The sequence below is a fragment of the Gymnoscopelus microlampas genome (genome assembly GCF_963454915.1).
Source record: "Gymnoscopelus microlampas genome assembly, chromosome: 1".
Classification (NCBI taxonomy): Eukaryota; Metazoa; Chordata; class Actinopteri; order Myctophiformes; family Myctophidae; genus Gymnoscopelus; species Gymnoscopelus microlampas.
Genome location: NC_139962.1, coordinates 60,923,474 through 61,067,652, shown reverse-complemented (window position 1 = coordinate 61,067,652; position 144,179 = coordinate 60,923,474). Strand labels below are relative to the sequence as shown.

The 144,179-nt window shown below is 42.8% G+C and overlaps 4 protein-coding genes across 4 annotated transcripts in view; 1 reads left to right on the top strand and 3 right to left on the bottom strand.

Annotated features, from left to right (window-relative positions):
• Nucleotides 1-31,635: 31,635 nt before the first annotated feature.
• On the bottom strand, nucleotides 31,636-82,014 carry LOC311044899 (uncharacterized protein; the record flags this gene model as incomplete). The annotated part of the gene is made up of 5 exons (XM_084056709.1): nucleotides 31,636-33,372; nucleotides 34,200-34,427; nucleotides 39,835-39,978; nucleotides 46,682-46,810; nucleotides 81,741-82,014. The coding sequence occupies 5 exons, from the start codon at nucleotides 82,012-82,014 to the stop codon at nucleotides 31,865-31,867; spliced, it is 2,283 nt and encodes a 760-aa protein (XP_083912835.1). The 3' UTR covers nucleotides 31,636-31,864.
• A 2,951-nt stretch (nucleotides 82,015-84,965) lies between these two features.
• On the top strand, nucleotides 84,966-88,920 carry LOC311044399 (uncharacterized protein; the record flags this gene model as incomplete). The annotated part of the gene is made up of 5 exons (XM_084055946.1): nucleotides 84,966-84,976; nucleotides 85,921-86,049; nucleotides 86,526-86,608; nucleotides 88,554-88,751; nucleotides 88,897-88,920. The coding sequence occupies exons 2-5, from the start codon at nucleotides 85,980-85,982 to the stop codon at nucleotides 88,918-88,920; spliced, it is 375 nt and encodes a 124-aa protein (XP_083912072.1). The 5' UTR covers nucleotides 84,966-84,976; nucleotides 85,921-85,979.
• An 8,876-nt stretch (nucleotides 88,921-97,796) lies between these two features.
• On the bottom strand, nucleotides 97,797-98,326 carry LOC311046218 (small ribosomal subunit protein bS16m-like; the record flags this gene model as incomplete). Its single annotated transcript, XM_084058411.1, has 2 exons — nucleotides 97,797-97,964; nucleotides 98,123-98,326. Coding segments are annotated over 2 exons (315 nt in total), but the record flags the coding sequence as incomplete, so codon positions are not given.
• A 42,526-nt stretch (nucleotides 98,327-140,852) lies between these two features.
• LOC311044392 (octanoyl-[acyl-carrier-protein]:protein N-octanoyltransferase LIPT2, mitochondrial-like) overlaps nucleotides 140,853-144,179 on the bottom strand; it is a gene marked incomplete at its 3' end in the record, with an annotated part of 5,734 nt that continues 2,407 nt past the window's right edge. Inside the window, exon 2 of the mRNA XM_084055930.1 lies at nucleotides 140,853-140,965. Within this exon, the coding sequence (XP_083912056.1) occupies nucleotides 140,853-140,965 (113 nt within the window). The remainder of the gene's footprint in view (nucleotides 140,966-144,179) is intronic.

The window sequence follows — 144,179 nt, the reverse complement described above, 5'->3', positions numbered from 1 at the left end:
GTTGTCACAGATAGCTGGGGATAGGATATTGGTTTTACACAGCAGATGAATAGGGATTCTAGCAGTGGTGTGAAGTAATTACTCAAGTACTGCAAGTACAATTTTAAGGTTTCAGATTCAGATTCAGATTCCTTTATTAGCCATTGTGTAATACACATAGGAATTTGTTTTGGCAATTACATTGTTGTGTTTTTTCTTTTTTCACATATAACATAAAAATACCAACAAACACAAAACAACACCGTGCAAGAAAATAGATAAATATAAAGTGCCATAGTGGTCAGTAGTGCAATGTCATTGCCAGTGTCAAGTTTCAGTGACCCTTGGGGGCGGGGGAGGAGGGAAGCCAGACTCATTGAGCAGCCTGGCAGCTGAGGGAAAGAAGCTGAGTCTGTGGCGTGCTGTGGTGGCCTTCAGCAGCCGCATCCTTCTCCCAGAGGGGAGCAGGGTGAGGAGGCCGTGGCCAGGGTGGGAGGGGTCAGCCATGATCTTTCTTGCCCTCCTCAGCGCCCTGGAGTCGTGTAGGGACTTGAGGGAGGGCAGGGGACGGCCGATCACCCTCTCTGCGGAACGAATCACCCGCTGCAGCTTGACGAGATCTTTTGCAGCTGCAGCGGGGAACCAGGTGATGATAGAGTGGGTGAGGATGGACTCAATGATGGCCGTATAAAAACGGGTCATCATAGCCCTTGACAGTCTGTACTTCCTCAGCTGCCGGAGGAAGAACAGTCTCTGCTGTGCCTTTTTCAGTTGGGCCATGATGTTCAGTTCCCACTTCAGATCCTGGGAGATGGTAATGCCCAGGAACTTAAAGGACTCCACAGAGTTCACCAGGGTGCCTCCCAGCATGATGGGAGGGGGAGGGGCTGCGTTCCTCCGGAAATCCACCACCATCTCCACTGTCTTTTGGGCATTTAGCTCCAGATTGTTACTGCTGCACCACCTACGCAGCCGCTCGATCTCCCTCCTGTAGGCCGACTCGGCCTCCTTGGAGATCAGGCCCACCAAGGTGGTGTCATCGGCAAACTTGAGGAGCTTGACCGACGGGTGGAGGGAAACACAGCTGTTGGTGTACAGGGAGAATAGTAGTGGTGACAGGACACAGCCCTGCGGGGAACCGGTGCTGGTGGACCTGGAGCTGGAAATGCTCTTTCCCAGCTTCACACGCTGAGAACTGTTGGTTAGAAAATCCGTGATCCACCTGCAGGTGGAGGCAGGCACTTGCAGCAGGGACAGCTGGTGCTCCAGGATAGATGGTAGGATGGTGTTGAAGGCTGAACTGAAATCTACAAACAGGATCCTGGCATAGTTGCCGGCAGTGTCCAGATGGTGTAGGGCGTAGTGCAGAGCCATGTTCACGGCGTCCTCCGTGGATCGATTTGCTCTGTACGCGAACTGCAACGGGTCCAGCACAGGATCGGTGATGCGCTTCAGATGAGCCAGGACAAGGCGCTCCAGTACCTTCATGACCACAGAGGTCAGGGCGACGGGTCTGTAGTCATTTAGGCCTGTGACCTTGGCCTTCTTGGGGACGAGGATGATGGTTGAGGCCTTGAAGCATGCTGGGACATGACACAGCTCCAGTGAGGCGTTGAAGATGTTGGTGAACACCGGGGCGAGCTGGTCAGCGCAGTGCTTCAGGACGGAGGGGGAGACAAAATCCGGGCCGGGCGCCTCCCGGGGGTTCTGGCTCCCGAACAGCAGTTTCACCTCTCTCTCCGTGACAGAGAGAGGGGGTGGGGGGGGGAGAGGAGGGGGGCCCACTAGGGTACGGGGGTAGTGGTTGTGGCTGGGGGGGTGGAGGGAGAGGGCGGGAGGGAACCTCTCTCTCAAATCTGCAGTAGAACTCATTGAGCTCGTTCGCCAGGGGGAGGTTGTCGGACGCTTGTGGCGACTTTGGTTTGTAGTTAGTGATGGTCTTGAGGCCTTTCCAGACCGAGGAGGAGTTCCCCTCAGAGAGCTGTTGCTGCAGCTTCTCTGAAAAGCGATGTTTCGCCTCCCTCACTGCTTTGGCAAACCCGTACTTTGCTTGCCTGAACAAAGCCACGTCACCGCTACGCCTGGCCACCTCCTTCTCTGACCTCAGCCTCCTGAGATGGGCTGAAAACCAGGGCTTGTCGTTGTTGTAGATCTTCCTGGAGCGGAGAGGAACGCACACTTCCTCACCGAGGCTGATGAATGATGTCACAGTGTCAGTGTATTCATCCAGACTGTTTCCAGCCTCAGGCCCCGCCCACTCAACAAGGTCCTGGTCACAGCCCGCATTCTCCAACCAGGCACAGAGTCTCTCCTCTGCCTCACTGGACCACACTCTGAAACTCCGCACTACAGGTTTTGATATTTTTAATCTCTGCCTGTAGCGAGGGATCAGATGGATGAGATGGTGATCTCCTTTGCCCAGCGCAGCCCGGGGGACAGAATGGTATGCCTGTCGAATAGTGCAATAGCAGTGATCAAGAGTGTTCATTTCCCTAGTAGCGCATGTGATTTGCTGTCTGTATTTGGGGAGAGCCCGGCTAAGATGAGCCTGGTTAAAGTCCCCAAGCACCACAGCCAAACTGTCCGGGTATTTGCGCTCCACCCCTGACAGCTGTTCTGTCAGTGTGTCTACTGCTGTGGTGACGTCAGCATCTGGTGGAATGTAAACACACACGAGGATGAAGGCATTAAACTCACGGGGGGAATAGAATGGGCGACAGAGTATGAAGAGAGTCTCAATGTCAATAGAACAGTATTGATGCAACACTGTCACGTCGGAACACCAGCGATTGTTCACAAAGAACATTAATCCACCTCCACGCGACTTCCCTACCGCCTCGAAGTCTCTGTCGGCACGAAAGGCGGAGAAGCCCTCTAGCTGTACAGCCCCGTCTGGGACTGTCGGCTTCAGATGTGTCTCCACAAACGCGAAAACAGCCGTGGATTGGAAGTCATTGTCCTTCGAAACTAGCAGCTTGAGTTCATCCATTTTATTTGGTAGAGAATTCACGTTGCCAAGGAATATACCTGGTGTGTGTAGTGGTGTAGTGGTGGACGCGATCCTCTCCACCGTAGGCGAACCAAACAACCTCCTCTCTTCCCCCGTTGTCTTCTGGTCCAACGCACAGCAGCGGTAAAGAACGCTGTCCCCCTCACCAGAATATCCAATATATCCGTGGAACGGGTGAGTAATGTTGGTAAAATGTCCGGTGGGGTAGAAGACCCAATGTGCAGCAACTCTTCTTTAGTGTAAGAGGGTTCACAGGACACGTAAACAAAACTTAACAGACAGAACACAACACACGTCGTTGCCATAGCAGCCCTGGGCGGCGCCACCTTGGTTGCCAGCTCAGGCAACCAAGCTCAGTAAAGCACTGACACTAAGGTATTTGTACTTTACTGGAGTACTTCCAATTTACAGTACTTTTACTTCTACTCCTCTACATCTCAGACAAATATACTTTTACTTCACTACAATTAATTTGAAAACTTTATCTACAAGTAGTTACTTTGTAGATTGTACAAAACATACATTACCCACTTCAGCCCTATATACATTTTGGCCATTTGAAAATGGCCGATCTACAAGTTCACATGTGACCTTGTAGATCTGCTATTTTCAAAATATTTTTTATACATTTATATTTATACATTTGAAAACTTGTGAAATGGGACATTCTGACATAATGAGTACTTTCTACTTTGGGTACTTTAAGTACATTTCGATGCCAATACTTTTTGTACTTTTACTCAAGTACATTTTGAATGCCGGACTTTCACTTTTAACATAGTATTTATACATTTTAGTATTGATACTTTTACTTAAGTAAAACATGTGAGTACCTTTTCCACCACTGGATTGTTGCTAACTGTTCTAGAAATGCAACCCTCCCATATTGCCCTGGCACCAAAATATATTATTATTAAGCTAAGTAATGTTACTAACCATTTAACCACGTTATGAACTTCATCGACAGCTAAACCGACAAGGCATCTCCGAAACATCGGGGTTTGCAGAACGTTCCTCCACTTGTTGGACGAGGTAACCGCCTTCCATTTCGACATCTCGCCACTCCGACTAGTGGCTTCCGCGTGCGGTTAGGGTTATGGTTAGGGTTAGGTATAGGGTTCGTTAACGTCGGAAAGGCGACATGTCGGAACGGCGACATGTAACCGTTGGACGACACAATGTCTCTGGAGCTCCGAACGGTGAAGTCACTCATGGCAATCTGCCTACGGGGTCGTCTGTCTCCGGGGTTTGGCCAGCATATGCAGCCTTAACACCGCAAGCATTAAGAAATGCCACCTGCTACTCCATGACAGACACAAGAGGACAAACCACTAACACCATAGCATGGTCGTCTTGCCACCTAGTCGGGTGCTGCCTCGCCAGCAGACGACACAGTGTTGGCCATGCCTGGTAGATGAGACTTTTACCGTAACCTGTAGGGAGAACATCTCAATTGTTTGCTAAATTGAATAAACATAGGCGCTGAAGGTCCTTGAGGTTATTAACACTGTGGATTAGACAAAATTCAGAGAGCGTTGACTCGAAAAGAGCTTTTGAAATCTCCATTGCTGCTAATGAACTAGCCATCTTCAACACTTGTTGTTTTGATTCCAGTTAGACTCCTTTGCGCCACTGCACAATGCTAAAATGTAAGTGGGTAGGGGAGGGGCATTCGCTTTCCCCTTAATCATCAGAGGAACTTCCAAGTCCCAGACTTTATGCCGGAAACATTTGTAAATTGTGGGAGGCAACAGTCTGGTAACGCCAGACTATTTGTTCAGTAACAGGGGTCTCCCTGTCTCTCCAGCTCTTTAGAAAACAGGAAATGCATTTTAAGGTCAGGATAACAATTTATTCAATCAGGAGAGATAACCCATACAGGATACATCATGATACTCATGAAATTGGAAGTGATGAGCAGAGAAATTTGAAACTTGAACACAGAAATGGGTACTCTGTCCTGATTTGAGAAAATTGGATTTGACAACCTACCTGACATTTTATTTTATGTCTTATACATGTTTTGATCGACATTATGACTTACTCTTCCCAGGTTGACATGACTGGTCCTTATCTGGCACCAGAGGCTGCAGTAAGTCAAGGGATGCTACAGCTGAAATAATGAAGGAAATTGCACTTTTGTTACATATGTGACAATGGTGAAATGAGGGGTTCTTAAAAACTTTTGTAATTGTTTTATTGGTGCCAAATGTATATTTATTTTCCTCATTTAACCCCACCATCTTATCATTTTTGTGTCATTATATTTGCACTGTATTATTTTACAATTGTTTTCCCCCGGTTCACTCATTGAGAGACATTCAGTGGCCGAGCGGCAGTCACGCGGTCACGCCCAAGGCCACGGTCATGGCCAATGTCCCGAGACAGTACGTCACCACGGGCGAATGACAGGAGAGCGAGGTGTGGTTTTCCAAGTACAAAAGAGGAGGCGGGACAGTTGAATGGGAGAAGCAGAGCCCCAGAGTGACAGAGAGTCAGAAGGGAGAAGGACAGCAGCAGGGGAGGTTGTGTGCAGAGACACGGAGGAGAACGAATGAGAACGTGAGTGTAGTCACACCAGCCACCTGAGAGTTGGAAGCCGAGGTGTGCCAACCAGAGAGAGACAAAGAGGAAAAGCGATCGAACCGAAGGGGAGGAAGAGAGCGAGACCAGAATCCAACCAGATGACCACACAGAGCGAGACCGGACCATAAAAAGAGCACTGAGACAGAGAGTGGCGATAACGCACACGCAACCGACTCAGCGCCAGGTGTAAAAGCCTGGCCTGTTCGTAAGTACCGATCCATTGCAACGTTCATCCTTGTAAAACCACCGATTGAGACAGCGCATGTACTTTACCAAATGCACAGTGAACTGGTCCTAGTTTCTATCAATTGCAGACGGAGAGAAGAAGAAAAGAAGACAAAGACGACTGGCCTAAAGCCCTCTTCCCTTACCCCCATATATGGACATGCAGTGTTTCCCCTGAACCAAAACCGTGTTGAGTATCCAAAGCACTTTATTGGCACCGCACTTTACTTATGAAGTATTTGTTGCACAGAATCCCTGCTAAAGAGAACCCCTGTTGACCCAGCCTGCGTATTTGCACAACTTTATCATTTATTTTATAGTTGTTGTGTAAATTATTGCTTTGTGTGTTTTAGCTAGGTTTTATTAGTATAGTGTTTATTTTGATTGTTTTAAGGCGCAGATGCCAATGTATTAGGGACCCAATAAATGTTACTTACCTTTTTTTTGATACACTGAATCCGTGTCCAGTTTCTTATGGGATTTTCCGAAAAGTGTTGTGTTCTCAAAACCAAAAGTATTGAAACTTACCAGTTAACTCGAACCTGTGAAAGCCTGAAAAAGAAGTTAAAGTGTATTCAAAGGGGACTTTCCTCTATAACAAAAGTGGCGTAGTCGACAAACGAACAAATTCAGATTGGACTCACAATAATTACGCACCCAGCACTTTATTGTGCATTGATATTTTATTGTTGGGAGTTTGATTCGAATTATTTATTAAAAGAGAAGTGTGCAATAGCGCAAGCTAATTGCAAGTTAAATGTGATACAATTTCGGCCCTGTTCACACATACAGTAATTTCCATTAACAAAAATAAAAATAAACCTGTAGCATTTTAGCTTGGTCTGTATGCAAATCTTAAAATTCACTTAACATTACACATTTCCCCCCAAATAATCCTAACCTCATCCCTGAAGCTACAAAGGGCAGATGGAACATAAGGCACCCTTACATCCTGTTGCCAGTTTCAGCAGCTCCATTTTCATGTCTGCTGCGTCGGGCAGGAAGTGGGAGGAGAAGCAACAAAACACCTTTAACACTGCAGCCTGGTGTTTGCACAGTGCCCCTGTCTGCCCCACTGGACAGGTGCAAAGCTCCAACTCCATGTCTACTGCATAGATCTCCCCTGAAGTGGAACTCCAGACCTCATACCTTTGCTCTCCAATCTATATACAGTATATTAAAAAACAGGATATGTAAAAGCCAACAGTTATGACAAATGTCGGATGACTTAATGTTACTCTCCTGCGGAAGGAACCGGGACTTTTGGACAGCATCCCACCGCCCAAGAGCAACATTTGTCAAGCGGGCATTATAGTATACGAATATTATAGTAATACGTCAAATTTGGACATCAGCAGATCGAAAAGCTGCGGGAGATTAAACGTCATTGTGCGCTGGAGGATCTTGTCCTTCAATACTCTAATTGCCCAATGTATTTACACCCCTGTCTGTTACAAGTTTGAGCGTCACAACTCTGTACAGTACACCGTACTAACCTCACAACAACACTAGGGCTTGTTGATAGTGCCGCTCCACCACTGCCATTCCATCGGCATACAGTACATGCTTTACAACAGTGAAGACAGCCTGCCTATCTTTCAAGTCTATGCCATGCTCCTTGCACCATAGCCACCTCCACACAGCTTGGAGCAGATGAAACGAGCAAAGCTGAATCGTTGCATCTGGAACGCATGGTGCAGTGCTCCTCTCTCTGCCCTGCTGTTGTCTGTGAGGAAAACACTGGGGCCTTTCTGTCCTCTTCCATTAAAATACTTTTCTTGAAGCAACTCCTTCAGCAGTTGTAGACCCTCAAATATGGTTGCCTCACCTTCACTTTGGGTGAGGACAACTCCTAGTGACCGACCACCTGCACAGCTGTATGTAAGGAGAAGGAATACCCTGCAGTGCTCACGGTCCATATTGCCTCAAGAGTCCATGAAACAAAGTTCACCACTGTGCTTGGTTTGATGGACACGCTTCGGTACAGATGGCAACGAGGGGGGCGCCTGTAGAGGATGTCTTCAACTTGACACAGGTCTTTAAACTTTAGGTTGCACTCCTCAACTTGTCTGTCCAAAGCTGCTAGCATCTGTGGCCCTGACCTCACACCATACTCCTCCTTAAATATCTTGTGGTGGAGGCTGTACAAAATAGCACTTATAAGAATGTGCTTCATTGAGGATTGAACATCATTTTCATTTTTAAATCTATACTGTACACACCTGTAGCAGTATTTAAGGTCTGGGCAGATGGCTCGGTCAGCAGAAGCATATACAAAGTCCTCACCATACTCTGCATCTAGGTCATGTGAGTCCTTACTCCTGAGACCAACAGCACAAAAAAATGTTAGCCTTACATTTGTGGACGTTTCATTCCAATGATAACACTTACTTTGAATGAACGGTGTCACTTTACCCTCTCCTCCAAGGGCTCGCTTCAGGTTCATGGTCATTGATAGCTGGACAGCAGGTGTTTTTGTGGTCCTTTTGATTCCTGATGTGTTTGGCCTGTCTGGTCTCCCTTGCACATTGTGCTGACATTTGTACAGCATCTGAAAATGCGTAAGTGCAGCTTACTTAATCTAAATCAGTTGTTATGTTACATGCTTTTATTTTCCATGTTTTAGCACCTTCTACAGGCTGACAAGGGAATATCACCTTATTTGATTATTGGAGGTCATCATGACCTCAGGTCCTTTGTTCAGTAGTCCTCTAATCAAGTGTGCATCTACTACACCTTGTGGTAGTAATCAAGGGGCATTAGCCACACCCTTAGACCTAACAGACTGAGAACTGCATTCAGACCTCAAGGAAGCTTTGTTTGTGAGTAACCTTAGATTGTTAGTTCTTTGTGTTTGTTAAAAGTTATTCTTCTAAAAAAGGGACTTTTCATGCGATATTATTTCATGTTACATTTGCTAGATTAAAAACATTTGTAGTAAATTCATGATGATTACAATAGTCCCAGAGAAGCTCATTCGGGCCTTGTATCTTGCATTTGATGTAATAATTCATTGTAATATTTGTCAGTTGAAATATGACGTGGTCATTTTCTGTATTTACAGTTTCACACTCCAGAATCTTTAATAAACGGACGTGACATTTCACGTTCAAACTAAGAGGAAGAGTGTTTGTGCTGTCTGGCAATGTGCACACATACACGTGCCCAGGTTCCAGAACAGTGAAAAAACAACATCTCAGCGAGGTCTCCACAGCAGTCATCCTCGTGATCAAGAGAAATACTCTTCATAACCTTTCCAGCTCAACCCAAGCTACAAGATGGACGCTACTCCACACACAGAGGAACAGCAGACAGCTCCTGGAGCAAACGAGACTCTTGTTACAAGGTCAGCAACCAGCATCTCAAGCTCAGGCTCGAGCAAAATATCTTCTGCCACCGTGGCAGCAGTTAAAGCACGGGCTAAAGTGTTGGCCGCACGTGCCCGCACAGTTTATGTTGAGCAAGCAAACAAACTGTTATTAGAAAAAGCTCAGATAGATGCTGATCTTGCTTTGCTGAACCTAAACGAAGACATTGCAGCAGCAGAAGCAGAGGCTGAAGCTCTTGAGGAAATGGAGAGAGGCTCCAGGAGTTCCAGGGGCTCCAGAGCATCAGGCATCGCTTCTCTTCCATCCCAATCTGCACAACAAAGAACCAGTGAGTACGTTGAATGTCATTCTAAAGCATCCAGTGTGCATAACGAACTCACTGAACATAAAGTATTTTCAGAGGTGCATCTTCAGCCTCAGCAACACGGCTCTGCTGTAGTCAACAACGCCCCTCAGCAACACGGCTCTGCTGTAGTCAACAACGCCCCTCAGCAACACGGCCCTACTGTGTTCAGCAGCGCCCCTCAGCAACATGGCTCTGCTGTGTTCAGCAGCGCCTCTCAGCAACACGGCTCCGCTGTGTTCAGCAGCACCCCTCAGCAACACGGCTCCGCTGTGTTCAGCAACGCCCTTCAGCAACACGGCTCTGCTGTGTTCAGCAGCGCCCCTCAGCAATACGGCTCTGCTGTGTGTTCAATGCTGCCCCTCAGCAGCGCAATCTTGTGTTGAACAGTGCCACTGCAGACTTTGCCAATAGTCACTTCAACAGCACTCAACCACAAATCTCACCCAGCCAGCAAGAGAAACCACTCTACTCCGCTCACAACCAACAAACTACTCATACTCACTCTGGCGACCATACAGGGTTTGGTGATATCGCTAAATTCCTCGCTCGACGAGAATTACTGAGCTCCAGTCTTACCAAGTTTGACGACCATCCTGAAGGCTTCGGGGCGTGGAAGTCAAGTTTCCTGAACTCCATTCAAGGAGCAGGACTTACCTGCAGCGAAGAGCTCGATCTGCTAACTAAGTGGTTAGGCCCACAGTCATCAGCACACGTCAAGAGGATTCGAGCTGTCCACGTCAACGACCCGGCTCTAGGCCTGAGAAACGCTTGGTCTCGTCTTCAGGTCAGGAGTGTTACGGGTCACCAGAGATGGTCGAGAAGGCTTTCTTAGACAGAGTGGAGAGTTTTCCAAGGATCACTAATAAGGATCCCCAGAAGCTTCGAGAGCTTGGTGATCTGTTACAGGAGATCGCATCAGCAGGGCATGAGGGCAATCTACCAGGGCTGACTTACCTGGACACCGCTAAAGGCTTGAATCCCATTGTGGGGAAGTTGCCATTCAACCTCCAGGAAAATGGATCTCGAAAGGGAGTGATTACAAGCTACGCTACCATGCACAGTTTCCACCTTTCACCTACTTTGCCGACTTCGTTTCTAGAGAGGCCTACATCCGCAATGACCCAAGTTTCACTCTCTTCTCTTCGGATGCTACATCAGTGAAGCCAGACAATGCAGTGAGGCAGATGAGTAACTCCAGAAACGCAGTCACCTCACTCAAGACAGAGGTCTCTTCTTCGTCTGAATCCGACACTACAGAGACTCCCAGGGCTAAATTGGATGTCAATAAGCAATGTCCGATCCATAAAAGGCCTCACCCCCTTAAATATTGTAGAGGGTTCAGATCCAAGGCCATCGAAGAACGCAAGGCCTTTCTCAAAGAAGCTGGCATATGCTTTAGATGTTGCTCTACAAGCAAGTATGTCGCCAAAGATTGTAACATTGCTGTTCAATGTAAAGAGTGCAGCAGTGACAAGCATGTAACAGCTCTCCACCCTGGACCAGCTCCATGGTATAGCCAAACCTCTGAGTCAGAGGATGGCGGGGAGGAGAAGGGTGAGCCATCTCCTACTGTTAACTCCAAGTGTACGGAAGTCTGTGGAGAAAACAACAGCCCACGCTCCTGCTCTAAAATATGCCTCATTACAGTGCATCCCAATGGACAACCAGAAAGGTCAGTAAGACTCTATGCTATTCTCGACGACCAGAGCAACCGGTCTCTCGCCAGATCGGAGTTCTTTGACCTCTTTGGTCTCAAGGGCAACGATGCTCTCTACACGCTCCGGACGTGTGCCGGTATCACTGAGATGTCTGGAAGGAGAGCCACAGGCTTCATCGCGCAACCCTTTGATGGAAGTCTCAGCGTCAATCTCCCAACTCTCATAGAGTGCAACTACATCCCTGAAGACAGGACAGAGATTCCTACTGCGAATATAGCGAAGCATCACACTCATCTCCAGTCCATTGCGAAGCGCATTCCTCCACTCGATCCAGAGGCTCAGATCCTACTCCTGCTTGGACGTGACGTCCTACAGGTCCACAAGGTGAGAGACCAACGCAACGGACCTAATCACACGCCATATGCCCAGCGCTTGGATCTTGGCTGGGTCATCGTCGGTGAAACCTGTCTAGGCGCAGCTCACAAACCCAAAGATGAGAGTGTGTTCCGCACTCACATTCCTGAGAACGGGCGTCACTCTTGCTTCACGCCCTGCACAAACCATCTCACTGAGAAAGAGAACCTCACTGTGAGCAGTCAAAGGTCTCGCAGTACAGCTTGCTCATGTTCCGCCCCATCACTGAGATTGTGATGCTCATGTCACCTTAAGGTTACATAGACTGTGCATGTGATTTTTGTCTTTAATAGTGGTATTGCATACAATCCCAGGCAGGGAGTGTTATGTTACATGCTTTTATTTTCCATGTTTTAGCACCTTCTACAGGCTGACAAGGGAATATCACCTTATTTGATTATTGGAGGTCATCATGACCTCAGGTCCTTTGTTCAGTAGTCCTCTAATCAAGTGTGCATCTACTACACCTTGTGGTAGTAATCAAGGGGCATTAGCCACACCCTTAGACCTAACAGACTGAGAACTGCATTCAGACCTCAAGGAAGCTTTGTTTGTGAGTAACCTTAGATTGTTAGTTCTTTGTGTTTGTTAAAAGTTATTCTTCTAAAAAAGGGACTTTTCATGCGATATTATTTCATGTTACATTTGCTAGATTAAAAACATTTGTAGTAAATTCATGATGATTACAATAGTCCCAGAGAAGCTCATTCGGGCCTTGTATCTTGCATTTGATGTAATAATTCATTGTAATATTTGTCAGTTGAAATATGACGTGGTCATTTTCTGTATTTACAGTTTCACACTCCAGAATCTTTAATAAACGGACGTGACATTTCACGTTCAAACTAAGAGGAAGAGTGTTTGTGCTGTCTGGCAATGTGCACACATACACGTGCCCAGGTTCCAGAACATCAGTGTTTCTCAAACCTTTTGGGCTCAGGTCACCCCTGTAAATAACTTTTATATTTGACATTTAACCACGTGAACCCCAGCATCCCTATTGTGGGGGGAACATTTGTCAAACAAAATAGCTGATCTACAAACTCACGACACGTGAGCTTGTAGATCGGCTATTTTTGGCGAAGGGATTTGGTATAAGTATAGAGGGTCGAAGCGGTTAAACTAATATAAATTGATATTGGTGAATTTCTAATATTATCAAAGTATTCCGTGGCACCCCTGGTCAGTGTTGTGCCTGAACGCGTTCAATGAACGATCGTTCATGAACTCGTTCGTATTTTGGGCGAACGTGAACTGAACGTACTGTATATCCGCTAGATGAACGTTATCGTGAACGCGTTCATTCTGGCGTTTGTGAACGGCGTTCTCTCTTCGTTAAAACTTCGTTCAAGAGTGTCCCAAATTTCCATGGTTACATTTGTTTGTCATGTTGTATTTCATCCTATTCTGTGTTTCCGAGGCGTCTTGAACGCACCATCAGCCAAAAAAACAGAAAAGCAAGGCGGTGTCAAACATTCCTCTCTCTGCCCAGCGCGGAGTCCGAGTGAAGTGTCATTGCAACGACAGCCAGTGAGCAGCACAGACAGTTAAGGCCACTCGGCCAGGGCGAAGAGCTGACACTTTATCCACTCTGCGAAGCTCATATCCCGGCCACAAGCATTTGGAAGTTGACTTGTGTCTCTTCCAAAGTATCGGTGTTGTTTCCTTGGCTTCACTGCCGACAAAATTAACTTGAAGCTGGGCTGAATTAATAAGTAAACACCGCGGAACGGCGAAATGAGTTTGGGATGTCACAACAACATGCCCGGACCGTGGCTGATGCGTCGTGGCACCGTAGCCTACAGCCGACTTTAGGACGGTAGCCCCGGCCCCCGAACCTCTTAATGAACGTCATATTGTAGTCTGGACGTCCGACCCGACTTTATTTTGGCATTAAAAGTGGACTTCTGCACCTGGCTTTTGATGTTAACAGTGTCATACACTCACTTTGACAAGTCCCCAGCCCCCCCCGCCAAGATGAATGAAAAATTAAAACACCATTACATTATTATGCATTACATTAGTATTAACCACATGAACCCCAGATGGGGGGAACATAAGCCAAAAATAGCCGATCTACAAGCTCACAACGTGTTGCAGCGCGACGCGTTGTGAGCTTGTAGATCTGCTATTTTTGGCAGAGAGAAAAAAAGCGTCCAAGAAAAGTAGGCCTCCCACCAAGATGAATGAAAATCTTTAGAAAATAGCAGATCTACAAGCTCACTGTGTCGCACCGTGACCTGTTGTGAGCATAGAGGTATAGGTTGTGAGCTTGTAGATCGGCTATTTTCCAATAGCCAAAACTTAAATAGGGCTGAAGTGATTCATGTATTTGCAAAATATACATAGTAACTAGTAACTTAAGTTTTCAAATAATTAAAAATAAGTACAATATTTGCCTCTGAGATGTAGAGTAGAAGTAAGTAAGTACTGCTAATACTCTAGTAAAGTAAAAGTACCTCAAAATTGTACTTAAGTACAGTACTTGAATAAATGTACTTAGTTACTTTACACCACTGAAATAATAAATATAGGGTGCTTTGTGTATGTACACCAGAGAGGATATAATGTATAAATAAATAAAATAAATAACATTGGTTTTATAATGTATTGGATAAATAATAAAAGTATAGTAATAATAATAAATAATAGATTTGGATGCATCCTGCTCCATATACAATACAATGCACTGCTTTTCAGTTAATCATTCAAGTTTGAGCCAATAAAAATATGCGATTAATATGCGATTAATCGCGCGATTAACTACACAAATCATGCGATTAATCGCGATTAAAAATTTTAATCGCCTGACAGCACTAATATATATTGAAAAAAAAGAACGAAAAAGAACTGAACTAGTTCATTTTTTGAACCATGAACTTTAGTTCAAAATTTTGAATTATGAACTGAACTTTGAACTAGTTCATTTTAAAATTTGTGAACTGAACTTTGAACTAGTTCATATTTTAAGTGAACTTTCCCAACACTGCCCCTGGTCTTGCGTCACGGCACCGTAGGATGCCACAGCACCCACTTTGCGAAACCCTGATCTAAATTTTTAACCTTCCCATATATTTTTATAATCTGGTTTATATTAAGGATGTAAGACCAAATCATGGAATTATTTTGTAGCATAATGCAATGCACAATAAGTTAAAATAGGCATAAAGGGTGATTTATCTGCAAAGCTGTAATGATTAATTACCTTAAGATTTGGCTTGAATAAAATTAAATTCTAAAATGAATCCACTTTGCTTTTATGTCTCCTTGAGCAGGGACATGTGTATAAATGCCTTGGTCCTTATAGTCTATAACTGAACATGTATGGTGACTTCCAGAATATTTAGCCTTAGACATGACAGTAGATAAAACTGATAAAACTTACAAACTGCTAATAGTATTCACTCAATCAAAGTAGCGAGTCCAGCGAGCGGAAAACAGCAATGGCGGACATTGTCAACAAAGAAATTCCAGGGGAGAATATGCACATTTGGAACTGGGGTGGGGGAGTAGGTAACGCATATGACGTCACGGACGAGAGCAGATCGATTGGCCCGTTGTGAGTAGGCCTGCCACAATAATTACCAGTGTTGGGAAAGTTCACTTAAAATATGAACTAGTTCAAAGTTCAGTTCACAACTTTTAAAATGAACTAGTTCAAAGTTCAGTTCATAATTCAAAATTTTGAACTAAAGTTCATGGTTCAAAAAATGAACTAGTTCAGTTCTTTTTCGTTCTTTTTTTTCAATATATATTAGTGCTGTCAGGCGATTAAAATTTTTAATCGCGATTAATCGCATGATTTGTGTAGTTAATCGCGTGATTAATCGCATATTAATCACATATTTTTTATTGGCTCAAACTTGAATGATGAACTGAAAAGCAGTGCATTGTATTGTATATAGAGCAGGATGCATCCAATATATTATTTATTATTATTACTATACTTTTATTATTTATCCAATACATTATAAAACCAATGTTATTTATTTAATTTTATATCCTCTCTGGTGTACATACACAAAGCACCCTATATTTATTATTTCCAGTGGTGTAAAGTAACTAAGCACACTTATTCAAGTACTGTACTTAAGTACAATTTTGAGGTACTTTTACTTTACTAGAGTATTAGCAGTTTTCAGTACTTACTTACTTCTACTCTACATCTCAGAGGCAAATATTGTACTTATTTTTAATTATTTGAAAACTTGAGTTACTACTTTGTAGATTTTACAAATACATGAATCACTTCAGCCCTATTTAAGTTTTGGCTATTGGAAAATAGCCGATCTACAAGATCACAACAGGTCACGGTGCAACACAGTGAGCTTGTAGATCTGCTATTTTCTAAAGATTTTCATTCATCTTGGGGGGGGGGCTGGGGGCTTGTCAAAGTGAGTGTATGACACTGTTAACATCAACAGCCAGGTGCAGAAGTCCACTTTTAATGCCAAAATATCGGGTCGGACGTCCAGACTACAATACGTTCATTCAGAGGTTCGGGGGCCGGGGCTACCGTCCTAAAGTCGGCTGTAGGCTACGGTGCTATACGACGCATCAGCCACGGACATGTTGTTGTGACATCCCCAACTCATTTCGCCGTTCCGCGGTGTTTACTTATTAATTCAGCCGAGCTTCAAGTTAATTTTGTCGGCAGTGAAGCCAAGGAAACAACACCGATACTTTGGAAGAGACACAAGTCAACTTCCAAATGCTTGTGGCCGGGAAATGAGCTTCGCAGAGCGGATAAAGTGTCAGCTCTTCGCCCTGGCCGAGTGGCCGTAACTGTCTGTGCTGCTCACTAGCTGTCGCTGCAATGAGACTGTTCACTCGGACTTCGCGCTGAGCACATGAATGTGAGACACCGCCTTGCTTTTCTCTTTTTTTGGCTGATGGTGCGTTCAAGACGCCTCGGAAACACAGAATAGGATGAAATACAACATGACAAACCGATGTAACCATGGAAATTTGGGACACTCTTGAACGAAGTTAAACTGTGAGAGAACGCTGTTCACAAACGCCAGAATGAACGCGTTCACGATAACGTTCATCTAGCGGATATACAGTACGTTCAGTTCACGTTCGCCCAAAATATGAACGAGTTCATGAACGATCGTTCATTGAACGCGTTCAGGCACAACACTGATAATTACATAATCGTCTAATCGCAATTATTCACAGTTATTTGAAATAATCGTCATAATCGTTTCCATGTTGAAAAATTATCACATTTTTTTTTTTTGCAGAAACAGCAGATCTACAAGCTTACAATGTGTCACTTTGCGTTTTAAACTTGTAGATCAGCTATTTCTTTTTTTTTTCATGTGAAAAATTATTAAATATGTCAATAATTTCTTTGTACTGTATGTTTCAGTTATTTGTTATATCTGCCCTGTGAAATGTTTGATTATGACGCCTAAAAGGCTTCATAATGTTCCAATGTTCAATGCCAAACACACAATTCAATTGTTAATCGCAACTATACGAGTGACAATTAATCTTCAACTTACATTTGTAATCGTGACACCCCTAATTTACATAAAACCCAAGATATGCGGTGAAAGCCTGAGTGCTCAAATGTGCTATTTTTTGGGATAGAAGAGAGGTAGGGGAGACCAAAAGCACAAAAAAATAGAAAAAGTGCTTCTCGGAGCACAAGTCTCCGCCAGGTCAGGTAGGTTATTATGGCCTCCTGGTGGCGCTATAATAGGCCAATGTGAAAAGGGTGCCATTTCTTCGGCAATCGGACACTGCATTCATGATTTGAGGCATTTTGTTAAAACAAAATTGGTTTGCTAAATTAGACCTGCTGGTGGCGCTATAACAGGCCAATGTGAAAAGGTTGCCATTTCTTCCTCGGCCTAGTGGGAATGTGCGTGCCAAATTTCACGGAAATCGCACACTGCGTTCATGATTTGAGGAATTTTGTTGAAATAGGACCTATCCTGCTAACTTTGGAAGCCAATGTTAGCCAAATAGGATGGAATAGGAAATGTCGGACAGATCCATCTTGATCATATGACGATGGAGATACTGTGGACCGATTTGTGTGATTTTTGGACAGAATCTGAAGGAGTAAGAGCAAAAAATGAGTTTTACAAAAGTCAGCCTCCTGGTGGCACTCTAGATAGATCTTTATTGTCATTGTACAGGTACAACGGAATTAAAAGTGCCAACCAATTAGTGCATCAATCACTCAATATAAAACATCAATCTATAATAAACACATAGCTAAAACACGCATCAACATACAGTACTTCTTGCATTTCACAGACCCCTATTGCACTTAATATGTCATCCCAGCTGTTGTTGCACAACCCGCATTGCACATAACTTAAAAACAAACAGCATAAGAAACATGAATAGCAGCAGCCTATCATTTCATAGCAGCATTGAGTGCGACTACCGCTGTGGGGTAGAAACTATTGCAGAATCTACTGGTCCCTGACATAATTGATCTGTACCTTCTGCCTGACGGCATCAGATGGAACAAGGAATGTCCGGGGTGAGAATCGTCCTTTAGAATGTTCTGTGTTTTTTTGGAAGAGCGGGATCTGTGTAGGTGTTCGAGTGAGGGCAGAGGGCAGCCAATGATCTTTTGTGCTGTGTTAATGACCCTCTGGAGCTTTTTCCTCTGATCTGCCGTGCAGCTGTTGTACCACACGTATATGCAGTATGTTAGAATGCTCTCCACGGAGCAACGATAGAAGGACACCAGCAGTCTCTGTGTGATGTTGTTACCCCTGAGTACCCTCAGGAAGTACAGTCTCTGCTGGGCCTTTTTCAGCAGCTCAGAGGTGTTCACAGTCCAGGTCAAGCCCTCCTCCATGTGGACTCCCAGGAAGCGAAAGGAGGCCACCCTCTCCACACAGTCCCCATTGATGATCAGTGGTAGAATGTCCGATTTATTTATCCTGTAATCGATGACCATTTCCTGGGTCTTAGCTGTGTTTAGGAGCAGGTTGTTTTCTCTGCACCACTCAGACAGCTGCCCCACTTCATCCCTGTAGGCAGACTCATTCCCTTTGGAGATGAGCCCTACTACTGTGGTGTCATCCGCAAACTTCACCATGGTGTTGCTGCGGTGGGCGGGGGTGCAGTTGTGTGTGTAGAGGGTGTAAAGCAGCGGGCTCAGTACACAGCCCTGTGGGGAGCCAGTACTGAGGCTGAGGGAGGTGGACGTGTGACGGCCCACTCTCACCCTCTGGCTGCGGTCGGACAAAAAAACTCTTAATCCACATGCAGGTGTTATGTGGAAATCCCAGGTCCCGCAGTATGTCCACCAGTCTGTGGGGAAGGATGGTGTTGAATGCAGAGCTAAAATCCACAAAGAGCATCCTCACATAGCTCCCCCTCTGCTCCAGGTGGGACAGTGCAGCATGGAGGGCTGTGGCTACAGCGTCCTCTGTGGATCTGTTGGCCCTGTACGCAAACTGGTGGGGGTCAAAGCCTCGGGGCAGGAGTGATGTGATGTGACCCCGGACCAGCTTTTCAAAACACTTGTGAGTGCGACTGGCCGGTAGTCATTTAAACTGGAGATATGGCGTTTCTTGGGCAGGGGGACTATAATGGAGGATTTTAGACAGGGTGGGACAGTGGACTGGGCGAGGGACTGGTTGTAGATCCTGGTGAAGACCCCAGCCAGCTGGTCTGCGCAGTCCTTCAGCACACGTGCTGTGACGCCGTCGGGACCCGCAGCCTTCCTCGGGTTGATGGCCCTCAGCGTGCGCCTCACTTCATGCTCCTCGACAGTGAAGGTGAAGCTGCTGTGGATCGTGGGGTGTGACGTGGTGGCTGTCTCAGGTGGCTCTGCCTCGAAACGGGCAAAGAAGGTGTTCAGCTCCTCTGCCAACGGGGCGTCACCTTCAACAGCTCCGAGCGTGGTCCTGTAGTTGGTGAGATGCTGGACTCCCTGCCACACCTGCCTGCTGTTGTTGCTGTCCAGATGGTCCTCTATCTTCCTCCTGTAGTCCGACTTGGCCTCTCTGATGCCTCTTCTCTGGGTTGGTTCTGGCTGTGTTGTAGATAGGGATGGAGCTCGAAAACCGGGTCCATTATATACCCGGGCATGAATTTATCGAGACCCGGTTTTCGATAAGCTTTAGCCTTGTCGAGCCTGTTATCGAGTGTAGCGGCCCATGACGTCATGTCTAAACTATCAAAACAAGAGGCGATCAAGAAATAAATCTAATCACCCACGCTGGCACAAACATGTTGGTCTAAAAGTGTATTGATAGCTGCAAGTTGTGCCAAACAGCGCTGTCCGTCCCTCAGTCTATCGTTGCCGAAAATGGCAGATCTACAAGCTCACAACGTGGTGCGAACAGACGCAGTGTGAGCTTGGAGATCGGCCATGTTTGGTGCGTGACACCATCGTACGATGAAGTATACATTGCGCTTTTAAAGTGACAGTACACACATTAACCGTTTCTTCAATATTATTTTCCAAAAGTAAAAAGGTCACTTGCCTTCTGTCTGTTAGAAAAGTACTGTATTTGAAGGCCCTAGCAAAATGTAGTGCAAGTGATATATTTTGGTTAAAACAAAGAAAAAAGAATAGAAAAAATAACTATGCATTTTTTGTTTATAAAAAGTTGAAGAGACATGGAGATTTTATAGTAATTATTACAGTACTATTCATAATATAAAGCCATTTAACACTTATTGCACATTATATGAATGGTTGTTTTAATGATAGGCAAAAATATTTTTTACTTTTGTCATCTTCATTTAATTTTAGATGGGGCGGCCATAGCTGAGTGGTTAGTGAGCCCGCCTAGGGAGCCAGAGGCCCTGGTTGCCCAGGTTCGATTCCAGGCCACGCCAGCATATGTGTCGATGAAATGAAATTTGTCCCTGAGCAAGACTCTTAACCCCTAATTGCTCACAGGTTCTCATTGGAAACAAGACCGCAAGGACTTTCATGAACGACCTGTTAAAAGGAATTAGATAGTGGTCAGCCACAAACTCACTGTCACAACTGGCCAATAAAAAAAGATACCGGTTCTGTTCAGAATTTTTCGCCTCACGTATTTTTTCTTAATAATAGAAAAAGATCGATAGTGGGCTCGATAAAAGCTAGGCTCGATAAGGTGCTCATTATCAATAAAAATTAACGAGCTCCATCCCTAGTTGTAGTGGGCCCTGTCCTCAGACCTGAAGGCGATGTCCCTCTCTTTCAGTAGCCGCTTGACCTCCCGAGTCATCCAGGGCTTCTGGTTGGGGTAGACCCGGATGCGTTTGTCCACTGTGACAGTGTCTGTGCAGTGATTGATATAACACAGAACACTGTCTGTGAACACATTCAGGTCCTGATGTTCAAAAACGTCCCAGTTGGTACTGTCGAAGCAGTCCTGCAGCTGCTGAGAGGCATCATCAGGCCAGGTTTTAACAGTTTTTATGATGGTAGGTGCAGTTTTCCTGAGAGGGGCATATGCAGGAATTAAAAGCAGGGACATATGGTCAGACTTGCCCAGGTGCGGGAGTTGTTTTGCCCTGTAGCCAAGCTTGATGTTAGTGTAGACCTTGTCCAGAGTGTTAGCTCCTCTAGTAGCACATTTTACATGCTGATGGAATTTAGGGAGCGCTGCTTTCAAGTCTGCATGATTAAAATCCCCTGCTACGATGTATACAGCGTCAGGATGCTTGCTCATTTGGCTGCTAATGCTGCCATGTAACTGTCCAATAGCCGAGTTAGCATTAGCTTCCGGTGGAATGTAAACAACAGTCGTCATGACAACAGTAAACTCTTGGGGGAGATAAAACGGCCTGCATTTAACAGTCATATACTCCAGGTTTGGTCAGCAGTGACTATGTACAATCACTGTATTTGTACACCAGTTGTTGTTGACGTACATACAGAGCCCCCCTCCTGTTTTCTTACCGGCGTTCTCTGTCCTGTCATGACGCAGTGAGGTGTAGCCTTCTAGCTCGATAGCATCTATCTAAAAAGCATATGTGATCTAAAAAGCATATGTGAAAAATGCAGGGCAAAGGTTTTTCCTTGGCTACTAGGCAGAGATGGGAAAAGTACTGACATTCTGTACTCGAGTAGAAGTACAATTACTTGTGTAAAAAACTACTTTGGTAAAAGTAGAAGTACTCATTCAAATAATTACTCGAGTAAAAGTAAAAAAGTACAGGCTCTGAAATGTAGTAGTAAAAGTAAAAGTAAAAGTATTTTTACCGGATATTTCTGTGCAAAGCCAAATGTACCCCAAGGCTATTAAAATTAAAAGATCCCCACCAAACACACGTCTTAAAACTGACCCAGGATTGGTTTCCAAACTGTGATGTGACGAATCATACAAGTAGTCGACCCAACTCTTGAAATCAATAAGTGGTTCTCAACCTTTTTACACTGAGTACCACCTGAGAAAATATTTGCTTCTCCAAGTAGGCTACCACCATTATGACTGATGTTAAAATACAGTAGCGTAGTCCTACCCCATCCTATTCAGCTAAATTGTCGAATGTTTATGCATGTTCTAATCATATAGACTTTACTTTAGACCAGGGGTCTTCAACAGGGGGTCCGGTCCGGGACCCCTAGGGTCTAGGGTCTACAAGCTCACAACGCCTCGCGCTGCAAGGCGTAGTGAGCTTATAGATCGGCTATTTTCGGCAAAGAGGTTTGGTGTAGGGGGGAAAAGGAGCAAATCAAGTACTAATAAGTAGACTATTGAAGGTTTTAAGTGGTTAGATGTCTGAAATTAATAAAAAACATTAATTTACACAACACTGATGACAGCCTAAGCAATCTATGACATCTATGAAAATTTAATCTGGAACACAATTTTACACAATATGTAGTGGGGGTCCCTGCTTCATCTCTCTCAGCTAAGGGGTGTCGGGTCCCTGCTTCATCTCTCTCTCTCAGCTAGGGGGGTCCCTGCTTCATCTCTTTCTCAGCTAAGGGGTCCCTGCTTCATCTCTCTCAGCTAAGGGGTCCCTGCTTCATCTCTTTCTCAGCTAGGAGGTCCCTGCTTCATCTCTCTCTCTCAGCTAGGGGGCTCTGCTTCATCTCTTTCTCAGCTAAGGGGTCCCTGCTTCATCTCTCTCAGCTAAGGGGTCCCTGCTTCATCTCTCTCAGCTAAGGGGTCCCTGCTTCATCTCTCTCAGCTAAGGGGTCCCTGCTTCATCTCTCTCTCTCAGCTAGGGGGGTCCCTGCTTCATCTCTCTCTCTCAGCTATAGGGGGGTCCCTGCTTCAGCTCTTTCTCAGCTAAGGGGTCCCTGCTTAATCTCTCTCAGCTAAGGGGTCCCTGCTTCATCTCTCTCAGCTAAGGGGTCCCTGCTTCATCTCTCTCTCAGCTAGGGGGGTCCTGCTTCATCTCTTTCTCAGCTAAGGGGTCCCTGCTTTATCTCTCTCTCTCAGCTAGGGGGGTCCTCACTCCCTCCTTCATTTCTCTCTCAGCTAAGGGGTCCTTGGCCTGAAAAACGTTGAAGACCCCTGCTTTAGACCATTTCCCCCCCATCTTTTTTTTTTTTTTTTTTACAGTTTGAACAAAATAGCTAATACAATAATGGCACCTACCATCATAAAAACTGTTAAAACCTGGCCTGATAAACGTACGCGCACACGCACGCACGCAGGCATGCACACACACACACACACACACACACACACACACACACACACACACACACACACACACACACACACACACACACACACACACACACACAGCTAACAAGCTATGGCTTTTGCCAGAAATTACCGAAAAATTGTGCACCTGAAGACCATGTAGACTTTTTTTTTTAGACCAAAGCTACAGTTGTGCGGACTTTTGTCTTTGCACACACAGAGTAGAACTACTTTTAATAGCTAGCATCATGATATAATTAATAACCACTCACCTAATGCTTCGGGAGGTTAAAAAAGAACGCACTTCCAACGTGTTTAAGTCACAGGAGCATGGTTTCATATTGTAATATTGTTGTATATTCAACGGAGTTTTATTAGCATGTAGCGTCATACAGCATGTATCAACAACGTAACAACGTAATACCGGAAGTGGTGAACCGGAAGTACTGCTGTTCACAGGTCAGTGGTAGTATAGACTCAGGTAGCATAGAGCAACAGCACCATCCATTGGTAACATTAAAGTATTACAACACTCCCACTTAATCTTACAATGGGATTAAAACCCTTTAAATAATATTACAGAGCCGTGCTCTCTTTCACAAAAAATGTCAAGAAATCTCAATATGACAACAATACAAGACTTTTCACTTTTTCTTTTTTCAAAAAAACGTGTTTTTACATGGCTTTTACTGGAACACTTTTACTGGAACTCTTTTACATATAATGTTTTCTTTTTTACATTGGTTTCACTGGAACTCTTTTTCTATTCTAATGTATTCAGAGTCAGACTTGCTTTGATCAGGCAGCGTTCGGCGTACACCTGTCAAGCACAAATAACCACTCCACTTAAACAAGGAAAAGTCCAATCTCTCCCCTGAGGTATTCAAACTTCTGTTTGGTCAGTGGCTTGGTAAAGATGTCCGCTTTCATGTCATTCGTTGGACAATATTGCAGTTCTATTTGTCCATTCTGCACACATTCACGGATGTAGTGGTAGCGAATGTCTATGTGTTTAGTCCTGGAGTGGTTCACAGGATTCTTTGCGATTGCGATGGCTCCTTGGTTGTCTTCCAGGATCACTGTGGACCTGGCCTCCACTCCGAGATCACGTAGTAATCGTCTCAGCCAGATACCTTCTTGAGCAGCTTGACTGAGTGCAATGTACTCCGCTTCTGCTGTTGAAAGTGCAACTGTTGCTTGTTTCTTGCTGAGCCAGCTCACCGCTCCTCCACTCAGTAGGAATATGTTGCCTGTTGTTGAGCGGCGGTCATCCTGATCACCAGCCCAGTCAGCATCTGAGAATCCGATCAACGCTCCAGAGTCTGACTGCTCGTACTTGAGAGCAAGGTTCGCTGTCCCTTTCAAGTATCGCAGTATCCTCTTCACAGCAGTCAGATGTGCAGCATCAGGATTTGAGTTGAACTTTGACACAGCACTCACTGCTTGAGTTATGTCTGGTCGTGTGGCCATTGCAGCATACAGTAGACTTCCTACCATTGACTGATAGATATGTTGGTGCACTGGCTTACTGACACCATCACTTTTGATCAATTTGACATTGGCATCAGCAGGAGTTGCTACAGGATTTGCATTATCCATTCCATATTTCTGAAGTATGGCTTCAATGTAGTGCTTCTGATGAAGCAAGACACATTTCTTTCTTTATCTTGGATCACAGAGATGTCCAGAATATAGGAGAGCTCACCCATGTCTTTCATCTTGTAGCGCTCCTTGAGAGCCATTTTGAGCTCGTTCATGCTCTCAGTTGACTCTGTTATCAGAATGAGATCATCCACGTAAACTGCGAGTATCTCAAGCTCTTGTCTTGATCTCACAAACACACAGGGGTCTGATGTGCTCTGTTTGAATCCAATCTCCATCATGAACTCTGTGAAAGCCTTGCTCCAGCAGCGAGGTGACTGTTTCAGTCCATAGATAGATTTGTTCAGTTTGCACACCAGGTGTTCCTGCCCTGGTTTGATGTAGCCCTCTGGCTGCTCCATGTAGATTTCTTCTTCCAAGTGTCCATTAAGGAATGCCGTTACGACATCCATCTGGTGCACATGTAGATTGTTTTGAATAGCAAAGGACAGTAATGTACGAACAGAGCTGAATCGTACTACTGGTGAAAACGTTTCATCATAGTCAGCACCATACAACTGCGAGTAGCCTTTGGCAACGAGCCTGCACTTGTATCTCTCCACTCGTCCATCACTATGATGCTTGACTTTGAACACCCATCTTGATCCTACTGCCTTTCTGTCTCTGGGTAAATCCATTAAATCCCAGGTCTCGTTTTCCAGCAGCGACTCATATTCCAAATCAGCTGCCTCCTGCCAGTCCTTTGCATTAGGACTTTGCATTGCCTCTTTCAGTGTGATCGGTTCTGTCACACGACACATATTGGCATGATGATCAACAGTCACTGTATCAGCAAACTCATCATATCCATATCTCCTTGGAGCATTTCTGATTCTGCCACTTGTTCTGACAGTGCTCTCGACAGTGACCTCATCATCTTGTGTTACACTCTCATCTGTTTTAATGAGTATCTCGTTCTCTGAGCAGGGTATTTCCGCTTCCTGTTTCAAGTTGAAGTTTGATTCATCGAAGATGACATCACGACGGATTAGAATCCTCCTTTTCCCTTCATCATACAGGCGATAGCCCTTGGCATTGTTTGCATATCCCAGGAAGCGAAGCTTCACAGCCTTTTTGTCCAGTTTCCTTCTCTCTTCATCTGGGATATGTGCATAAGCAACACAGCCAAACACCTTCATGTGACTCATGTCAGGTTTTTTACCACACCATCTCTCGTAGGGTGTCTCTTCCTTCAGGACAGATGTGGGCAGCCTGTTCTGTATGTAAGCTGCGGTGGCTACAGCCTCTGCCCAGAACATCTTCGGCAACTTAGCATGTGACAGCATGCTCCTTGCTGCTTCAACTAATGTCCTATTCTTTCTTTCTGCCACACCATTTTGTTGTGGTGAGTGAGGTACAGTCATTTCATGGTGGATGCCTTGAGCCTTCAAATATTCTTGAAACTCCTTTGATGTGTACTCACCACCATTGTCTGTTCTCAGCCTCACGACGCTCAGCCCACATTCATTTGAGAATGTTTTCTCAAATTCCTTGAATTTGCTTAGCACTTCATTCTTCTGTTTCATGAAGTATACCTTGCAGCATCAATCATCAATGAAAGTCACAAAATATTTTGCTCCACTTATGGATTCAGTCTGCATGGGTCCACAGACATCACTATGAATCAGCTGCATCTTGCGCTTGGAACGTATTCCTCCAATTGACTTGAATGGCTTTTTAGCCAGCTTGCCTTCCACACATCCTTCACAGAAGGGAACCTCTTTCTCTGCAGAGAAGTCCACTCCATTCACCAGATCTTTTAGTTCCTTCAGCTTGTTGGTGTGACCAAGGCGCTGGTGCCACAGGCTGGCTGCTACTGATGCACTATGACAGACAGATTCACTTCCTTCAACATCCAGCTGATATAGTCCATCAGCTCTTTGTGTTCCCATTCCTTGAAGAGTTCCATCTTTTCCACGTATATAGCAGCGAGACTTCCTGAACTGTACTGTATTTCCTTTTTTGGTAGCAGCTCCCACTGAGAATAGATTCCCAGACAGCTTTGGAACATACAGCACGTCATACATTGTGACATTTTTTACATCACTTAATTTGAAAGTCATTTTCATGTTGACATTTCCAATTCCTAGGGCGTCAACCACCCTGCCATCACCGAGTTTCACAGACTGTGATTTTGAGAATTGCTGGTATTCTTGTAGAACTTCTTTATCACACGTCATGTGCTTTGATGCTCCAGAATCAATTAACCATTCGACCTGTTGTGGTCTGTCAGAGTTTGCCTCTCTAACCACAAAGGCACTTTCAGATGAATCGTCCTCATCCTCACATATCATGTTTTTAGCCTTGTGGGTTTTCTTTTTAGGTTTATTTTTCAAGCTTGGACAGTCACGTTTAATATGGCCTTCTTTCCCACATTTGTAACATCTCCACGTGCTTGGTCTTTCTACTCCCACTGAACTGGAGTTATCCTGCACATTTCCCCGAAATTGTGATGACATGGCTGATGCACCACCTGACGCAGCACCACTGGAGTTATCATTAGCATTCACTCGCTTTTGCTCTTCATTTATTAATGCTTGTTGAACAAACTTCAGTGTCAGGTTTTCAATTTTTGTTTCTAGTGCAGTGACAATTGTAGCATAGCTTGGTGGCAAACTACCTAGCAGTGTTACAATTTGGTCTTCCTCTTCAATCACAGCTCCTATTGCTGATAGCTGATCAGTTAGCTCCTTCATTCGTTTTAAATGCTCAGTTAAACGATCTCCTTCCTTCATTTCACATCTGAAATATCTTTTCTTCAGGAACAGTTTATTTGCCAAAGTATCTCTCTCAAAATGGCCTTTCAGCGTGGTCCACACCTCTTTGGGAGTCTGGCAGCTTGTTATCAGGTACAACTGGGGTGTACTTACATTTAGCACTAACATAGAGAATGCCTTCTCTCTCCGTTTAGTGTGCTCAGCCTGTGCTGCTGCGCTAGCATCTGCAGCTTGCGTATCCGTCTCCATTAGCATACCCCATAGTCCTTTAGCTTTTAGCAAATGTTCCATTTGAAACTTCCATGTTGCCCAGTTCTCTGGTCCGCTCAGCCTGTCTATAAACAGCTTATCATCCATTGTGAAATCCCACAATACTGTTTAGCACACACTCCGTGTATAACAGCTTTTTAGCGTCGATCTGGGCCCATAACCTGTTGTATATTCAACAGAGTTTTATTAGCATGTAGCGTCATACAGCATGTATCAACAACGTAACAACGTAATACCGGAAGTGGTGAACCGGAAGTACTACTGTTCACAGGTCAGTGGTAGTATAGACTCAGGTAGCATAGAGCAACAGCACCATCCATTGGTAACATTAAAGTATTACAACAAATATGACGTTTGGCCCAAATCTGCGTTTATAATCCACGTGAGTTCTGTTTACATTTTTGTCCCGAGTCTTACAGATCAGTGTCATGGTGGCAGGAAAACAACACACTTCCTCTAAAAACGATTTCAAAATAAGAGCATCTGGTGATTTGATTAGTCAACAACTAGCTTTATTTTTAAGTCTAGTTACAGGAAGTAGACATTTGCAGTAGGCCTATGTTACACACCGCTGTGTGTGACTCCCTGGCCAGACCTACTGACGTTCTACCCTGCGAGCGACTGCATGAGCGCTTCTTTTAATTTGATCTGCCACGCAACATTAATATTTAGCATTAAAACTAAAGTACTTGTACTTCGAGACTATTTTGAAAAAGTACTAGTAGAAAGTACTAGTACTTGTGTTAAAATGTAACGGATAAAAGTAAAAAGTAGTAAGAAAAATAAGTACTCAGTAAAGTACAGATACTCGAAAAAAGTACTTTGTTACAGTAACGAAGTACTTGTACTTCGTTACTTCCCATCTCTGCTACTAGGCAGTGTGCGTGCAAAGTTTCACGCAGATCGGTGCAGTTATAGGTAAAAACGTGAATCGGCCTGTTATAGCGCCACCATGAGGCTGATTTGAAAGTTTTCAAGTGGCATTTCTTCCTGGGCCAAGTGGGAATCTCCGTGGAAAATTTCACGGAAATTGCATGCTGCGTTCATGATTTGAGGCATTTCTCAAATACGTTAACCAGGAGGTAAATGGAGCAGTAAATCTTGAGATCACGTGATTTCCTGGTTCTGTTTGTATCTGGGGATGAAATGGTCACTCATATGTTAGAAGAGCTCCATCTAGTGGAAACACCCTCCCAAAAAAAAGGCGTCAAAATCGTCCTTGGCAGTGAATGAGTTAAGCTAATCATCTGGGAATCCCCGAAATGAATCGAAATACATATTGGAGTCAGACAATATGTCAAGGTGGTGATTTGACATATTGGTGGTGGTCATTTATATAAGTATTAGAATGGGTCAAACTAGCAATAGTATACATGTTCAGAAGCATATTCTTCCATACAACCCTAATGGTCTTAGATATTTGATAAAAGCAAAGGTTAATGAGTCTATCTGATACCTCTCTATGTGATTTAAAGCCTGTGATTTCTTCGTCTGGCTGTATGTAGAACAGCAAGAACACAGACTGTTTTAGCTTGAATCCCTGGGTTAAAGCCGTGCATAACGCACACATTCGCAATCAAAGGACTGCGGAAAACAAGCTCCCGGACTTTTTGTAAGTAGCCTAGCCTACGTTAGTCAATCCTTCCAAGTGGGCCATGACTCAAAATTACATCATAAAAGACGATAGCTGTTCAATGATGAACATGGCTACTCAAAATATCTATTTAACAGGGGTTCGTTTTAATCTAGTTTATATGTAGCAAGAACATAACAAGGCATTCATCCCATTTAATGAGTTGGGACAATGTGTTCAATTGTGGGACGATTGCACTCATTAAGAACAATTCTCAGATTTAACGTCCAATTTCTCTGCCTTGACTTCTCCTTTACAATTATCACACAACATGACATACATTTTGTAGCCTCAGTAGCCTGATTAAGATGATAAGTAGCTTAATTAGATGAAGTGCGACCACCAATGTTCCTTTCTCTCCAATTTGGATGAATGGTGTGAAAGGTCACAGAAGGTAACAGATGACATCCTCTTCCTGCGAAGGTGCAAGATGTACACAAACGAGTGTGCATGCGAGTTCACACAAAGACTACAGATTATCTCAATTCATTGGAGGCCGTCATGGCGATAAGCACAAATACTATGCACACATCTTAAATTCATTGAAGGCCGTAATGTATTCAGTTCAACTTTGCATGCATGCTTGCATTAATGCAAAAATAAATGGCTTTATTGTCTAATACTTTTTGTATGGCTACAAAACACAGCAGTCTACAATACATGGCTGGCTTATACTCTTTGAATGGCTACAACAAAGGTCTTGCATTAATGCAGTGGTCTTGCATGGATAAATAACTGAATAAGTAAATAAACAAATAAACAAATAAGTGCCTTTATGAATACATTGATGAATGATTAAATGGCTTTATTGGCTAATACTTTTTGTAGCTTATGGCTACAACACAGTTAATAAATAAATTAACAGCTTTATTATCGCAGACAAATTAAGTTTGTCCTCTGGCGATTGCTGTCAAAACATGGCGGTCCAGCCACGCCCGGGAACATGACGCAGCTCATCAATTATTCATAGATTTTACAACTCGCCTCCTACAGACACAATAATCGCTAGCAGGACATGTTATTGGAGAGAAAGGTTATGTTTCAAAAACGATCACCATTTACAACGTTTCGAACATGGAAAACAAAATAATGCCCTGGGAAAAAGTGCAAATATTAATATTCTGAAACTGTGTTTGTGATAAACTTGAAACTCTAAAAAATATGTTAGAGTTCAAAACTTTATGTAAGCATTAAAAAAAAAAAACTTTTCAGGCTTGCAAAAATATTTGTAAAGATTCTGAACTTCTTTCAGTCTTGCAAAACATATTTTTCAAAGAATCTGAACTTTTTCCCGTCTTGCAAATGATTTAGTCTTGCAAATTATTTCCAACGTTTAGAAACTGCCACCCCAATACCTTCAAAGCCAGGAACAAGCTTAGTGCTTTATGAGCCTGAGTTTAGTAGACCTTATATTGTGAATTTGTACTTCCATGTACTGTAGTTCCCATGTATTACTAAATAAAGTACATCAATCAATCAATCAATCAATGATCCAACCCTACAACCCTTCTTGCTTACTCATATCAGCTAACACAAGGAAGTTCAGAACCTTCCCTAAAACATCTGTGACAACGCTCCACACGTCCCAGACTCTTCTCCCTTCTGGCTCCCAAACTGTGGTACGAACTCCCCATTGCAGTTAGACCTCCAGACTCATTCCCAATTTAACACCGTAATCTGAACACTCAACTCTTCAGGCTCCACTTTGGGCCATAGCACTTGTCCTAGCCTTGATGACCTTGCAGGCGTATGCAAAGGTTACAATTTAATTTAGATAACATGTTATATGGACAGATGCCAGGTTTATTGTGGCTTGTTTAGTTTATATGGTTTCAAGGTACAGAAACTTATTTGTTTGATATTAAACTGTTTGGACTGATGATAGGTTCTTAGTTTACCTATGTTCCTAGATTACCATTTCTATGCATTTGATGTATTACCTCTTATTTACTAGCTTACTGAAAATCGCCTTGGATTAAGAGTGTCTGCTGAATGCCTAAATTGTAAATTGTAAGTAAAAGGTATGCAGAGTGTAAAATGAAGCATTGATTGTTACTGTATTGTTCACAATAGTTACTGGGTATAAGTACAACAACACATTTGAGAACATTTCTGTAATGATACAGCACACATAGAACACCTCCTATAGCGGTGAAACCTTTATTAAATCAAACAAACAAATGCATCATAAACATTTTCCCCAAATATAAAAGGGGATCTTTGACTTTACAAAAACACCTCCATAAAACTCTGTAAAGTAATCCTGATGTCACCACTCACCTGTCCCTGTGACACCTAGCAAATATATACTATGATAATTTAATAATCCACACAACTCACATGTCAACACAGGGAACTGCTGCACAAACCCAGCAGCTTTTAAGCACTTTAGTACATCTATATTATATATATTTATGAATATAATTGATTTATTTTTGAATTTTGATCAAAGCATTTGAAACTAATTTCAACTAAAGGCTTTTCCCCGTATGAGTCATCATATGTCTTTTTAGACTATTAGTCTGACTGAAACTTTGATCACAAACTGTACATGCAAAGGGCTTTTCACCTGTATGAGTCCTCGAGTGTAGTGTTAGATGATAACTCTGACAGAAACCTTTTCCACAAACTGCACAAGAAAAGGGCTTTTCACCTGAATGAGTCCTCAAGTGTAGTTGTAGATGATAACTCTGACTGAAACACTGTTCACAAACTGTACAAGCATAGGGCCTTTCCCCTGTATGAGTCCTCATGTGTGTTTTTAGATCACCCATTGTAATCCAGCCTTTATCACAAACTGTACAAACAAAGGGCTTTTCCCCTGTATGAGTCCTCATGTGTGCTTTTAGATTACCACTCTGACTAAAACATTGTTCACAAACTGTACAAGCAAAGGGCTTTTCCCCTGTATGAGCCATCATGTGTCTTTTTAGATCACTTTTGGACCTACATCCTTTACCACAAATATTACAAGAACAGGGCTTTTCCCCTGTATGAGTCCTCATGTGTGTTATTAGATCACTTTTGTACCTACAGCCTATACCACAAATTGTACAAGCAAAGGGCTTTTCCCCTGTATGAATCCTCATGTGTGTTTTTAGATCACCCGTTGAAAAACAGCCTTTATCACAAACTGTACAAACAAAGGGCTTTCCCCCTGTATGAGTCATCATGTGTCTTTTTAGACCAATAGTATGACAGTAACTTTGTTCACAAAATGTACAAGCAAAGGGCTTTTCACCTGTATGGGTCCTCATGTGTGTTTTGAGATTGTTACTTTGACTAAAACTTTGTTCACAAACTGTACAGGCAAAGGGCTTTTCCCCTGTATGAGTCATCATGTGTCTTTTTAGAGCACTACTCTGACTGAAACTTTGTTCACAAACTGTACAAGTAAAGGGCTTTTCAGCTGTATCAATCTTTGTGTGTCTCCTCAGGTTTACCTTTTTATTAAAGATTCTGCCACACTCTTTTCTTTTCAAACTTTTCTTCCCTCTGTTACTCCTCATGGAGTGAGTTTGTTTTGATGATTTTGAGTCCTGGGAAAGCTTGTGGCTCAAATACACTCTTTGTCCTTCCACATGTTGTGTCTTGTGTGATTTCAGAGTGTTTAAAGATGACTGACCTTCCCTGGTCTCCTCCCAGTCATCACTGTCTTCGGTGTCAGATTCAGAACAGTGTGAAGAGAGGAGCTGGTCCACACCAGTTGGTTGTGATGTTCCACAGTCCTCTACCTCAGCTTGTGTTTTCATTTGTTGAGTTGAGGTGCTGGTTACAGACTCTGTCTCTCTGTTTTCATCATCATCATCTTCACTTTTCACTGCCAGTAATGTCTGTGTTGACCGACCAGCCTCCTCTGGTCTTTGAAGCAGCTCCTCCTGTTCCTCTTTAATCTGTGGTTCCACCTGGACCAGACTGGAGCTCCTTTCCTGCTGTTCAGGGGAAACCTCCTCTTTGCGCACAGGGAGGAGCAGGAAGTCTAGGAAAAAGACACATCATTAATTAAGAGATCATTAAAGGTTTGAACTTTACATCTCCTTCATGAAGTGTTTCCTCTGTTTTATAATAAGCTAGTGCACACACATCCACTTCAGTGCCCATGTGCCCAGCCACGGGCACCTGGGCACACAAAAATTAATTCTGCACACTGGTTAATAAATATTTTTTTTATTGTGCTCTCAACATTTCCAACAGTCAGATCTTCATCAGGAAATTCCTGAAGAAGATCTGACTGATTGAAAAATTAACAGATGAACTATTTTACTGCCATGGACACGTTAACGTCTGCCAGGGCTCACCCTGCCAACGACTTTCATTTTTTGAAATTCCAGCAGATGGCGCTATTACCTAGCCTATGGATGGTCCCTTCACATTGAGTGAATGAGAGAAGCAGAAATTACAACATTTTACAAAATAGAAGCTTGTTTGCTTCCTGTTTATTTCCTGCGGGGAAACGGCCATATCTACGTTCCTCTTGCTTTATGGCAAAAAACAGCCATGATTGTTCAAAGGTACAGTACAAATCTCTCTTTTTCTCTGGCAGTGGGGTGACATTATTACACTATCACTCTGGCAAAGAGTTAACAACTTTATAACTGGACCATCGTACTTTATAACTGGACCATCGTACAATTCATGGTACATTTAGATCTATCCAGGGGTCCACACATCGCTGTAGTCTTTTATTGTTGAATGCCGGCTCATCTTTACACCCTTATTACCGGCACAATTTCATTCTTGGTGATAGCTCTACAACACAACAGAACATAATAAAATACATAAAGAGAGAGAGAGCTGGAAACTTACTGAGATCCAGGTGGTCTTCAGGTTCTTGTTTAAGGTAGTCTTCAGGTTCTTGTTTAAGGTGGTCTTCAGGTTCCTGATTAATAGAAACAGTCCTGGCTGGAGAACTCATCTTCACCTGCAGGCTGGAGTCCACAGTCCTGGCTGGAGAACTCATCTTCACCTGCTGGCGTGAGTCCACAGTCCTGGCTGGAGAACTCATCTTCACCTGCAGACTGTCCACACACTTGTCTGGAATGAAGGAATAAGAACTTTAATTATAGTACAGCGGCTAAGCTCCCATTTTTTTTGCAAAGAAGCATGAAACTTTTAGCATAGTTAGTATATGCCATAATGTTAATTTTAAGATGCGGAGGCAAGTCAGATTTGACCACTAAGGACCATGAGAGGTCAAATCCAAAATGTCTGCTAGTGCAACTTAAAGGACAACTTCGTTTTTTTACAACCAAGGTTTATGTTTTAGCTTGTGATGAAAGTAAATAAAAGATGATTGTTAAAACAAAAAAAAAACGTTCTATCGTTTTTAGCAATTTTCACGATTTTTTTTACAGTGGGCGGGGGCATTCGGGCAGGTGGCTAAATATGTATTTTTTACACAATAACCCGGCGATTTCTTTATTATTACAGTAGCTCTTCTAGCCCCCAATAACTCACATCTGGCCATCAAAGACCACGGGACTTTTTTTATTGTGTAAAAAGACATTTAGCCACCTGCTCGAATACCCCTGCCCACTGTAAAAAAAGATCACGAAAATTGCTAAAACTATAGAAAGCAGTAAATGAAAAAAATGTAACACTTCATCTTTTATTTACAGTACTTTAATTACAAGCTAAAACATAAACCTTGGTTGTAAAAAAAACTAAGTTGTCCTATAAGTAAACCAAACACAGTAGTATTCAAAGTATAATTTCTAACTAAATAGGGGATGCCTTTTTATTTGGTAAGGTTGGTTGATATCACCATATTTCAAGGAAATGCATTTTTGTGCAGCAGGTAACCAAAACTATCGTTCTGTTTGTTATAAAAGCATGACATTTGGTACACTTATAGCCAGAGACATTCCAACAATAATTGGATATGGAGGCATCATGAATTTTCAACATGGCGCCCATGGCAGCCATTTTTCAAAATGGCCACCAGCAAGAACTGTTTTCTTATGAGTGATGGATATAATATGATACAGTATGTCAGACCTATTTACCATACATACTACTTGGTAAATATCCTGGATAATTGAAAATTGTCATTGAATATTCAAGATGGCCGCTATTTTTCAAGGTGGCAGCCGTCACTTGACTGTCTGATATGGGTGATCTCTGTGTCATTTTTTATGATGCTGAATAAAAATGTGGTACTTTGGAATTGGCCAGAAGCTTCATTCTACCTCACAACTGAATATGACCACTGTTTCTTTCAAGATGGCAGCCATATGTCCAAAATCAAAATTGTAATGGCAAGAAAATGGAGCTATTATCTATTTTATTGAAATTAAAATGTTGATCCAATTAACTCCAAATTCCTACATCTGCAAAATGAAAACAACTGAACCATTCTATGAATGGAAATGTAATAGTGTAAAAAAAAATGTAAAGAGTGGATGTTGAAGCACAGCCAGGGCACACTGGTGACACCACTGCTGTGAAACTCAGCATGGGGTTCAGTGCCAGCTAAATACACTCCGCTTAATAATGCCATATTCTCTGTAATTAATGTGCTGGTTGAGGTGTTAGTTTATTGGTAGCATAGTTTAGTTTCCTAAATGCTATGTAATGTTAGCCCCACATCTACTTAATAGTCTACATATTTAGATGTAGCCACACCTGAATGGACACTATCTGCCAGCGCGGGAGAGCCGAGCCAAGGGTAACGGGGCTTTATATGAGTTTCATATAGTTACCCGGATGGTGTACATATCGCACAGGAATTAAATGGTACTGGATGAACAATCGGGCTAGGTGTAGGGCAATTTTCTTATCCGAACCTAGTTGTATCCCATACTTGAATATGTTTCCCTGTAGTAAAAGGTGGTAAAAGGATAGTCCCTCAGGCCTTTACTGCAAACATTGTATTTTCTTGTCTGAGAAAATGTCAAAGAAATTCTAACTTGTGAATTTTGATGGTCAAGGACCATCAACTTCTTGCACAGCCAAAGACTGACTGGAAGCTCTGTATTATATGCCAAGAACACACGGCAGAGGCTTTGAGATATCCTTTGCAGTCCAAGCGAGCAGACAAGGGGAGGGGATACACTTCCCTTGCAGAGCATTTAATCCAGTTTAATGCAATTGGCCAGCTCCCATCAACATTTCCAATTGGAAGACTAGATGAGGGTCATGGTATTGAAGCAGCCATGGTTGCGAACAAAGCTCAATACCATCATACATGCAGGCAGAAGTACAATTCAACCATGTTGAAAAGAACACAAAAGCGCACATGCAGTGAAAGTCCTGATCAACAGTCAGAATGCAAACTCAGAAGGTCCCAACCAAGTCGGACTCCTGAAATGATACAGGACATGTGTTTCTTCTGCAGGTAGTCTGCTGGCAATGAAGGCCTTCATGAGGCTGCAACATTTCAATTGGACAATCGGGTGCGCGCTGCTGCAACCCTAGTTCAAGACACAGAACTTGGGCGACTTAGTGCTGGGGACATGATGGCCATTGAAGCTAAGTATCACACCAGATGCCTAGTAGGTTTCTATAATTGTGCCAGAAAGGCTAACTTAGAAGGTCTTGAAGATAATGGCCAGAGACATGCAGCATCAACCTCTGGTGTTGTTTGCTGAGTTGTTGCTTTACATAGAAGAGACCAGACAACGATGATGGCTCAGCACTTGTATTCAAACTAGCTAAACGTTCCCAGCTCTACAAGTCACGAATGGAACAGCTACCGTAGGAGTAGAGGTTGATAACATAGTTAACTTTACATGACTAAAAGAGAGACTTCTTGCAGAGTTCCCTGATATGCGAGCTTACAACAAGGGAAGAGATGTCCTGATGGCCTTTGAAGACGACATAGGCACTGCTCTTGCCTGTGAGCGGGATAACAACGAAGATGCCGCCGTCACATATTCGGTGTGGCCAAACCATTTTATGGTTTTCCAGAACAATGACAAGCGGACAGCTGTTGTTTACCCTTGTGAACATGGTCCTAGAGGGACCCAGCATCAAAGATGGAAGAAGCAACATCTAGCTGTGTCAGTGGCTCAGACTCTACAGCCAGAAGATGAGCTTTGGTGGGCTTTCGGAACTTTTCGGAAATTTCCGATATTTAGCAGCCCATGAAATTGCAGCAGGGCTAGGGCCTGAGAAAGCACACACACTACCAGTGTTCTATGCATTGACGGGTTGTGACACTGTGTTAAGCTTTGTTGGCCATGGGAAAAAGACTGCGTGGGCTGTATGGGCTGTTTCCTGAGCTTACACATGCCCTGTTGAAACTGTCTTCAGCCCCAAATGACATACCACAGTGGCCACAATTGAGAGAGGTTTATGACCGAACCAGCACATGCACAGAAATACAAGGCTGCCCTAGAAGAGCATGTCAAGAGAGCAGTATACCAAGGAGGCCACGTGTGGGTCAAGTGCTGGTGTCAACACCGTGCAAATAGGGCTGGTCAAAGACATCTGAGGAGGACTATGAACCCTTCTGCACATGCCTACCAGATGCAGGCCAGTCCAGTTATGAACTTGTCGCTTGCAAATGTAAGAAGGTTGTGTTGGGCAGTACAAGTGCAAAAAAGCTTAGTTACAGTGCAGTTTGTGTGAAGGCGAGTGTAAATACTCTTCCCCGTGATAGACCCTAGGTTTGGCCTCACATAATTGAGTGAGATAGTCTTGTGAGATAGAAGGAAGCTTCTTAGAAATTCTTAAGTTCCTAATTCAAATTCTGCATCAAGAAAAATGTATAATTAGACAGTATAATTAACCCATCCATATCTAACCAGTCTGAAAACATGGGGGCCATTTTGAATTTTCAATGAAAATGTTAAATTATCCAAAAAACACATTACCAAGTACTTATGATATTGCTGACAAAATGTGTTTAATTAATTATCATATTACATCAACAGTTGTTGCTGGTGGCCATATTGAAAAACTGGCTGCCAGGAGCGCCATGTTGAAAATTCATGATACCTCCATATATCCAAATCTTTTGGAAATGCCTTTGGCTATAAGTATACCAAATGTCATGCTTTTATCACAAACTGGATGATTCCTTTATATTTTGGAGCTAAAATGCTGGACTATTGCCCAAAAAAGAAAAATGCAGGGATGTCCTCAGAATCAACAAATGTAACAAACACTTATCTCTTATATAGGTGACACCAACAATGGCACACCTGAAGGGGTTCAGACAATTAATGAATTAACATTCCTCAAGCAGAGGGCAGGGAACTTTATGCAACCAATGTAAGTGGAGTCCTCTATTCTCCTGCTGATTAAAACTTGGCCTGCCTTGCCCCATGTTTGCAAGAGGAGGCTGACACTCGCCTGCTTCTACATGTGGTAGATGCTGTGCCATGTTGATACTGATGTGGTAGTACTGTCTTTGGCTTCATTCGGCAAGATAGGTTGCGGGTTGCTGTGGGTTGCCTTTGGTGTTGGATCAAGTTTTCGGTACATAGCTGTTCATGAAATGGTTGCCACAATGACTCCAGCACTGGGTGTGACACTGTATCTGCGTTCGACAGAGGAAAAAAAGACTGCCTGGGAAACTTGGTCATTCCCAGACGTGGAAAAGGCTTTCAGTGACTCCTATGCATGCCAAGTTGAGGTCAGTGAAGGATCAATGATCCTGCTAGAGTCATTTGTGGTGCTCATATATGACCAAACCAGTGAGTGCACAGAAGTGAATGATGCCAGGAAACCGCTCTTCACAAGGAAGCCAAGAACACCAGAGAACATTCCTCCAACACAGGCAGCACGCAAGCAACACATCAAGCACATGTGTTACCAGGCCAACTCTTGGAACCAGGCATTGGTCCTAGAACCAGAGATGCCAGAGCCATCTGATTTGAGCTGGACAACTGAAATAATTGGGTGGCAACCGTTTTCGACCACTCTCCCTGACGCATCAGCATTGTGCCATGAATTGATCCGCTGTCACTACACGGAAGGGTGTACTGGATGATGCAAGTGTGCCAAAGCTGCACTCAAATGTATTATCATTATTATCACACATATTTTTTGGTCTTGTTTTGGGGCGGTGTAGTGGGGTTGGGACATTGACATTTGCTGCCCTGTGATTGGCCACCCATTGTACACCCCTTCCACCCACAATGGGTGGCCAGGGGCCACCCATTGTGGAACCTTTGTGGTTCCAACCCATTGTGGAACCTTGATTTTTGTCATTTACTATTAACATAAAATGAAAATAGACAACCACCATTGGTTCATTCTGTTAATTTGTTTTGTATTATTCCTATTGTCACACAATGGAAGTAACGTTTCACTATATTGCAGTATAATCCAGTGTCCAAGCTAAAATATACATACTACTATGTCATTTCACCTTGACCTTGATATAAATGTATGTCCTTGGGTTCTGACAATGTCCTGCATAGATTTAAAAATATACCCATACTGTACAACTTAACTACAGGTTTAAACCACCACTAAATACAACACTACATACCTATCCTGTACAACTTTACCACAGGTTGCATCCTTGCATCGAACAGTCCGGGTGCCTCGTCCATCTCTCGCTGTTCCTCTGACAATGTTGAACATCTTTTGGAGGCCATCTCTCTAGATACAGTAGACCTCTCCTTGTGGTGCTCTGTGGAAATAACCAGTCGAAAAACCTTGTAGTTATCATTCAGCACCCGCAGCTATGCAGAGAAAACATAATTAACCGATGGTGCGTAGATTCCTCTTTGGCTGGAAAACTAGGTAGACTAACCAGCAACTCTAGCATCTGCCCGACATGGTCAAGGCAGACAGTCGCCCACCCTAGAGTCTGGGTCTGATTGATCTTTCTTCCAGTTAACATACGTGGACTACTCAAGAAAGATGCAGGAGCACAAAGTATCGACGAGCTGGCCAGATGTATGGAGAACCGGTATGACTGGAGGCGACAATGGAGGGCTTGTCTGAGGACGACCTACAGAGAGCTGAAGAGTCGCTCCACAGTAGTGAATACATACAAAATGGTAGAAAGACGTTTCCAATTCCCATCATATGGCCAAGACATCCTCTGTACTCACAGCAGCAATGAATGCACGTAGGAAACTACTTCAAGTTGTAATAACTTAATTTAGATGAAGGTCGAGATTGAACCTTTTCTAAGCCACACTTTAAAATGTGAAGATGGAGAAATGCAAAGAGCTGATCTTAAAGGGGAAGACCACTCATTTTCAACATTGAACTATGTCTTTAATACACTTTAGAGCTGTTGTGTGGAAATACGAAAAAAGTCCCCCCCCCCCTTCTATGTTGCCTAAAAAAGGATAATTGATTGAGGTCATGTGATCAGTGACATACGCAGGGTGTACTTTTGGTTCCACCCCCTCAGCCAAAATATTTCCAAACAACAGCTCTAAGGTGTATTAAAGACATAGTTCAATGTTGAAAATGAGTGGTCTTCCCCGTTAAGTGTTCCTCCATTCCTGGTTGGACCACATTAACACAAAAATGATCAGTGTGCAGCTAGATTAAGAGACAGTATGTTACATAGACATAGTATGTTTATGAAAATAATGATAATTTAAACTTATTTTACTGACTAATGTAGATTCTGGTTGCCTTTAAATTTGGATAAAGATACTATAACTTTACTTGAATTATCAAATATTTTCTTAGTAAGGGGAGAAAAAGCAAAGCTTCACCTCTGACTCTGTTTACTATTTACAGCATAACTGCAACATTAGATGCTAAACATGAATTGATATTTAAAGAACCATACTGCTGTTATTGCATGTTTAGCCCATTGACTACAATGTCCATACAAAACCAAACTGAAATTAAAGACCAATTGCCTCATGGAATGTCAAGACAACTGGGACCAACTAACTGGGTCATTAGCTAATGTAAAGTATCCAGTACTTTTAAGCAGTGAGCTAAACATGCAAAAACCTTTACTCCTTTTACTGTAGTATGTAAGGGTTAAATTAATGTTGTACTTCATTTGGAGCAATTAATACCTAAAACAGTTCAATACCTAGTAATGGAGAGAGAGGACGTGAGAGGACGCTGGCGCTGCTTTGTTCGCCGCTTCTCCGTCTGAGATTAGGTTTTAGGCTTGAATCTTAGGTTGAGTTTTGGACATTTTAGTCAGTTTAGTCCCTTGTTTAATCTGTTCTTTTGTCGCTAATTTACTTTATTTACCCTGCTCCGTTAATAACTTCCCTTTGGCATAACCCATTCCTGGACCTACCTGTGGCTGTTAGCTGGTGCAAGCTACCTCCAGCTGTCATCTTGGGCTGCAACTCCTCCTTGGACCCGCTCCACCTACAAACTCCAGACGGATCTTTTTCTGCCATTGTTCTGTTCCACTCAACACCCAACCGATCACTTTTTCCGCTCGAAAGCTGCTGCCTCTTGCCCTGGGTTGGTGGTGCGGTTGACGGGTCAACCTTCACTCGTCGCGAGCCCGGGACAGCAAGCTGTTGGGGTGGCACGCTAGTGAAGGCTAGTTGGCTACCCCCACACAGCTTTTTTAACCCCCATCTCCTCTGCCCCGGAGCTTGTCCTCGCTGTCGGCCAGCTCGTCTTCTCTCACCACCCGCCTGGGGCTGATCAGCACGCTAACTAGCCAGCCTGGCTCCTGCCACTGCCTAGGCGGCTATCGGCTAACAAACAATAACAACTCCACGTTGCCTCGCGTGCTCGACTCGTCCTGCTTCCCACAGACAATAGCCCCATTCGACTGCCATGCTGTGGATGTATGTGTTGTGCCCGTTTCTCCACTCCTGGCCAACAAGTTTGAAGTGGCCGCTGGCCAGCGAATCCACTTCAACGTCCATCTCCTACAGCATGCCACTCAAATTCTCCGCCTCACATCTGCTTCAACTCAATAAAAACATCCCCATCTCAACGCACATCACAGCAGCCATCAGTAAACACGGACTTCTTCGCCGACCCAGATATATCCACCGTAGCTCACGCAGAAAGTTTATTTACCCTCGGACTGATCACTGTATCCCCACACTCTGGACAAACAACCGCCCCGCCCCCGATGTCGTCATACGTCATCACACTCACAACAACAAACCACACGTGCGCTCTGCCTATCTGCGACCACTCACCAAAGCCCCCCCCCCCCCCATCCAATACCACCCAACTCTCAAATTCTCTCTATTCAACACCCGGTCACTCAATAAAAAAGGCGCAATACTCACTGAATTCATTACTGACGATAACATTGACTTTTTCTGCATAACCGAAACTTGGCAAATACCTCAGGAATACAGTCTACTCAACAAAGCCACACCCCCCGGATATGTTTATATGGACAAACCACGCACTGGTCATGCTGGTGGTTTAGCCACAATATACCGCCAGCACTTCAAACCCTCTCCTATCGCCATCACAACCCCCTCCTCATTTGAACAACAGTCATTTAAACTACCCGGCCCCGACCCCTGGTCACTGCAGTCATCTACCGCCCCCCCAAACCCAACCCAGCATTCCTCTCCGATCTCTCTGAATTCCTCACTCAACTCTGCGCCATATCTCCATCTGTTCTACTTTTGGGGGACTTTAACTTGCATTTAGATTCCTCCACCTGTAAAACGGCCACCGACTTCCTGGACATTCTAAACTCATTCAATGTCACTCAACACGTCAACTTCCCTACCCATAAAAAAGGACACACCCTGGACCTGATTTGCACCACCGGAATCACCATTAGCAACCTCACCAGTTTCAACCTCACCTCCGCCATCTCAGACCACCTGGCCCTCACCCTGGACATCGACATCCCCACACCGCTCATCAAACAGCAGCGCTACATATCATTCCGGAACCTGAAATCCATCCACCCCTCATCTCTCTCCGCCCTATTGACTGACACCACCTTCAACCACTCTCTCACCCAGAACCCCTCCCCCACTGAACTGGTATCCAGCTACAACAGCGCACTCTCCTCCTGTCTCAATCAGCTCGCCCCCATCAAAACAAAATCTGTCTCCTACACCCACTCCGCCCCCTGGTACACTGACCACCTCCGTCACCTCAAAGCCAAAGGCAGGCAACTCGAACGGCTCACCAAGAAAACCGGTCTCACTATCCACTCTGACATCTACAAATCACACCAACAGCAATACAGGGATGCTCTCAACACTGCACGCAGCTCCCACTACTCCTCCATCATACAATCCGGCAGCAATAACCCCAGGACACTTTTCTCCACCACAAGCAAACTTCTCAAACCCCTTGACACCATCACCACCTCATTCACCACCAGCAAATGTGAAGCTTTTTTATCATTTTTTCAATCCAAAATCGACACCATCCATTCCGAACTGGCCACCTCCTCCCCTACCACCCCCCCCTGCCCCCGATCATGCCTCTCCTTTACTTTCCAACCACCCACTCTCTGTTTTCACCGAAATCACCGCATCCGACCTATCCTCCATAACCTCCGGCATGAAAGCCTCCTCCTGCACCCTCGACCCAATAGCATCCACCCTCGTCATAGCCTGTCTCCCCTCACTCACACCACTAATCACTAACATAATCAACTCCTCCCTGTCTACTGGCTCTGTCCCCCCTGCCCTCAAGCTGGCTGCCATCACCCCCATCCTCAAGAAACCTGGTCTCGACCCCAACATCCCCAATAACTACCGGCCCATCTCCAACCTCCCCTTCCTCTCAAAAATACTTGAACGCACAGTTGCGTCACAAATCAAATCCCACCTACACTCCAAGAACCTGTTTGAAACCTTCCAATCTGGCTTCCGTTCACTCCACAGCACCGAAACCACACTCCTTAAAGTCACCAACGATATCCTCCGCTCCGCCGACAATGGTTTCGTCTCCATCCTCATCCTCCTTGACCTCACCGCCGCATTTGATACCATCAGCCACTCCATCCTCATATCACGCCTCCACTCCTCCCTCGGCTTATCCGGCACTGCCCTCTCCTGGATGAAATCCTACCTCTCAGACCGCCAGCAATCAACAACTGCACTTCCCCCACTGCCCCAGTCACTCACGGAGTCCCCCAGGGCTCAGTACTCGGTCCCCAACGCTTCACCATCTACATCCTTCCCCTCGGACAGATTCTACGCAACCACGGACTTCAATTCCACTGCTACGCTGACGATACACAAATTTACCTGTCCACCAAAACCATCACCGCAGCCACCCATTCCACCCTCACCGCATGTCTCACAGAACTCAAAACCTGGATGCAAAACAACTTTCTAAAACTCAACTGCAATAAATCGGAAATCATCATCATCGGCCCCGACTCCCTCACCCGCTCCACCCAGGATTTCGCACTCAATATTGACGGCTCCCTCATTAAAACCTCCCCCCACATCCGCAACCTTGGTGTAATTTTTGACCCCACCCTGTCATTTCTCCCGCATGTTAACAATATCACCAAAATAGCCTTTTTTCACCTCCGGAACATTGCCCGCCTCCGTCCCTCCCTGACATTTTCCGCTGCCGAAACCCTCATTCATGCCTTCATCTCATCCCGGTTAGACTACTGCAACAGCATCCTCCACGGTATCACCATCAAAACCCTCAACAAACTCCAATATGTACAGAATTCAGCCGCCCGCCTGCTCACCCACACCTGCTGCAGAGACCACATCACACCTGTCCTCCGTGACCTCCACTGGCTCCCGGTCAAACACAGAATCCACTTCAAAATCCTCATCACCACCTACAACAAAGCCCTCAACCACCAGGCACTCCAATACATTTCCGACCTCCTTCACAACCACGCCCCCACCCGTTCCCTCAGATCTAGCGATGCCAACCTCCTCAGCTTCCCCTCCAGAAAAACAAAGCACACCTGGGGTGATAGGGCATTCTCCGTTGCAGCACCCACCCTCTGGAACCCACTCCCGCCTCACATCAAAACCGCCCCCACCCTTGCCATGTTCAAAACCTCCCTCAAGACCCACCTCTTCAGAACTGCTTTCCCCACCTAGCTGATCCTTTTACACCCTTGTCTCAATTTTGTTTTATTCCCTGGCCTTCTGTAGCCTTTTTAAGCGTTTAACTTTTTATTGTCTGTATTTTCTTATTAAAGTTATTTTGTTTTGATTGTGTTCCACTTAACTTAGCTTTGTAAAGTGTCTTTGAGTACTAAGAAAAGCGCTATATAAATCACAGTTTTTATTATTATTATTAGTTTAGAAGTCTATTTGGATCTCCCTCTATTGTATGCAATTAATTAATTGCAGCCTCTGTAATTTGGAAACTGCAGTAGTTCATATTGCAACTTTTTAATGTTTCGATTAGAGATGCACCGATTGAAAAATCCTTGGCCGATACCGATTACCACTTTTTTTAAAGTCTGACCTGCCGATACCGGTTTTACCGATACCGATTTTTTATCTAAGAACTAAACAACTAACTAGAATTTGTTCAGGCCGAGTACAAGTACTTAATTTCGTGTATTTGCCAAAATAGAGTACCAATAAGATTAAACCAGGAAAAGAACACTTATGCCATATCATAATAGTACAATATCCACAATCACAGACTATCGATATATGGCTATAATATTGATGCCCTAACTATACAACGAAAGGTCTAAAGTCATTACAAAAAGAAGAATTTGTAAAAGAATACTACTGTATGGGTCCATATTGAGATCAGTTATTGAATTGTTTTTTTTTTTAAATGGTAATCTTTTTTTAACAAAAAATATTATCTTAATGCAAAATTATTTTCTTTTATAATCAAGCCAATTTTTTTATTACAAATTAAATGATTTATTTTATAAAAAAATGCCGGTTTGACCTAAAACCGTCTTTTTTAATCGGCGGCCGATTAATCGGTGCATCTCTAGTTTTGATTATTGCCCATCCATAATCAAAATCATGTCCAAAATGCACCAAATTTAACCTTTTTTACTGATGTCCAGAATTATTTAAAAAAATTGTGTGGTCAAAAATATTTTTCTCACCAGCACCCATGTGAATTGCTTGCTCAGGGTGGAACAATGCTTGTTATGATTTGGTAATTAAACCATTTGGACTTATATGGTGAATCACAGGTGATTGACAAGTGCATGTACACATACACGCAGTCAGTGACAGCTCATCTGTGGCTCTGACCGACACAACTGATGCAAAGCATCGTACGGAGGTGCATGGCGATCAGGAAGGAGAAACACTTCACTAAATATAAAATTATACATCAAAATATAAAAATACAGTAGAAAAGTAGCCGGCGGCAGAAACCCTTTTGTCCGACCATTTGGACGACAGCCGGCGCTTGTGGAACACCCCGATAAACATGATCTGGTGTCAAATCTTGTAACCACTATAACGGAGATGTATAAAACATTTTTGTACCTGATAGAGTGTCATATTTGGTCTCCCTATGTAGTAATGTCAATGTTGACACATCGGCCTCCTCTTCATTTTCCTCTTTAATTTGTAGAGGTTGTGGTTCCTCCTGGACCAGACTGGGGCTCCTCTCCTCTTTACACACAGACAGACGGAGGAGAGAAGAGGCAGCATCATCAGCACAACGACTCAAAATGTTTGCGTGTGAGTGTGAGTGTGAGTGTGTGTGTGTGTGTGTGTGTGTGTGTGTGTGTGTGTGTGTGTGTGTGTGTGTCCGTCCTAATTTCACAAGGCAAAGTAAGTACCTAAATCCCATGAACATTTTTCACATAATGTGAATATATTTGTATTTACCAGGGTAGATCATCAAGCGATGAGGCCCCAGAACCCCCAACAGGGACATGTTGATTTCACAACGTGTCACCTTTTTCAGTGTTTGCAGTTCTTCCTTCAGTCTACTCATAATGATGCTAATATTCCTTTTTTTGTGATCAACTTTCATTTTATTTTATTAGAAGCTTTTCAGGGGAAGAGACATTGTATCACTATGCATAGACAAACAGTTCACAAAAGGTTCAACAACAACTTAAGGAAGTGCATCTTTTCAGTACATGTATAGATTGTCTGCTAATTATGCTAATATCCCTTACTTGTTTATGACAGTTATTGAACTTGTAGATTGGCTGTTTTCACATAGCTTGTATTCATTATCTAAATTACAAAGAAACAACAATTACAATTTACGTATGTAGGCATTTATCAGATGCTCTTATCCAGAGTGACTTACAATAATCAAGGTAAACACATACATAGAATACAGAGAGACAGTGTAGTGCATGATGTGTAAGGCTGCAACTAACGATTAATTCCATAATCGATGAATCGGGCGATTATTTAAACGATTAATCGATTAATCGGATTATCGCACTTATTAAGCAATTACCTTATAATTTTGAAGTTTAAGGCATGTTTTATCTAAAAATAAAGACAATTTGTAGTTTTGTAGAAATATTAGACCTTAATTGTCGAATATTTAAGCATGTTCTAATCATGTATACTTTAATTTACTTAAACACTTTCCAATTTTTTAATTTTTTTTAACATTTTGGATAAAATAGCCAATTTTACATTGAATTAATTACATTCCATTATCGATTAATCGATTATCGATTAATCGATTATCAAATTAGTTGGCAACTAATTTAGTAATCGATTATTAATCGATTAATCGATTAGTTGTTGCAGCCTTAATGATGTGCAACATGCGTAGCTAGTTCAGGCAGTCAACTCAAGGCAGCACGCCAACCTGATCAGGTGACCAGTCACATGCGGCCGAAGATCCAGGACCACAATCCAGTAAAGGCAAGAAGGGAAAAACACTGGCTAAAAAGTGTGCCACAAGTGGAGTTAAAAGCACTGTCAATGCCCCTCCAAAGAAGGTCAAACCCCCTGCTTCTTCCTCTGCGCCTCCACAAAACAGCGAGTTGTTATTTGCGCTTTCTGATATTAAATCATCGCTCTCCAGCATGACCCAGAGACTGGTCGTGCTAGAAGCTAACTCCAATACCACGGACACCAGTATCACTGATACTTCAGCATCTACCGCCAATGTCATGACGACGTCAGCAGCATACCGTGCATTCCTGCCCCGGAAGAGCCTGGGAACTGCAGTCCCCGTGCCGTCTTCCGCAGCATCGTTTCTATCCCCAGCGGGGGCCATTCCTGACACTCGGCAATAATCATGCTCTTTGTGTTATTTATAAGATATATAAGCCTAAGCATTGCTTGCTTTAACAGGGCAGGACGTAAATCTGATCAAGATCCTAATTTGCGCAGCAGACTCTTCAGAGAAAAGGATGGTGAATTGTGGTGACTTCTCCGTTATCTTAAAAGATAGCAACCCTAGGTTATCTAAAACTCTTACTCTAGCCGAGTTCAACGTAGCTTTTGGCGTGTATAGAGATACTATTTGTGAGGTTTACCCCGACCACAGAACAGAATTGGATAACTACCTGTCTATAACTTCTGATTTAGCCATGTCTTATGCAGGGGTTTTATTCTATAAATACCATAAGAGCTTTTCTTCTAAAGAAATCAAATAAAAAAATCGATTGGTCAGTTGTAGACCTAGGCCTGATCAGCAGGCATTTCACTGGTCATCAAGCTATATCCTGTACCATGTGCGGTTCATTTAGCCACCGATCTAACTTATATCCAAAGTCTGCATTCCTGTCCTGCGCTTATCGTCCTCAAGCTGCGGCGTTTGGCCCCACCAAAAGACAGGTAGGTGCCTTATGTTCCAGGCAACAATATGGCAATATGTATACATTTCAATGAGAGTGTATGTACATATCATAATTGTAAATATATGCATATTTGCAGCTGGTACGCAGCAGGGCTCGAGACTAAGGGACTCCCGATGTCCTGAGGAAGTAAAAATATGTATTTGGGACTAAAATGAATCTCCCCTGGGACGCAGTCAGGACGTAGTGGATTTTTTTTGCACTGAACATGCGCATATTACAGTCACAGCATAAACGGTGCGCAGCTACTGGCAGCATGAGACAACAACACTGCATAAATGTTGCCCAACATCATAGCCACAAACGAAAGACCCGTAAAGTTTATAAACAATGATGAATAAATGTTACCAGTACCAGTACCACAGGCGCAGGACCGGCACTCTGTACCATCATGTAGCACTCAGCAACATGCTACGCTTTTTGAAGAGGAAAACCCCCAACCCCAGGGGGAGAAAAAGAAAGAGGGACAACGAACAGAGACAGACACCGGAGCTGCGTCAAACCCTGATATTCCCGAGTTTACGGGTCTTTCCTGACCCCCCCAGCGACTTATTTAGTGAAAAGCTTCTAGCGACAAATCTAGTTACTTTTTCTGGTGATTTGGGGATAAAAAATCTCCCTCGGCTGCCTGTGCCCCACACACCCGCACACACACACACACACACACACACACACACACACACACACACACACACACACACACACACATACACGTAACCAATTGGCGCTGTCACCTGATGACTGACTCAGACACACCCACACACACACACACTCGCTCTCATTCTTCAGCAGCACTGCAGCAGGCAGCACTGCAGCAGGCAGCACGCAGGCGCAGCAGACACGTTGCAGCAGAAAGGCTTTAGGCATGTCAAAAGCAAAACAATACAAACAAAAATACTGAGTTCAAGGGATGGTTGAAGCCACACGTGGGCAATGATACCCGTGCATATTGCATGTATTGCAAATCAGACTTTTGGGACAAAATGAGTGACATTAAATAGGCCGTATTGTCTACCCCCTTATCGTTCAGTTTCGTTCCCATCAAGTGGACCTGAATAATCTCTGCTTCTTAAAAAAGATTTATTGTTAGTAAGTAAGAAAAAAAAGTACCGACATCTGACTCGGCGCAGTATTTATATAATTAGAGTTTAAAAGTCGGTACTATTTTCTTAGCAGCGCAGTAATACTTTCAAAGAGGTGGTGCGGTTTTTGACACGTGATTCCCGTTACAACCAATGGAGGCGCCTCTTCCGCCTCAGCATTTCCTACAACAACTACCATGGCAACGGTTACATCGAGCACGAGCAGCGAGGACTCCGAGGAAAACAAACCAAAACAAAGAAAATATCATTCAAAATCACGTATAAAGGACTCTAAACGATGCTATATGCATTCTATATCTGTCCAGAGGGAAGATGTCGTCCGGGATTTTACAATGATACGGTGGGATACCTACAGAAACAGCATCAAGCGGTGGCTTCCTCTGCAGGGTGAGAGTAAAGAAGTTGCAGAAAGTTATAAACATTGTGTGGATGTGCCTTTCGACCAGCATCCCGAGGACGCTGGGTTTCACCTAGCGTGCTACAATCGTTTTATTGACAAAAAGCGTTTTGTAGCGGCCGAAAAAAGAGCCACACAGACGTTGGAAGTTCCCGATGCAGACGCGGGTCAGTCAGTCCCTTCGGCCAGCACCAGTGCCGACGGAGCCACATCTGAAACCCCCCGAAAGAAACTTAGGTCCAGGACAGGTTTGCCTGTGGCTTCTGCTGGCCCTGTTCTTCCAGCGTTATGCATCATTTGTAAGAAAGTGGACAAGTACATCACTGTGGCAGGCAAACGCACGAAGGATCAACTCTCAAAAGCAGAAACGTTGTCTGCAGGTAAGAGAGAGACACACACACACACACACACACACACACACACACGCAGAACTGTTGTTTAATGTTTATAACGTGGATAACAATGATTTCGCGGGACTCTCCGGACCCCTTGGTGGTCCTTGAACCCCGGGGGTCCCGTTGCCCCCCCCCCCCCCAAACACATGCGCGAGGGGGTGGGGGCACACACACAGACATGAGAGACTGAAATAATTCGCAATATGGGCATGTAAGAGATTTTAAACAAAACATGCATGTCAATTTTGGACTGTCAAATATTGATTTGTCATTTTATGATTATATGGGTACATTATATATTTTAGGACTACTAGACCATACCCGGTCGGCGCAGCGCATCCGTGGGGGAGATATGCGCACATGATCTGGCAACCCGGGAGGCAGTTCGTCCCATAGCTGGGCAGCCCCGTAACCATGGCAACAGTGTTTGACACAAAAACGCTAATAAGAAGCTGAGATTTGATGAAATTGAAAAACGGGCTTCACAGTTGCGTTCAGATGGTAATGGTCAATGGCTGTGTGCAAAATCAGAGCAATTGGTCCAGCCAGTGAGGAGAACCGGGTATCTTCACTCACGTACTCACCACCACTACAGAGGTTACTAGAGATATGTAGGCCTATCATTATAATATCTGAGGTCTTCTTTTATTTGATGGGCTGTGTTTGAGTCCAAGGCTGGGGGGAGTAATTCACACCTTTTGTTAAAGAAACAATGTGTTGGTTCTTTTGTTCAGATCAAAGATGTTGACATTTATGTGTGAATTCCTGACTGGGCAGGAACTGTTGACTATGTAACATGCAGTGGTATTTTTTGGGAAGGATATGTGCAGATAGAGAGACAAAAGCAGTGGTGGAAAAAGTACTCACATTTGTTACTGTAAGTAAAAGTATCAATACTGCAATGCATGGATATGAGTATTGCTATGAAAATGTACTTAACGTACCAAAAGTAGAAAGTACTCAATAAGCAGAATGTCCCATTTCACAGGTTTAAAAGGTAGACAATGTATACAAATATTTTGAAAATAGCAGATCTACAAGCTCACAACGTTGTGAGCTTGTAGATCAGCTATTTTCAAATGGCCAAAGTTTAAATAGTGCTTACGTGGTTAATGTATGTTTTTGATTTTTAATCAAACTAGCACATTTGTAAGGGGATGAAAATCACTGTTATATTATACTGCTTAGCATTGCTTAGTCTGTGACTCTGTGTTGTTATAGCTTGTGAGAGATAAGAGCAGGACCTACTAAAACAATAGCTGCTGATAAGGCTGGAATGCAAGGGGTTCAGGTCGGCAGGTCACAGCTGCTAGCAGTCAGTGGCCCTTTTGTTTTATGGCTCTTTAGGGGAGAGATTTTAGCAGTAGCACTAACATGTATTTACCTTCCCATGGAAAAAAAATATAATACATACATACATTAACACCACACATAGTCTTTTGTAATGATGGCAATACAAATCTGTAAAAGACACATTTACATTTATTCCATCACTGTTATTTACAGCCCCCCCCCCCCCCCCCCCCCCAGCATTATGCTGCAAAGTTCTGTCACAGAAACTGTGTCAAGAACAGACAGACAGCCACTAAAGAAGGCAGTTTACACATTCAAAGCACCGCCTAGCTTCCCTATAGAACACTACCAACAGTCTAAAAGACAAGGGCCACAGAACTTGTTTCACCATGAAAGTGTTCCATTGCAGGCGGAAACATACAAGTTGAACACTGTGTCTGCTGCCAAAACTGAACTAGCATATGTTTTAGTGAAGTACACAGATGCTGAAGCATGCACAATCCCAAGCTGGACAGGTTTCCATACAATGCTTCAAAGTGATGCGACTCTGCAAAAGTCAGCTCTGTATTATCTTCCGGTCATCGAGGCTTCACCGACAGAGATGTCAACAGTTAACACTATTCTGAAGCGAAGTGTTGAAGTTGCTGATCAGCTAGAGCTGGACCATGTAGTGTTAGTTTTTGACCAAGCTATATATGCCAAAGCTCAGCAAATCCGCTGGAAAGATACTGACCTGACAAAGCGTGTAGTGATAAGACTAGGTGAGTTTCATACATGCATGTCTTTCCTAGGCATTTTAGGGAAAAGGTTTGGTGATGCAGGACTGCAAGACATTCTCATTGAGTCAGAAGTTGTTGCCCCAGGATCCATCAATGGTGTCATCAGTGGTCATCAATACAACCGCAGCATGAGGGCACACAAACTTATGTATGAGAGTCTGCAACGTGCCAGATTTAGCACATTTCTAGACTCTTTGACACCAGAGGAGAGAGATGAGTGCATGGATGTCATCAGAGAGATCAAAGATTCATTCCCTGACAGAACAATGGATGTTTTGAGTGCAAACGAGAAATTTGACAAAATGTGTTCAAAGTATGCAGTCTTTGTGGAAAAGAGAAGTGCAGAAAACCCAACGTTTGCCTTCTGGAGTTCATACATCGACATGGTGCAAATACTCCTTCTGTTTTTGAGAGCAACACGTGAATCAGACTGGCAGCTTCACCTATCAACAGTGCGCTTGATGATGGCATGGTTTTTTGCTTATGATTGTGTGAACTATGCTAGGTATTTACCTCCATACTGGCTGGAAATGGTCAATTTGCCTCTCACACATCCTTCTTGTCACAAGGACCTCAGTGTAAAAGGCCAGTGGACTGTCCAACGTCAAAGTGCCCATGGATTTGCATCAATTGCTTGTGACCAGGCTATTGAGCAAACGTGCAACAGAGATTCCAAGACAAAGGGTGGCTGGACAGGGATAACATAGAATCGGGATGCAGTGTCTCGCTGGATATTGTCACAACATGAAAGAGCTGCCATAGCTAGACAATGTGAGTCAATGGCTGGTAAATCTCCTGAAACACGGAGACGAAAAGATCTAGACCGCACACGGATTCAGGCCGATGAAAAGGCTGTGACCAGAATAAGTTCCACCTTAGATTCCATGCTGAACCCATTTGACATACACCAAGATGGCATTGTTTGTCTTAGCTCAGGGACAGTAGCAGCTGAAGAAATCCAGAAGGATTTGATTGCAGCACATGAAAAGGGGGAAAAAGCTGTCAAAGAGTTTATGGACCAAAGACTGTTATCAAAATCCGTCGACATATTCGCCCCCATCAAGGCACAAAAACTGAAGACCTTCAGCGACCAGGCAAAGACGAAGAAGAAATCTGCAGCAGGCAAAGATGTGATTCTGCGAGCCGACAAGAAACTGTTCTCCAGACTACTCATTATTGGTCAAAGTAGAAAGATAGACCTGAGGGAAATTCTGTCATACTCCTTGGGAACCGTTTCCTATCCTTTAGCCAGTACTGATGGGTCACTAGCTAAAACAGATAAATCAGCCCTGATGACTCTGTTGGAGAACAAAGGTGGAGACTGCTTAGTTCAAGGAGTTCCGTCACATGGAGCTATTCTCTTTGATGGCATGGCAGTCATTCAAGCCATTCGTTCAAAACCAGCTACCTTTGGAGAGTTTGCTGACAACTTGCTACAGTATGTGGTCAAGCTAGCTCTGCAGCACAAGTGTACACGGCTAGACTTTGTCATTGACCAGTATCCCAAAATTAGTATAAAAAACCTAGAGCGGTCACGTAGAGCTGGGGGCGGTACGCAACAGGTGCAAATCTATGGACGGGATCAGAAGGCACCAACACAATGGAAAAAGTTTCTATCAGATGGAACTAACAAAGCAGCACTGGCAGAATTCCTCTATGTTACTTGGCGAGATGCTGACCTCACCATTTTGGGCACGGACTTAAGCTTGTACATAGCACATGGAGAACTGTGTCACTGTGTTACTGTTAAAGACGGTTCACAAACTGTCAGTGCCGTTCCAGAACTGACATGTGATCATGAGGAATGTGACACTCGGGTGTTTTTACATGCACAGCATGCTGCACAAGGACATCAAACTGTCGTCATCAAAAGCCCTGACACGGACGTGGCAGTGATTGCTGTAAGTCTGCAGAGAGATTTACCTTGTAGCTTATATTTTTTCACAGGTGTAGGCAACAGAACGAGGATCATTGATGTGGCTAAGGTGTCAGCAGCTCTTGGCACCAGTGTTTGTTCAGCACTCATTGGTATCCATACCTTCTCAGGTTGTGACTCGACCAGCGCCTTTCATGGCAAGGGCAAAAGGAAGACATTTTCTCTTGCTTGTCTGAAAGAAGAATACCTGACTGGGTTCACACATCTGGGCATCAGTTTCAACCTTGACCAGTCTACCTTTAACACACTTAGCAAATATGTGTGCCACCTGTATGGCCAGTCATCGGCCACAAACGTAAACGATGCAAGATACAAATCATTCTGCATGGCATCGTCAGCTTTGCCAGAACTGTCCATTCCCCCAACAAGTGACGCCCTGTACCAACACTGCAGAAGAGCAAACTACCAAGCAGCAGTAATGAGACATTCTCTGACTGGTATAATGTGTGCCCCTTCACCCATTGGCAATGGATGGCACATTGACGATGGGGAGTTAACAGTCACATGGATGACTAGAAATCCTGCCCCTGATAGCGTGTTGCAGGTAGTCCACTGTAGTTGCAAGACAACCAAATGTGACACTGAAAGATGTTCCTGTAAGTCTGCAAGACTATCTTGTACTGATTTGTGTCGGTGCCAGAACTGTGAGAATGTTTCAAAGGAAACAGAAGAAAGAGCTCTATCAGATGATGACTCTGATGACAGTGATAGGGATGATTAAGATATGCACAATGTGCTCCTTATTTTTTGTATTTCATTATCAACAACATGTTCAAGACTTGCTACACTGCCATTTTAACCCATTTAAATGCAATGCATACATGTTGAAAAACAACTTTAAAATGTCTGTATTTTATTCTTAAATTTACTTGCACTGCCAAAAGAATTACTTGCACTGCCAAAAAAAAAATACTTTTTTGCACTGAAGTGAAATTGTTTTATTGTGATGCATTTGTATGCATTTGTTTTGGTATTCTCATATTTTGCGTTTTTGGAGGGGGGAGTTGATATATGACACATGCTAACACACACTGTGCTACTTTAATAAATGTTTTATACCATATGTTGTAATAATTCTGACCTTTAGTGCATTTATTTTAGTCTTGTCCATTTATGGTATTCTTCCAATGTAGGGGGTCATGGTAGCATTTTGATTGATTTTCAGCCATTTTGGGCCAAGGTGTGCTGCTTCTTTTTCTACCTTTCATTACACAGTAGGTTGGGACATGTCTTGTGTGTAAAACACAAGCTTTTAGCTAAATGTACTATGTGTGTGCTCCCTTGTGCTGGGTTCCAATCACTTCAGTATTCTTTAACTTTGCTACATTAAGTGATCTAAATTCAAATATGAGTATACTAATGCACCAATACTTGTTTCAGGTGTTAGGTACATGTATTTATGACATTTGAGAAAAAAATTGTGTTGCCAAAAACATTATAACACATTTTACAAGCAAAAACAGCAGCACAAGATTTTCGTTTTTTGGTTATTCACTATTATATACATTTCTGGCTGGTAAAAAAATACTGCAGGATTTTGTGCGGAGGTATTTTAACCCAAAGTCCAGAAGGGTATTGTCTATGCAAAAATGCATTGAAAAAGTAGACCCAAGTCGTGGGAACGAAATTCATTTTCTAGGCACTTTTTGGTGGGTCACCACACGTATGGGCTTAAATTAGTGCCAATAATATTTTGTACTTGTAAATATAATTTGTATTTGTAAACACATTTTGCATTTGTAAAAAAAATATTTGTACTCGTAAAAATAATATGTACTCGTAAAAATATTTTTTGCATTCGTAAAAAAAATATTTGTACTCGTAAATAAAATATTTGTCTTCGTAAATAAAATATTTGTATTTGTAAATAAGATATTTGTATTCGTAAATAAAATATTTGTCTTCGTAAAACAAAGTTTTGTTATTCGTAAGATAAAAATGTGTGTTGTAATTGTAGAATTACATTTACAATGAACATTGTGACCAGAAAAAAAACAACAGCTTGCTCGCTCGAAGATCTGTTCTACGGATTGCAAAACTTTATTTTTGGCACTCTGCACTTCCAGGTCTGAGCCAATCACGTGAGGCCTTTTCCACTACCCAATCATAAAGCTCCATAGGTCTCCATGGCAACATGGCAAACGGGGTTGCCATGTTGCAACCCCAAGAGTTTTAACTGCAACATAATTCCATTGCTCAGGAAATAAACAACGGATTACAATAATATAACATTCCCTTTAATCAGTAACATGTAGGTGATACCTATGTCTATCAAATATGGTTTTATTGAAAGGCAATCAAAGGCTAGATCGAGTTTAGAAAGCAAACAGGTCATGTCTGGGGGCCTCAGTGCGGCTGCAGAGTTTGATTGAGTGTGAGACTAGGACCCACATGCCATATGTCAAAATGAGCGGCTTCATCGGGAATCGTGCGCATGTATTTTGCTAAGAGATTGGTTCCATAGTTTAATTGATATTAATTTATTAGTGCATTAAATTTCCCCATCCACTTTGATGGGAAAATTAAAAAACTCGATTTCAAGTATTTTTTTTCCAGAAACTGTAAGGGCTAGAGTTACAAGACTTGGAGGGGAGGTTCATAATTTAATCCGAAATTATCAAAAAAAGAAATACACCAGTCGGCCTCATGGTGGCGCTATAAAAGCCCCTTTTACGTTTTGGCCTATAATCTTTGAACCGTAGGTCGTAAAATAAAAATCTAACTCCCCATATAGGCCACGCCCATTTGCGTCAGGATAATTTTCCGCCATTTTGAATTTTCTTCAAAACACACTTTTAGCTCCTCCTCCCACATATTTTGTCAAAATTTCACAAAAATTGGTACACATGATCTCTGGACCCATGCGATAAACATATCCAAACAGCATTTTGATAATCCTTACTGTTCGTCCGTAAATGGCTTCCAAAGTTAGTGGGAGGGGCCTGTTTTACCAAAAATGCCAGAAATCACGAAGGAAACGTCCGGTCAATCCCAAATTTAAATCACATGTCGAGGGTGGTTTACTCAACGAATCCCCAAAAGCATTTCCACTTTGACACATAGGGGGCCTCACAAATGCACAAAACGTAACCGTTTGATGCAAAAACATGATTTTTGGGGGGAACAATCCTTTCAAAATGTAATAAAAGCGATATCATGAGTGACGTAACAATATGATTGGCCCGTTACATTTGTGGGAGGGGCCTATTTGTTTAGTGGGAGGGGCCTATTTCTTAAAATCAAAACAGCACGTATCACGAAGGCAGGATCCGACCGGCACCAATCTGATTCGAATGGCATGTCGTGCGGCCTGCGACGGTATTCCTCCCGGCGTATCCCTCGAGTCCCGGCGGCCGAGACCCGCGACCGGCGTCGGCGCAACCACACTTTGCAATTTCCCAGAATTGCTACGCGTCTAGTTTTTATTAAAGTTGGAGACCTCGCACGGTAGTGGAATGTTCGGTCTATGAGCAGAGCAGCCCGTGTGTCAAATCGTTAGAGAGGGAAAAAAAAGTCACTTAACACTCTGGACCACCCTATAGTTGCATTACCTAGTTACTTTTAGTTAGCAGAAACAAAATAGCAGTTTCATGTTTTTGGTAAAAATTTACCTTTGAGAAAATGACGTGAACAAACACGGCTGTATTTGGGTAGGTTCTTGAACGTTAAATCTTTGTGTGGTACAGCTGAGATCCAAGCCATACTACGTCTCTTGAATAGCCTACATTGTTAGCCTCAAACTGTATTCAATCTTGAAGAGGAGAGCTGCGACAGCTTTCTCATAGACCAGCCACACATGTGCAGTTTGCAATGATCACCACGTAGTCGGAAAAGAAGTTAATGTTTACAAACACAAACCACCGTCACTCTCTAGTCTTAAGCGTGTCTCTATGTACAGTCTGACCCCTCAAGGGCTGTAGCATCAAAAAGGTGGGCGTGGCGAACTTTTGGTGACGCGACGTTGGTACACCCTATAGGTCAGTAGCAGTGCTGTCAAGCCTATAATGCTGGAGGAGGAGGGGGGGTGGGGGCTTTTTTGTAAAACAGGCCCCTCCCGCAAATTTTGGAAGCCATTTATGGAAGAACCGTATGGACTATCAAAATTCGGTTTGGAGATGTTTATCGCATGGGTCCAGAGATCATGTGTAGGCCTACCGATTTTTGTGAAATGTGGACAAAATATGTGGGAGGAGGAGCTAAAAGTGTGTTTTGAAGAAAATTCAAAATGGCGGAAAATCTATCCTGGCGCAAATGGGCGTGGCCTATATGGGGAGTTGCGTCATGACCCAAGAAATCTAGGGAAAAAAATATTTTTATTTTACGACCTACGGTTCAAGAGTTATAGGCAAAAACGTAAAGGGGGCTTTTATAGCGCCACCATGGGGCCGACTGGTGTATTTCTTTTTTTTGATAATTTCGGAATAAATTATGAACCTCCCCTCCAAGTCTTGTAACTCTAGCCCTTACAGTTTCTAGAAAAAAAAATACTTGAAATCGAGTTTTTTAATTTTCCCATCAAAGTGTATGGGGAAATTTAATGCACTAATAAATTAATATCAATTAAACTATGTAACCAATCTCTTAGCAAAATACATGAGCACGATTCCCGATGAAGCCGCTCATTTTGACATATGGCATGTGGGTCCTAGTCTCACACTCAATCAAACTCTGCAGCCGCACTGAGGCCCCCAGACATGACCTGTTTGCTTTCTAAACTCGATCTAGCCTTTGATTGCCTTTCAATAAAACCATATTTGATAGACATAGGTATCACCTACATGTTACTGATTAAAGGGAATGTTATGTTATTGTAATCCGTTGTTTATTCCCTGAGCAATGGAATTATGTTGCAGTTAAAACTCTTGGGGTTGCAACATGGCAACCCCGTTTGCCATGTTGCCATGGAGACCTATGGAGCTTTATGATTGGGTAGTGGAAAAGGCCTCACGTGATTGGCTCAGACCCGGAAGTGCAGAGTGCCAAAAATAAAGTTTTGCAATCCGTAGAACAGATCTTCGAGCGAGCAAGCTGTTGTTTTTTTCTGGTCACAATGTTCATTGTAAATGTAATTCTAAAATGACAACACACATTTTTATCTTACGAATACAAAACTTTGTTTTACGAAGACAAATATTTTATTTACGAATACAAATATCTTATTTATGAATACAAATATTTTATTTACGAAGACAAATATTTTATTTACGAGTACATATTATTTTTACGAGTACAAATATTTTTTTTACGAATGCAAAAAATATTTTTACGAGTACGTATTATTTTTACGAGTACAAATATTTTTTTTTGAAATGCAAAATGTGTTTACAAATACAAATTATTTTTACAAGTACAAAATATTATTGGCACTAATTTAAGCCCATACACACGGCCTAAAAAAGCATGTTGCTACTCAGAAGCACATCCAAAAGGCAAAGCCGTACAACAGTGCTACACAAAGCACTTTGCCTGTCATTCACCAAAAATTAGACAAGGCAAGAAAGGCAGAGGCAACTATTGCCATGGCTGTGTTGGCATGTGCCCACATTGGGCAAGCATGCAAAGTGGCTTTTGCAGATTCTACAGCTGCCACCAATTTCCACATGCATAGGACCAAGTGCACAGAAATGACAAATGGTGTTCTGGCTCCATATTTTCTTAAGCACTTGGTTGCGGATGTGGGTGACCAACGCTTCAGCCTCCTACTCGACGAGTCCACTGACATCAGTGTGTCAAAGTATCTTGGCATAGTTATACGTTACTTCAGTGAGACCAAAAATACCATAGTGTCGACATTTCAAGGGCTTGTCGAGTTGGAAGCTGGGGATGCCAGGGCTATAGCCCGAGCTGTTTTGGCCTTCCTTCAGAAATGTGGACTGAAAAAAGAGAAACTCATAGGCTTAGGAACAGACAATGCCTCTGTAATGACAGGGATCAACAATGGGGTCCACAATGTGCTGAAGGAGGAGGGTGGGTTGAAGGAGCTTGTCCTCATCCGATGTGTTTGTCACTCCCTGCAGCTGGCTGTACAGTGGTTAGCACTTGATAATGGCAGTGGTGGTGCCCCTCTGGTGCCTCTGTGGTGCCACCTATTTTTGTGGTACCGCTTTTTTCTATGTGGTGCCACTAGATGGCGGTAGAGAGCAACTAATGCCCAGACATAGGCATGATGTGTCTATTTGAGACAGGGCTGCTTTCAGTCAACAGATAAAAGCTGCAATTGAAGCTGAACTTGTTGAGAAGTGAAACAAATAATTGTATGGGTTATATTATCAAGATGTATTTTGGTAAATTGCACTCAGTGGGCTACTAAATATAACCCTCAGGAATGAAAGGGTGAATGCATTTCAAAGTGATTGTTATTTTTTTTTTTGTAAACATAGAAAATAATGCAGTCCTTAGGATGAATTCAAAAGCAATTGTTTCTTTAAACACAACTGTGTTTCATGGTGGAAGAAGTACACAGACATTTTACTTAAGTAAAAGTAGCAATACCACAATATACAAATACTCTATTACAACTAAGAGGCCTGTGTTCAAAATGTTACTTAGCCTAAGTAGCCTAACTAGTAACTAAAGTTTTCAAATAATTGTAGTGGAGTAAAAGTACAATATTTCCCTCTGCAGATGTAGTGGAGTAGAAGTAAAAGTACAGTAATACTCCAGTAAAGTAAAAAACACCTCAACATTATTCATTAATTTCTAGGCACCCCAACCTGGAATCAAACCCTGCTCTGCAAATTGAAAGGCCAACCTCTACTCCACTACACTACTGGTACAGTGATAAGTCTGTGGGGGCAGGACGTGTGTCGTTCTCTATGTTCTGTGCACTACTCCTTGGAAAGTCAGAGATAAAAAGCTTGCAGCTCCCAAAGCTGCTACTGTCTGAGAGCAGTAACTAGTAACTATAGTAGTCAACTAAAAGCATTATAAACTACTGTCCGGCACAATTATATTGTTTTAGAATGTGAAACAGAGTTAAATGAACACAGGAGAGTATAATGTACTAACGAACTAAGGACCCCAATTTAAACAAGCCATATGGCTTTCTTATTCCTATTTAGCAGCCAGCTTCCTATTTAGTCGACCTTGGATTTGAACTGTACTTTCATGTGCTTTTTGTCTGCAAACTTCTAAATAAAGTATTCAATCAATCAAAAAACTTTTCATGGTTGGAAAAACAGAGAGAGAATGAGAGTTTTCATCTGAAGAATTGCTGGGATCCACAGAAAATCTCTGCTATCAGTCTGTCTGTCAACGACATGCAAATTAACTGGTTTAGCACCTTGGCCAGGGTCTTTTGTTTGTCTCTAGCCACACTTCATTGTCATCACAATGGACTTAGAGCCCAGGTGTTGTGCCCTCCCCCCACACACACACACAAGCACACTTTTTCAATTGCAGTTTGTTTTCATTTGATTTTAAGTGGATTTGCTAGTTTCGTTTTTAGTTTGTGAAAAGGCTTAGTTTTAGTTGAGTTTTTAAATTAGTTTCACTGTTAATTTTAGTTGTATTATTGTAAGGGTAGTCAGGGGCAATATTCAACAAGCTCAGAATAGTGAAAATGGCAGATCTACAAGCTCACAACACGTTGCATTGCTACAACTGCTGTTGTCATCGGCTGTGTGGAGACAGAAATGAAAACTGATTTTTTGCTCAATCATTCTGAATCAGCTTTGCTTAATCATTCATCAAAAGTTATGAAAGCTCTAATGAAGGAACGGGACTCAACTGGTGACGTTGACAGAGAAGCATCAGAAAGATTCATCAGACTTACAAACATCCCATCAGAGAGAATTTGATGCATTTGGGGTTGACCTTAAAAATGCAGTCGATGACCAGTTAGTACTGAAGACAGAGAGAAAAACTCTAAAAATGTAATGAAAACAAAGTGCAATTGAAAACATGTAGTCAAACAAAAATACAAATGTGTGCGTGTGTGAGGATACAATCTCTGTTGATTTATCTCTGAGAGGGTAGCCTAAAAATGTATGTATCCACTAGTAAAGTTACTCTGGTTTGGTAACAAAATGTAAAGTGCGTTATAAATAAAATCCATTATTATTATTATTACTCTCAGAAAGTAGCAGCTTTGGGAGCTGCAAGCTTTTTATCTGACTTTCCAAGGAGTAGTGCACAGAACATAGAGAACGACTCACGTCCTGACCCCACAGACTTATCACTGTACCAGTAGTGTAGTGGAGTAGAGAGTGGTCTGACAAGTTACAGAGCAGGGTTTGATTCCAGGTTAGGGCGCCTAGAACTTACATGTGCGTAATGTTGAGGTGTTTTTTTTACTTTACTGGAGTATTACTGTACTTTTACTTCTACTCCACTACATCTGCAGAAGCAAATATTGTACTTTCACTCCACTACAATTATTTGAAAGCTTTAGTTACTTTGCAGATATAAATTGTTATATAATAAAACATACATATTAACCACTTTAGCCCTATTTTATGCCACAGCCATTTGAAAATAGCCGATCTACAAGCTAGATCGGCTACTTTCAAACATTCTAGAACTTTAGCTTTTGGTAAGTATATTTAAAAATAAGTAAAAATAGAGTATTTTTATATTGTGGTATTGCTACTTTTACTTAAGTAAAATGTCTGTGCACTTCTTCCACCATGAAACACAGTTGTGTTTAAAGAAATAATTGCTTTTCAATTCATCCTAAGGACTCATTCCCTTATTTTCTATGTTTACAAAAAATAAAAATAACATTCACTTTTAAATGCATTCACCCTTCCCCTGTTGCTAATAATGTACTGTAAAGTTCATGGACTCACATGTGCCACATGGTGGCCGTTCAGCCACACTACACCTTAAAAAAAGGTGTCAAATGTGGCACCACCAAGTAGTAGTGGTGCCTCTGTGGCACCACAGAGGCACTCAGATGGTATTACTGCCATTCTCAAGTGCTAACCACTGTAAGTCATGCCAGCAAGGTCAAGGACACGGTTCCACAGAGTATTGAGTACCTTGTGCGGGAGACATACAACTGGTTTTCAGTGTCTCCCAAACGCAGAGAAGCTTACAAGGCAATATACGAGACCATCAACTGTGGTAATAAAGCGCTACAGATTACCAAGGTGTGTGCCACACGCTGGCTTTCCATTGAACCGGCTGTCTTGCGTATCTTGGACCAGTGGGAGGAGCTGAAGTTACATTTTAGCACCACAAAATCAACTGAGCATTGCTACATGGCTGATGTTTTGTACAATGACCCTCAGAATGTGCTCTACTTGACCTTTCTGAAGTCAGTGCTGGGTGAGGTACAGGTGGCCATAAAGTCCTTTGAAGGCAAAAAAGCAGACCCAGTCAAGCTGCTTGATTGCTTGATCAGCTTGATCAAGTCTGTCAGCAGCAGGGTGCTAAATCCTCTGGCTAGGGTGGATGTCCTCAAAGAGCCCATAGATGGGTTCATCAGTCCCCAACCCTATCTTGGGTTCCTTTTTGAGTCTAAGCTAGCTGAGGTCCAGAAGGCCCATAAGCTGGCAGAAAGTGTGGTGAGCAATGTCCGAAGTAGATGTGTAGCCTTCATCATCTCCCTGACCAAATAACTACGGGAGAGATTGCCAGACAACATCAAAACACTCCAGAGCATGTCTATCTTCAGTGTGGGGGATGCTCTAAAGCCCCAGAAGAGCTTTGGAGAAATGGAAAAGATTGCCAAGCTCCTTGGGTACCCACTGATACAGATAAAATAATACAGCAATGGCGTGTAATCCACCTGTCAAAGTGGAATGAAATCCAGGACACTGTGGGATTTTGGAGTGACGTGTGGCAGTTCAGGGATGCGGCGGGCATCAACCCGTTTAAAAAGCTTGTCATGGCTGCCGTGTCGGTTTTATCCTTGCCACACTCTAATGCTGAAATTGAGAGGGTTTTCAGCCAGATGAGTGTGGTAAAGACAAAACTGAGGAACCGGATGTCCTTGCAGACCCTCAACTCCATATTGTATGTCAGATATGGTCTGAAGCTGTCTGGACAGGCTTGCTATGAACACCAGCTGCCTGACACCGTTTTGTGGCAGTTTGGAACATCAGAAAGTGAGAATGGCTTTCAGAGAGGACAGTCGCACCTTTTCTAAGCTCCTGCATTCCACCCCGCGCTCCATTCTTCGGCGGCGAAAACAACATCTTCGCCTAAAGAGGATTATCACAGCCAGCAACTACCTGGTATTGTGCTACGCCGCTATATTGCAAGGATTCATTTTCATCGAATCCCACAATGTGCAGCTTCAACGGAGAGCGAGTGAAAACGGAGATATACCACAAGACGCAGCGACGTTACTTTTGAAAGTTTTCAACGCGCGGAAATCGGTACAAACACGGAGAAGAACCCCAAGCCAGCTTGACGGCCTTACAGTAAGAAAGATCATATGGTTGAGTCTATTGTTGTCGGGAAATGTTCATCCTAACCCCGGGCCACCGACCGTGGACAGCACGGAGACCAGCTATGATCACAGCTACAATGGCCAAAACAACATCACAGCTGTTTACACACGCGACGGAAGCGCCCGACAAAGCCCGGTCCACAACATGCAGACAAATAACTTTGTTTGGCAACGGACCACCTCACCTGATAAGAATGAACCCCAGCAAAGAGCTGGAGAAACAAGGATGGATTATTTGTCCCGGTTAGCGTCCGTGTTGGTTCCAAGACATGCGTTCCCGAGCAGACCACCGCCTGGAGGAATGTGGCCGGTGATGACGAGTCAAGGGCTTTCCCAACAACGTCATCAAGAGGATTTCCCCATGGGTCACATGGGCCCAAGACAACCGCAGGGTATCTCTCAGAGGGAAGCACATGAAAACTACATAGCATCCCACCGAGAGGAATGCTGGGAAATGGAGTTATTTTCCCTGTATTTCAAGCGGTCACTGGTCATCTGCATGTTTTTCCCCTGTGGGATCGTCGTGGAACAGAGTTTCCCAACATTCCTTTGCCTGGGGGAATTTGGTCGAGGTCGACTCAAGGGTTTCCCCCACATCCACCACCCCCACCACCCCCACCACCCCCACCTCCCCTCCCCCGAGGCAGGTCCAAGGAAGGATATGCTGCCTCAAATCACATCCACAGCTCCCCCGCGGACATCACAAAGCCCCCTCCTCCCCCACCCACACCTCCTCCTCCCCCCACCGACCCCCCAGAGGCTGAAAGGGACAATGGTTACTTCTCAACTGAAGACATGGATGCCATTTTTTCAACGAGAGGTACTCACATTGTTCACTTGATTGTTAACAGTCTTAACAAGACTGCAATCTGTCAATTGCTAACTTGCGCCTTGAGAAAGAAAACGGAAATAAAGATAGTAAACAAACAAATGTTACGGTCATCTTGTGTGACATATGTCCTTGTGCCGATTCACCTCGTGTGCGCACATGTTCGTATGCCCACTTATCCGGTGTGCCCTGATGTCTAGAAACTCGTGTGCCCAGATGTCCAGTGTGACCATCTGTAGTAGTTACTGAACTGTAGTAGTTACTGAACTGTTCTTTCCCTTAAAGTGTCCTGAAAAGGCATTTCCTCCCTGTTCTGCCCTTAAAAAGGCACTGTTTTGCCCCTGAAAATAAGTTGTTGTCACCACACACTCATTATGAGGCGAAAGGAGATTTGAAGAGGTCCTTGACCAGTTACTCAGATTAATTAGCATCATAAAAGCAGTGATCATCAAAATAATTCAGCATTTTAAATGCCCTTCTTTGTCCCTCTTATTGCCTGGGAATCCCCTGAAAATGTACTGTCTTGGCGATGGCAGGACATGTGAATTTGACATGGACATGCTAAGGACATGGACATGCCAAGGACCATGGCATGTTGAGTGCTGCAGCCTACTTGGGTATGATTCTACTGTGGGATGTGGACGGTGGTCTGACACAAATAGACACACAGGCGCAAGTAAATACCTTTACTCATCGGAGGACTACATCAAGTCTGGTGGTCTCCTGCCCTGTGGTATTGTGAACTCTTGTGAACTCTTGGCCGTGTGCCCATTCATCTTGTGTGACATATGGCCATGTGTCGATTCATCTCGTGTGCCCACATGTTCGTATGCCCACTTATCCGGTGTGCTCTGATGTCTAGAAACTCGTATGCCCAGATGTCCAGTGTGACCATCTGTAGTAGTTACTGAACTGTTGTTTCCCTGAAAGTGCCCTGAAAAGGCATTTTTTCCTCCCTGTTCTGCCCTTAAAAAGGCACTGTTTTGCCCCTGAAAAGAAGTTGTTGTCACTACACACTCATTATGAGGCGAAAGGTGATTTGAAGAGGTCCTTGACCAGTTACTCAGATTAATTAGCATCATAAAAGCAGTGATCATCAAAATAATTCAGCATTTTAAATGCCCTTCTTTGTCCCTCTTATTGCCTGGGAATCCCCTGAAAATGTATTGTCTTGGCGATGGCAGGACATCTGAAGTTTCAAGTCTGGTGGTCTCCTGGCCTGTGGTATTGTGAACTCTTGTGAACTCTTGGCCGTGTGCCCAGTCATCTTGTGTGACATATGTCCATGTGCCGATTCATCTCGTGTGCCCACATGTTCGTATGCCCACTTATCCGGTGTGCCCTGATGTCTAGAAACTTGTGTGCCCAGATGTCCATTGTGAGCATCTGACCTTATCTGCATTAAACGTTGGTCATCAATGTGAATTAATATATTTTTACAATGTATATATATATCATCTTTCTTTGTATTCATGACATAATAGTGATGTCATCAATCCTATGCCTATTTGTTCATGCCAGTGCCGAAGCTTAATTTGATTGGTTGGACTTCACGTGACATATGTGCATAGTGCCTATAAAATACTAGGACGACGGCGGATGAGACTATATATATATATAATAATTATATCTTTGTATATATATATATACATATAACTAATATACTGCTATATAACAAATATACTACTATATAACTAATATACTGCTATATAACAAATATACTACTATATAACTAATATACTGCTATATAACAAATATACTACTATATAACTAATATACTGCTATATAACAAATATACTACTATATAACTAATATACTGCTATATAACAAATATACTACTATATAACTAATATACTACTATATAACTAATACACTAGTATATAACTAATACACTAGTATATAACTAATACACTACTATATAACTAATATACTACTATATAACTAATATACTACTATATAACTAATATACTTATACTACTATATAACTAATACACTACTATATAACTAATATACTACTATATAACTAATACACTACTATACAACTAATATACTACTATATAACTAATATACTACTATATAACTAATATACTTATACTACTATATAACTAATATACTACTATATAACTAATATACTACTATATAACTAATATACTACTACATAAATAATATACTAGTATATAACTAATATACTACTATATAACTAATATACTACTATATAACTAATACACTACTATATAACTAATATACTACTATATAACTAATATACTACTATATAACTAATATACTTACTACTACTATATAACTAATATACTACTATATAACTAATATACGTTGTGTATATGTTGTGTACTCCTTTCGACATGACGACCCTGAATACAGTACTTGCGCTGCTTCACAGGCGCAAGTAAAAACTCAAACAAAATGTCTGAGCTGAGATCCATGTTTGGAAATGGCAAGGTGGACATTATTTCATTCTCAGAAACTAAGTTGGATAATTCCATCAAAGACTTTGAGATTGAAGTAAGGGGCTGCAATGTCATCAGAAAAGACAGAAATCTCTGTGGGGGTGGGGTTTGCATCTATGTGAGATCAGACATTATTTACGAGGTGATCCCAGATATGGATAAAAAACCCACAGAATCGGTCTGGGTCAAAATCGTATACCCACATGCAAAACCACTGATAATTGGCGCAATATACAGACCCCCAGATCAAAATGCATTTTATGACTTGATTGAGGAACATGTTGTGGGGTTAGGAAACTCTGAGACAGTACTAATTGTTGACTTTAACACCTGTGTTCTTAAGGAAGACTCAGCTACCTTTAAGTCCCTCAGAAAGTTCTGTGACCTGCACAGCTTTACCCAGCTGATAAAGCATTTTACAAGGGTGGGCATTGCTTCTCAATCAATCATAGACCTAGTGTTGACGACGGACCAGTCCAGAATTTCCAGGAGCGGTGTGATAGAATGTAGCTTAACTCATTCCCTGCCTAGGACGTACAAAACGTCTTTTTTTTCCAATTACCAAACCTGCCTAGGACGTACAAAACGTGTTTTTAGTTTTTGGGGTTCATACACTAGATGGCGCTCTCACCCAACTTGTGACAGAATTTGGGCATCCTGTGATCAATAGAAAGTCCAAAATCACGTGAACAACCACTTCATCAAAACAAAGGCTGAACAAAGAAAAGTCAAAAACTTTCCCATCAACCGCCATGGTGCTATTCAGCCACCTGTACCGTCGTTCTGGTCACTGTGACCCATAACACACAATCAGACCAAAAGCCGATCAAAGGGAGCCGTCACCCACGTGATCAAACAACAGCTGATGTGTATGTGTGAAATGGTACCAAATGTCACCCCATCAACAACAATGGCGCTGTTCCTCAACTTGAATCTTAGTTGGATGAGCTGTGGACTCCCTGTGAACCAAAACAAACAATACAAACATGACCTGATCAAAGGATCCCAATCAAAACAGAAGCTTACAAAAGGGAGTGAGCAACGTTACCTTGTGTTCCGCAGAGTAGGTGTTTTGAGAGAAGAAAGCCAGTCGAGTTGAGAGAAGAGAGTAGTCCATTTATTGATAGTGTCCACAGTAGTAGTAGTTATTCATATAGTGTCCACATAGCCTAGAGATCGTAGTAGTAGTAGTTGTTCATATAGTGTCCACATAGCCTAGAGATAGTAGTAGTAGTAGTTGTTCATATAGTGTCCACATAGCCTAGAGATAGCAGCAGTAGTAGTAGTAGTAGTAGTAGTAGTAGTTGTTCATAGTGTCCACATAGCCTAGATAGTAGTAGTTGTTCATATATTAGTCTTAGTTAGTCTTGTTAGATTAGATCATCCGTTGTCTGTCTGTCTGTGTGACCAACCAAAAAAAAAAAAAAAAAAAAAAAAGCGTGTGTGTGTGTGTGTGTTAGTACAGTCAGTCAGTCTAGTGTAAGTATAGTGTGAGTTTAGTGTTTTTATTTTATTTTGTGAGATAGTTTTTTAGTCTCTCAAAATGCCGAAGCGCAAAAATCCAGTTGCCGATCAACAGCCAGGATCACGCCGTGGCCGAGGTGGTCGTTGTCAGCGATCCCTCGCTGATCCAGTCCCTGTAACGAGCCGTGGACATGCTGGTGCTCGCGGCGATCGAGTGCCCAGACCGGGCCGTGCGCGCGGTCGTCCTCGTCCTCGTCCTGCAGTCAGTGTTCCAGCACCTCCTGGGCCCAGGCAGCTGCACATTGACGAGATGTTCCATCGTGCTGTGGTGGTGGACCTCCAGCCAGATACCTAGAGTGAGCTCTCTGATGGGGATGAGGATGAGCCGACGATGGCTCACCCAGCCACTCCACAGAGTTTACCAGCGCTTTCTGGAACCGAAACACGGCCTCGTCGCAGTGGGAGACCTACGACCCGTCGTCAAGTTCTGGAGAGTCCGTATAACTCTCAAAGGTCCCAGTTTGACTCGTCCTCCGACGAGGATCTGGCTGACCTGTGGCTCCCAAAGAGGGTGGAGACAGCCCGCAGAAGTCGGAGATGTGGAATTCTTTCGACTTCGAGTGGTATGTACATTTGTTTTTATCGTGTTTGGAATGAAATTAATGTATTTATACTGCAAGTCACTCTGGATAATAGTGTATGCTAAATGCCTAAATTGTACATTTTTTTGGTTGACTTTTTTCTTCACTTTACGCTCGTACATTTACTAAAAATGTATGTGCGTAAAAGTGAAAAAAAAAAAATGGTGTTCGTGTTCCTGGTTTTTGAATAGTCTCTATTTACAACCCATACATCTACATAAACCTTCAGATTTTAAATATAAAGTCCTTACCCCACGGCCAAGGATGTAAAAAGTTAAAACGTCTGGGTCTAAGTACCCGTATCTTCCTTATTGTTCAATAAAAAGCATTATAATCCGATCGGTAGCCATTTTTTCAGAATTGTCTCAATATGCTTTCAACTATGCGACCCTATCGGTTGAGAGGTGTATTGCGTTCTGATGCATTGTAGCTCTATGAGAAAATGGCCGCCGATTGGATTAGAATGCTTTTTATTGAACGATACGGAAAATACGCATACTTCTGAGGGCCCGTACATAATTGTAACATCCGTGGCCATGGGATAAGCATTTTATATTTGAAATCTGAACATTTATAGATGCATAGGTTGTAAATGGAGACCATTCAAAAACCAGGAACGAGTTGCTCCATTAGGCTTGTGACGAGCGTCAAGGATATATATTTACCAAACTCTTTTATTGTCATTTTAGACTCTGAATCAGATGGTGAGATGGCAACATCTGATATCACCAACTTGGCACATGATGGCAGTGGGGGTAAGCTTATTCTTTTTGTCTGTTTTTTTCAATGCTTTTTATCGTGTCCAAGCTAAAATCTAACATTCAAGTTGGGAGCAGTGTTGCCAGATTCTGTGAGAGAAACAAGCAACCAGGTCTAGGAAAACAAGCCAAAAAAAGCAACCTGTTGTGAGCTTGTAGATCTGCTATTTTCAATACAATCTTGGGGGAAATGTATAAATAAATAACAAGCAGACCTGGCAACAGGGGGGTGTAAAAATAATTGATTTGATTTTGTTTACCATACGTATCATAAAGCTGGGTGTGTAAAAATATGTTTACCATACTATCTTATCATAATAACTATTTGATATTTTCCTCTGATTTCAGATGCAGAGGCGAGTAAGGCTGTGGACGAACCCTTATCTCATCCAACTGTTGGCACAACCAGTGGAGGTAAGAAAAGTTTCTTTTTCTAATCACACTTACACACACATACAAAAAATGTATGTATTGAATCGTAAACGCATGTATTAGAAATGTATATGCATTTTATGGTAAAATTATGTCTTTCTATAATTTACAGGACGTGGACGTGGGCGCGGTGGAAAGGCAAAGGCTGTCCCAAAGGCAAAGGCTGTCCCTCTTGTGTGGCATTCCATGGAGGAGAAGGATTGGTGCCCCTTAGACTTTCCATTCACCGCAACTCCTGGTCCACTGAGCAGTGCTGCAGACCTTCAGTCAGATCAACCAGTGGAGTTCTTCCAGTTGTTCCTGACCGATGAACTGCTAACCCAGATCGTGCACCAAACAAACATCTATGGGGAAAAGTGCATTGAGAAGATCCACCTGCCACACTCCAGAGTCAATCAATGGGAGCCTCTCACAGTGGAGGAGCTGAAAGTCTTCTTGGGCCTCTTGTTCCTAACTGGGCTGATGCGGAAACCGGAGCTGGAACTCTACTGGGCTCAGGATGAGATGCAGGCTACGCCCTATTTCAGCAAGATAATGCCTCGAAATAGGTTTCAACTCATCCTCCGATTCCTCCACTTCAGTGATGCCACAGATACTGGTGAAGACAGACTGTACAAAATCCACCCAGTCTTAGACTACCTTGTTGAGAAGTTCCAGGAGCTGTATCAGCCATCACAGAACATCTCCATTGATGAGGGCACACTCCTGTGGAGAGGAAGATTGTCCTTCCGGGTCTACAATCCTCAGAAGCCAATCAGATATGGGATCAAGTCGTACATCTTGTGTGATTCGAACACAGGCTATTGCCACAACATGAGGCCATACTGTGGAACATATGTCCCCCTTGCCGACACTATTACCTCACTCCTAGGTTCTCTAAAGGGTAAAGGGTACCATGTTTTCATGGATAACTTTTATAACTCTGTGACCATGTGTGAGAACCTCCTGAAGGAGAACACTCATGTGTGCGGGACGCTGAGGAGGAAGAGGGGGGCACCACAGGAGATTGAGGAGGCTACCTGTTCCACCCTGGGCGAGGAGGGAAGAGTTGTTCGCCACACAGACCAGCCCAGAGTGATGGTACTGGCGTTTCGGGACACAAACGTGGTCCGGATGGTCTCAACATTCCACCAGGACGAGATGGGAGAGGTCAGAGTGTGGCGAAAACGCCGTCCGTCAGTGGCCGCTGCCCGAGTGACAAAAGAGAAGCCTGCCTGTTGCATTGAATACAACAATTCAATGAATGGAGTGGACAGGATGGACCAGTCCATTTCATACTATCCGTTCACCAGAAAGTCCAGCAAGTGGACAAACAAGTTCGTCATATACATGTTTGAAATCTGTATGGCAAATGCATTTATTTTGTACAAACAGAAAAACCCAGAGGGCAGCTGCAAGAGCATGGAATTCACGCAAAGCGTCTGCAGGGCATGGACCACCACCCAGAGACGGCCTCCACGGGATCCTATTGCACCGAGAAACATTGACCCTCCAAGCAGGCTCTTGGCAAACATCCCACCACTGCCAACAGCACACGTGCCTGTTCACCTGCTCCCCACCCCCAAAAAAAAGCGTCCAGCTCGGAAATGCAGGGTTTGTAGCACCGCAGAAAACCGCAGAGAGACGAGGTTCAGGTGTCCTGTCTGTCTTGTTCCTCTGCACAAAGAGCCCTGCTTCACACTCTTCCATACAGAGGACCAGTATGCTACTCAGAGACGCTGAACTGTTTTTCTTGGGGGCACACACACACACACACACACACACACACACACACACACACACACACACACACACACACACACACACACACACACACACACACACACACACACACACACACACACACACACACACACACACACACACACACACGCTTACTTGCTTACTATAGGCCTACTTCTATCTTGTATGTATTGTATTGTATTTATCATTCATTTGCAGGGAAACACTCCCATGTATTCAATAAATACGCCATGTATTTCGGCTGATTCAAATGTCTATTTCTAAAGTGTATTTGCTTCTTTGGGCTTGTTTCTAAAGTGTATTTGCTTATTTGGGCTTGTTTCTAAAGTGTAGTTGCTTATTTGGGCTTGTTTCTAAAGTGTAGTTGCTTATTTGGGCTTGTTTCTAAAGTGTAGTTGCTTATTTGGTCTGTAACTCTAGGTGTGTACAAATGGAATCCAAATGGACCCTCACTGGTCCATTTGGTTTCATTTGTACACGCTCAGAAACCTGTCTTACACACACACACAGGCAGAGGCAGAGAAGGGAAAACCTCGCAGAGAGATGACGTACAAGTGTCCAGTTTGTAATTGTTGCTTTGCACTCTTCCACACAGCGGAAGAGTATGCTGCTGAAAACACACTTGCTTAGTATAGGCCTACTCTTCTACCTTGTATGTATTGTATTTGTCATGTCTCATATCATGCATTTGCAGGAAAACACTCCACACACACCATGTATTCAATAAATATGCCATGTATTTCGGCTGATTCAAATGTCTGTTTCTAATGTGTATTTGCTTATTTGGTCTAGACGTGAATCTTTCAGTCACAATGTATAGTGTATACAGGTAGCAATGACAGAAAACATCAACTGACCTCAGTGCTGTCTGCATGTCATATATTCTATATATGGTCTCTATCAGGGGTCATCAATATCTATCTATCTATACTCTGTTTTAGTGCTCAGCATAGCTATAGTGTACAAATGAAACCAAATGGACCACACACACACACACACACACACACACACACACACACACACACACACACACTGATTCAAATGATTCAAATGTCTGTTTCTAAAGTGTAGTTGCTTATTTGGTCTAGATGTGAATCTTTCAGTCATAGCTATATATATATTCAGCATAGCTATAGTGTACAAATGAAACCAAATGGACCACACACGCTGATTCAAATGTCTATTCAAATGACTGTTTCTAAAGTGTATTTGCTTATTTGGGCTTGTTTCTAAAGTGTAGTTGCTTATTTGGTCTAGACGTGAATCTTTCAGTCACAATGTATAGTGTATACAGGTAGCAATGACAGAAAACATCAACTGACCTCAGTGCTGTCTGCATGTCATATATTCTATATATGGTCTCTATCATGGGTCATCAATATCTATCTATCTATACTCTGTTTTAGTGCTCAGCATAGCTATAGTGTACAAATGAAACCAAATGGACCACACACACACACACACACACACACACACACACACACACACACACACACACACACACACACACACACACACACACACACACACACACACACACACACACACACACACACACACACACACACACACAGTAGGTATAGTAGGTTGTGAGTCTCACTGAAGTGTTACTGTCATGTAGTTACTTTTCTATGCCACTTGATGTCACTGTAGGTGACTGCCTAAAGAGGTGATTTTTGTCTCCGCCAGGCCGAAGGCATGGCGAGAGAGTATGTTTTACCCTCCGTCCGTCCGTCCGTGTGTGTGTCCGTGTGTCCGTGTGTCCATCCTGTCTGTGTGTTACCAGCTAATCTCCGGCACCGTTGGCCCGTTCGCTCCGAAACTTTGCACACACACTCCCTGGATGCCAATTCAGAACCTCTCCCCCAATTTTTTCACATGGGCCTGTTATAGCGCCACCAGGAGGCCGATTTGTGCAAAACCCATTTTTTCCCATTACACCTACAGCTTTTAACCAAACGTCATGCAAATCGGTACACAGTATCTTTATAGTCATGTGATCAACCCGGATCTGTCCGATTTCCCATATTGCATCCTCATTGGCTAAGGTTGGCTTCCAAAGTTTGCAGGATTGGTCCGTTTTGAACAAACTGCCTCCAATCATGAACGCAGCTTGCCATTTCCATAAAATTGCACACGCACATTCCCACCAGGCCGAGGAAGAAATGCCACTTGAACATTTTCAAATCAGCCTCATGGTGGCGCTATAACTGGCCGATTTGCATTTTTAACTATAACTGCACCGATCTGCGTGAAACTTTGCACGCACACTCCCTAGAGGCCAAGGAAAAACATTGGACTGCATTTTTCACATCTGCTTTTTACAGCGCCACCAGGAGGCCGACTTATGTAAAATACATTTTTGGAGATTATTCCTTCAGATTCTGTCCAAAAAACATGCAAATTGGTACACTGCATCTCCATAGTCATGTGATTCTGATGGATCTGTCCGATATTTCATATTCCATCCTATTTGGCTTACAGTGGCTTCCAAAGTTAGCAGGATTGGTCAGTTTTAAACAAAATGCCTCAAAACATGAATGCAGTGTGCAATTTCCGTGAAAGTTTGCATGCAGATTCCCACTAGGCCGAGGAAGAAATGCCCCCCTTTTCACATTCACATTGGCCTTTATAGCGCCACCAGCAGGTCTAATTTAGCAAAACACATTTTTGGAACAAAATGCCTCAAATCATGAATGCCGTGTCCCATTGAAAGGCCTAAGAAGAAATGCCACCCTTTTCACATTGGCCTATTATAGCGCCACCAGGAGGCCACAATAACCTACCTGACCTGGCGGAGACCTGTGCTCCGAGGAGCACTTTTTCTAGTTTTTTTGTCATTTTGTTTGAACACATACTTTAGATATGTCTGGTGTGTCACTGAGGCGAAAAATAAATGGATCAAAAGTTTTTCTGGAAAAAAAATATATATTTTTTTTTTGAAAAACTTTTACAAAAAGCTGTATATCTCAGAATTCTTCTCTCAGGGGGTGTTTTTCACTGAGAACAAGCTTTACTCAACTGCCAATAAGTAAAGAACGGAACATTTGCATTATTTCAAGTGGCTCGCTCACTACCGACAAGCAATTGGTAGCGGACTGTTTTAACAGTTTCTTCACCACAGTTGCAACCCAGTTGGTAAGCAAACTCCCTCAGCATTCAGGTCTTTATGGCCCCGACCACATTCAAGCTCACTATGAGAAACTAGGGGCTAAAAAAGATTCTTTCTCTTTCAAACCTGTATTGACTGTTGATGTGCAAAAAAAACTCCTCGCCCTACAGCCAAACAAGGCCACCGGCCTTGACAACATCCCCACCAGATTCCTCAGAGACGCAGCGGTCTCCATTGCTCCCTTAGTAGCCCATATTACAAACTTATCCATAAGTCAGTGTCATGTCCCACAAGAATTCAAGTTGGCAAGAGTAATCCCTCTATTTAAAAAAGGAAGCAAACTAGATCCCGGCAACTATAGGCCTGTTTCCATCCTTTGTTCCATCTCAAAGGTTATAGAGCGATCAATCCAAGAACAAATCAACAGCTACCTCAGCGAGCGTAAACTGTTGTTTGAATTCCAATCGGGCTTCAGAACATCCCACTCCACTGACACATGCCTACTGTATTTGACCGATTACATCAAACGTGAGGTAGACTCGGGCAAATACTGCGGCATGGTCATGCTGGACCTCCAAAAGGCATTTGACACTGTAAACCACGAAATTCTACTTGATAAGCTGAGGGCGATTGGTTTTGATTGCACATCACTAAATTGGATGAGATCTTACTTGGAGGGTAGAGAACAAGTGGTTGACATCAACGGAACCATGTCCTCCCTCATCCCTCCCGGTGAGCTGCGGGGTTCCTCAAGGCAGCATTCTAGGGCCGTTACTGTTTCTTCTATACATTAACGACATGAATACTGCCTGTAACTGCAAACTGTTCCTGTTCGCTGATGACTCGGCACTCCTGATCTCGGGTGAGGACAAGTTGCAAGTCGAGGAAGCTCTCAGCTCTGAACTCTCAAAAATCCGTACCTGGCTTACCGATAATAAACTGTCACTACACCTTGGGAAAACTGAATCCATCCTATTTGGGACCAAACATTCCCTCAGTAAAATGAAGGTAAATGACTTCAAGGTCAAAGTCAATGACACAATCATCACTAGCAAAGAAGAGATTACCTATTTGGGATGTATTCTTGACAAACACCTGTCAGGTGAAAGCATGGCAACAAAGGTGTTCAAAGGAGCAAACCAGAGAACCAGATTTATGGGCAGAGTTTCCTCTTTTGTCAACCCTCAGGCAATCAGGACCCTCTCGGGGGCCCTGATTCAGCCCCTTTTTGACTATGCTTGCTCCTCTTGGTACTCCAACACCTCAGTGTCACTGAAGACTAAGCTTCAAACCTCCCAAAACAAACTGATTCGACTACTTCTCGGACTGGGGCCCATGACCCACCTCTCTCCCACTCACTTTGCCAGCCTAGGCTGGCTCAGGGTGAAAGACAGGGTTATACAACTAAAAATGGGACTGGTCTTCAAAATTGTAAATGCAGATTTGCCCGAAATGCCCCCTATACCCGCATATCTGTATAAGTACCTTGAAAAAGTTAGTGATACCCACAGTCACAAAACTAGAGGGAGCGTAAACAACAATCTGGTAACACCCTCCCATAAAACAAACATGGGCAAATTCTCCTTCTATAGCACTGCCACCAAGGAATGGAATAGTCTAACCCCATCCCTCAAAAAATGCAGTTCGCTGGGCTCATTCAAAACAGCCCTAAAAACTCATCTTTCTGGAGGCCTAAAGAGGAGCTAGTACCAGTTTCCCTGTAGACAGACGACCCCCACCCCCTTTTTTTGTACATACTTTTTATTTTATTTTCTAATGTTTTATTTTTGTATATATTTTTTTGTACATAATGGTATATATATATTTTTTTTTTTTCCCCTCTGTATTCTTATGTTGATTTTTGAACTGTTTGGTTGCGACTATATATGTCTATGAAATTAATTCAAGGACCCCAATGGAAACAAGCCCGCAAGGACTTTTTTGGCCGGACCTTTTAGACAAAAGCATTATAAATGTAAATGTGTTGTTTTACATTCTTTTGCCTAATACAATTTTCAATCAATCAATCAATCAATCAGCTGCTTATTCATTTAAGTCAACTCCTCGCACAGCCACAGCATCAGCATCAGCACAATCTGCAGTAGACCTGGATGAAGAAGTAGTAGTGGACCTGCTGGATGTTACTGATAGCGAAGATGACCCTTATGATATGTGATACGACAAAAAAGAAATCCCGACAGGATTATTTTGGGGCTGAGACTGTTCTGTTCAATTGTGATTGGTGTAACTAACTTGTTTAGTAGAGGACCTGATCTCTTGAAAAAAAGAAGAAAAAAAAAAACAGGGAGGCCTGATGGACGGGAAAAGAACTGATTGGAATAACATGCTCCTTCCACGCCAGGTGAAAAGAAGCACCGAAGGAAGCATGAGGTCAGTCTGTTGCTCTCCCCAGGTTGGCAGATTACACAGCCTATTGTGTATATTACATAGACAATTGACACTGGGTGAAAAAATGGGTTACAAAATCATGGGATAAGAAAAAAAAGAAGTAAAAAAGTATATATATATATATATATATATATATATATAGACAATTAACACTGGGTGAACAAATGGGTTACAAAATTGTGGAATAAAAAATATATATATATATATACAAAATATATATCTTTTTAAATGGGGGAGAAGACGACAGCCTCCACGTGGCCTCCCCTGCAAGTAACAAGAAAATCTTGTGAAACAAATGTCGCCACCCAATCATCAATGATGATGATACACGAAAGAAGAAGAAAAATCAAACTCAGTTTGAAGTGAGCGGTGCAGGGAGAGAGAGAGAGAGAGAGAGAGAGAGAGAGAGAGAGAGAGAGAGAGAGAGAGAGTCATGACACACGTGTATGTCTCCTTATATGGACATGTCTCCTTTTATGGGATGAATTTATGTAACGAGTGCATGTCTCCTTATATGGGCAATTCTCTCCCTGACGTCCAGTTGTGATGTCAGACTATACACATATGGTAATTGGTAACCCTGGTGCACTGTGTAGGTCAGTGATGATTGACTTATCACTGTCTGACTGATTAGACTGATATTCAGTCAGTAAATAATACATTAATATATACCTCCCCCTACATAAATAATGGGTTACAGAATCGTGGGATAAAAATAATAAAAAATAAAAAATTTAGAAACCTTATGCCCATACCTAACACCATGCCAAAAATCATAAACGTGTCACCAAGTGCACGATTTCCACATATTCCCTCACAGCTATTATAATAACAGTGCTACACAAAGCACTCTAAAAATTCGCTAGGGGCAAGAAAAAGTCGCTAGGCGCTGGAGCGGCACGCGCTCTGCGCACGCATTATCCACCCCTAGCGACTTCTAGCTACTTATGGGAGGGCCTATAGCTACTTCCGTTGCTGGAGAGTTGGCAACACTGGTGGGGGCCACTGAACTTCGTGAAATCTACCTGAAAACAGACAACCTCATTGACGGAGAGTACTTTGCTCGCATAGTAAAGGAAGTGTCCCATGATCTGGAGGAAAGTAAGTGTCAGCACGCAGAGCCTCGTCTGTCAATCTATGGGCACTCTCCAGACGAGTGGGACAGCCTGTCTAAGTGGTTCATACACCAGAAAGTGCACTCTCCCAACATATCATTCAAGTACATTTCTTTTTTTTATAATGATGTATCAGAAACATCTGTGTCAATTGACTTTTTCACAGATGCCACGCCCTCTGTGGATTTCAGGGTCTTTTTTCAAGGGGGAATGGTGCTCGGAAGCTTGGCCTAAGGAAATGATTGATATACCAGCTGTTAGTAAATCTATTGCATTATTTAAATTATACCCTATTGTCGTAGCTTCACTGTTGTGGGCAATGAAGCCACAGTGCACATGATTAACAAGGGGCATCCTTCAATACCCGTAATTAATCGATTTCTTAGGCGCCTCGTGCATAACAGGTAATCGATAGTCAAAGGTCATGTTTACTCAGTATTGAGGGTTTAAGTCACACATGGGCACCATACGGCCCGGGGGCCGCACCTGGCCATTTGACCATCTCATTCCGGCCCTCGAAGTCCTCAAAGAAAAACTTTGGTTTTGAGGGAAATGTATTTACCTCGACTCCAATTAATTATTATGATGTACTCAAATGTTAAATGCTTATCATGTAACAGTGAGACAGTCTGCCATGGATCCATAATTATTTAACATGATGCAATATGTTTGATAATGTGAGTGATACAGTACAGCTACTGTATAAACATTTAAAAATAATAATTACAAATTAATAGTTAACCCTATTGTAAAGGGTTGTGTCTATCAAATGCATGCAGTTTTAACAGTGATTCAGCACTACAGTATGTGTTGTGTTTCAAGTTTCAATCCAATAGTCCAATGTGTGGCCTTTCACTCACATTATCAAAGTCAGTATGGCCCCCTGGGAAAAAATGCTGCCCCCCCTGGTTTAAGTGGTTAAATGTCTGAAACACACATGTATCTATTTATGGACCGTAATGCAAACAAGCCCCCTGGGACTTTATGTGCAATCCTGATGATAGTGCAAATAAGTATATGAAGCCATCTATGATATCTACTGTACTTAAGTACAATGTGGAGGTATTTGTACTTTATTTGAGTATTTCCAATTTCCAAAACTTATTTGACTTTAGTATAGTTGCTTTGTAGATTTTGATCATTATTACAAGACATACATTAACCACTTCAGCTCTGCATACATTTCGGCCATTTGAAAACAGCAGATCTACAAGCTCACAATGTGTTGCGATGCGACAGCGACACATTGTGTCGCTTGAAACGGGAAATTCTGCATAATGAGTAATTTTACTTTTGACACTTTAAGTACATTTTAATGCCAATACTTTTGTACTTTTATTCGAGTACATTTTGAATTTGAATTGTAACAGATCATTTCTACATGGCAGTACTTAAGTAAAACATTTGAGTACTTTTTCCACCACTGCATGTGTTTACCAACCTGCAGTGGTAGCGGGTGGATGTCCATATCAACATCAATGTGTTTACTAACCTGCAGTGGTAGGAATAGGATGGATGTCCATATCAACATCAATGTCCAGCAGTTTGTTGTGTGTGTCCAGCAGAGTTTCTAGTGTCTCTATCTCTCTCTGGAAGAGGTTGCACGTCCACTCTGCGGCCGCACTGAGGCGCTCCAACACAAACACTCTGACATGAAGCTTCAGCTGCTGTTTGTCCAAAACACACAGTATCTCCTCTCCCACCGACGTCATGTGTTCATTGATAGACCGCCGTACACACTCCATTTGACACGTTTGACGAGACATTTTTTCACCGCCTCCTATGTTTACACGACACCGTGGAGAACTACACGCTCTTTACTTCCGGTTCCGGGTTAACATGTTTGACGCATGCGCATTAAAGGATCCGTGTACTCGTGTCTTAGTGCCTTTCGCCACCTGGTGGAGGAGGTGTGTAACTGTCACAGATAGATAGATAGATAGATAGATAGATAGATAGATAGATAGATAGATAGATAGATAGATAGATAGATAGATAGACAGACCTAAGTGTACTTGGAACACTTTCTGTCTAAACCAAATCTCTTATAAAAAAAATAGCCGATCTACAAGCACACAAGGTGACACAACGCAATGCCTTGTGAGCTTGGCGGTCGGTTATTTTTAGCTAATGTAGCCTACGTCAGGTTCAAGTGGTTTCCACTGTGTCATTACAGTAATAAAGCCTTTTCCTGGGTACCGCTGCCCTGCTGAAAAAACCAGCACAAACCAACTTATGATGGTTGCTGGTTTTAGCTGGTTTTAGCTGGTATTAGCTGGTCTTGGCTGGTCTTAAGCTGGTTTAGATGGCATACCAGGCTGGACAAGCTGGTCAGGCTGGTCAGGCTGGTTTGCCAGTGTAGTTGGTTAGCTGGTCACTAAGCTGGATTCTGCTGGTCTTTGCTGGTCAGCCAGCTGGCTGGCTGGACTGACCAGCAAAGCCAAGCTGGTAGCTGGTCTTTGCTGGTCAAATGGGTGGACTGACCAGCAAAGACCAGCTTACCAGCTAGACTTAGCTGGTCAGATGGCTGGAATCTGGACAGACCAGCAAAGACCAGCAAAGACCAGCTTAGCAGCTGGTCAAGTTTGGTTAGATCAGTGGTTCTCAACATGTGGATCGGGACTCCCAGGGGGGTCCCCACGTGATTTGGGGGTGGTCCCCAGATGACAGTGAAGTGACAATTTAAGGACCTTTAAGACCTTTTTAGTACCTAAAAAAACCCCACCATTACTGCATCAAAAGTAATCAACAAACTATACTATAATTTTTGTTTTTAAATATCAGATCTACAAGCTCACAACACCTTCCTTGCGAGGCGTTGTGAGCTTGAAGATCTGCTATTTTAACAATAGAGTCAAACTAAACGTAAATGCATCAACTCCTACATTCCAAGTGCTTATCAGGGTGGGGGGTCCCCAGCTCAAATATGATTATATAAAAATCTAAAATATATAATATAATATAATATAATATAATATAATATAATATTATATATAATATACAAAATATAAAAAATCCATCAATTAATAAAAAAATAGCAGATCTACAAGCGTTGTGAGCTTGCAGATCTGCTATTTTAACTAGTTTGGATCCCGGGGAGACATCATACCTGCCATTTTTCTTCTGTTACAATTGCCCCCCCCCCCCCCCCCCCCAGTATATATTATTGTATTGTATTGTATGGTATTGTAATGTATTGTATTTTATTGTATTGTATTTTTTTTTATTTCACTTTACATTTCTTATGCTTTTCTTGTGATGTGACATAAATAATAGATTTAATAATAATAATAATAATAATAATAATAATAATAATAATAATAATAATAATAATAATAATAATAATAATGGTAATAATAATAATGTATTATTATTATCATGACATTCATCCAAACTTATTTACTTAATTTCGCAATTGGCAAATAATATGCTAGTTTGATTCTGAATAACACTTTTTTTTGCTATGGTTACCAAAACAGATCTACAGATCTACATCTTGTCGCAATTCGACGCGTTGTGAGCTTTGTGATCTGTTTTTACAGAGAAGTGGGCCCTTTATGCAATGACGCTTCTCTCTTTATGGGGCCTGAGCAGTGTTGCCATATCTGCTTATTATAAGCGACTTTGGGCTTGTTTTTCTGTTGCTTGTAAATATTAGTGAAATATTTCACTTATTCTTTTTGAAAATAGCAGATCTACAAGCTCACAATGTGTTGCAAATGCGACGCACTGTGAGCTTGTAGATAAAGCTCTATAAACCTGTGTATAGGTTTAAAGTGCAAATGTCGCTTCTTTTGGGCTTAATTGTTTTCACAGACCTGGCTGCTTATTTTTCTCACAAAATCTGGCAACAATGCCTCAGCTGGCTCGCGACCCTTGAACTCTATGCTCGCGACCGCTCGCGACGCGCGGGGAGAATGAATGCTGTCTCGAGTCACTTCAATAGAAAGTTAGATAAATTACGTTGCTTTGGATTCATCAAAAATAATTATAAACCGGCTTCAGAGAAGATAAAAGAAAGAAGAAGAAGCGGCGGACATTTTAGGTGAGTGTTGACACACAGAAATACTATTTATGTAGGCTTTTTAGCCTACTATTACTGACTGTATTTATAAGTGCGTAGGCTGCTGTGTTCGAAGCCAATCACAAGTCATGACCCAACATTGTTTAGTTATTTAATGTGTCTTGATAAAGGGATTATGACAATAATTACAAGAAATGACAGTGGGAACATACAATATAATGTTTAATATAGGCCACTATCTGTACTGCTTGGCTGTGTGCTGCTCAAAACTAAATTCAGAATCTGACGTGTGTGTGTGTGTGTGTGTGTGTGTGTGTGTGTGTGTGTGTGTGTGTGTGTGTGTGCGGCTTTCAGTGATGAAGCTACAGAGTGTTTTAATATCCTGTGAACTCTGAACTGAACATTAATGATTCGCTTGTCTATCTGTCTGTCTGTCTGTCTGTCTGTCTGTCTGTCTGTCTGTCTGTCTGTCTGTGTGTGTGTGTGTGTGTGTGTGTGTGTGTGTGTGTGTGTGTGTGTGTGTGTGTGTGTGTGTGTGTGTGTGTGTGTGTGTTATTATTACACATTTCTTTGGCTGCAGTGGCCAAGACGAATGGTTTGCAGGCAGCCCTACTAAAACAGAAAAAGGAACCCAAGAAGAGAGAACCATTATGTGTTATGCCCCCCCCCCCCCCCTCCCACAAAGAAAAGAAAACAGTTTGAAGGTAAAGTGATATTGTTTTGTGTAATATTAAAGTAATCAGTAACAGGGGTCTCCCAGACTCAGACTCTCCACCTCTTTAGTAAGCCGAAAATGCATTTCCAGGAATACCAAATTTAACCAATCAGAACTCTGGATACAGGATAAATAAGTGCAATTGGAAGTGATGACACAAAGAAGTGGGCATATAACATTGGAACAGGAACACTAACATTGAAGCTAATGAATAGGTACTCTCTCCTGAAATTGGCAACCCATCTGAAACTGAATTGTCTACTTATTAAAGAGATCGAGAGACCCCTGCTTATTAAGACTGGGAACGCATCTGTGTCATTTTGTTTTATTTCTTTGGCCATTCAAAAACAGCAGATCCACAAGCTCATAGCGCGGCACTCGGTGGCACGCTATGAGCTTGTAGATTGCTATTTTTGAAAATCTTTGAATATATATTTTTTAAAGCGAACATTTGTACCTCAAATCTTTTTATTTTTATTAAAACTTTTAGGATTTAGAGAACATTTTTAGAATCGGCCTCAGGTCTTAATGGGTTAAAGCTGCACTATGTAACTTTCCTCTTCTCCCCCGGATTTGAACCCGGTTTCCTGAGCTTTTACCATTGAGCTAATAGAGCCAGCCTGCTTGCTCAGGTGATACATTGAATCTTGACCATCAGATCAAAATTCATGTCAGATCCTGTGTCTAGGTGAGACATGACCTTTGACACTAAATGTCTCAATAGAAGAGCAGGGAGACGAAATACAACCACCCCAATTGTATAAGTTATATAGTATTATTTGTATTAACATACTCTAACATACAGATTGTATAAGTTATTGTATTAATATAGTCTATACGATACAGATTGCATAAAATTACATTTTATTCCACTTTAACTTTATAACAAAAAATATCTTGTTTTATCCAAAATATATCTTGCACTAGCTTTAGACTCTGACTCGTCTGAATATGGTGGAGATGCTGTTGTACCCCAAGCTATCCACGACGAAATGTCAAGTACAGTCGTACCCAGGCGAAGGCCAAAGAGTTGGAGCTGGACCTACAGCATCTTAAAACTAAGTAAGCAATGACTAATTTTAACGAAACAGTTGCATGAGTTTGCTCTTCTCTTTTTGTATATATCTATATGTTGGTTAATTGTTCTCATGTTCTTTTTTACTTAGATCTTGACCACAAATGTTAAAAAAAACATTATATAGAAAGCATGTTATATGGAGTGGACAGATGCTAGGTTCATTATTTAACTGTTATCCTACTAACGCATACATCAATTCAGTTTTTATTTTTTTATTTTTCCGTACCCTGTTCATGCTTTAAGATGCAACAAATTAGAGATTGCAAAACAGAAACTGGAGGAAGGGCCTCAATATAGCTCTGCAGCAAAGCCTGACATTCCTGCTGCAGATAAGCAAACCAGTGACAGCATAGGTGTGTTTAGACAGTCATACTGTTTACGGAAAATGGTGACAATGTGTACAATATAAGTACTGTGATACTGCCAAAAGGAGCTTAAATGTGATTTTCTACATTTTCAGTTGCAACTTCCTCCATTTCCTCTTCCCCCGAGTCAGACGATTTGGCATTGACACCTGGGATGTTTGACACCAACGGTGACAAGGTATTGAAGAAACATACTGTGTAGGACAGTGGTTCATAAAAGTGGGGTCCCCAGGGGGTTCCACAGTGTCCCCAGCTAAATAAGAAACAGTTAAGCACAAAAGCACTATTTCAAAAATAGGCAACGGGTCATGATGCATCGTGAGCTTGTAGATCAGCTATGTTTTGCTATTTCTGAACTATTTTTGAACAGTTTTGCCTATAGATACACACAGAGCTAGACGGGAATGCCCAGGAACGCCCATTCGATTTTGGCTCGGGGGAAAACACAACGATCTGCCTCATAGAGTTACATCATACACGATCGTTTGGATCACTTTCAGAGCTATTTTATGGACTATAGAAACATTGTCAGCCAAGAAAAAATCCATCAGAAGGACAGCTGGAACACAATCGTCCACTCGCCCTCGGCAAAGTTGACTTATTTTTAAGATATATGTGACTAAAAAGACCAAACATTGACAAACTATGAGCTCACAGCGTGTCGGAACGCGACGCGTTGTAACTGTGAGCTAGATTGGCAATGTTTGGTTTATGTTCCCCCCAGAATACATAAACTGGGGTTCATGTGGTTTATCACTGATCAGATTATCCTTATATGTTATTGCATTAGTCAAGTTTCAGCACAAGCACCACTGAGACCGGAGATGTTTCCCTCTTTACATCTCCGTCTGAATACTAAAACACTCGCCCCAAAACACAGTCGCCCCGGGGCAAACCCGCCGGTATTCACCTGGTATTCCTAAACGTAACCTCAGTAAATCTATGCCTAAACTGTTAAACATAACCTTATTCCTATACGGAACCTCAGTAAAACTATGTCTAACCCTGAACTTATTTCAAACCGTAATACAGATACAAGAATACAAGAACCGCTGGTCGGTGAAAATGGGGGCGAGCGTGTTTTGGGGCGAGTTTTCTGGTTACCACCCGTCTCCCTCCGTGTTGCCAAACATGTTTACATATGCACAGTGTTGAATCGCCTGGTAGAGACACTATTACAAGATATGATCAATTAAACTTACCATAATATCAAAACCCAACAACCATTAAGTCATCAATAATGTTTATAGTAAATTTGAAGTACAGTTTAGAGACTGTTTTGTGAACGGCACGTACCGACACCATTATCATTTGGTGACATGCGTCATTTAATATCATGCAGGATTTACACACTGCTTTAGCTCCGTGTTCATTGCCAGATTAACAATTGTGTTTTCTGTAGGTTTTTAAACGAGGATAGGTTAGGGTTTGGCTTGTTTTGTGTGTAAATCGCTGCATGTTGCGTTCCAAACTGTAATGGCGTCGATGTCTCCTGTACTAGGAATTCACTAAAACGTGTTCTATAAACTTCATTGATGAATGAATGGCTTTTGCTTTTTGATATTATGATAAGTTTAATTGATCATATCTATAGAAAATGTAATAGTGTCTTACCAGGCGATTAAATCAGATAACCTCGGGCCATTGTGTTGTGTTGGATCCTCTGTCCAGTCAGGACAACATTCCAATCGGACTCTTGTTTAATTTGCTAATGTAACGTTCCTTGTCGAGTGGCAACAAGGTTCTGTGCCTGTGATCTGGCAAGCCATGACGCCTGCTTTTTAAATTGGTATACTTTTTCACTACTGTTTTACCAGCTAGTATGTAATCCAATGACATTGTACTGTATAATAATTACTTTAACTCTCCCCACCTACAGTATAGACAGTTGTAGAATTCTGTACTAAATCTAATCCAACAATTAACATCTTCTCTATTGGAGGTCCATGGCACCAACTCTTTTCCAAATGGGGTCCACATTTGGGGGTCCTTGACATGAAAATGTAATTTCTTTACAGTAAACTGTTTGAAGTGTGCCTGCTTTTGTCCAAAATGAAAGTCTGGGAAATGTCATGGTAAAATGTGTTTTAATTTCTAAAACATGTCTTGTTTTCTTGTTTCAGGTCCATATTGGCTCTGGTGTGTGGCTCCAAAAGGAGATCTGGAAGATGGTGGCAGCAAACACCAAGGACTCCCTGTTCATGAAGGAGCTTGCTGTTGCCATTTGGGGGACAAGAACCCTGAAGACCATGAGCCTTACAGACAAAGAATGCCCCACTAGCAAGTGCGAGGCCAAACCCCCCTGGCCCCAGGACTCAGAGGTATGTTTACTGAGCGGTGGGGGGGGGCTGTTTTGGCTCTGTGCATGACTGTAGTTCTCTTTAAGTTTTCCAGAAGGTGGAATTCCTGTTAGCGTTACTGTTCATACCTTCATTTGGTTGTCTCAGTGGCATCAATTTCAACCAGAAACCTGCCAAGCCAATCAACTGAAGCTATGAAAAACTGAGCGGGAAATGGGAATGTCACCTTCGAGAAAAGAGAACTACAGTCATGCACAGAAGCCTATTATTAGTTTATTATGCAAGTGTTATTAGTTTACTATGCAAGCCTTATTAAGCTTATTAATCAATCATAAAGGAAAATACTCTATTGTAATAAAATAATCCATTTTAGGGCTGAAAGAATTGCAGATCTACAAGCTTGGAACTTGTTGGACGCGTTGTGAGCTTGTAGATCAAAAAAATAATCAATAGAATAATCGTGTAGAATAATTGGTAGTGGCAGCCCTACATGCATGTGTGGCAGGGGTAGCTTTTTTTCCCCAATTGTTGTTGTCCATTGTAGCCATCTGGCTTATTGCCTGCCCACTGCCCACCCACCTTTTCCATTCAAATGCATTTTTCCATAACTGAAAAAGGGGGTTAAAAAAACACTTCACCCCATTTTCAACTCATCTTCATATAATTGGTCCTCACTAATACACATTTTAAGATGGCACCATCTATGTCTACTCACTCTGTGTTTCATTGATGGGTCGTGGACAGTTTAGAAACCTGCCTACCTTTGACATCATCGGTAGGCAGGTTTGGTCATTTTGATCAACATTTTTAACTTTTTTATTTGTTAATTATTAATGCAAGAACAATGGCTTCTACTTTCTATTAGCTTGGAATTTCCATTGGTGATGTCACTGGTAGGCAGGTTTCTGAACTGTCCACATTCCACCAATGAGTGGCAGAACGAGTAGACAGAAATGGTGCCATTGTATAATGAACATTAGCGAGGACCAGTTATATGAAGATAAGGTTGAAAATGGGTGAAGTTTAAGTTACTTTAAGTTATTCTCAAAACATCACAATTCATACAACTCACCCCATGCATGTCTAAGCTAATTATATTTGTTTTATTGGTGGGGGTTCTTGTTTGTTTTCTTTCAGACTGTTTCCATTGGTGGCTGGAGGGACAGAACATTAATGGGGAAGATCTCACAAAGAGGAAGAAGGCCATGGGGATATGATACATTTCAGAAAAAAATCCAGGACATCAATAGAAAGGACAAGAAATTGTGTGTCTGTGTATGGGGGGTGATATGGGGGTGTGCGTAATAGCGCCACCAGCAAGCCGATTTTTGCAAAAACATTTTTGACTTCAACTTTTGCAGATGTTTTCCAAACATCACACAAATCGGTATACAGTATCTCCATAGTCATGTGATCAAGACAGATCTGTCCGATTTTTCATATTTTCTCACTATTTTCCAGTCATTTGAATTTGTGTGTGTGTGTGTGTGTGTGTGTGTGTGTGTGTGTGTGTGTGTTCCTCAGGTTGAAGTTTATGAATGTATTTGTTTATTTACATATTTGTTATTTGAATGTTGTTTTTTAGTTTTTTAATAAGTGTTTAATAAATTATTGTTATGTATGAAATTGATACATGATTATTTATTCCTTTGTGGATTTTGCTCACTTTTATATAGGCTATTTTAGGCTACTGTTTTTTTAATATACCACGTGCTGTGGGAACCTGGCTGAAATTCACCGTGATCATGCATCCTCTCCAGCAAAGTTGTTCACTGCATACCAGAATACACCTGAATAAAATAAAAAACAGATAGCAGCTTAAACCAGCTTAAACCAGCTGCCTACCAGCTAAACCAGCTAAAACCATCATGAATACCAGCTCCCAGCTTAAACCAGCCTTGACCAGCAAAATCATCATAAATACCAGCTACCAGTTTAGACCAGCTACCAGCTTAAACCAGCAAAACCTACCATCTTAAGCTGGTCAACCACCAAGACCAGCTAAAAGGTGGCGAAAACACACCTGAAGCTGGTGAAAACACAGCTTAAACTGGCGAAAACACACCTTAGGCTGGTCAACCACCAAGACCAGCTAAAACCAGCTGGTCCAGCTTAGGCTGGTCTAGGCTGGTTTTTTCAGCAGGGTGTGTCTTTTCCCGGCATGAGCATTTAACTCTGCTTGAGTATAGGCTATTAATTTATTTTGATAATTTGTACTTCTACTCCACTACATCTCAGAGGCTAATGTTGTCTTTTGTACTCCACTACAACTACCTCTGGGAGGACTTGTGCTGGGAGACCTGCTGCTGCTGGAAATCCTCCACCTGGAACTCCCGCAACTGTTGCCGATTTGAAACACACATTAGTAATCTAGTTGTCCCTACTGCCACACACAGGTTCTTACAATTTAAACACTAATTGTACTATGTCCTTCAGCAAGGTCCAGGTTGCTGACCAATGGTGGCACAGGGTCAGTGGCCCGCAACTCGGCCAGCAACTGTAGCGTTTTAAAACGTTTGGACCTGTTGAGCGCTGTCAGATGTTGAGCACTCTGTTAGAAATATATGTACAGCATGGTTGAGTGTTATTGGACAGTATAACATGGGAAGTTGTCAGCTTGGATATAGTGTTTGCAAAAATCAACAAATTGACGTCAGCTTCAGATGTTAAACTCTCAAATCACTTCCCTCCAGCCTCGCTCTGTTTTCTGGAACTTGTGGATTGGCAGAGCGTCAAGCACTCGTAAGCCAGATAAATGCTGAATCATCTGGGCACATGGTCCAGGCTTCGGTACCAGGAGCAGGGCGGGCACATTTATTTCTTGATGAAAGTCTTTAAAATGTTTTCATGCTTTAAATCTTGAATAGCAAGTTTTCGTGAGAACGACCCAATTGGTGAATTTATTCAATACCTTATGTGTGGTGCATAGCCATGTTGAGAGGTCAGATACTTGTCCAGGCTGTCATTCCTCTCCCAGTTGCAGCCTTGCTCAAGGCACCACAACCTCTGCCTGCATCTGCAAAATAAGTGAAGACAAGTTAAGCAACACAAGCGTATAAAACCCTGCTTAGAAAGTGTCATGAATTATTATGACCTTTATCTCCTTGAAATCTGCCAGAAATGACTCTCTCTACCTAAAAACACATGACAGAAACTTGACCAGATTGAACTTTACCTGCCGTGAGCAAAGCTCGTCAGAAGAACCTGTTTGTTCCTCAACCTGTGAGTGTGCTCCAGGTGGGAACCCAGGTAGCAGTGGCGGCCACAGAGGGGGCAATCTGCCGTGGACGTCTGTAAATTGGTAGAAAAGTGGCATAAGATAAATAGAAGTAATCAACAACTATACAATAAAATCTGGTCCAACAGGTAGCCTATACAGCTTGTAGATCAGCTATTTTGAAAATATGTATCTGGGGTTAGGGTTAGGGCTCTGTGATATTGGACAGTATAACATGGAAAGTTGTGTCTACTTGGAACTAACCCTAACGCTATCCAATAAATAGAATTTATGCAATTTCCAATAAGAAAAAACCCTAACCTAATCCAATATGACGGAAATGGTAAGAGCATGTCTGCTAATTATAAGCGACTCTGGGACTTTGTAAACATTGATACTGATAGTTAAGGGTTACGGTTTGTTGGGCTTGTTTTTAAATACATAAATAAATGTGTGCTTGTCCCAACAGAGTCACAGACCCTCATCTGAAATAATAATTTGTGCCAGTGACCCCTGTACCAGATTTGGAAAATATTCCATATATTTAGCACTTTCTTTCTCAAGATGTCTTTAAAAACTGGTCTGGTCTACAGCTTGTAAATCGTCTATTTTCAAAATATGTATCTGGGTTAGGGTTAGGGTTCTGTTTTATTGGACAGTAGAACATGGAAAGTTCTGTCTACTTGGATGTAAGGTCAGGGTTAGCAAAAACATGTTTCACATTTTAAACGTTCCAGAAAAACGAAAACACGTACAGGCATGATGGCGGCGACAACGATGATGGGGAGACAAACGACAGATAATGATAACACACTACACTACCTACACAACACTAATAAGACAGAACACAAAGAACACACACACCACTAAAACTCCTAACTAATTGTTGCGTAATTCCAATTTTATCCAAAAGTCAATGCTATTCCAATTTTACCCTGAATATATAACCCTAACTACTCCTAACACTACCCTACCTAACTTCCAAAATCTACCTCACCTGGTGGCTTTTATTTTGGTGGTCAAGTGTCTCAGCATGGAGGGGCCATGTCTCCGCTGCTCCTGGAAGCTCCCAGCTGCCACTTAGCCTATAGTTCTTTCTGCTTTTCTCCATCCTCCGTTTCTGTCACTATATTGCTGCTTGCTGTGTTTCACGCTGACGCTCTGCGCCTGTCACAGTCATGGGATGCAGAGGGAAGAACCCAGACAATCCTAGAAGTTTTGCCACCGGCTTTGTCGTGTGCGCCCCACATCCCATCCAGTACTTAATTTGTTCATAGTTGAAGCTGACAAGCTTCTCATTGTAGATGTTGGGGAGAGGGTCGTAGGAACCCAGTTGCTCTGTATATTTTCCGCCTCGTGCCCTTTTGTTGTACGCTGCCACAATTCTGTAGAAGGGTCTGTTGACCTGTTTATGGCCAGCCAGAGCAAACCTGATGACAACATACCCCCCATGGTATTTCTTTAGGAGGATGGATGAAAGATGCACCATGTTGCTTGTTGAATTATCCTTTGCCGCTGTTTAAGTGAAGCTCAACTATGTCTGTTGTTACAGCTTGGTAGCTATAATATAATGACATTTGGTTGTGGTTAACAGTTAAGACTTATTGTTACCACCGTCTGCCTGGGAATAATGTGACTTTCAGGACGCAGCCATGTTTACTGTACACAGGAAGTTAGTCTTCTTTACAAGTCCAGCCATCAATGCCTGTTCCACACCTGTTTGTTAAAAGAGACAATAGCATCTTTAATGCCTTTAGATAATTTTCTCCACTTAAATAAGATTGGTGACATCATTGCTGATGCCACTGGACCACACCAGTGATTGGTCTCATCATTGCTGATGTCACAGGACCAAACCAGTGACATCAGCAATGATGTCACTCGTTTAGATGTCATTTGTTTAGTTATCATTGGTTGAAGAAATGTTCATGTGCAGGAGAGAACTTCATTTAAATCACCTTTTCCTAAAGAATGAAGCAAGTAGTGTTTCAGTGGGATAGTCATGTGCTACAGTGCTTAAAGTAACTAGTACATTTACTCAAGTAGCCTGCTGTACTTAAGTACAATTGAGGTACTGTCATTTTGCTTGAGTAGGCTATTCATTTATTTTGATAATTTGTACTTCTACTCCACTACATCTCAGAGGCTAATGTTGTCTTTTGTACTCCACTACAACTACCTCTGGGAGGACTTGTGCTGGGAGACCTGCTGCTGCTGGAACTCCTCCACCTGGAACTCCCGCAACTGTTGCCGATTTGAAACACACATTAGTAATCTAGTTGTCCCTACTGCCACACACAGGTTCTTACAATTTAAACACTAATTGTACTTACAATTTCCTTCAGCAAGGTCCAGGTTGCTGACCAATGGTGGCAAAGGGTCAGTGGCCCGCAACTCGGCCAGCAACTGTAGCGTTTTAAAACGTTTGGACCTGTTGAGCGCTGTCAGATGTTGAGCACTCTGTTAGAAATACATGTACAGCATGGTTGAGTGTTATTGGACAGTATAACATGGGAAGTTGTCAACTTGGATTATAGTGTTTGCAAAAATCAACAAATTGACGTCAGCTTCAGATGTTAAACTCTCAAATCACTTCCCTCCAGCCTCGCTCTGTTTTCTGGAACTTGTGGATTGGCAGAGCGTCAAGCACTTGTAAGCCAGATAAATGCTGAATCATCTGGGCACATGGTCCAGGCTTCGGTACCAGGAGCAGGGCGGGCACATTTATTTCTTGATGAAAGTCTTTAAAATGTTTTCATGCTTTAAATCTTGAATAGCAAGTTTTCGTGAGAACGACCCAATTGGTGAATTTATTCAATACCTTATGTGTGGTGCATAGCCATGTTGAGAGGTCAGATACTTGTCCAGGCTGTCATTCCTCTCCCAGTTGCAGCCTTGCTCAAGGCACCACAACCTCTGCCTGCATCTGCAAAATAAGTGAAGACAAGTTAAGCAACACAAGCGTATAAAACCCTGCTTAGAAAGTGTCATGAATTATTATGACCTTTATCTCCTTGAAATCTGCCAGAAATGACTCTCTCTACCTAAAAACACATGACAGGAACTTGACCAGATTGAACTTCACCTGCCGTGAGCAAAGCTCGTCATGAGAACCTGTTTGTTCCTCACCCTGTGAGTGTGCTCCAGGGGGGAACCCAGGTAGCAGTGGCAGCCACAGAGGGGGCAATCTGCCGTGGACGTCTGTAAATTGGTAGAAAAGTGGCATAAGATAAATAGAAGTAATCAACAACTATACAATAAAATCTGGTCCAACAGGTTTACAGCTGGTAGATCAGCTATTTTGAAAATATGTATCTGGGGTTAGGGTTAGGGCTCTGTGATATTGGACAGTATAACATGGAAAGCTGTGTCTACTTGGAACTAAACCTAACGCTATCCAATAAATAGAATTTATGCAATTTCCAATAAGAAAAAACCCTAACCTAATCCCATATGACCGAAATGGTAAGAGCATGTCTGCTAATTATAAGCGACTCTGGGACTTTGTAAACATTGATACTGATAATTGCGGGTTACGGTTTGTTGGGCTTGTTTTTAAATACATAAATAAATGTGTGCTTGTCCCAACAGTGTCACAGACCCTCATCTGAAATTATAATTTGTGCCAGTGACCCCTGTACCAGATTTGGAAAATATTCCATACATTTAGCACTTTCTTTCTCAAGATGTCTTTAAAAACTGGTCTGGTCTACAGCTTGTAGATCGGCTATTTTCAATATATGTATCTGGGTTAGGGTTCTGTTTTATTGGACAGTAGAACATGGAAAGTTCTGTCTACTTGGATGTAAGGTCAGGGTTAGCAAAAACATGTTTCACATGTTAAACGTTCCAGAAAAACGAAAACACGTACAGGCATGATGGCGGCGACAACGATGATGGGGAGACAAACGACAGATAATGATAACACACTACACTACCTACACAACACTAATAAGACAGAACACAAAGAACACACACCACTAAAACTCCTAACTAATTGTTGCGTAATTCCAATTTTATCCAAAAGTCAATGCTATTCTGTCCAATCTTACCCTGAATATATAACCCTAACTACTCCTAACACTACCCTACCTAACTTCCAAAATCTACCTCACCTGGTGGCTTTTATTTTGGTGGTCAAGTGTCTCAGCATGGAGGGGCCGTGTCTCCGCTGCTCCTGGAAGCTCCCAGCTGCCACTTAGCCTATAGTTCTTTCTGCTTTTCTCCATCCTCCGTTCTACCTTCCTCCGTTTCTGTCACTATATTGCTGCTTGCTGTGTTTCACGCTGACGCTCTGCGCCTGTCACAGTCATGGGATGCAGAGGGAAGAACCCAGCCAATCCTAGAAGTTTTGCCACCGGCTTTGTTGTGTGCACCCCACATCCCATCCAGTACTTAATCCGTTCATAGTTGAAGCTGACAAGCTTCTCATTGTAGATGTTGGGGAGAGGGTCGTAGGAACCCAGTTGCTCTATATATTTTCCGTCTCGTGCCCTTTTGTTGTACGCTGCCACAATTCTGTAGAAGGGTCTGTTGACCTGTTTATGGCCAGCCAGAGCAAACCTGATGACAACATACCCCCCATGGTATTTATTTAGGAGGATGGATGACAGATGCACCATGTTGCTTGTTGAATTATCCTTTGCCGCTGTTTAAGTGAAGCTCAACTATGTCTGTTGTTACAGCTTGGTAGCTGAAATATAATGACGTTTGGTTGTGGTTAACAGTTAAGACTTATTGTTAGCACCGTCTGTCTAGGAATAATGTGACTTTCAGGACGCAGCCATGTTTACTGTACACAGGAAGTTAGTCTTCTTTACAAGTCCAGCCATCAGTGCCTGTTCCACACCTGTTTGTTAAAAGAGACAATAGCATCTGTAATGCCTTTAGATAATTTTATCCACTTAAATAAGATTGGTGACATCATTGCTGATGCCACTGGACCACACCAGTGATTGGTCTCATCATTGCTGATGTCACAGGACCAACTATACAATAAAATCTGGTCCAACAGGTATACAGCTTGTAGATCAGCTATTCTGAAAATATGTATCTGGGGTTAGGGTTAGGGCTCTGTGATATTGGACAGTATAACATGGAAAGTTGTGTCTACTTGGAACTAACCCTAACGCTATCCAATAAATAGAATTTATGCAATTTCCAATAAGAAAAAACCTTAACCTAATCCAATATGACGGAAATGGTAAGAGCATGTCTGCTAATTATAAGCAACTCTGGGACTTTGTAAACATTGATACTGATAGTTGCGGGTTACGGTTTGTTGGGCTTGTTTTTAAATACATAAATAAATGTGTGCTTGTCCCAACAGAGTCACAGACCCTCATCTGAAATTATAATTTGTGCCAGGGACCCCTGTACCAGATTTGGAAAATATTCCATACATTTAGCACTTTATTTCTCAAGATGTCTTTAAAAACTGGTCTGGTCTACAGCTTGTAGATCGGCTATTTTCGAAATCTGGGTTAGGGTTAGGGTTCTGTTTTATTGGACAGTAGAACATGGAAAGTTCTGTCTACTTGGATGTAAGGTCAGGGTTAGCAAAAAAACATGTTTCACATGTTAAACGTTCCAGAAAAACGAAAAAACATACAGGCATGATGGCGACGACAACGATGATGGGGAGACAAACGACAGATAATGATAACACACTACACTACCTACACGACACTAATAAGACAGAACACAAAGAACACACACCACTAACACTCCTAACTAATTGTTGCGTAATTCCAACCTGGTGGCTTTTATTTTGGTGGTCAAGTGTCTCAGCATGGAGAACGTGTCTCCGCTGCTCCTGGAAGCTCCCAGCTGCCACTTAGCCTATAGTTCTTTCTGCTTTTCTCCATCCTCCGTTCCTTCCTCCATTTCTGTCACTATATTGCTGCTTACTGTGCTTCACGCTGACGCTCTGCGCCTGTAACAGTCATGGGATGCAGAGGGAAGAACCCAGCCAATCCTAGAAGTTTTGCCACCGCCTTTGACGTGTGCGCCCCACATCCCATCCAGGGGAGGCATGCGATAATCCGACAGACCTTTTCTCCGACTATGTGGCATCCGCGTGCGGTTAGGGTTAGGGTGCGGGTTTGGTTCGGGTTTAGTATTGAAACGTCGGAGCGCTGCGCTGTCGGAGGAATGCGCTGTCGGACTAACGTACTGCACCCCCCATCCAGTACTTAATTCTGTCATAGTTGCAGCTGACAAGCTTCTCATTGTAGATGTTGGGGAGAGGGTCGTAGGAACCCAGTTGCTCTATATATTTTCCGTCTCGTGCCCTTTTGTTGTACGCTGCCACGATTCTGTAGAAGGGTCTGTTGACCTGTTTATGTCCAGCCAGAGCAAACCTGATGACAACATACCCCCCATGCAGAGGTCGCGTTAGTCCGATAATTGCCGGTTTTGACCGATTTTTTATGACAAAGACCGGAAAAAATAAATCTCTCCGGACATCCTGACCGGTTGATAATGACACGGCAGTTCATTAATTATCACCGCGAATTAGGCACATTTCAAATTCTCTGCTTTGCAAGCTCTCTCGCTCTTTCTTTCTCTCTCTCTCTCTCTTAACAGTGTGCATGTGTTTCTGGGAGAGAGATAGAGAGGTAGAAAAAAAGAGTCTGTCACACGCTGTTAAAATACACATTCCCTGTTAATAATAACCAGTGTAAAATGTGCTGCATTGGCCGCTAAATGGGGGACACTTTATTGTGAAGGTACAACAGGAAGAAGAGAGTTGTTATTGCTGCTGCGTAGTTGTTGCTTCTGCTGCTGCGTAGCCAGCGGTCTCGGCAGTCAGACCGCGGTCCGGTTACAAGTTACATTATATAAAGTTGTGTATTTAACCGTCAGTCACACACAAGTTGTATCATTACGAGTTAGAATATGTCACAGATACTTGGTTACTACAAGGGCACTTGTAGTAACCAAAAAAAGTAAAGTTGGCAAGTTGCCCCTACAGTTTAATAACAGTGCAGGTTGAAGATGAAACATCCAACACAGATGCGTAAATACACTCCACAGCTTAGGCTACTGCAACTATGGCATCGAGGTGAAACCCGACGTTAATCATAATCGTGGACCTATGTTTTAACTCTATGAGGTGGACACGTTAAAACGTTACCACTTTGAACTGAATAGTTCTATGAGGAGACGACAAGATTCTCACAACTCATCAACTTTCCCACGGCTGTCCCAACCAGACGCACGGACGGCATCCACTGTCTAACTATAACCTCCTGTGAGTGAGTAGTGGTCTATAATTTATTGCCCTAACAGATGAGCCACGTTATGAAGGATTAATCTGAAATGCCCAATTTTGTGCAGTGCCCTTTGATTAGAAAATGCATTCAAATGCAATTGATTATTGAGAAACCATTACGCACGCAGCATGCGCAAATGGTAATGTAGGTAATTAATGTATTTGTGTAAGATGACCCTGCTATATAAAATGTGTATATTATGATGGTTCATGTTCAAATAGCTCAATCCAAAATATAATGCTTTAGGCCTAAGTGTTAGGCTGTATTTACGCACCTGCTTGTCATTAATGCATACAAATTATTATGACCGTTATTTTTGTCAGATGTCCGATAAATTAGAATCCTTCCGGACATTGGGACCGGCAGATTAAAATCCTAGCGCGACCCCTGCACCCATGGTATTTCTTTAGGAGAATAGATGAAAGATGCACCATGTTGAATTATCCTTTGCCGCTGTGTAAGTGAAGCTCAACTATGTCTGTTGTTACAGCTTGGTAGCTATAAACAGTTAAGACCTAATGTTAGCACCGTCTGTCTGGGAATAATGTGACTTTCAGGACGCAGCCATGTTTACTGTACACAGGAAGTTAGTCTTCTTTACAAGTCCAGCCATCAATGCCTGTTCCAACCTGTTTGTTAAAAGAGACAATAGCATCTTTAATGCCTTTAGATATTTTTCTCCACTTAAATAAGATTGGTGACATCATTGCTGATGTCACTGCACCAAACCAGTGATTGGTCTCATCATTGCTGATGTCACAGGACCAAACCAGTGACATCAGCAATGATGTCACTCGAATAGATGTAATTTGTTTAGTTATCATTGGTTGAAGAAATGTTCATGCAGGAAACAACTTCATTTGAAACAACTTCATTTAATTCACCTTTTCCTAAAGAATGAAGCAAGTAGTGTTTCAGTAGCCTAGCCTGGGCAGCATATCTTTTCGTGTCTATGATCCGGTCGGGAGCGGAAGTAAAAAAAAAAAAAAAAGTGGCCAGATGGGCAGAACCGGAAAGATGTCTCACCCTAAAATGGGTCTGTCCTAATAAAACCCTTGATGCGGCATAGTTTAGCTTATTTTTTAAATGTAAATGTGCGTGCACTATCCGGAGACTATTTAGCGTCTGTATTATCCCACGGGGAAATTCTATTCCATTTAAATAGGGATTGGGGAAACAAAACAAAGCGGCACCGCACAACCGGATGGGCAGAATCCGGAAAGAGGATTATTTTTTCTTCTTTTTTTTTTCAGTAAGCGTGGCCTAGACCGGATCATATGGGTCTTTAGTAACGCATACCAGGCTTTCCTCCGAGGTGGAAAGACTGGTGACGCGAGGTTAGTGTTTCAGTGTGATAGTCATGTGCTACAGTGGTTGAAGTAACTAGTACATTTACTCAAGTAGCCTACTGTACTGAAGTACAATTGAGGTACTTTAACTTTGCTTGAGTATTATTATTTTTTGATAATTTGTACTTCTACTCCACTGCATCTCAGAGGCTAATGTTGTCTTTTGTACTCCACTACAATTAGTGGAGTATAACTCCCGTCTCGTGCCCTTTTGTTGTAAGCTGCCACCATTCTGTAGAAGGGTCTGTTCGCCTGTTTATGGCCAGCCAGAGCAAACCTGATGACAACATACCCCCCATGGTATTTCTTTAGGAGGATGGATGAAAGATGCAGGGAGCCCCTAGCAAAACGACTTATACGAAACGAATAATATAGCATTAAAATCTGATTAACCACTTTAACCCTATAAACATTGGTTGTTTGAAATTAGCCGATCTACAAGCACACAACGCATTGCAACGCAACACATTGTGAGCTTGTAGATCTGCTGTTTAAAAGTTTGAACATTTGACTATTTTTGAAACATTCTAACAACACAAAATTTGTTGTATGGGGGTCCCAGGTACAAAATATTTTCAGATGGGGGTCCTGGGCCAAATACAATAATTTGGGGATCCTTGATATGAAAATGTTTGAGAAAAACGGATCCAGTACCTGGATTATGTGGCATGCCCTCAGAACTGGCTCTTTGCATGGTTGTGAACAAGGGTGATCGGTGATCGGCTACTCTGGTCTGATGCAAGATGGCGCCGCCCATGGCTACACCCAGGAATATTTCTGGCCAACGTGAACTCTTTACGCAATAAAATGGATGAACTCCGGTGCCTGGTAGCGAAAAGTAAGGATTACCATTCCTCAGCAGTCTATACATGGCTCTCCGAGGACGTCCCAGACGCAGCAGTACATCTGGAGGGTTTTCAGCTGTACCGAGCCGACAGGGACACACTTTCGTCCGGCAAGGCCTGCTGTGGAGGGGTATGTTTATTCGCGAACGAGTCCTGGTGTACTGACGTGACAGTGATTAAACAATATTGCTCGACTGCTCTAGAACTCATTATCATTAACTGTCGCCCGTTTTACTCACCCCGTGAGTTCAGCTCTTTTATTCTTGCTTGAATGTGTGTACATTCCACCCGACGCTGTTGTCGAAGAGGCACAGAGCGCGTTAGCCGAGCATATAATGGATGCCGAACGCGTATTTACGGACAGTGCCGTGATCGTGTTGGGGGATTTTAACAAAGCAAACCTGAGCCGGGCTCTCCCCAAATATCGGCAGCAGGTTAAATGCCCTACTCGAGGGGAGAGGACGCTAGACCACTGCTACTGTACCATCAGGAACGCCTACCACGCTGTTTCCCGAGCTGCGCTGGGAAAATCTGACCATGATATTGTCCACCTGATCCCATCCTACAGACAGAGACTAAAAGTGTCAAAGCCTGTAGTGAAGTCGTACAGAACATGGAATAGCGAGGCTAGAGATAAGGATAATTCCTTTTAACAGGTCGTTCATGAAAGTCCTTGCGGTCTTGTTTCCAATGAGAACCTGTGAGCAATTAGGGGTTAAGAGTCTTGCTCAGGGACAAATTTCATTTCATCGACACATATGCTGGCCTGGCCTGGAATCGAACCTGGGGCAACCAGGGCCTCTGGCTCCCTAGGCGGGCTCACTAACCACTCAGCTATGGCCGCCTGGTTAGAGCGGGCTGGCTGTGACGAGGGTTATGTGGAGTGGGCGGGGGCTGAGGCTGGTAATGACTTGGATGTGTACACTGATACTGTATCGTCATTCGTCAGCTACTGTGAGGAAGCGTGTGTTCCGACTCGGACCAGGGTCAGTTACAATAATGACAAACCCTGGTTCACAGCCCAGCTCAGAAGGTAGAGGACAGGTTAATTTAGAACGATACGATTCGATTCAATGATTTAAAATCGATATAGTAACTATTTAATTACCCAAAAATTATGTGTGAAAAATAAATACCTGGATACTGGATATAAATCCCTCTTTCTCTTTTTTCTTCTTAAAAGTACTTAGTATTGATAAAATTGATTATTTGCATTGCAAAACGATTCGATACGATAATTTGCATTGCAAAACGATTCGATACGATACAAAGTCAAACGATACAATATTTTGCTGTTTGCATATCGATATAGTAGATCGTTGAAAATTCAAAACGATTTTTCGATACAGTTACTATATCGTTACATCCCTAATAGATAGACAGACAGACAGCCAGACAGACAGACAGACAGACAGACAGAGTGTACTTGGAACACTCTTTCTGTCTAAACCAAATCTCTTATTAAAAAAAATGCCGATCTACAAGCGTGAAGGTGACACAACACAATGCCTTGTGAGCTTGGTGATCGGCTATTTTTAGCTAATGCACATCAGGTTCAAGTGGTTTAGACTGTGTCATTACAGTAATAAAGTGTTTCCTGGGTACCGCTGTGTCTTTTCCCGGCATGAGCACCCCAGTCATCAATGCCTGTTCCCAACCTGTTTGTTAAAAGAGACAATAGCATCTTTAATGCCTTTAGATATTTTTCTCCACTTACATAAGATTGGTGACATCATTGCTGATGTCCCTGGACCAAACCATTGATTTGTCTCATCATTGCTGATAATAATATAATAATAAACTTTATTTATATAGCACCTTTTTAAACAGTGTTACAAAGTGCTTAACAACATAAAATCAAACAGTGAATCAAAGAACATAGATAATTACAACAGTAAAAATAACACATAATAGTATCAACAGTATAAAAAGTTTAGGAGGTTAAGAAAGCCTTTATATAAAAATGAGTCTTTAATTTTGATTTAAAAATGGTGATGGAACTAGTAACCCTGAGGTCCAATGGGAGACTGTTCCAAAGTGTAGGGGCCCTGACGGCAATGGCCCGATCACCCCTGGTGACCAGCCTAGACATAGGAGGATCTAATAGGGCTGCATCGGAGGACCTTAGCCGGCGGACAGGCACATGTGGTTGTAGCAGGTCAGTTAAATATTGTGGTGCCAGGCCATTAAGAGCTTTAAAAGTTAATAGTAAAATCTTAAAATCTATTCTAAAAGATACTGGCAGCCAGTGCAGTGCAGCCAGTACCGGGGTTATATGGTCGGATCTCCTAGTCCCAGAGATGAGTCTGGCGGCGGCATTTTGAACAACAGATGTGCCACTTCAAAACTTCACATGTCCTGCCATCGCCAAGACAGTAAATTTTCAGGGGATTCCCAGGGCAATAAGAGGGACAAAGAAGGGCATTTAAAGTGCTGAATTATTTTGATGATCACTGCTTTTATGATGCTAATTAATTTGAGCAACTGGTCAAATCACCTTTCGCCTCATAATGAGTCTGACACCTTCTTAAACACACATTCTTTTGTTCTCATGTATATGGATGTCTGTTGAAGGGAAAAACGGGGGTGTGTAGTGACAACTTATTTTCAGGGGCAAAACAGTGCATTTTAAGGGCAGAAAAGGGAGGAAAAAAATGCATTTTCAGGGGACTTTCAGGGAAAGAACAGTAACGTGTGAAGTTTTGAAGTGGCACATCTGTAACTGCAGGCGATGTATGGATCCTTTGCTAAGAGTGGAATATAGGGCGTTACAGTAATCCAGGCGTGATGAAATGAGGGCATTAATAACTTTGTGGAGGTTAGGGGTGGAAAGGACAGGGCGGATTCTATGTATGTTCCTTATGTGGAAGAAACAGGTGGAAACCACGGTTTTTACCTGAGCCTCAAGGCGGAGGTCAGAGTCTAATAATACACCCAGATTTCTTGCTACTGGTGTGATGTTGGCTGACATGGAGTCAAGACAGTTGTGTAAATGGAGTCTGGAGGTGAGAGGGCCGAACATGAGAATTTCTGATTTGTTTGTATTGAGTTGGAGGAAATTTGCAGACATCCAGTTTTGGAGATCGGCTAGGCATGCCTTAAGGGAAGATAGACAGTTGGGGTTGGATGTGTTGAGTGGCAGGTACAGTTGGGTATCATCTGCATAACAGTGGAAATGAATGTTGTGTTTACGGATTATTTGACCTAGGGGAAGCATATAAATAGAGAAAAGTAGAGGACCAAGAATTGATCCTTGTGGGACACCGTGAATGAGGGGGGCGGAGGAAGAGGTGGCATTACCTATCTGATGTCACAGGACCAAACCAGTGACATCAGCAATGATGTCACTCGAATAGATGTAATTAACAAAGACAAATGACAATGACTGAAAATCAAAATAAATCATTTGTTTTGGTGAAAACAGGCCATATTTAATAATGTTACTACTTAAAATGTGTTAAAACAGTGGAAATAGCTGATCTACAAGTTCACAGCTTGTAGATCAGCTATTTCGGCTCCTTTTACATGTTTGAAAATGTTTCAACATGGAAACGATTATGCAAAAATATGTGATTATCTCAAATAATTGTGATAAGTTGATATTATAATGGAGAGGAGGATGTTATAGGTATGAATGTACCATCGCAGAATAAGCTGTGCTATTTATTCAAGTAAATTGGAAGGCAAGTGAGTTAAAATGTCTCGCCACTCAGCCATAGAGTAGCCAAGTCATGGCTCTGGAGCTGGAGACCTGTGTGGCCACACTCCTGCCCCCGGCAAACAACTACGAGACCATCCATTTCAACCCGCTGACCAGCCTGTTCACCGCCGCTGTGCCCAGTCGATCACCTCCGGGATCTCAAACCTCTCGTCTCCCTCCAGAAACAACCTGAACTTCTTGGCTGTGACCGCTGTGTCTTTTCCCGGTCGAAGAGGTCCTTGATGCGGTCGCACCCCGTCTCTGGGAACTCTGGTTTGCCGATGAGCTTAGGCACGTTGTCACTGTGGAGAATCCTCAGGCTCTCATGTGGATTCTGAGACACTGCCAGGCCCACCAGACCTCTAGTCTTCTTTACAAGTCCAGCCATCAATACCTGTTCTTCATATTTATACTTTTATTAAACAGCAAATTATCATAGCAAATTACACAAACGACAATAACTATTTATCTGTCCTTCGGTGGATCGTTCTTCAACCGTCTCATGTGGTACTGTCCTCTGGGGTACCACCGGTGCTTTGTGGTGAAGAACATTTTACAGAGCTCCTCTACGGTCAGTCCAGGTTTGTTCTTCAGCACCTCCTTACTGAGCTGAGCCTTCAACACCTGGTCATGCGTCTCCACCGTGTTAGTCACAGGGTCTGGTCGCTCAATGGGCTGTGTAAGTTCGTAAGGGACATCAACAGAGGGATGATAGCAGACTATGGTTTTCCCATCTGATGTCACACCTAGTTCCACCTTGCAGTTCACATCTTCCAACGAAGGACCACTGGGAGTTAACTTTTGAATAGCTGGCACAAAACATGTTGGCCCAGGCCGCCGTACTTGTTGTGTGATATTATGAGACAATCTTGTCAACAGATTTAACCTCCTGCACAAATGACCCGACACCATGCCTGGAGAATGGTACCCGTCAATGACTGCTCTGTTTGATAAAAGAGACAATAGGATCTTTAATGCCTTGAGATATTTTTCTCCACTTAATTAAGATGGTGACGTCATTGCTGATGTCACAGGACCAACCCAGTGACATCAGCAATGATGTCACTTGTCTAGATGTCGTTTGTTTAGTTATCATTGGTTGAAGAAATGTTCATGTGCAGGAGACAACTTCATTTAAATCACCTGTTCCTAAAGAATGAAGCTAGTACATTTACTCAAGTAGCCTACTGTGCTTATGTACAATTGAGGTACTTTGCTTGAGTTTTACATTTTTGTCTCCGGCACCGTTGGCCCGCTCGCTGCGGAACTGTACACACACACACACTCCCTGGATGCCAAATCAGAACCTCTGCCCCAATTTTTTTCACATTGGCCTGTTATAGCGCCACCAGCAGGTCTAATTTTGCAAAACACATTTTTAGAACAAAATGCCTCAAATCATGAATGCAATGTCAAATCATGAATGCAAGGCCTAAGAAGAAATGGCACCCCTTTTCACATTGGCTTCTTATAGCGCCACCAGGAGGCCACTATAACCTACCTGACCTGGCGGAGACCTGTGGTCCGAGGAGCACTTTTTCTAGTTTTTAATACTTTGTACTTCACTCCACTGCATCTGAGAGGCTGATGTTGTCTTTTTTTTTACTCCACTACAATCATTTGACATAAATTTTGAATACCAGACCAGCTGGACCAGAGACTGTCGGAACCGACACCACCACGTCGCAGTGGCCGAGTCACAACGGATAGGGACTTTCGAGAGCGTTGTGAGGTCGTGGAGTCCCCATACAATTCCCAGACCTCCACATTGTCATTCTCAGACGACGTGGATTCCGAGGATGTGTGGGAACCCATGAGAGAGGATCCCGAAACGGGGAAGAAACGTCCTTAACTTGATAGTGATAAGAAGAACTATTCATTCATACTATTCTTTCATCTGCTTTTGTTCATCGCTCAAACCCAATACGAACGGCACGCGCCGAAGGCCCGCTGCGCAACCTGCAGCTTAGCCTCCAGATAAAACGACTCTGTGTGTGTGTGTGTGGCCTGATCAAAAATATAAAATGTATACAAATCCTTTGAAAATGGCAGATCTACAAGCTCACAACGCGTCGCTTGCGACACACAAATACACATGGGAAAAAAAAGTATTTTATAGTAATTATGTATTCTATAATTTACAGATCGGCAACGGAGCAGAGGGGGAGTTTGTGGCAGGCCGGGGCGTAGCGGAGGTGCAGGACGTGGTGCAGGACGTGGGGGACCCAGTCCGGATCCAGCTGCAGATAAGTGGAAGGAAACCAACTGGTATCCAAGACACATCCCCTTCACTGCAGTCCCTGGACCTCGCGGTGCTGCTGCTGCTCTCCAGTCTGAGGACCCAGTGGACTTCCTGGAGCTTTACTTGTCTGATGAGCTCCTGGAACAAATTGTCACTCAGACAAATTTGTATGCTGACCAGTGCATAGCAGCTGTTAAGACAATGCAGCCTCATGCTCGGGCTCAGGACTGGCACCCTGTTGACATCCCAGAACTAAAAACATTCCTAGGGCTCCATTTTCTGACTGGCATCATTCGAAAGCCAGAGCTGACGATGTACTGGTCGACTGAAGACATCTATTCTACCCCCTTCTTTAACAAAACCATGAGTCGCAACAGGTTTCAAATTATTTGGCATTTCCTTCATTTCAGTGACAATGCTACTCCTGTACCTGATAAGGACAGGATGTTCAAAATCCGCCCAGTTTTGGATTTCCTTGTCTCCAAATTTCGTGACATGTACCAACCAAACGAAAACATTTGTATAGATGAAGGTACACTGCTGTTTCGTGGGCGGCTAAATTTCAAGGTGTACATCCCATGAAACCTGTCAAATATGGCATAAAATCTATACATCCTGTGCGACTCTGAGACAGGATGTTGTTTCAACATGAGGCCATACTGCGGTCTTGGAGAACAACAGATTCCCCTGGTTGACACAGTGGTCGGTCTTCTGGATGGTTTAGCCGGTTCTGGCCACAGATTGTATATGGACAATTTCTACAACTCTGTAGGCATGTGTGACATACTGCATGGCCTCCAGACCCATGCCTGCGGTACACTGCGGCGGAACCGAGGCGAACCACCACTCACTCGAGAGCTCACTACTGCTGACCTGAAAGTCTGCAGTAGTCTGGCTGGTCCAAAAATCCTGGACCAGCCCGAGAGATGCTGGGGGTGAGCTAGAAGGGAGGAATGCCCCTCCACCTGCAGAGGCGCCTAGGGCAGAAAGGGCACCCTTCCACGACCCTCAGTGCAGGCTCCATGTACTGGCAAAGTTGCCTCCCACCACTGGATGCAAGGGACCACGCAGGCGATGCAGGGTTTGCTCTATACCGGCCAAACGCAGCGAGACGAGGTGGTACTGTAAAAAATGCAATGTGGCCTTGCACCCGGAGGAGTGATAGGAAGTACCACTCAGAGGCACACTACAACAACACTGAAGATGGCAATTCTACAAGTTCAAGGCGACGCGTTGTGAGCTTGTAGATCGACTATTTTCAAATAGCCAAGTGTATAGGGTTACTAAAGTTTTCAAATAATTTGTGGAGTAAAAGTGCAATGTTTGTCTCTGAGATGTAGTGGAGTAGAAGTATTGAAAATTGAAAACAGTGAAGTAAAAAAGTTTTACGCTTATGTACCTGTACACAAGATGTAACAATAACCTGTCCTGTACACAAGATGCAATTAAGTACAACCTTGAACATCAAATAGTATTTTGTTTTTTATATGTATACCGGAAGCAAGCTAATTATCCCTTTTCTAACTAAATGGTGATGCATAGTTTTTTACCTCTGGGTTTTGTGGACACTAGTGGACTGTATATATTGTTCATATTCTGTTTCATGCCATTGATGTAGTGTGTGCGTGTGTGCGTGCGCAACTGCTCTTGAATATAAAACTCTGAAACCAAGCTATATTCAACTGCCAACAGCACATGCTAGCAACTACAGTAACTTTTTTTCCCTGGGTAAAGTAGACAGCCACACCTCTTTTTAGATATTTTGTGTAATATTATTAAATAAGTATGGCGGATCTCAATAAGTGTTTTGCCATTACATGGCAGGCACAGTAAGTATGTACTTAAGTAAGTAAGTACTTACAAATGTGCAATTTCCCAATATTTATCTGGGCAACAGAGTCAAACAGGGTCCCCAGTTCAAATATGATTATTTTGGGGGGTCCACAGTTTAAATATGATAACATCATCAAACTGATCACCATTGTCAAAATAATATATATCAAAATATTTCTTGTGCCTGCTTCAATGGCGTGGCCAAGTGACTGACGTCGTCATCATCCTCCCCCTCATACACTTTTGGCTCTTTTGACATAGTGACCTCTATGTCAAGTCCTTGTGATTGTGAGGACTAGAGGTTTGGCCCGCTTAGCGGCCTTCACATCTAGATGTAAACAAATAAATAATTCTCTTCCTCCCCTCCTCCGGGCTTGAATGCTTCTACAGCAAGATATTCAACTGAATTTTAAACAAATAAGAACAGATATAAAACTGTAAAGAGCGTTAGCATTAGCCGGCTAGATACGTGTTGATCGAGGCGTGTGGTTTGAGTTGAGCCTTGTTCTTCTTCTTGTTTGTTTTCTGCACATCGATCACATAGCCCTGCAAGTTCACAGAAATTCAGTTACCTGTGTGCACAAGCAGGACAACCAGTGTTGTTTACCACCAGTATGTCATACTTTTGACTGTGCATGTGTTTGGTATTGTGCTATGTGGGGGGGGGGGTGTTGTGGGAGTAATGTATATATTTGTGTATGTTCTTGCAATGAATGACTTAGCCTCAGAGCCGTCTGGGAGAAATGCGGGGCCCGGTGCGCGATTTTTTTGCGGTTTTGGGCGGATATTTCTGAGTTTTTGGTGGTTATTAGCGGTTATTTCTTTTAATAATTCTTAATAAACGTGATTCTGTTCACTTAAGAAAAAAGAAATAAATACAAAATATTTATTTTAATTTTTTTGTTTTGTTTTTGCCCCCCCCCCCCCCCAGCGTGGGGCCCGGTGGACCAAAACACACACACACACACACACACACACACACACACACACACACACACACACACACACACACATACAATGACGTATGAAAGGACTTGGAAACACACCGTTGACATACTTCCCTAACCTACATGAAAATTTTCAATCAGGCTTCAAACCAGGCCACAGCACAGAGACAGCTCTCCTCAAGGTTTTTAATGATTTGATTTTAACAGTTGACAATGGAAACCCTGCCATCCTTGTGCTCCTCGACTTATCTGCTGCATTCGACACAATAGACCACCAAATGCTTTTATATAGGCTCCATCATCACATCGGCATCACTGGCTTAGCACTAACCTGGTTTGAGTCATACCTCACAAATAGAACCATCTCTGTTCATTTGGGGGATTTCTCCTCGCCTAGTGGGGTCCCCCAAGGCTCCATCTTAGGCCCACTCCTGTTCCTTCAATACATGTTGCCTCTAGGGTCCATATTTGATAAACATAATATATCCTTCCACTCCTATGCCGACGATATTCAAATCTACCTACCTATACAAACAAACTCCGCCAATTCCTTCCAGTCATTACTCGCATGTCTACATGACATTAAATCATGGATGAACAATAACTTTCTTACTCTCAACGAAAACAAAACTGAAAATATAGCTGCAAGCAGCAATTAGCGGTTTCGAGAATAATGGCAGACTGGCAGACTGTGACAAGAGTGGCAGACTGGCAGACTGGCAGACTTTGACAGACTGGCAGACTGGCAGACTGGCAGACTGGCAGACTTTGACAGAGTGGCAGACTGGAAGACTGTGACAGAGTGGCAGACTGGCAGACTGGCAGACTGTGACAGACTGTGGCAGACTGGCAGACAGACAGACTGTGGCAGACTGGCAGACTGGCAGACAGACAGACAGACAGTGACAGAGTGGCAGACTGTGACAGAGTGAGAGAGAGAGAGAGAGAGAGAGAGAGAGAGAGAGAGAGAGAGAGAGAGAGAGAGAGAGAGAGAGAGAGAGAGAGAGAGAGAGCAAAGTGCACATGTCTGAATTAACAGGGTCATGTTTTGCATAATGCAATTTAAATGTAAACTGTGACAAGTGGGGTTTGAGCCGTGGACCTTTGGCACATGAGACTAACACTGTATTGATCAAGCTATTCAATCCACAGCCTTGGTCAGTGAGAAGGGAGAATCCAACAAAACAAAACAAAACAAAAGAGGGAATGAAGTACATCATACATTGAAAACAAGTACTCTCAATAAGCGTTTCATTTAACAATTGCATGTTTATTCATTGATACAGTCATGTTGTGTGTAATGCAATTGAGTTGAGGTCTGCATGAGGTGAGATTTGAACCGGCGACGCTCTGGTATCAAGGCAGATGATTAAGCCATTGGGCCAACAGACCCGAACTGATGAAAAGGGAGTTCACACACATGACACACTTTCACGCAAATTGCTCAGAAATACTGGATTTAAATGTTTTTCAAACTGCTCAAAATTGCAGACAATCTAAGGGCGGAGTTTACTGGTTAACAATTGCACATGCATTCATTGATACAGTCATGTTGTGTGCAATGCAATTATAATGAATTCTACATGACGTGGGATTCGAACCAGGAACCCTGTGGTTTCAAGGCAGATGATTAAGCCATTGGGCCAACAGACCTGTACTAGTGAAAAGGGAGTTCACACACATGACACACTTTCACGCAAATTGCTCAGAAATCCTTGGTTTAAATGTTTTTCAAACTGCTCAATATATTTCGGAATGGAAACTAGTGGAAAATAGTCGATCTACAAACTCACAACGCGTTGCTATCTAAAAAGGTGTGAGATTGTAGATCGGCTATTTTCACAAGAAAGTATGTCATACATAAAAAAAAACTACTCTCAAAAGCATTTCGTGTTATTGTCTAAACATTGCACTTGTCTGAATTAACAGGGTCATGTTTTGTACAATGCCATTTAAATGTGAACTGTAATAAGTGGGATTCGAACCAGGGACCTTCGGCACATGAGACTCACACTCTACTGGTGGAGCTATCCAATACACAGCCTTAGACAGTGAAAAGGGAGAATCCAACAAAACAAAACAAAAGCGCGAATGAAGTACGTCATACATTGAAAATAACTACTTTCAAGTATGCATTTCTCGTCATCTTTAACAATTGCACATGTATTCATTGGTATAGTCATGTTGTGTGCAATGCAATTATAATTAAGTCTACCTGAGGTGGGATTCGAACCGGCTACCCTATGGTTTCAAGGCAGATGATTAAGCGATCAAGCTATTGAACCAACACACCTGAACCTGTGAAAAAGGGCCTCAAACATGTATTTGACACAGTTTCATGCAAATTGCTCAGAAATCCTGGATTTAAATGTTTTTCAAACTGCTCAAAATTGCAGACAATCTAAGGGCAGAGCTTACTGGTCAAAGTGATACATGTGTTCCTCATGAGTCAAGGCACATGTGTAAGCAGGTTTAACGGCTGTCGGCCAAACGAGGCATGACTTTTGCCTGTTTAAAGTTTGCATTTTCAAAAAATTGCTATAGCGCCCCCCTTTGACCAATTGGAGTAAGATTGGTTTCAGTGATACTTGGAAGGACCCTCTACAATATTGCAAAGTGTCAAACAAATGTGAGTCTGCATGTATGTGTTAGGGGCAGATGAATAATTTAAAAAAAGCTGCAATTTTCATTGGCTTATAAAAGCTTAACGTTTTCACTTATGGAAAATCCGCTAAGTTACGTTTGTCGGCATTGGTCCAAAGTTCATGTGTATACAGTTTCGTACAGATTGCTCATAAATCCCAGGAGGAGTAGGATTTTTACTGCTTTTTACTGCTTTTCATAGAATTCGAAATGGTGGGAGATCTAAAGGTCAGAGGTCAAAAGTCAAACAGTGAAAGTTGTTAGGCATGAGGAGACGCATGTGTGTATCGAAGTTTCATGGCTGTAGGTCGAACAGGGCATGAGCTGTACCTGTTCAAAGTTGGCATTTTCAATTGAGTGCTACAGCGCCACCCTTTGGCCAATGGTTGTGAGTTTCGGGTTTTCGCCGTTTGGCATAGCCCTCTACCATATTGCCGAATTTCATAAAAAGTGACCAGGCGGTTAGGCCAGAACTGGCAAAAACGGCGGAAGAATAATAATGAAAGTGTAGAGATGTAATAGGGTTCGAAGCCTGATAGGCTCTCGAAACCTAATGAAGTACATCATACATCGAAAACAAGTACTCTCAATAAGCGTTACATTTAACAATTGCATGTTTATTCATTGATACAGTCATGTTGTGTGTAATGCAATTGAGTTGAGGTCTGCATGAGGTGAGATTTGAACCGGCGACGCTCTGGTATCAAGGCAGATGATTAAGCCATTGGGCCAACAGACCCGAACTGATGAAAAGGGAGTTCACACACATGACACACTTTCACGCAAATTGCTCAGAAATACTGGATTTAAATGTTTTTCAAACTGCAGACAATCTAAGGGCGGAGTTTACTGGTTAACAATTGCACATGCATTCATTGATACAGTCATGTTGTGTGCAATGCAATTATAATGAATTCTACATGACGTGGGATTTGAACCAGGAACCCTGTGGTTTCAAGGCAGATGATTAAGCCATTGGGCCAACAGACCTGTACTAGTGAAAAGGGAGTTTACACACATGACACACTTTCACGCAAATTGCTCAGAAATCCTTGGTTTAAATGTTTTTCAAACTGCTCAATATATTTCGGAATGGAAACTAGTGGAAAATAGTCGATCTACAAGCTCACAACGCGTTGCTATCTAAAAAGGTGTGAGATTGTAGATCGGCTATTTTCACAAGAAAGTATGTCATACATAAAAAAAAACTACTCTCAAAAGCATTTCGTGTTATTGTCTAAACATTGCACTTGTCTGAATTAACAGGGTCATGTTTTGTACAATGCAATTTAAATGTGAACTGTAATAAGTGGGATTCGAACCAGGGACCTTCGGCACATGAGACTCACACTCTACTGGTGGAGGTATCCAATACACAGCCTTAGACAGTGAAAAGGGAGAATCCAACCAAACAAAACAAAAGCGCGAATGAAGTACGTCATACATTGAAAAGAACTACTTTCAAGTATGCATTTCTCGTCATCTTTAACAATTGCACATGTATTCATTGGTATAGTCATGTTGTGTGCAATGCAATTATAATTAAGTCTACCTGAGGTGGGATTCGAACCGGCTACCCTATGGTTTCAAGGCAGATGATTAAGCGATCAAGCTATTGAACCAACACACCTGAACCTGTGAAAAAGGGCCTCAAACATGTATTTGACACAGTTTCATGCAAATTGCTCAGAAATCCTGGATTTAAATGTTTTTCAAACTGCTCAAAATTGCAGACAATCTAAGGGCAGAGCTTACTGGTCAAAGTGATACATGTGTTCCTCATGAGTCAAGGCACATGTGTAAGCAGGTTTAACGGCTGTCGGCCAAACGAGGCATGACTTTTGCCTGTTTAAAGTTTGCATTTTCAAAAAATTGCTATAGCGCCCCCCTTTGACCAATTGGAGTAAGATTGGTTTCAGTGATACTTGGAAGGACCCTCTACAATATTGCAAAGTGTCAAACAAATGTGAGTCTGCATGTATGTGTTAGGGGCAGATGAATAATTAAAAAAAAGCTGCAATTTTCATTGGCTTATAAAAGCTTAACGTTTTCACTTATGGAAAATCCGCTAAGTTACGTTTGTCGGCATTGGTCCAAAGTTCATGTGTATACAGTTTCGTACAGATTGCTCATAAATCCCAGGAGAAGTGATTTTTTTACTGCTTTTTACTGCTTTTCATAGAATTCGAAATGGTGGGAGATCTAAAGGTCAGAGGTCAAAAGTCAAACAGTGAAAGTTGTTAGGCATGAGGAGACGCATGTGTGCATCGAAGTTTCATGGCTGTGGGTCAAACAGGGCATGAGTTGTACCTGTTCAAAGTTGGCATATTTCAATTGAGTGCTACAGCGCCACCCTTTGGCCAATGTTTGTGAGTTTCGGGTTTTCGCCGTTTGGCATAGCCCTCTACCATATTGCCGAATTTCATAAAAAGTGACCAGGCGGTTAGGCCAGAACTGGCAAAACCGGCGGAAGATCATGAATTCTTACAGATGTAATAGGGTTCGAAGCCTGATAGGCTCTCGAAACCTAATTATACTATTTGGCCATATCCCACCCTGCAATATCCCGGACACCGTCACCCCTCTTATCCGCCCATCTGCTAAAAACCTCGGTGTAACCCTTGACAGCTCTTTCAAATTCACTCAGCACATCAGCTCTGTGGTTAAAATCAGCTTTTTTCAGTTAAGGCTTCTGGCCAAGATTAAGCCCTACCTCCCTCGCCACCAATTGGAGATGGCTATCCACGCCTTCATTTCATCCAGATTAGATTACTGCAACTCCCTATATACCGGTTTACAGTAGATCACACATCACTCAGACGCCTTCAACTCGTTCAAAATGCTGCCGCCCGCCTCCTTACAGGTACAAGAAGGCGTGAGCACATCACCCCTATCCTTGCCTCTCTACACTGGCTACCCGTGAATTTTAGAATTGATTTTAAGATGTTTTTATTTATCTACAAATCATTAAATGGGCTGGCTCCATCCTACCTCTCCGCACTCGTAGAACCATATATCCCAACCAGGGAATTAAGATCTGCTGAAAATGTTTTGCTCGCAAAAATTAAAAAAAACTAGGGGTGACCGCTCTTTCATGGCCACGGCCCCGCGACTCTGGAATAGCCTGCCCCTCCACATCCGAGCCCCCCAATCGATCGGGGTTTTCAAGGCCAAACTTAAAACTTATCTTTTTTCCCTCGCTTTTAATAGCATCTAATTCACATGGTTTGCTTTTAACCGACTCCATTTATAATTATGTCTATGTACGCATTAGCTATGTACAGTACCTATATGTAATCTAATATGTTCTTTGCTGCTTTTAAATGTTTTGTGAATTTGCTCTGTTGTTTTTGCATTGATGTTCTTGAATTTGCCTGTACAGCACTTTGGTTCAGCTTGCCTGTTTGTAAATGTGCTATATAAATAAAGCTTGATTTGATTTGATTTGATACACTCTGACGCTGTTGTTTTTTGTCATTCGATTCTAGAATCAAATATCTGAATTTATAGTTTGGTACTGAATAGTTTTGGTACTGCATTTGCAGCTCAACAAAAGCTAGTGTATGATGGAGGACAATTTCACGATAAACGATAATAATGGTTATCGCCCTCCCTACAATGTACCTCCTCGTCCAGCGCGTTGTGTATGAGTGATGTGTCCGGTGATAAAGAACAGTGCTGGAGGAAGCTGCAGTCTTCCTCGTGCATAATGACATCACCATCATCATCTTTGGCTGGATACAGGACGCACCTGCACACTCCCCTCTTCTTGTGTCCCCCCCATTCACTCTGCAGGGGGTATTACTATTATTATTATTATATAGTTGCTGTTACAAATTTAAGTTTGTAATCGTGACATATGAATACAAAATTAATTTCTGTTTGCCTTTTAGGCTTCGTAATAAAAAACAGGCCAGACATGACAAATAACTTAAATATACAAAGACATTATTGACATATTTAATCATTTTATACATTTAAAAATAGCAGAAATAGCTGATCTACAATCTTACAGACGCGTTGTAAGCTTGCCATTTCTGTTTTTTTTTTTTATATTTGAAAATATGTGAACATTTTTCAACATGGAAACGATGATGACAATTATGCAAAGATAATTGCGATTAGACGATGATGTAATAATTGTGACAGGCCTAAAGACAGTCAGAAACCTCTTATCTCCATATTTTTACTTTTTGTGTTTTTTCGTAAAAACAAAAAATACAATGGGTGGCTCCTACCTAAATTGCGAATAGGTATTCTCCCAAGATTTTTTGGGGACTTGGCGCCAAGCAGGGGCAGCAGGAGGATGCAGGATGCATGATCCAGGATCTAGCAGGCCTCACCCTCTCACCAGGCATATGTTGAGCCATGAAGCTGATGAGTGCATACATATAAATGAACACACACACACACACACACACACACACACACACACACACACACACACACACACGAAATGAGTAGGAAACACAGTTGACAGACAACTCTGACTCTGTTGTTTTTTGTCATTCCATTCTAGAAGTATGGCACTGTCTTCAAGGATTGCCCTGTACACTTTTCTCTCCCATAAGGTACCGGTAGTATGTGTGTGCACGAGCGCACACAAGTGTACTCACCCCGAGCATCCACACCTAGCAGTGACCTCTATGTCCTTGTGAGGGCGGAATTTCTGGGGGCTGGAACTAACTACTTTTGTCACAGAAAATAAGTCGGTGACGCCCTTTTGCTGCTTCTCTGGACTTCCTGAAAAAGCAGGAAGAAATATTTAATATGCTCATTGCTAGATCCCAGGATTAGTCCATGAGCCAGAGCCCCAAAATTGAGCAATGATTGTCGAAAGGGTGGGCAAAACCATACCTATATTACATTTTTTATAGGGTCAATATAAGTAAATAAATATATGATAACCTTTCCACAGGAGCAGCTTTTTCATATTTTTCACACATTTTGTTATTTTCCCCATACGTATATGACAGGTGAAAAAATGACAACATTTAAAAAATAGTTATAATGAAACTTCCCCAGTTGATTACTTACATGAAGACAGTGATTTATCGTATCACATTATTATCGTTTTCTGAAATTGTATATTTAAATATGCAAATTGGGCATTTAGTCCATGAGCCAGAGCCCCAAAATTGAGCCAGATATTGAATATTCCCTCGTTAAAAACCTTTGACTCGAACATCTTAACAAAATGAAAAAATAATGTTGACTCTGGCTTTGTCCAAATGTTCCAATGTTCCAATGTTGATTCTGGAAAGTTGCAAATTCGGGCATATTTTCCTAATGCCTCATTTGCATTAGGAATTGCATCCTGTCTGCGTGCGTCATTAAAAAGTTACAATGTTAACACTTTAGTCATTATTTTATCCTGTCATATGACATACATGGTAAAGGATGTAGGGTTGGTTGGATTGATGGTAGCTTGGGGAGTTGATCAAATAATCTAATATACATTGAAGTGTTATTCTTTGTGTCTTGGCATCCATATTCTTGCAGATCTACAAGATCACAATTCAATCGATTGCCGTTGTACAAAGTATAATGAGGTCTACAATATTTTATCATTTGAACTTTAGTTTAGTTCTGTTACACTAAATATTCTAGTTTGAGTATTTCCATCTTTGTTTCTCTATAGTTTGACTCCACTATACCTCCGACCGAATACCAAATATTGTACATTTTACTCCACTACAATTTGACACCTAGCAACTAAGTAATGACATCATTGGTTAGTTGTTTCTTACTTTTAATGATAGAAAACCTACAATAACCATTTAAGCCCCTGTTATACTTAGGCGATTTGAAAATAGCCAAGCTACAATGCAATGTGTTGTGTGCTTGTAGATCTGCTATTTTCAAAAGCTAATTTCCTCTCAAATGCATTCTGAGCATAAGGTATTTTCTAAGCCAAATGTTAGCTTGCATTTAGATGGTTGTGGACGTGAAATGATAAGGATGTCCAGTTAGTAAACCAGTTTCACAATAAGATGGTACATTGATAATAATAATTGAACTGGGGACCCCCCAAAAAATCATTTGACCTGGTGACCCCCCCAAAATAATCATATTTGAACTACAGGGACCCCCCAAACTGACAAGCACTTTGGAAGTGTAGGAGTTGAGGCATTACATTTAGTTTGACTAGGTTCCACAGATACATGTTGTGAAACAAGGACGAATGACAATAGATGTCATTTTGACTGGAGAGCTAGGACATGGCTTCTGTGTTCATGATCTGAGAAGGATCCTGGAGGAAAGACACAGAAGTAGTGCTGTCAAAGTTAGCGCATTATTGACACATTAACGCATGAGCGAATTAACCGCGAGGTGTGAATGAGCTGCACGCAAAGTTGTGTGTCCTCTCTCTCTCTCTCTCTCTCTCTAGTTACTAGTTACTCTAGTTACTAGTTACTAGTTACTTTTCAGATATAAATGATGATATTATGAAACATACATACTTTAGCCCTATTTTATACATACTGTAGGCTATTTGAAAATAGCCGATCTACAAGCTCACAACGTGTCGAATCGCGACGCGTTGTGAGCTTGTAGATCTGCTATTTTCAAACATTTTTATACTTTTGCTTTTGGTTCTTTAAGCACATTCTGATACCAATACTTTTGTACTTTTACCCAAGTACATTTTTAATTCCAAACTTTTACTTGTAACAGAGTACCCTACTTCTGCATTGGAGTACTGTAGTGATACTTTTACTAAGTAAAACGTTTGAGTACTTTTTCCACGTATAACTCTCGGTTAGACACCGTTGTACTGGAGAAGTATAACTCTCGGTTAGACACCGTTGTATTGGAGAAGTATAACTCTCAGTTAGACACCGTTGTATTGGAGAAGTATCACTCGGTTAGACACCGTTGTGCTGGAGAAGTATAACTCTCGGTTAGACACCGTTGTACTGGAGAAGTATAACTCTCGGTTAGACACCGTTGTACTGGAGAAGTATAACTCTCGGTTAGACACCGTTGTACTGGAGAAGTACAACTCTCGGTTAGACACCGTTGTACTGGAGAAGTATAACTCTCGGTTAGACACCGTTGTACTGGAGAAGTATAACTCTCGGTTAGACACCGTTGTACTGGAGAAGTTGTGTGGGGACTCTGACACGTTGAGACACGTTGTAGCAGCAGCAGCACAACCCCCCCCCCCCCCCCCCCCCACACACACACACACCCACACACAATTTTCAGACCAGAGAGGGGGCGTCTCCCTGCATGAATCCAAGTTGCAGCAACCAATCACCGCGTTCCAGACCCTTTTTTAGCAAATCCGCCCCCTTTTTCCCATAAACAGAGAGTTCCTCACCAAACCCAGCCCCCTTTTCACCTAAGCCGCCGCCTCTCAATAAATAGATTCAGAGGTTAACTCCCCCTTTTCGCCAGATGGCTGACATCTGCGTATAGGACTGGAGCTACTCTCCAGTCAAAAAGCCTGCAAGGTGTAGGGAGCCTCTTATATTTATTATATATTATTATATGTATTTAAATAGCGTGCGAGGCGTTGGGAGCCTCTAATATTTGACAATTTGCTCAATGTTTGACCAGTTATCAGAGTATAGTTTGTTACTTTGATGAGTTTGAGTACTGTTGATGTAGTAAAGGTCTTTTTTCTATTAAAAAGGTTTTAAGTCCTTAAATGGTCACTTCACTGTCATCTGGGGACCTCTGTCACCTCATTGTGGTTTATACTCTGTTGTCTAGTCTTTCTTCAGCCACTTGTGGTTTATATGATTACAGCAGACAAGAGTGAGGATAACATGGCTTCAGATCTACAAGCTCACAACGTGTCGCAACGTGACATTGTGAGCTTTAACATTGAAAAACAGTAGGTCTTAAGTGGTTAATTCTTCATGTGTATGTCTTTATGTTTGTACATCTAGCTCGAGCTGAAAAGTTTGTAAACCACATGATTTAAACTCTCTAAACTGTCAAGGGTGGGTGATGGCTGACTTAAGCAGTCACACCTTGCCTGAATCACAGTCATTAGATGTTGTGAGCTTGTAGATCAGCTACTTTCAGTTAATCTTGGAAAAATGGGGGGGCCATATTTCTATATATATATATATAGAAATATGGCCCCCCATTTTTCCAAAGAAGCCTAACAAGGATAAACACTCCCCCCATTGTGAGGCACTTAGGAGCAACTAAGAGGGGTCATGCCTATGTTCCCTCAGCCCCATGTTCCCTCAGCCCTATGTTCCCTCAATCCCTAACAAATTTATTTTATCCAAATTAGTCCCTATGTTCCCTCAGCCCTATGTTCCCTCGAGCCTATGTTCCCTCATCCCAAATTAGACCCTATGTTCCCTCAGCCCTATGTTCCCTCATCCCAAATCATACCCTATGTTCCCTCAGCCCTATGTTCCCTCATCCCAAATTAGACCCTATCTTCCCTCATCCCTATGTTCCTTCAGCGTCACGTATGGCCCTTCCATAATGTGCTGTTGGGGTCACCTGTTGGGTTCCCCCGGGCTCCCCAAGGCATCCCCCAAAGGTATAAGACTATATATAGATATATTATTAATAAGTTATAAGTTATAAGACTTCATAAAGTTTTCTTTACACCGATGATGATGGTGACCACAACATTAAATTGTGGCTACGTGGTGCAGCTCCGACGGCCCGCTGCTCCGAAAGCCCACCAGTCCGACAGCCGTCCCTGGGCGCGGAGGTGGACCGGGGACCCCCGGGGGTCCCTGGCTCCGGAGGCTTAACCCGACCAGTCTGTCGGTCGGGTCAGGCCTCTACAGCCAGGGACCCCTGGGGAGGCCTCGACGGACACCCGGCTCTCCAGGCGGTCCCGTGGACCCACTCTTAAGCACCCCTCAGCGGGCGTTAAGTGAAGTTACAGACCGTGGCCCAAGCACCGCGGGGACCTGGTGGTACAAACCAGAATAGTCGCCCCTGGGACTATTCTGAACTTAGCGCGTCGGGCCCGGCTCACCGGCCGGTCCCGCGTACCCACGATTAAGCACCCCTCGGCGGGCGATAAGTCGGGGGGGGTCCCGCGGCCTACAGACCGCAGGTACCTGGTGGTACAAGGGGTGCCGCAAATAGTTATCACGCCCATTAGCAGGGTCTTGTTTCCTCGCTGAAGATTGTCTTCTTTCCTCTATGGTCTGAGCTGATTTAATTTCTCTTGGCTATGGTTTCGCTAGGTAGCTGGTAGGGACAGTGGGAATCTCGTTCGATTAACTCGGGTGCAGCCACTGCTGAGTTGCGGGACAACCGCGGCGCCGGGCACAACCCACATAGATACGTAGCTGCTCGCAGGTTCATGTAAGTTCCCCCGCCCCCAACCCCATCAAGGTAACTTGCCTTGTGGGTCCACAATCGGGAACTTTGGTTTACTCAACTCCTGCGTGCGCCACCTATGTTGTCTACACCCATATCAGTTACTGTCCCGGCGTGGTCACTTGGCAGTGACTGCACGCCCAACTCAGACGAGTCTGCAGCGCCCTTTAAGACAAGCATATGCTACTGGCAGGATCAACCAGGTAGGCCTCCTGTTCCGCCACAGAGACAGCGCGCCCAGGTGAGGCGCGCACCGTGGGGTTGCCGGTCCGTGGAGACTGCCAAGGCCCCCCGTGAGAGGGGCGGCGGGAGCTCCCGGCGGCCAAGCTCCCCACGGCCAAGCTCCACAGGTACGTTCTAGAGCGAGTGGGCGTCCCGACCGGGAGACTTTTTCACAGGAGGGAGGCAGGGACGAGCGGGACACCTCCTGGGCCACGGGGAGGGGACAGGGAGGTACGACGCGGAGATCCACAGACGGAGCCTCACGTCGGGCGAGGCTCCGTCGCCCTAGCTATCCTATGGCACCAGTCGGCCCTTGTCCGTAGCTTCCCCCTCTCCACCAGGGGAGAGCCAGGGCGACCTGAGGCTGCAACACTTCAGGCTGCAACCTCCAGGATCCATGGCCCTGCGAGGCACGGGGACGCCCCCGAATATGGTGCACCATGTCCGGCCATGGTCTCTAGCTACCCTATGGCACAAGTGGCCACTTTCCCCCCAATGCGAAATTTCACGCATGGGAGAGGCAGCGAGCCCTAAAGCTCCTGAGCCTTCCGGAGCTTTCTTCGGGTTTTTCGGCCACCGTTTGCCCGGGCATTCACCCAGGGGCCCGGGGGGGGGGGGGGGGGGGGGGGTACCGACACGTGCGCACCCCCGGCCCGGATCCAACGAGCCCTCCGCCGGCCCCGAGCGACCCACGGACCGGGAGGTACGGGCCGTTTTAGCCCGAAAAAGCGCAGATCGACAAGCCGAAAAAAGTTGGAATTTTAGGCCGGGGGTCCTCCAGGGGGTCCCCGGGGACCTCTGGAGCCCATGCGGACACTTAGAAAAAAAATCGAATTTTTTCAAAGAACCATGATTTTGGGGGTCTTCGCCGCCCCGTCGCTACCCCAGGAACTGGAAGGTGCCTCTTCCTGGGCATGATCCCTAGCTATCTTATGGCACGAGTCGGCCCTTCTCCCTGGCTTCCCCCTTCCAGCAGGGGAGAGGCCAGGAGCCCTGGGCCTCCCGGCAGACTGCCGGGTTCACACTCGGTTGCTCTACCCGCTCCGGGAGCCACCGTCCCTGGGCGCGGAGGTGGGACTAGTGATGAGCGGGTCGGGTTTTTTCATGACCCGCCCCGCCCCGCCCCGCCCCGCGACGGAACCCAACCCGCCTCAACCCGCCCCGCGAACCCATATATAAATCTATGGCTCAACCCGCCCCGCGACCCGCGATGTTTTTTTAATTCTGTAAAATCATGGTTAGAAAATAATCCCCAAGTGTATTCAAACTGTTTTATTGTTATTATTCTTATTCTTATTAGGAATAAAGACAAAACAAGAGCATGTGATCATTTTATTTTTTTTTGCGTGTGAGAGCGGCTGACCCGCTCACCCACAGCCCGCATAATTGCCTCTGAAATTCTGACTCGACCCACCCGCGCCGCGGGTTGACCCGCGGGTCCCGCGGGTTACGGGTCGACCCGCTCATCACTACCGGGGACCATGGACTGGGGAGGGCGCCGCCTTGTGGACACGGCCGGTATTGCGCCCCGCGGCCACCACAGACCTATCCAGGCTTGTGGATCTGCTCTTTTTCCACCCTTTTTGAACCCGGATTTCGGCTTTCGGACCCGCGGGGCGTCGGAGCCGCGCCACGTAACCTTAAATTGTACGTGTTGAAAGCATGTTCTGGGGGTACGTATACATGTACATTATGTCACAAGGAAAACTTGACCATGATGACCATGACTGACCATGATGCTGACCATGATACTGACCATGATGCTGACCATGATGCTTGGGCAACATGATTGGTCAAACTTAATTGCTTTGACCTGGTCAGCTAAGACACATTAAACTATATGTATAGTTTCTCTCATCAATTCAAATTCAGACAGCTGTGAAACTGACTGATGTTAAATTATATTGATAATTTCTCATCAATTCAAATTCAAACAGCTTTGAAACCTATAGGTACCTATAACAACAGCTGCAAAGAATTACTGATCATTGCAGTGAACTATTGAACTTTTATCACAGCTAATAAAGTAAAATATTAATAATAATAATGATACATGTCTATACTAATATCGAGCTTTTGTAGATATCCAAAACAACTACATTACAAAAAAATGAGTTTAAAGGTATAATAAGCTATGGAAAACTTAGCTTATTATAAAAAAAAAAAATAGAGGGGGATTTAAATGAGTACAAACAAAGTTCTGATATCCAGACATGAACATTACACAGTCAAATGAATACGGGTTGGACATATATGGCTGGAGGTCCTCCCCCAGAAACTTTTTAACACAGTAGATACTGTATTAAAAAGGGAGTTTAATACTTTTATCAGTCATAGGAAAATTATGGGTAAATTATTTTATTTTATCCATTACAACCCTAAACTTATAGAAATCGTTTTGATGACTGAAGCAAATAACCACTCCTGATATTGACATAATTCTGACATGATACTGACCACCATGATACTGACCATGATACTGACATAATACTGACATAATACTGACCATGATACTGACATGATACTGACCATGATACTGACCATGATACTGACATGATACTGACATGATACTGACCATGATACTGACATGATACTGACATGATACTGACAGACAGACAGACAGGACAAAACATTAGAATATTACATGGGCTGATGGAACATAAGGCTGAAGGAACATAGGGCTGAGGGAACATAGGGTTGAGGGAACATAGGGTCTATTTTGGGATGAGGGAACATAGGGCTGAGGGAACATAGGGTCTAATTTGGGATGAGGGAACATAGGGCTGAGGGAACATAGGGCTGAGGGAACATAGGGTTGAGGGAACTTGAGTACGCTCCCCAAGTAAGACACCAAACATAAAACAAAATAAAAACAGTTAAAATAAGATAGGAATAATAATTGACAATCAAGAGAAACTGAAACAAACATAGAGCTAAAACGGAAACAAAACAAAACAAAACCCTGGGATCCTGAGAGGGGGCGGTGGCGAGAGGGCACGACCACCTATGTTCAATGTTAATTATTGACATTGACGTTTTCCCTCAGGTGTTGAATTAAGGGTTGCCATATAAGGTCAAACCTATCTGACTGATCTGATCTTAGATCAGATCAGTCTGATACGGCAAGCCATATTTGTCTCCGCCAGGAGACTATGTTTTCGTTCTCGTCCTTCCGTGTGTCCACCAAGCAAACATTGGTCAAGCTTCACGTGACACGTGACAATATGTTGAAAGGGTGTGCTTTGATTGGCTAGCGAGACGAATGATGAAATAGAGCCCTATAAATAGGTGTGTCACTTCAAAAGATCATTTATATCTTTTGAAGTGAGGTAAGACAGGATTAATCAGGAACAGTACTGGCGGAGACCTGTGCTCCGAGGAGCACATTTTCTAGTTTGACATTGGGTTCATCTTTCCCTTTCCACAACAATAGAACACATTCCTTCGCAGACATGCGACATAAATTCAGAAAACATCTGTGAGCCTGGGGGAGACCACTCAGGGTGGAAGAGTGATTAAAAATGATGGTTTGGGGGTCTGGAGTAATTTGCAGTGAGAGTATTGTGGAGATGATGTTAAAGACCTTGATCCAATAGGTGTATATTATAGGGCATAGCATGTAGCTATGGGCCAGAGTGGCCTCCCCAGACTCACATCTCTCACAAAGTGGTGACACAGGCGGGAATATACTATGCGATTTAGCGTTTGAGTAGTGCAACCTGTGAACAAGTTTAAACTGCATAAGACAATGTCTTGCGTTGATAGAACATGTGTGAATGTGTACAAGAGAGCTGTTCTCATCAGATAGCTGTATTCCTAGTTCCCTTTCCCACCTTACTCGTATACCTGAGGTATCCATCTTACCCTCACTTAAGTTTATGTAAAACTCAGAAATATGGTTTGGGGTGAAGGGAGAGCGCTTGATGACGTCCCTGATATTAATTAGACTGTGTCAGTTACATGTATAGAGGTCTCGGGTTTGAATCGATGGCAGTCATCTCTTTCCAGCATTACCCAGGAAGGGACATGCTGGGGAGGGTGAAAGTAGAACATCATAGCTCTAACATTTGCTGCATAGTAATAGAGAGAAATGTGCGAGTGCAAGACCACCCTCCGATTTGGGCTTACATAGGTGACTTTTTATTTTATTTGATGGCTCTTATGGGACCACAGGAAAGGCATGATTAAAGAATCTAATTGTTTAAAGATTGTCTTTGTTAAATAAACCGGTAAATTTTGAAAAAGGTAAAGTAATTGAGGGAGATTAATAATTTTGATTATATTTACTCTGCCTAAAAGGGAGAGGGGGAGAGTTTGCCAGAACCTCATGGATGCTTGTAGTTTTTCAAAAAATGGAGGAACATTGGCTTTACATAGGTCCTCTATTTATATATATATATATATATATATATATACATACACACACATGTATATATTATCTCCCCCACCCCTTTTTTTCTTTTTAAATCAAACTATTTGTAAAATATGTCGGAAGGACCTGATAATAAATTAATAATTAGGCTGATATATACACACACACACACACACACACACACACACACACACACACACACATATATATATACATATATATACATATATATACATATATATATATATATATATATATATATATATATATATATATATATATATATATATATATATATGTTTCCCTCCATTTTCAGAGTTATGTCACTAACTGCTACACCTACTTTAAGTATTGCCATGTATAATTCCACTTATATATTAATACACTGCTGCCAGAATCCAGCCAGGACCTCTCAGTACCAACACCAAATGCAAGCAGTGGTATGTCATTACTTACTAACATGGCAGAAATCAAATGTAATTGCACGACAGCTTTACAAGCATTTAGTTCCTCTGTCAATAAATGCAAACATATCAGTCAGGTTACGTGTTCAAAATGTTACAGCGTCCACTGTCTTGTGTTCCCTTCTTTTAGCCTCAGGAAGAAGCTGCTCAGAGGATAACCAGCCTAATAATGGTAAGTGAACCACTTCTGTACCTCAGGGTGGACTTGTAAATGTGATTTTGATAGCATGAACAGGTCCAAAGATCAGTTTTCAGTAATCAGTAGTGTAGGTGCCCCTGTATGCATGCATTGTGCAAGGTGGTGGATGCAGAAACAAAACAAACAAATGAACAATGCAGTGGGCCTCAGCCTGCATTCAGCTTACATGCAGACTGAGGACAGAATAGAGTCGCAGACACACTGTGAACAGGGGGGTATAAATACACAAGGACTAACTATTCAACTGGACAATCAACACGGGATAGGCTGAGGGACTAAGAGGACACAGGTGGAAACACAGGACTGGTTAGACAAGACAGATACACAACAGCAACACAGGAAACCAGCAGACACTAGATACTACAAAATAAAGGTGCACAACAGAAAAATAAATAAAAGTAAAACACTAACTAAAACTAGGAACAAGGAACACAACAGGAATACAGAAAGGACACGGATCGTGACACATCTTTTATGCTCTTTTTTCCCTCTACACCAAACCTATTAACCGGAAATAGACTATCTACAAGCCCACGTGTCGCAGCGCTGTGTTGTTGGCTTGAAGATTGGCTATTTTCAACAAAGCAGATCTACATGCCCACAAGGGGTTGCAGCACAACGTGTTGTTGGCTTGTAGATCTGCTATTTTCTGCAAATGTTCCCCCCAGAATAGGGGGGGGTTCCTTTTACACAAAGTTTTGTGTACTCTTTTACTCTGAGGAACCCCTAGGAGTCCCGGACCCCCTGTTGACCTTGGCATAGTTACGTTGTTAACCACTAAAACCATATATACGTAGCCCAATTAAGACTCTATACTAGGCCCCGAATTTTTAGAATGTTGGGAAAGTGCTGAAATCAGTTACAAAATAACTTAAAGGTGCAAAATGTAAACATTTTTAAATGAATAAAAAATAAACCGAAACCTCAAAAAGGAAAATAAAAAAGCCGAAAAATTTAGGGAAAAAAGGAGCATCTAAAACAATGTTTGAAAAAAAATCTAAAATATTTTTTAAATATATAAACAATTACTCAAATGGTTTTGAGTGCTTGTTTTACCCACTTCTGGTGGTCTGAGGCAAAAACTGACCATTATATATTTGTTGGCAGACCCCCAGGAGTAGCATGTGGCGCGGCGTGTGCGGCCAAAAGGGGCGGAGTTTCGCATTTTTTTGCGAATAACGTCGCAATGGTAACGCGTAACGGCGAACAATTCCCGGCCAAGCCGCACGTTTTGATGTATATGTTGCAGCGGTAGTGTAAACCGTGCGGCAGTTACGGAGCGACAAACTTTTGTTGCGTGAAATAAATATTAATAAGTATGGCGGATCTGTGTTTTGATGAAGTGTTTTGCCATTACATGGCAGGCACACTTAAAAATAATGATAACTAGAAAAAGTGCTCCTCGGAGCACAGGTCTCCGCCAGGTCAGGTAGGTTATTGTGGCCTCCTGGTGGCGCTATAATAGGCCAATGTGAAAAGGGTGGCATTTCTTCTTAGGCCTTTCAATGGGACACTGCATTCATGAGTTGAGGCATTTTGTTCCAAAAATGTGTTTTGCTAAATTAGACCTGCTGGTGGCGCTATAAAGGCCAATGTGAATGTGAAAAGGGGGGCATTTCTTCCTCGGCCTAGTGGGAATCTGCATACAAACTTTCACGGAAATTGCACATTGCATTCATGTTTTGAGGCATTTTGTTTAAAACTGACCAATCCTGCAAACTTTGGAAGCCACTGTAAGCCAAATAGGATGGAATATGAAATATCGGACAGATCCATCAGAATCACATGACTATGGAGATACTGTGTACCAATATGCGTGATTTTTGGACAGAATCTGAATGAATAATATCCAAAAATGTATTGTACATAAGTCGGCCTCCTGGTGGCGCTGTAAATGGCAGATGTGAAAAATGCAGTGCAGATGTTTTTCCTTGGTCTCTAGGGAGTGTGCGTGCAAAGTTTCACGCAGATCGGTGCAGTTATAGTTAAAAATGCAAATCGGCGTGTTATAGCGCCACCATGAGGCTGATTTGAAACATGTCAAGTGGCATTTCTTCCTCGGCCTAGTGAGAATGTGTGTGTGCAAGTTTATGGAAATGGCAAGCTGCGTTCATGATTTGAGGCAGTTTGTTCAAAACGGACCAATCCTGGAAACTTTGGAAGCCAACCTTAGCCAATGAGGATGGAATATGGGAAATCGGACAGATCAGGGTTGATCACATGACTATAGAGATACTGTGTACCGATTTGCATGACGTTTGGTTGAAAACTGTAGGAGTAATGGGGAAAAAGAGGTTTTGCACAAATCGGCCTCCTGGTGGCGCTATAAATGGCCCATGTGAAAAATGTGGGGCAGAGGTTCTGAATTGGCATCCAGGGAGTGGGTGTGCACAGTTTCGCAGCGACCGGGTCAACGGTGCCGGAGATTAGCTGGTAACACACAGACAGGACACACGCACGCACACACACACGGACGGACGGACGGACGGAGGGTAAAACATACTCGGCCTGGCGGAGACAATAATAAGGGTAATAATAATAATACTAATAATAAAATAAAGTAATGTCAATCAAGTGACATCTGACTATAGCTTATTTCTTTATTTATGGATTTATTTATTGATTTATTGATTGATTGAGGATGATGGAAAGGTAATTTATGGCAAAGTGCCCAAATATGTTTGCTTAACTGACCCATATTTTTCCTTTTCGTGGGAAAAGGAAAAATATGGCAAACCTTTCTAATTTAAAAAAAAATTGTGAGTGAGAAAGATAGTTACCTGCAAGGCCCAACTCCTGCACCCGTCTCGAGGACCGGCGGTCTGGTAACTCCGCCTGGATAGCCAGAAGGAGGGAGCTTTCGAAGTCAGTGATGACACGATGTGGTCTCCATTGGTGCCCAGTGACACGCCGTACCTTCCGCTTCACTTGCGTTAGGATGTGCCTGTTCTGGCCCACCGTTTTCCCCCGTTACAAGGCACATGACCAGGGGCGCCACTCTGTCCAGGTATTTACCATGAATGGTCATGAACCGGTAGTATGGATGGGGTGAAGTTTTAAAAGTGCCATCGATATATGCGTCCCGGCAACTCCCGAGTTTAGCAACATTACTGGAGGTGCCAAAAACAAGGACACCCCAGTCATTGCTTTGATGGGTGAGAAACTGTCTCCCATGCCACGTTTGTGCCCACTCATCAAGCACTGCCACATCATCCACGCTATCGGGGATTGGGGGGAGAAGGGACGCCCGTTTCCTCTGCAGCCTTGACCTCACATTTGAGAATTCAGGCACCTCAGCCTCTGAATCGGCATCTCTAGCCACTTCGTCATATACCCTTTTAATGGGGTTTGATGGGTCAGCCTGTATTGCTTCCACCATCTGCTGTTTGATAGCAGCAGATGCTATCAAATTCGTGTCCTCGGGATGGTTATGGGGTGTGGTATTTAGAACATGGATGACCACGTTGGGCTCATCCATGTTGAAGGCGTCAGTTTCTCCAGCAACGCCAATGAATATTGCCTCCGGGGGTCTTTTTATTTAGTTGGTACCTAAACTGTTCGTGTATTAACACCTGCACTCTGGAGGAAGATCTCTTTCCATCCAAAGAAATATGTTTCCCTTCCCCTTTCCCCTGATTTTCGACTGTATTGTAAATTAAATACGAAATTAAATACATATATTTTGTAAACGCCTGTCGAGAGGTTTCCGGTTGATGACACGCATCACACCAAACCATGATGTGATGTTGAAAGTCATGATGGATTCCACAAAGGACTTGTAGAAAGCCTGCAGGATTGATGGTCGGACCTGAAGCTTCCTCATCTTCCTCATGAAGAAGAGTCGTTGTTGGCACTTAGAGTAAATATTCTCTGCGTTGGTCTTAAAAGCGAGCTTGTGGTCGATGGTGGTGCCAAGATATTTATACTCCTCAACGCGCTCTATTGTCTGTCCATTTATCTCCAGAACAGGGGAGGTGGGCGGGTCACGCCTGAAGTCCACCAACAGTTCCTTTGTTTTGGTGGGGTTTAGGTCCAGGAAGTTGCTCTCACACTACTCTGCAAACCTGTCCATTACCCCAGTGATGCGGTCATTGGAGTTAGTGGTATCAACAATAGCCGTGTCATCAGAGTACTTGATGAACAGCATCTCAGGGTCTGAGCTGCTACAGTCATCCGTATACAGGGTGAACAGGACTGGTGAGATAACAGATCCTTGTGGTGCCCCGGTGGATACAGTTCTGTTGGGGCTGTAGTAGCCGTTGTATCTAACGGTCTGGTGTCTATATGTGAGGAAGGAGAGAATGAGCAGTATGAGGTGGGGATTGACATTCATCCGGAGGAGTTTCTGTCCCATCAGATGAGGTTGCACAGTGTTAAATGCACTTGAGAAGTCCACAAATACCATGTGGACTTGGGCTTCTCCAGCTGTGTGTAGGTATGATGCAGCAGAGTTATCACCGCATCATCCACACCTCTCTGCTGCTTGTATGCAAACTGGAGTGGGTCTATGTGCCCACTAACCTCTCTCTGTAGCTGAGGTAGAATGAGCCTTTCCAAGCTCTTCATCACCAGAGATATTAAAGCTACGGGGCGGTAGTCATTATTGCAGGCGGGTTTACTTTTCTTAGGGACTGGGCAAATGATGGAGGACTTCCATATGGTTGGTATGGAGTGTTCAGACAAGGAGCGATTAAAGAGTCTACAGAAGACATCAGCCAACTGTTCATGATAAACCTTCAGCAAGCGCCCACTGATTTTGTCAGGACCTGGGGCCTTATAAGGGTTTGTTCTCTTGAGCACCCTTTCCACCTCCCTTGGGTGAAACTCTAGGTTGGTGTTAGTCGCTGCATTACACAGGAGATTGGTGGTCAGCTCCTCCCTCTCCTGAGTGAAGTTGTGAGTGTCAAACCTGCAGTAGAAGCTGTTCAGGTTCTCTGCAAACTCCACACATTCCTCTGCTCTTAGGTGGGACAGGGGTTTGTTGTTTTGCACGCCAGCAAGTGTTTTGACACCTTTCCAGGCATCTCTGGCTTTGCCCTACTGGAAGAGCCTTTCCACCTTCTCCTTGTACTCCCTTTTGGCCTCTTTAATTTCCACCTGGCCTGAATCAATTTAGCCTCAATCCTATTAGGTAAATGCATCTTTTCCATTGGTGCGCATTAGATACTGTCCATCATCCAAGGATTGGATGTCACTATTTGTCCGACTCAGAAAGTCTGACATAGATGTCTTGTAGGGGCACTTGATCTCAAGGAGCTGTGTTCCATCAAGGATTCCATCTGGGCTAGCTCCCAACCAAGGATGTTCAGGGTGCACAACCAGGCCTCTCCTCTCCACAACTTGCCCTCTGCTCTCCAGAAGTGCAATTACATTGGCCTCATTATCTTTGCCGTGTTTTGTTGCTGTATTGCCAGTGAATGTTGGGTACATATGCTCATTTAAAAATGTCTTTGGGTCTGTGGTCTGTCTTTTGGGGACTCGTTTTGCTGTGCTGGCTGTTAGACGCAGCTTCCGAGCATCATGCCATAGCTGTGAAGCACTTTGTGTTTTGGTTTCTTCCGTCAGTGTAGCTGCTTGGATTGGAGATAGTTTGATGTAGGTTTCATAAAAGACCCTACATTTCCTACAGGTGAGTGTAGTGCTGTGTTCAGTGTGACAGAGTGTGCTCAGGTCTGAATCATGTAGGCGTGGGCTTGCCTGGCCCTGCCTGTTAACATCGGCTCTGTAACTGAGCTGAAGAAGACCATCTGTCTGGAGGTGAAATAGTGGGGCCATTGCTGAGGTGTTGATGTGGCTTATGTATTCTGAATGGTTCCGAAAAAGTTAGGGGGGTGGAGTGTAATCTTGCTGTGGTGTTGATGGGCCTGCATGTGTGTGTTGGCGTCTATGGTGTTTGAAATGTATGTGTTTTAATTTCTTCAGCCGTTGATTCTTCTTCACACCAGAGTTCCATGTCCGTTGGACATCAGTACAAGCCACATTTGCCTCACGCAGCCATTTTCCACCTACAATAAGGAAATATCTAGTTATTACCTAACATAGCGTTTAGAATCATGCTGGAATCACCAGTGGTGGAAAGTATCTAAGTACATTTACTTAAGTACAGTACTTAAGTACACATTTTAGGAATCTTTGCTTTACTGGACTATTTTCAATTTGCAGTACTTGTAGGTCTAGGCCACTACAGTACATCTCAGAGGCAAATATAGTACTTTTTACTCCACTATAATTATTTGAAAACTTGAGTTACTAGTTACTTTGTAGATTTTCATTATAAAACATGCATTAAACACTTTACCCCATACTTCGGCTATTTGAAAATAGCAGATCTACAAGCTTTCGTTGTGAGCTTGTAGATCGGCTATTTTCAAAATAATTTTAAACATTTTGAAGAAATGGAACATTTTGTATAATGAGTACTTCTACTTAGTTATGGTAAGTGAAAGCCGTGTTTGTGCGCATAGCATCTCTCTCACAGTAAAATCCTCAGTGTTCATTATCCAGACCAGTTGTAATTGTGAGTGTGCAAATAGAACCATGCTTTCATTTGTACAGTCATAGTTATATTAAAGATGGAGTGCCATGATATTTTTCAACCCTAAAACCTGATCATAAGGTATTATTATTATGTAAGGATTGTTTAAAAAAAAAAAAAGTGTACAGAAATTGTTTAAAAAAAATGTTTTTATGTGGACACGCCTCCAGTTCATTAAGTATGCCTGGTTCTCACCTTAGCCCCTCCTCCATCACCTTAGCACCACCCACCTGTCCTAGTCCCTCCTCCTCCTCATGCCCACACCTGTTGTGTTATGATAATTAGGGGGAGGGTATGTTTTTTGGGGGCTCTGTGATGTCACTATGCCCCTGTTTTTGGATTGGCACGTTTGACTCTCAAGGTTTCAGCCTCCAGGAAAAAACTCCAAATAGTCAGAGAAGACATGAAACACCATAAAACCACCAGCGGGGGCCTTAATGAAGTTCTATCAACCTCATAGACACATGAAAAACAGAAAAAGTGCAAAACCATGGCACCACCTCTTTAAGAAGGTGAGAATAGCCACCATACAATACATGTCCTTTCCTTTGTTGACAGCGGAATAATATGAACGTCATATGCAAATTAGCCATGAGGTGGTCTTAGAATGTCAACAGACAGCACAAGTTTCCTCACCGACCCAAATAGACTATCCAAATAAAATACTGGAGCACTTGGCTTGGGCCTGCACGTTTTATTATTTTGATCTACCTATCTGTGTTGCATTTTTACTGCTGTTGATGATATGACCTCAGCACGGGGACTGATGGTTATCTTAAATGATAATAACGGGTTCATAAATGACGTATTGTTTACGTGAATCAGCTGTGTCTGGAGATATCTAAAACATTCAGGACAGGTCGTAATAATGGATGCGTACATTTACATTAGCCTACTTAGACCTAGCTTCCACAGAATTGCAGCAGCATGACTGCATGAGCGGCCCGGCCCTGCAATGCAGGAACAACCTGCTGTCTCTATGACACCTCTCTTTGTTGACAGAGCCCATGCCTTATGGTGCCTCACATGCTGACTCTGGCTCGGTTCTACGTCTGCTTTTAAATAGAGGAGGTCGTTTCCGACCTCCTTCAGGAACACTACACCGACCTCGTTGCTGTGAAGATACTGGTAGGCCTCAGAACTTTTCAAGTTCTGCATAGCTTTACCGTCACTAGCAATAGACTCCACAAAGTAATAAAAAATGCTACAGTATGTGATACGAGGCCACTTCTTAACGTCATCTTCCCAATTATCTATTGCAGTAGGCAACAATAGGCTAATGTCACCTTTTTTAATTCATTGAGATTGTGTTCCCACATTATTAATTCATACGTTCTGTTACAACAGCTCATACAGTATGACTCGCAGCCTGGTGCTTGAGGACTAATTATAATTATAAGACGTGTCAAGCAGCTGCGCCAGAGTCATACTGTTTGAGCTGTTGTATTGTAACGGAACGTAACAATTAATAATAATGTGGGAACACAATCAATGACTTAAAAAAGGTGGTATTAGCCTATTGTTGCCTACAATAGATAATTGGGAAGATGACATTAAGAAGTGGCCTTGTATCACTTTGTGGAGTCCATCTACTGTAAGTAGGCTAATGTAAATGTATGCATCCATTATTACGACCTGTCCTGAATGTTTTAGATATCTCCAGACACAGCTGATTCACGTAAACAATACGTCATTTATGAACCCGTTATTATCATTTAAGATAACCATCAGTCCCCGTGCTGAGGTCATATCAACAGCAGTAAAAATGCAACACAGATAAGTAGATCAATAAACGTGCAGGCCCAAGTGCTCCAGTATTTTATTTGGGTAGTCTATTTGGGTCGGTGAGGCAAGTGTGTTGACATTCTAAGACCACCTCATGGCTAATTTGCATATGACGTTCATATTACCCCACTGTCAACAAAGGAAAGGATATGCATTGTATTGTGTGGTGGCTATTCTCACCTTCTTAATATAACTAGGACTGTACAAATGAAAGCATGGTTCTATTTGCACACTCACAATTACAACTGGTCTGGATAATGAACACTGAGGATTTTACTGAGAGAGACGCTATGCGCACAAAGACAGCTTTCACTTACCATAACTAAGTAACTAAGTAAAATTACTCACTACATAAAATGTCCCATTTCACAAGTCTTCAAAATGTTAAAAAATCTTTTGAAAATAGCCGATCTACAGGCTCATAATGAAAGCTTGTAGATCTGCTATTTTCAAATAGCAGAAGTATGGGGTAAAGTGTTTAATGCATGTTTTGCAATAATACAAATCTACAAAGTAACTAGTAACTCAAGTTTTCAAATAATTATAGTGGTGTAAAAAGTACAATATTTGCCTCTGAGGTGTAGTGGAGTAGAACTAAAAGTACTGCAAATTGAAAATAGTCCAGTAAAGTAAAGATTACTCAAATTTGAATTTAAGTACAGTACTTGAGTAAATGTACTTAGTTACTTTCCGCCACTGGTGATTCCAGCATGATTGGAAACACTATGTTGGGTAATAACTAGATATTTCCTTATTGTAGGTCGTAAATGTGGTAAAGTGTGGAACAAATGTGGCTTGTAGGCTACTGATGTCCAACGGACGTGGAACTCTGGTGTGAAGAAGAATGTGCGGCTGAAGAAATTAAAACATACATTTCAAACACCACACATGCCAACACACACATGCAGGCCCATCAACACCACATCAAGAGTCCACTCCACCCCCCCAATTTTTTAGGAACCATTCAGAATACATGCAGCATAGAAGTGGACGTCCCATTTAATAAAGACTACACTGATGTGTGATGACATGGAAGTTCGACTTCTTACACATGCTACCTAAATTGATTGTGCTGAGAAAAAGATACATCTCTGCCAAAAGTAAACCCACAGTACACAAACAGTGTGAAGTCTTTCATCAATGTGTTTGTCCTAGGACACAAATCATCTTTCATGATAGAAAAATAAATACAAATGGATTATCTCATTGGAAATTAGACAATACCGTTTCTGGATTATCTCATTAGAAATTACTAGGCATTTTTTTCAGGCCTAAACAGTGTCTAAACAGAAATACATAGAATAGAATTAACTCATTCAGTGCCTGACGTATTTCTGGCAGTTTGGCTCTAAGTGCCAGAGGTAAAATTCATTGTTAAAAAAAAAGTGCTTAGGAGCCGAGATACAGCCTTTTTCAGTAAGAAGTTAAACAAGAAGTGAATGGAGCAGAACATTTTCAAATCATGATATCTTGGGTGGCACAGGCACCAGTGGCTTATGATACAACGGACGTCTTAAGACGTTGAGTGGCACTGACATGTTGATTGTGATCAACATTAATTGTGTCTAATTGCTTGACAGAAGCTCTCCTCTCAGATTTACAAGGGCTGCACAAATTCTAAGTATTTTGTCCATTTTAGGGACAATATTAATGGGCACAGTGTGTGAGAGAATTTTGTAAACCTTAAGACGACTTATTGCTCGTTCCACATGGATGCGGACATTAGCACTCCACCCCCCCAATTTTTTAGGAACCATTCAGAATACATGCAGCATAGAAGTGGACGTCCCATTTAATAAAGACTACACTGATGTGTGATGACATGGAAGTTCGACTTCTTACACATGCTACCTAAATTGATTGTACTGAGAAAAAGATACATCTCTGCCAAAAGTAAACCCACAGTACACAAACAGTGTGAAGTCTTTCATCAATGTATTTGTCCTAGGACACAAATCATCTTTCATGATAGAAAAATAAATACAAATGGATTATCTCATTGGAAATTAGACAATACTGTTTCTGGATTATCTCATTAGAAATTACTAGGCATTTTTTTCAGGCCTAAACAGTGTCTAAACAGAAATACATAAAATAGAATTAACTCATTCAGTGCCTGACGTATTTCTGGCAGTTTGGCTCTAAGTGCCAGAGGTAAAATTCATTGTAAAAAAAAAAAAGTGCTTAGGAGCCGAGATACAGCCTTTTTCAGTAAGAAGTTAAACAAGAAGTGAATGGAGCAGAACATTTTCAAATCATGATATCTTGGGTGGCACAGGCACCAGTGGCTTATGATACAGCGGACGTCTTAAGACGTCGAGTGGCACTGACATGTTGATTGTGATCAACATTAATTGTGTCTAGTTGCTTGACAGAAGCTCTCCTCTCAGATTTACAAGGGCTGCACAAATTCTAAGTATTTTGTCCATTTTAGGGACAATATTAATGGGCACAGTGTGTGAGAGAATTTTGTAAACCTTAAGACGCCTTATTGCTCGTTCCACATGGATGCGGACATTAGCAATGCGTAGCGTGCGAGTGACCTGCTCAGTTGTCAACTGGGCTTGCTTGCGTGTAAATGCTGATAAGACCAAGCGTACTTTACCCTCATCTAGCAAATCTTGAATTGTGAAGCCACGGTCTGCCATCACCTCATCTCCAGCACGCAAATTACTTAGAAAGCTTGAGTTTTCCGTTATGAATCTGTCGCTACATTTCCCACCATAAGCATCTGAATAGTACATAATGACTCCAGATGGAGCAATTGCAACTAGATATTTAACAGTATTACAAGCATAGTAGTGACTGTAAGATTCAGTTCTTGAGTCCAGATTTTTTGCTTTCTGCAAAACACTTTTTGTACAGTCAATTACACAAGTAGTGTTTGGAAAATTCTCCAGGAAAGCCTGTGGCATAGTAGCTTTTATGGTTTCACGAGGCAGCCATGGAATCAGATCCTTAGTGTGCTCAGCCATTACATCTATCCAGAATGACAATGTTTTACTAACCTCACTATGTGACCTTTTGAAGCGTTTTGCTAAATCAGCTAGTACAAAGTTCTGCCTAAGTTTCATTAATGTCATTAAAATTTCATCTACAACAAGCATTGTTGATGTGCGGGCAAAGCTTTGTAAGCATGACGCAAGAGTTATGAATTCAAGTTGAGGAATCCCTGTGTAGAGAAGACAGCCTTCATCATATTTTAGGAGATCCTCTGCAACAGACTGTTTGCTCTCAGGGGATGGTTCAGGCAGCACGCTAAATGTCCTGGCAGGTGGAGCTCTGGCATAGATGTGGTCCTCCATTCCTGGGTCTGACCACTGTGTCTGGACATCATGTGAGCCCTTTGCCACGGGATTTGGCTCCTCTGAACTTGAAGCCTCCATTGCAACTGGCTCGTCGTCTGCGGGCACAGACATATTTAGTGTACAATGAGATGTATTGCAGTAGTTGTTATCGATTGAGACAGATGTAATTGTACATGTTTAACACACCACCATGCTTAAGGCACTGAATTAAACATACGATTATAACACATAGTTTAATGTCTTTTGAAAAAAGAAAAACTTTGTTTATTGCAACTTTTTTGTCTTTAAGGTTGTACCGTCACCTTCCTAAAATAATGGTGGCCTACATCATTCTTTTTGGGAAATGATATTTTTGCCTAAAGAGTTGCTTGCGGCTAGAAATAGGCCATTATTTTGGCAAGGTGCGTGGAGAAGAAAAAAAAGACTAGTGCTGTGCGTGTGTGTGTGTGTGTGTGTGTGCGTGCGTGCGTGCGTGTGTGCGTGTGTGTGTGTGTGTGTGTGTGTGACGTTACAAATGACAGATTAGTATTTAGTACAAACACATAATCAGACAGGCCTACCATTGAGTGTTTACAATAGCACGTTTTAAATAGATTGTAATAGATTTCAGGCCAGGTCAGATTTGTTTTAATGCCTTGTAGAAATTAATCTTACCCGTTAAATATCTCTGAACGATACTCTCTGCTGGAGGTCTCTCACCCAACAGCAGCGTTGGATATGGGTTCTCCCGTGTAGGTCTCTTGTCCACGAAGTGAAATGAACATACATAGACAGCTTTGAGAGTTTGTTGTAAGTTCAAGTTCCTTAGCCAACTTCTTTTCGCATCGGCGTCGTTTGGGATGCGATGGAATTCATACCAATGTTGACACGAACATTCAAACTTTGTTTTCGGTTGGTGGACGAAGCACTCTAGTTGAAGCCATTCATTTAGTTTGGTTCGGTTGTAATGACAGTCACGCACAGCACACGTTGTCCCCGAGCTCATTGTGACGTTAAGAAAAGCTGAGTCTTAATAAGAAACGTTCTTGCAGTCAGAATCGCTATGCGACCAGTGAAGCTAGTGTCAGCTACGTTCTGCTGGCAAATGTAAACACACTGAGCTGCTACTTCCTACTTCCGGTCTGTCCGCAGGATGTTTCCCACACATCAGGAAACTACCCGCGGAAACAGGTGGATATGCAAAGAAAACCGAGGTCATGACCTATAACATCCCCCAAGAACATCCGCCCCTAACAACAACAGAAAGCACTGTGCTAAAGGAGGTCAGTGACTTTAAATACCTGGGTGCATGGGTCGGCTCCACAGAAAAGGACCTTAAAGTGAGGAAAGCACTTGCCTGGAGAGCTCTTAATGGCATGACCAGTGTGTGGAAATCCAACCTCCCCCGACGCATCAAGATCAGTTTCTTCTCTGCAACTGTGGAGTCCGTTCTCCTCTACGGCTGTGAATGCTGGACAGTAAAGGAAGCCCTACAGAAGTCCCTGGACGGGTGCTACACCAGAATGTTACGTGTGGTACTGAAAATCAACCAGGACGAACACATTACCAACAAGCGTCTGTACGGGGCACTACCAAGTGTATCAGAAAAGATAGCTGTCAGGAGGATGAGACTAGCCGGCCACTGTCACCGGCACCGAGAATTCCCGGTCAAAAAGCTTGTACTGTGGGAACCAACACACGGGCATCGATCAAGAGGACGTCCCACACCTACCTACGTGGATGTACTAAGGAAAGATGCTGGTGCAGAAAGCACAAAGGAGCTGGCCAGATGTATGGAGTATGGAGAACCGAGTATGGAGAACCGAGATGACTGGAGACTCCGATGGAGGGCTCGTCTGAGGACGACGTAGAGAGAGAAGCCACTTAATTTCAGTGCATGCCAAAGATCAGCACTCGGTCGATCATTACTGCCACCAATCCCCTCGGGCCGAGGTTGAGTCTGAAAAGACCTCCGGTCACAGCTGCCGGCTGCAGTATAGTGGCTGAGGAGTGAGGACACCCTTGTCTCTGTACACAGACAGCGCTTTACTCACAGAGTTGAACAAAATGACAAAAGCAGTCACCCTCCAACTCCATCTCCGCCATATCTGACTGTAGGTTCCCATTATGAAGCCTTAAAGGGGCTACACCATGAATTAAAAAAATATATATTATATATAAATATTGCCCCCTAATACGTTTTAAACAGGTTGTAAGCCTAAAAAACATCCAGATATTTTTTCTCACAATCTGACTGTCTGTCATTCCAAGCTTTTTCAGCTGCAATACCAAAACGTCCTATTGGGCAGGGGGGAGCTACTGAGCAATTCTGTCTGGCCATCATCAATGCAAAATCAGGGCAAGTGACATCACTTGCCCTGCCATTCTGAAATGGCCTGTTCAGACACGCCCATTCAGGAAATCCATGAAATGAGCATGAATGACTGAATGTTAAAAAAAAATATTTTTTTGGGTACAAGAGACACTGGGGAGCCCAAAAAATACTAAAAACCTAAAAAAAAATGAAATTCATGGTGTAGCCCCTTTAAGCTGACACTCCTCTAATGTAACATCCCTTGTGTTATAATGCAACAAAATAAAATTTCAAAACATTTTAAAATGTTTTACGTAAAACAAAACAGACACACAAATAAAACTGTGTGGCCTAGCTCACAATGGCACCATCGAAAGCTTCCCTCTGCCAGCCTGGGGAGAGCCCAGACCTTAGCCCATGCCTCCTTCAATGCATGAGGAGCTAGCAAGCCACTTCTTATCACCTGACAGGGGGGAGCTTCCCCGGTTGGATGTAGCACATGGAAAGAACACGTTATTCCAACCACTTCCTTTCCCCTCCATCAGTCGCCCCGGCTGACCAGGGGGAGGCAGTATAGAGACCAGGATTACTGTAGCTCGGTCGTACGTATTGTCCTTTGATATTGTCCTTCTAATACGTGAGGATACCGTGTTTTTTCAATTACTTTTTTTCATTTATTTTGAAAAATAAAGTTGGAATATGAAAAAAAATACAATATATATATATATATATATTAATTAAAAAGTAATCAAAAAAATCACACCCTGTGTGAAGGAGGCGGTGCCTTTGGGGCGGGCCTTAACTCATTTCAGTTCGTCCCTATTGGTGGTCTGAGTCCACTTACCAAATTTGTACTTGGTAGCATGCTGCAAACTGGAATGATGGCTGTTTAAAGCCCAGCCAATGGGCAGACAGAGGGGGCGGGGCTTAAGTAATGACAGTTAGTCCCTATTGCTGGCTTTAGTCCATGTACAAAATTTGTACTCCATAGCATGCTGCGAACTTGAGTTATGGCTGTTTGAAGGCCAGCCAATGGGAAGACAGAGGGGGCGGGGCTTCAGCAATTCATGCTGGTCCCTATTGGTGGTCTAAGTCCACATACCAAATGTGGACTTGGTGGCATGCTGCAAACTGGAGTTATAGCTGTTTAAAATCCCGTGCTCATACGGGCGCTGGGGGTCCCTGGACCCCTCTTTGATAACTTCATCAATTCATGCTCGTGCCTATTGGTGGTCTAAGTCCACATACCAAATGTGGACTTGGTGGCATGCTGCAAACTGGAGTTATAGCTGTTTAAAATCCCGTGCTCATCCCGTGCTCATACGGGCGCTGGGGGTCCCTGGACCCCTCTTTGATAACGTCATCAATTCATGCTCGTCCCTATTGGTGGTCTAAGTCCACATACCAAATTTGGACTTGGTGGCATGCTGCAAACTGAAGTTATAGCTGTTTGCTTCTTTGCCGTGCTCATCCCGTGCTCACACAAACGGACGGACGGACACGCAGACAGAGTCAAACGTAGAGCGGTTGGCACCGCTAAAAAACACAGCACCCTCACTTATTAGGAGGGCAGGATGAGTCACAAGATCCAAGGACGGGTGTTTTTGAATCTAACATGTTACATGTGAATGAATTGGCGTCTGGGAAATGTATTTGAATTAGATGTTAAATTCCTTTATGTAATTGTGTAAATAACTCATGGGCTATGAGTAGCTTTGTTTGAATTAATTGATTACCAATTACAGGTCATTTTCTCTTGGTAGGATCCACCTGCTATAAAGGGTAGGTTGGGATGCACTGAGTTTAGTTTGTGCATGGCTGGTAACAGACAACAGCCAGGGGAGGGAGCTGCAGTGCAGGGCCTTAAGTTAGAAGGTATAGCCTGGTATAGCACTGAGCATCTGAGTTGTTTTGTCTTTTTGTCTGCAGTTATCTATTCTTCAAGTCTTTGTTTTGATGTCTTTATTTTTTATGCTTATTTGGTTAAGCTATGATTTTGACTTTTGGTGTTGGTTCTGGGAGAAGTAAATATACCAAAAACTTGGAGCCTTGGCCGTTCGACCAATTTCACACACACACACACACACACACACACACACACACACACACACACACACACACACACACACACACACACACACACACACAAACAAATTTCACACTTGTGTCACCATTTGAACGATTCTTGTCTTTTTACATAAAATAATTACCTGTAAAAGTGTCTATATGGCCGTTTTTAGCCCAAGGAGTGGTTTTGGTGCAAAACAAATGCTTGCAATGGATTCAGAATCATAAAAAAGAAACCTAGTTTGTTTGACCCCTCACATGCTACATAAACAGGGGTGCACATAACTGGTGCGCAGGTGCGCATGCGCACCCAAAATAAAAAATGCGTACCACATCAGACGACGCAAGGCGCTTTTGCGTACCAACAGCTGGGACAGGAATTTCCAAGCTTTTATTTTTTAGCAAAACTAAAAAATAAAAGCTTGGAGATCGAGGCTAGGAATTTACTTCCTGAAGCCACACTCACACAATCACTCTAAAGCACCCGTTGGCCCCATGTACAGCCATTAGGCGCAGGGGTAGAGGACGTATGCTGCACGTGATTGTATGAGTATTGACTCGCCTCGCATTGCCTGGCTGCGTGCACGCAGCCAGCAGCGGCTGTTAGAGGCACTCGTCACCGATGATGAATGCACCGTAATGGTGCAAAATATGCCGTGAACGTCCCAATCTGGCGGATAAAATCAGCGCAGCAGCACAGGGCACCAACCTTGGGGGCTTTACCTAACAGCGTGAGAAAAAAAACGGGGAAAATCGCCCCCCCCCCCCCCCCCGTTGACAAAACTGTCCGGTGGGCACCGTGCTGAACCCCCCCATGCGCACTAAGTCACATCTCC